This window comes from Arachis ipaensis, chromosome B4 (assembly GCF_059453495.1).
Source record: "Arachis ipaensis isolate K30076 ecotype BB chromosome B4, ASM5945349v1, whole genome shotgun sequence".
Lineage (NCBI taxonomy): Eukaryota > Viridiplantae > Streptophyta > Magnoliopsida > Fabales > Fabaceae > Arachis > Arachis ipaensis.
The window spans coordinates 94241979-94372001 of record NC_142439.1 but is presented as its reverse complement, the minus strand read 5'-3'; the positions used below and the strand labels follow the sequence as shown (position 1 = coordinate 94372001).

Sequence of the window (130023 nt, the reverse complement as noted above, 5' to 3'; positions counted from 1 at the left end):
CAAGGGTATTAATAAGGCAATTATTAATCTTTTAACTATTATATATTAAATAAATGTAAATCCATAGATGACAAAAATAACGTGATCACCATCTAAAACTTGTTATGTGTCTAGTTCATTCACCACTATATTCATTGTCACTAGAGAAATTCAGTGAATTTCCTAGACATGATTTTATCTCTTAGTTACTTGCTATGACTGCAAAAAAAATAGAAAAAAATAAGATCATATAAAGTTTCTAAATGCAATGTAATTTTTAGATCTACAAAAACACAGCCGACGATAGGATATCAAAGCTCTCCATTGGTGTCGTCAACTTGCTGCCAGCTGCTCCTTCTTTATTGACGGGAGCAACACCACTCACTGCTGTCACTATTCTTTCTCCTTGCTGCTACATCAATGGCCACCATTACCATTGGCTTGCTATTTGAAATCTCTGCTGCTCGACGAAGACCAATTCCGAACCTTTGCCACCATCTGCTACACCAACTACCGCCACTCTACTGTCTCTGCCAGTTACTGCTTCCATCACCAACGAGTTCCTTCTTCTTTCTTGCCGGTGATATCCCTATGTATTTTGAACCGCCACTCCATTTGTGCCTCAATTAGAGAGAGAGCTTTCGAGAAAGAAAGAACAGAAAGAGAGATAGAGAAAGCTGAGGAAAGAAATGATTTTTAATTTCCTAAATTTAAATCTGTTTTCTCAAACACTGATTTCAAAATGGTTCAAATATAAATATTTGAATTTTGATCCAAAAAGAGAAAGATTGCGCTCAAAATCAATTCTTCCTTGTTTCAAAATTTGAACTCTTACTTTACTTTTCTATTGTGCCACTTGACAAACAGACTGAACATTTGTCGAGTAAATTGTAAGACCCAGAACCTTTGAAAAGTCTTTTTATGAGTAAGTCTCAAATCATATAGTTATTTATAGCCTTAATTTCAGAAATTCTTTTATTAGAGATAATTAAGGCAATTTTTAATTTATTGGATTTGAGACGAGTTATGATTATTATCCAATTTTATAATTATTGGGTTATTTTCTATATTTAAATTATAAAGTTGATAGTTATGAAATAATAAGGATTTTATATGATATGGACTAAATAATCAATATTTTAATATATTGATATTGCTATTTTGGAAAAATGAAGAAATTAAGTATATTATTTCTAATTATTTGATTTGGGCATTTTGTTGAAAATAATTTGTAAAAGTGATGAGTAAATAGTATTTTTCTATATACAAATAGTGTTGGATTTAAATTGGATTTCAATTACTATATTATCCCTATTTTAAGTGAAATTACTAAAATGCCCTTAACCCTAATTTTTGAAAAATGAAACCCTTCCCTAACCTAACTCCATCAGCCGCTGGGTTCCTCTTCCCTTTCACCAAATCAATGCACGGCTTCTCTTGAATCCAACAATAACACCCTTCTCCCCTTTCTCAAATCGAATCACCGCCACGCTCCCCATTTCCTAGCTCATCGCCGTTCTTCCCCCTCATGCACCCCCAGCCACACCTCTCATCACATGGCACACATTGCCTTCCCCAACACCCACGAAGAAGGAAGAAACAGACCAGTGAGAGAGAGGGCCGCGCCGCCAGTGGCACTTGGTTCGTGGATCCGTCACCTCTGCTCGTCGGTGCCGTTCAGGGGAGAGGAGAGGACGCGCGCGCGCAAGGGAGGAAGGAGCTGCCTAGCTCGTTGCCACCACGCTGCTCGGGTCCGTCGAACCCTCCCTGCTACCGCCATTCATGTCGTGACCAGAGGGGAGTGAGAGACCAAGAGGGAGGCGTCGTGCAAAGAGGGAGCTCGCGGTGAAGAGAGAGGGGCGCTACCTTGTGCGCCACCGTCACACCTGCATACCGCCGCTGCTACCGCGGGCTCGCTGTCGCCAGAGCTGGATAGTCGTCCTTGCCAGCTGCGAAGAGAAGCGAGGTGAAACCCCCTCCGTGTCTGCTGCTTCGGTCTGCTACGAGAGGTATTGGCGCCGCCGGAGCTTCCATTGCCGTCAGAAGCTGCCGCCGTCCAGCCAGCTGTTGCAGTGGTCGTCGCCTGTCGTGAATGGTTGCCGGAGAAGTGGTTGTGGCTGCCGAAACCACACCGGAGCTTCTGGCCGTTTCCGCCGCTTGAGACCTTGCTGCTGTCGCCGGAAAATTTTGCCGGTAAGCGTTTTAAGTTTGATTTCAGTTCTTTTGGAATTTCGAGAAGGTTTTGATGCTACGTGGTTTTTATAGTTGATCCACCAGAGCTTCTGGCCGCCGCCAGAGCTGTGTCGGGGCCGGTTCGAAACCGCAGCTGCTTCGTGTTATTATTCCGGTAAGAAATTATGTCTCGAAAGCCTTACGTTAGTGTCCCGTACGTGTATTAAAGCCTTTATGGTATTAATGTTCCTAGAGTTAGTAACTGAGGTTGCTTGTTGTAATTTAGAGCTGTTTATGCTGCTGCGAAAATGTGTGGGGATGTGCTTTGAAGCTGCCTTTGATTTTGAGTTGAGGTGAAAAGAACTTATGAGGCGCTTGGATTATGGAATTGCGTTTTGAGGTAGGGGCGCTTTCCAAAAACTATAGTTTATTATTGGAATTATTACATATGGGTACTGATGTGAGATATTGTGTATTTGGTGATTGTATCTGCCTTATGTATCAATTGATTGACTCGAATGACTATGGATGTTGGTTTGGCTGAATTGTTGTGTGGCTTGTGAAATGTAATGTTTGAAGTTGATTCTTTAAATATTTGAAATGAGTTTAATCTGTTGAGGATGGTTTGAATTGAGTCAATTATTTTGATGATGTGAAAGATAGAATGCTCTTGAAATCCAGCCTGGGTTGCTTTAATTGCTCTGGTTTTGATAAATGATTTATTGCTGAACCGATTCTTTAAAGCTTTATAAATGAGTTAAATCGGTCGATATTGAGTTGATTTTTGAAATGGTTTCCTTGAGGTATGCCATTGAGGCGACTGTTGGATTTAGCTTGCCTTCAATTGATTTCTGGTTTTGAGCTGTTGAAAAGGAATGAGAAACGGTTTAGTTGGGACCCGAACCGGGTGGCAAAAGTCCAAGTTTTAGGGGAGGTACTGCCGAAATTTTTATAAACTCTTAGTCTTGTTTGAAAGGTTATTTAAAAAGGGCTGGATTTGAGAAATTTTATTATTTGATTTATTAAGAGGATATTTATGTTTTCAAGCTTAATTTATTTGATGAACCTTATACGTTGAGTTCGGCTTATTTAGAACTGAACTATTTTTACCGTTTGAATCACTGAAGGAAAAAATGATGCTCTAATATTGATTTCAATATAAAAAGGAGTTTTTAGTGATTTTTAAAGGAACCTAGACTTTTGATTGAGTAATCAAGTTTGAGGCATTTTGGAAGAGTTGGAAAAATGGGTTCCAAAAAGAAATCTGAAAGCGGTTTGATTCAAATGAACCGGTTCCGTTTCAAATGAGTTGATTTTTGGACCGGGTTGGAACTTGTGATTTTGTATGGTTCAGTTTCATAATAAATTCAGTTTTATTTAATTGAACCGAGAATCTATGATTTTAAGAGTTTCAATGAATTTTAAAGAATTAATGTAAGATGACCTTCCCTAAAGACTTGGGACTCTGCCGAGAAACTTTTGGTATAAAATCTCATTGTTGTATGGGTGATTTTGAATACTTTGAAATAAATCCTTAACTTGCCATGATTTTGGAAGTTTTGGAAAGAGAATGCCGAGAGTGGCTTTGTTTTAAAAAGGAAACTCACTTTGAGTAAATTTGGCTTATGAACTTGAGATGATTTGAGAAACGAGATTTCTAAAGCCAAGGCTGAAAAGAGTTGAAACTTGATTTCAAAGTGAAGCGATTTGAGAAAATGATTTATGGCTTAAATGCCGATTTCATGAATTTGATGATTTTGAATGTGGAAGTGTTGTTTTATTGTGAGCCGGAATGGCTATGTATGATTTATGAATATTGGCTGGTTCTGGATTGAACCGTGAGCCGGATGGCTAAGATGGATGTTGATCCATGGCTGAGAATGAATGCATATATGCTAAGATATTGATAATTGTGATTTTTGCACTTCCACTATTGGAGATGAGGGTTTCCCTGGGTAGTAGCAATGGCTAGCCACCATGTGCTCCAGGTTGAGACTCGAAGCTCTGTTAACCCAATGTCGTAAGTGTGGCCGGGCACTGTGAAAGGCCCGGATGAGCTCGCCCCCATAAATATTCACCAGTGATGGTGATGGATAAATATTCACCAGTGATGGTGATGGATAAATATTCACCAGTGAGGGTGATGGATATGGATCATGATTATGATCAAGTTTATGATGAGTATAACTCAAGTTGGGGATGCACGACAGAGGGACAGTCCAATGGTTAGCTACCAGGACTTGTCGGGTTGGCTCTATAACCGACAGATGATATCATCAGCCACTAGGGACAGGCATGCATCATATGCATTTATGTGACATTGGTTGGGTGTGCATATTATACTTGGTTTGCCTATGTGATTAATTGCTAACTGTTCTACTTGCAATAATTGTTTGTTTGTGCTTGCATCTCCCTATTTGTGTTTACTGCTGGGACTCTGTTGGACTGTGGTGATTGGTTGTTGTTGGATTGTTTGGGCCTAGGGCCGTGGTTGGAATGAGATGAACCAATGGTTGATTTTGGTTTTGTGTTTCTGGTTTGGAATAAATTATGAAAGGCTATTTTGGTTCTGCATAGATAAACCGTTTTGAAAGGCTTTTGAGTTTTTGAGCATTGAATGGTTCTTCTTTCAGAAAAGATTTCCGACCTTACTTTTACTGTAAATCGTTGTTTTTGAAAAGAGGCATAAGACGGTTATTAATCACTGGTGCGATTATCTTCACGTATCCTATTACAGTAATTCCCAAAAACCCTCTACTGAGAACCCTTTCGAGGATGATGTTCTCACCCCCCCTACATTTTTCCCTTTTCAGGATATGGGCGCAGAAGTTACGAAGAGCTTATTTAATTGTTGTGATGCTCTGTATTGTTTTAGCTATGGTTTATTGTACCCTCGCCTTTATCTTGATATAATCTGTAAGAGGGATAGGAATTGTATTGGTTAAAGCTTGTAAATATATATATATATATATATATATGTATATATGGATGTACTCTTTATGAGTTTTGTAAGTTGTATGGTATCTATGGATGTATGTTATCGGATGAAAGTATTTTTGGGAGCGGTATTGCGGTTTAAAGTTTTAAACAGGCTCATATTTTAGTATTAAATAGTATAAAAGTCATCGTAATGTCCGAGCTATCAGAGTTGCGCAGCCGGAAGCGTGAGCTTTGGTAGTTAGGGTGTTACATAAATAAACTTTACACTTGTCGAATAATAGATCAAGCAGTAGTTGCTTATTATATATTAATAGATTTTCAGATCTATAAAAACACTGCCAACGATAGAATATCAAAGCTCTCCATTAGTGTCGTCAACTTGCTGCCAGCTGCTCTTTCTTTATTGACGGCAGTAACACCACCTACTACTGTCACTGTTCTTTCTCCTTGCTGCTGCATCAACGGCCACCGTCACCACTGGCTTGTTTTTCAGAATCTCTGTTGCTCAACGAAGACTGATTCGCAACCTCTGCCACCATCTGCTGCACCGACCACCGCCAGTCTACCTTCTTTGCCAGTTACTGCTTCCATCACCAGCGAGCTTCTTCTTCTTTCTCGCCAGTGATATCTTTATGTATTTTGAACCGTCACTCCATTTGTGCCTCAATAGAGAGAGAGAGAGAGAGAGAGAGAGAGAGAGAGGGAAAGAAATAATTTTTAATTTCCTGGATTTATAAATCTATTTTTTCAAACACTGATTTCAAAGTGGTTCAGATATACACAATTATATTTTGATCCAAAAAGAGAAAGATTGTTCTTAAAATCAATTTTTCCTTGTTTCAAAATTTGAACTCTTACTTTACTTTTCTATTGTGTCACTTGTCATACAAACAGACTAAACACTTGTGAGTAAATAAACTTGATACTTGTCGAACAATGGATCAAGTACTAGTTGCTTATTATAAATTAATAGATTCTTGGTTTTCTCTTATTTACTTAACACATTAAAGTACAAAATATTAACATGTGACATGTGACATTGCTAGTTACATAATGTGTTTTGCTAAGTATCATTTTAGTGTAGCTGTATGATAAATATAGGAGTTAATCAAACTAGCCTTCTCCAAAGTTAGGTTATATTACGATGCACTTTGAGTTTTAAAACCATACACCAGCCTCTGTTGAAATTTAATAGATACTTTATTCAATACTTTCATATTTTGCAAAGTTGGACAGTGGCCTCCCTTTTGTGATATATAACACTAACCTCTCCTATAAACATAACATTGAGGGAGGTTAGTGTAAACATGACAAATCAAGGAATGTCTAAGTATAATACTACATAACCTTAAGGGAAATTTGATGTAATTTAGGCTAAATATAATACCGGCCATTAATGCCAATTATTCTTGCCTTTAATATAATTGCCTTTTGATTTAATCAATTATTGTCTGCATATCTACACATTAATCATATTTCAGTTCTTAAATTTTTTGTTCCTGTTGATTCATTGGTAAGCAAGCAATTGGTAATTTGGGTATTAAATACTTGCCTATTGGTTATACAGGTGTTTTTGAACTCCTCGTTCGTTACTATGATTTTTCCAGAAGGAGCATAGCATCTTCAAAAGGGATAAATTGAACTCTATATTGATACCACGTATTGCCTGGGTATAAAAATATAAAGGAGGATGTAGAAGAAAAGGAAGATAGAATGTGGTTTAGACGACAATAGAATCTTGCCATTGGATTTTGTAAGTGGTAACATGTACAAGACTCCAAATTTTTAAAAATTAAATAATAATATATTTATAATTTATTTTATTTATTTAAGATATTATTTTCAGAGACTTTTATATTAAATGAGTATTTTTTTTATTATTGATTTAAAGCTTTAGTGATTGAGAAATAATGAGGATTTTATATATTTTAAGTTTGAATAATTAGATTTTGAAATTTATTTTATAATATAAAAGAAATTAATTTGATTATCTCTAATTCTTAGATTAGAGTATTTATTTAAAAATAATTTATAAATTGATGAACAAATAGTATTTTTATATACAAGTATTTAGGGGTGTTCAAAACTGATCCGGACCGAACTAAACCGACCAACCGAACCGAAAAAACTGAAAATCGAACAAACCAAAAACAGAAAAAACCGAAAAAAATACATTTTGCTGTTTTTATTGCGGTTCGGTTCGGTTTTCGGTTCTGACAATGAAAACCGAACCGAACCGATATTATACAAAACCTTAAAAACCAAACCCCCCAACCCCCAATTAACGTGACCTAACCTAACCCCCCACCCCCAAACATAAACCTAGCCGCTCTCTACTCTCACTCTCTCAATTTCACTCTCTGCACTCACTCTCAGTCTCACTCGAAGAAACCCAAGGCCGGCGGCGAACCCATCTTCTGCAGCACCTCCCCAGCCGGTGAACCCCTTCCTCCCACCACCTCGTAGCGTCGTCGAAGCCTTTCTCCCAGCACCACCAGACCTTTCTTCCCAGCCCCTCCTCGCGGACAGCACCACTCAGCCCCAGCCAGCACCACCCTCGCGGTCGTAGATACTGCATCACTGATGAGCGAATAATTTATACGCTTTTTGGCATTGTTTTTACATAGTTTTCAGTATAATTTAGTTAGTTTTTAGTATATTTTTATTAGTTTTTAAATAAAAATCACATTTCTGGACTTTACTATGAGTTTGTGTGTTTTTCTGTGATTTCAGGTATTTTCTGACTGAAATTGAGGGACTTGAGCAAAAATCAGATTCAGAGGTTGAAGAAGGACTGCATATGCTGCTGGATTCTGACCTCCCTGCACTCAAAGTAGATTTTCTGGAGCTACAGAACTCCAAATGGCGCGCTCTCAATTGCGTTGGAAAGTAGACATCCAGGGCTTTTAAAAAATATATAATATTCCATACTTTTCCCGAGTTTAGATGACGCAAATTGGCGTTCAACGCCAGTTTCATGCTGCATTCTAGAGTTAAACGCCAGAAACAGGTTGCAAAATGGAGTTAAACGCCAGAAACAGGTTACAAACTGGCATTCAACTCCAAGAGAAGCCTCTACACGTGTAAAGCTCAATGCTCAGCCCAAGCACACACCAAGTGGACCCCAGAAGTGGATTTCTGCATCATTTACTCATTTCTGTAAACCCTAGTAACTAGTTTAGCATAAATAGGACTTTTTACTATTGTATTTCAGATCTTTTGGAACATCTTTAGTTTCATCTTGAGATCACGTTTGGGGGCTGGCCATTTGGCCATGCCTGAACCTTCATCACTTATGTATTTTCAACGGTAGAGTTTCTACACACCATAGATTAAGGTGTGGAGCTCTGCTGTTCCTCATGAATTAATACAAAGTACTATTGTTTTTCTATTCAACTCAAGCTTATTCCGATTCTAAGATATTCATTCGCACCTCAATATAAATGTGATGATCATGACAGTCATCATCATTCCCAACCTATGAACGCGTGCCTGACAACCACTTCCGTTCTACCTTAGATTGAATGAGTATCTCTTGGATTCCTTAATCAGAATCTTCGTGGTATAAGTTAGAATCCATGGACGGCCATTCTTGAGATCCGGAAAGTCTAAACCTTGTCTGTGGTATTCCGAGTAGGATCTGGGAAGGGATGGCTGCGACGAGCTTCAAACTCGCCAGTGATGGGCGTAGTGACAGACGCAAAAGGATCAATGGATCCTATTCCAATATGATCGAGAACCGACAGATGATTAGCCATGCAGTGACAGCGCATTGGACCATTTTCACTGAGAGGACAGGATGTAGCCATTGACAACGGTGATGCCTAACATACAGCTTACCATAGAAAGGAGTATGAATGATTGGAAGAAGACAATAGGAAAGCAGAGGTTCAGGAGGAACGAACGCATCTCTATACGCTTATCTGAAATTCTCACCAATGAATTACATAAGTATCTCTATCTTTAATTTACGTTTTATTTATCTTTTTAATTATTAAATCTCTATAATCAAGTGAATCCGCCTGACTGAGATTTACAAGGTGACCATAGCTTGCTTCAAGCCAACAATCTCCGTGGGATCGACCCTTACTCACGTAAGGTTTATTACTTGGACGACCCAGTGCACTTGCTGGTTAGCTGTGCGAAGTTGTGACAAAGAACTAAGATTATGAACGTGCGTATTGAGTTTTTAGCGCCGTTACCAAGGAATGGAACCGTCACGATTTCTGCGCACCAAGTTTTTGGCGCCGTTGCCGGGGATTGTTCGAGTTTGGACAATTGACGGTTCATCTTGTTGCTCAGATTAGGTAATTTTATTTTAATTTTAAGCTTTTTATTTCTTATTTTCGATAAATACAAAAAAAAAATTCTTCTTTTTCATTTTTCCAAAATAATTTTCGAAAAATCCAAAAAAACTATAAAATCATAAAATCAAAAATATTTTGTGTTTCTTGTTTGAGTCTAGAGTCAAGTTTTAAGTTTGGTGTCAATTGCATCTTTTTAATTTTCTAAAAATTATTTTCGAAAATTTCATGCATTGCATTCTTCATGATCTTCAAGTTGTTCTTGATAAGTCTTCTTGTTTGATCTTTAAAATTTCTTGTTTTGTGTCTTTTCTTGTTTTTCATATGCATTCTTGAATTCTTAGTGTCTAAATATTAAAAATTTCTAAGTTTGGTGTCTTGCATGTTTTCTTTTATTAAAATTTTTTTCAAAAATACATACTTGATGTTCATCATGATCTTCAAAGTGTTCTTGGTGTTCATCTTTGAATTCAAAGTGTTCTTGCATATTTTTCTTGTTTTGATTCATAATTGTCATGTTTTGAGTCTTTTTGATGTTTTTCTCTTTCATCATTAAAAATTCAAAAATAAAAAAAATATCCTTCCCTTTTTCTTCTCATCAAATTCGAAAATTTGAGTTGACTTTTTCAAAAAATTTTAAAATCTAGTTGTTTCTTATGAGTCAAATCAAATTTTCAATTTAAAAATTCTATCTTTTTCAAATCTTTTTCAAAAATCAAATCTTTTTCATTTTTCCTTTATAAATTTCGAAACTTTCAAAAATTTTTTCAAAATTTTTTTCTTATTTTTATTTCATATTTTCGAAATTAATGCTAACAATTAATGTGATTGATTCAAAATTTTTAAGTTTGTTACTTGCCTAATAAGAAAGGTTTAATCTTTAAACTCTAGAATCATATTTTTTTAGTTTCTTGTTAGTCAAGTAATAAACTTTGATTTCAAAAATCAAATCTTTTCAAATTTCTTTTTCAAATCTTTTTCAAATTAAGTTTCAATCATATCTCTTTCAAAATCAATTTCAAAATCTTTTCTAACTTCTTATCTTTTCAAAATTAATTTTCAAATCTTTTTCAATTAATCCTATCATTTTGTTTCAATCATATCTTTTTCAAAACTACCTAACTAATTCTCTCTCTCTAATTTTCGAAAATCACCTTCCCTCTTTTTCTAAAATTTTCTTTTTAATTAACTATTTGTTTTAAATTTAATTTAATTTGATTTAATTTTCCTTGCTTAATTTTCAAAATTTTAATTTTAATTTTAAATTAAAAAAAGTATTTTTATTTTAATTTATTTAATTTTTGAAAATTCTTTTCTCTCATCTCCTTCTAATTATTTTATTTATCTACTAACACTCCTCGTTTTCTTAAAAATTCGAACCCCCTCCTTCTTTCTGTGTTCGAATTTCTTTTCTTCTTCTACTCACATAAAGGAATCTCTATACTGTGGCATAGAGGATTCCAAATTTTCTTTTCTGTTTTCTTCTTTCTCATATGAGCAGGAACAAGAATACGAACATTTTTGTTGAAGTTGACCCTGAACCTGAAAGAACTCTGAAGAGGAAGCTAAGGGAAGCTAAAGCACAACTCTCTGGAGAAAATCTGACAGAAATTTTCGAAAAAGAAGGAGACATGGCCAAAAATAATAACAATGCAAGGAAGATGCTTGGTGACTTTACTGCACCTAATTCCAATTTACATGGAAGAAGCATCTCAATCCCTACCATTGGAGCAAACACTTTTGAGCTGAAACCTCAATTAGTTTCTCTGATGCAACAGAATTGCAAGTTTTATGGACTTCCATCTGAAGATCCCTTTCAGTTCTTAACTGAATTCTTGCAGATCTGTGATACTGTTAAGACCAATGGGGTTGATCCCGAGGTCTACAGGCTTATGCTTTTCCCATTTGCTGTAAGAGACAAAGCTAGAATATGGTTGGACTCTCAACCTAAAGATAGCCTAAACTCTTGGGATAAGCTGGTCACGGCTTTTTTAGCCAAGTTCTTTCCTCCTCAAAAGCTTAGTAAGCTTAGAGTGGATGTTCAAACCTTCAGACAAAAAGAAGGTGAATCCCTCTATGAAGCTTGGGAGAGATACAAGGAACTGACCAAAAAGTGTCCTTCTGACATGCTTTCAGAATGGACCATTCTGGATATATTCTATGATGGTATGTCTGAATTATCTAAAATGTCATTGGACCATTCTGTAGGTGGATCCATTCACTTAAAGAAAACGCCTGTAGAAGCTCAAGAACTCATTGACATGGTTGCAAATAACCAGTTCATGTACACTTCTGAAAGGAATCCTGTGAATAATGGGACGCCTCAAAGGAAGGGAGTTCTTGAAATTGATACTCTGAATGCCATATTGGCTCAGAACAAAATATTGACTCAGCAAGTCAATATGATTTCTCAGAGTCTGAATGGATTGAAGGAATCATCCAACAGTACTAAAGAGGCATCTTCTGAAGAAGAAGCTTATGATCCTGAGAACCCTGCAATAGCAGAGGTGAATTACATGGGTGAACCCTATGGAAACACCTATAATCCCTCGTGGAGAAATCATCCAAATTTCTCATGGAAGGATCAACAAAAGCCTCAACAAGGCTTTAATAATGGTGGAAGAAACAGGTTTAGCAATAGCAAACCTTTTCCATCATCCACTCAGCAACAGATAGAGAATTCTGAGCAGAATCCATCTAGCTTAGCAAATATAGTCTCTGATTTATCTAAGGCCACTGTGAGTTTCATGAATGAAACAAGGTCCTCCATTAGGAATTTGGAGGCACAAGTGGGCCAGCTAAGTAAAAGAGTCACTGAAATCCCTCCAAGTACTCTCCCAAGCAATACAGAAGAAAATCCAAAAAGAGAGTGCAAGGCCATAGCCTTACATGATGTAGCCGAACCCAAAGAGGAGGAGGAGAACGTGAATCCTAGTGAGGAAGACCTCCTGGGATGTTCAGTGACCAATAAGGAGTATCCCTTTGAGGAACCAAAAGAATCTGAGGCTCATCTAGAGACCATAGAGATTCCATTGAACCTTCTTCTGCCCTTCATGAGCTCTGATGAGTATTCTTCCTCTGAAGAGGATGAAGACATTACTGAAGAGCAAGTTTCTAAATACCTTGGTGCAATCATGAAGCTAAATGCCAAATTATTTGGTAATGAGACTTGGAAAGATGAACTTCCCTTGCTCACCAATGAACTAAATGCATTGGATAGGCAGAAATTACCTCAAAAGAAACAGGATCCAGGCAAATTCTTAATACCCTGTACCATAGGCACCATGACCTTTGAGAAGGCTCTGTGTGACCTGGGGTCAGGAATAAACTTAATGCCACTCTCTGTAATGGAGAAACTAGGGATCTTTGAGGTGCAAGCTGCTAGAATCTCATTAGAAATGGCAGACAACTCAAAAAAATAGGCTTATGGACAAGTAGAGGATGTGTTAGTGAAGGTTGAAGGTCTTTACATCCCTGCTGATTTCATAATCCTTGACATTGGGAAGGATGAGGATGAATCCATCATCCTTGGAAGACCCTTCCTAGCCACAGCAAGAGCTGTGATTGATGTGGATAGAGGAGAGTTGGTCCTCCAACTAAATGAGGACAACCTTGTGTTTGAAACTCAAGGATCTCCTTCTGTAACCATGGAGAGGAAGCATGAAAAGCTTCTCTCACTGCAGAGTCAACCAAAGCCCCCACAGTCAAACTCTAAGTTTGGTGTTGGAAGGCCACAACCAAACTCTAAGTTTGGTGTTGAACCCCCACATTCAAACTCTAAGTTTGGTGTTGGGAGGTTCCAACCTTGCTCTGATTATCTGAGGCTCCATGAGAGCTCACTGTCAAGCTATTGACATTAAAGAAGCGCTTGTTGGGAGGCAACCCAATGTTATTTAATCATATATTTTTTATTTTCTTTTTTCCGTGTTTTATTAGGTTGATGATCATGTGAAGTCACAAAAACTACTGAAAAATCAAAAACAGAATAAAAAACAGCATTAAAAATAGCACACCCTGGAGGAGGAGCATTCTGGCATTTAAACGCTAGAAACAAGCATCTGTCTAGCGTTTAACGCCAGAAACAAGCATCTACCTGGCGTTAAACGCCAGAAACAGGCTACATTTGGGCGTTTAACGCCAGAAACAAGCAGCAGTTTGGCGTTAAATGCCAGGATTGCACAGCAAGGGCATTTTACACGCTTGATTGGAGCAGGGATATTAAGTCCTTGACCCCACAGGATCTCCACCTACCTTCTTCTCTCCTCTTCACACCTTCTCATAACACTCTTTCCCAAAATAACCTCCACCAATCACCTCCATTACTCCTCTAAAACCATCATACAACCCACCTACACCCACCCACTCAAATTCAAACCATCACTCCTTCCTTTTCACACATCATAACCACCTAAAACCCCCTTGGCCAAACCACTCACCCCTCTCCATCTCATCTATCTTCTTCTTCTACTCCCTCTTCTCTTCTTTTGCTCGGGGACGAGCAAACATTTTAAGTTTGGTGTGGTAAAAGCATAGCTTTTTATTTTTCCATAACCATTAATGGCACCTAAGGCCAGAGAAACCTCTAGAAAGAGGAAAGGGAAGACAAAAGCTTCCACCTCCTAGTCATGGGAGATGGAGAGATTCATCTCAAGGGTCCATAGCTCAGTAGTAGAGCATTTGACTACAAAACAAGAGATCATGGACCTCAACAAGAGCAGGAGAAATTCCTCACCATGAAATCCCTGAGATGCCTCAAGGGATACATTTTCCTCCACAAAACTATTGGGAGCAAATCAACACTTCCCTACGAGAATTAAGTTCCAATATGGGACAACTAAGGGTGGAGCACCAAGAGCATTCCATCATCCTCCATGAAATTAGAGAAGATCAAAGAGCTATGAGGGAGGAACAACAAAGACAAGAAAGACACATAGAGGAGCTCAAAAGTACTATTGGTTCTTCAAGAAGAGGAAGATGCCACCCTCACTAAGGTGGACTCATTCCTTAATCTCCTTGTCTACTTATTTTCTATTTTCGGTTTCCATGCTTCATGTTTAATTATGTTTGTGTCTTTACTAGATGATCATTAGTGTTTAAGTGTCTATGTCTTAAAGCTATGAATGCCCTATGACTCTATTACCTCTCTTAAATGAAAACTATTTTAAAAATAAAAGAACAAGAAGTACAGGGTTTCGAATTCATCCTTGAAACTAGTTTAATTATTTTGATGTGGTGACAATACTTTTTGTTTTCTGAATGAATGCTTGAACAGTGTATGTGTCTTTTGAATTTGATGTTTATGAATGTTAAATATGTTGGCTCTTGAAGAATAAGAAAAAAGGAGAAATATTATTTGATAATCTGAAAAATCATAAAAATGATTCTTGAAGCAAGAAAAAACAGTGAATACAAAAGCTTGCAGAAAAAAAATATATAGCGAAAAAAAAGAAAGAAAAAGAAAAAGCAAGCAGAAAAAGCCAAAAGCTCTTTAAACCAAAAGGCAAGAGCAAAAAGTCAATAGCCCTTAAAACCAAAAGGCAAGGGTAAATAAAAAGGATCCAAGGCTTTGAGCCTCGGTGGATAGGAGGGCCTAAAGGAATAAAAGCCTGGCCTAAGCGGCTAAACCAAGCTGTCCCTAACTATGTGCTTGTGGCGTGAAGGTGTCAAGTGAAAACTTGAGACTGAGCGGTTAAAGTCAAGGTCCAAAGCAAAAAAAAAAGAGTGTGCTTAAGAACCCTGGACACCTCTAATTGGGGACTTTAGCAAAGCTGAGTCATAATCTGAAAAGGTTCACCCAGTTATGTGTCTGTGGCATTTATGTATCCGGTGGTAATACTGGAAAACAAAGTGCTTAGGGCCACGGCCAAGACTCATAAAGTAGCTGTGTTTAAGAATCAACATACTGAACTAGGAGAATCAATAACACTATCTGAACTCTGAGTTCCTATAGATGCCAATCATTCTGAACTTCAATGGATAAAGTGAGATGCCAAAACTATTCAAGAGGCAAAAAGCTACAAGTCCCGCTCATCTGATTGGAGCTAAGTTTCATTGATATTTTTCAATCTATAGTATATTCTCTTCTTTTTATCCTACTTGATTTTCAGTTGCCTGGGGACAAGCAACAATTTAAGTTTGGTGTTGTGATGAGCGAATAATTTATAAGCTTTTTAGCATTGTTTTTACATAGTTTTCAGTATAATTTAGTTAGTTTTTAGTATATTTTTATTAGTTTTTAAATAAAAATCACATTTCTAGACTTTACTATGAGTTTGTGTGTTTTTCTGTAATTTCAGGTATTTTCTGGCTGAAATTGAGGGACTTGAACAAAAATCAGATTCAGAGGTTGAAGAAGGACTGCAGATACTGCTGGATTCTGACCTCCCTGCACTCAAAGTGGATTTTCTGGAGCTACAAAACTTCAAATGGTGCACTTTCAATTGCGTTGGAAAGTAGACATCCAGGGCTTTCCAGAAATATGTAATAGTCTATACTTTTCCCGAGTTTAGACGATGCAAACTGGCGTTCAACACCAGTTCCATGCTGCATTCTGGAGTTAAATGCCAGAAATAGGTTGCAAAGTGGAGTTAAACGCCAGAAATAGGTTACAAACTGGCGTTCAACTCCAAGAGAAGCCTCTACACGTGTAAAGCTCCATGCTCAGCCCAAGCACACACCAAGTGGGCCCCAGAAGTAGATTTCTGCATCATTTACTCATTTCTGTAAACCTTAATAACTAGTTTAGCATAAATAGGACTTTTTACTCTTGTATTTCAGATCTTTTGGAACATCTTTAGTTTCATCTTGAGATCACGTTTGGGGGCTGGCCATTCGGCCATGCCTGAACCTTCATCACTTATGTATTTTCAACGGTAGAGTTTCTACACACCATAGATTAAGGTGTGGAGCTCTGCTGTTCCTCATGAATTAATACAAAGTACTATTATTTTTCTATTCAATTCAAGATTATTCCGATTCTAAGATATTCATTTGCACCTCAATATGAATGTGATGATCATGACAGTCATCATCATTCCCAACCTATGAACGCGTGCCTGACAACCACTTCCGTTCTACCTTAGATTGAATGAGTATCTCTTGGATTCCTTAATCAGAATCTTCGTGGTATAAGTTAGAATCCATGGACGGCCATTCTTGAGATCCGGAAAGTCTAAACCTTGTCTGTGGTATTCCGAGTAGGATCTGGGAAGGGATGGCTGCGACGAGCTTCAAACTCGCCAGTGATGGGCGTAGTGACAGACGCAAAAGGATCAATGGATCCTATTCCAGTATGATCGAGAACCGACAGATGATTAGCCATGCAGTGACAGCGCATTGGACTATTTTCACTGAGAGGACAGGATGTAGCCATTGACAACGGTGATGCCTAACATACAGCTTACCATAGAAAGGAGTATGAATGATTGGAAGAAGACAATAGGAAAGCAGAGGTTCAGGAGGAACGAACGCATCTCTATACGCTTATCTGAAATTCTCACCAATGAATTACATAAGTATCTCTATCTTTAATTTACGTTTTATTTATCTTTTTAATTATTAAATCTCTATAATCAAGTAAATCCGCCTGACTGAGATTTACAAGGTGACCATAGCTTGCTTCAAGTCGACAATCTCCGTGGGATCGACCCTTACTCACTTAAGGTTTATTACTTGGATGACCCAGTGCACTTGCTGGTTAGCTGTGCGAAGTTGTGACAAAGAACTAAGATTATGAATGTGCGTATTGAGTTTTTAGCGCCGTTACCAAGGAATGGAACCGTCACGATTTCTGCGCACCAATCACCCAGCAGTCCAGCACCATCCAGCGGCACCCCAGCGCCACCAACAGGACCGATCTGGCCACCTGCAGCACCGTTTGTGACCACCCATAGCAGTATACTGCGTTTTTGGCCTGGCCACCCACAACACAGCAGCCACCGGTTGGCCTTCTTCCAGTGCTCTTCCTCCTTCTCATCCACTTGACTTCAGGTTTGATTTTCTCTCCTTCTATGTATCTGAAGCAATTAGACATATTGGGTTTATAATTATGAAATAGTTAGGGTTTGATTTTGTTAATTATAATTTCTATGATTCTGAGTTGCTAGATTTCTTTAAGATTTTGTTAATTTCTTGTTAATAACTCTGATTCTAAGCTTCTGAGTTGCTGGGTTCAAATTTACTTATTTTGCTTAGTTCAAGTTCTGTGATTCTCTGATTCTGTGATTCTGATTCTGTGATTATATGATTTTGAATTGATTTTTAGTTTTCTGCACTTATTTTGCTTGTTTTGAAATTTTGTTAATAATACTAATGATTACTGTGCTTGTTTAATGATTTTTGTTAATTTGAGTTGTTTGTTTTGAGTTGATTTTGTGATTCTGAGCTGCTGGGTTTAATTTATTTTTGCTTGTTTTGAGTTGATTTTGTGATTTATTTGTATTCAATTTCTGTTCAATCTATTTGTTCATTGTTGCTGATTGTTGTTCATTGTTGTTCATTATTTGTTCATTGTTGCTAATTGTTATTCATTGTTCATTGTTACTGAATGCTAGTAATTTTTTATTTTGTTGTGTTTCTGCTTCTATTTTCTTAATTATTTGTTCATTGTTGTTCATTATTAATTGTTGTTGATTCCTAGTATTTATTTTTCATTATCTGGTATTGGTCTTTGGCAGGATATAAGAAGAAAATTTGGAATCAATAAAATTGATGAACAGAAGGTGCAATTGTCTAAGGTAATTAGTCTTTCTACACATGTCTCAGTTGTGGCTTTTAGTTTCAAGAGAACTAGGTGGGCACAATGTATTTATGTATTGCCTGCATTTTTTGTGAGAAAGTGCATTTCAATTGCAAGTTATGAAGTTCTTTGTACTATGAAAGATGTCTTCAACATTCTAAATATATTGATATAATGGTATTAAAAATAGAAAGGAAGAATTTTATTGTTTGTAATATACCTTTAGATGTGTTATTTTCTTGCATAATGCAATGACACTTCTGTTAGTCTTGTGTTATTTTGTGTAATTTAATAGAGTTAGTTCATTTGTTTTACTACATTTAGGAATTTTTCGACATGTTTGTGAAAGTGTGATTTTGAGTTTCATTTATTTTAATTTCTTTTGTCATTGAATTTCATTGAATCAAGACTTTTGTTAGTTATTGCGTATTTGTGTTAGATGATTTTAATGTTATAATTTTGTGAAATAGTATAGCAGGCTTTTCTATGAGTTGATTGAAAAAATTGAACAAACCGAACCAAACCAAACCGATTTTAATTGGTTTGATTTGGTTCAGGTGGTCTTGAGAAAAAAATCGAACCGCAGTTTAATTAAACTATTGGATCGGATGACTTTTCTCTAAAAAACTGAACCAAACCGCACCGCGAACACCCCTATAAATATTGTTGGATTAAAATTAATTTTTTAATTACTATATTATTCCTATTTTAATTAGAAATTACTAACCTACCCTTACCCCTTTTCCCCAAATCAAAACCCTAATCCTAATACACCCACACATCACCCACTTCATCTAACCTAGCGCCGTTATCACTCACCCCTTCCCCTTATCAACGCAAACACAACCACACACACGGCGCCATTCACACTCGCTGAATAAAGGGAGAATGCAGAGAGAGAACCAAGGGAGAAGAAGAGAAGTCGCACCACCACCGCAACGCCACTACGTCGTCACCACCATTCCATTGAGTTGCCGTTGTCATCGCGCGAGAGAGAAGAAGAAGCTGCCGAGGCATCGTCGTTGTCGTGATCGCTGAGAGGGAGGATGACGTGCGAGGAAGAGAGGGATGCGGTCAGCCTCATCGCTATTTGCGTTTGGCCGTCACCGCTATCGCATCCTCCAATGGCGCTACTGCACGTGAGCTGGAAGAACTCGTCCTCGTCGTTCTGCCGCCAGCGAAGCCAGGAGCCATTGCGTCGCCGTCGGGGAATCAAAACCGCAAGAGAGAGGGACCTCGTTATGCTGCTGAAGGCTGCGCCGTCGTGCCGCTGGCTGCCGGGAAGCCGCAGCATCGCCACTCCTCTGCCGCCATCGCTGCCGGAGTTTTTGGTCACTGGATATAGCGTTATTGTCGCCGAGACCACCGCCAAGGTTGTTGCTGCTCTGTTTAGTCGTTCTTTCTTTGTTATGGTAAGCGTTTTCGTTACAGAACCTTTGAAAATCAGTATTCTGTTATGTTCAGTTAGAGATTCTAAGGTTTTGGTAATATAAGGTCGAGAATCGGTTATTGCGAGTCACGATTGAAGCTACCACTATTGCAGGCCGGGAGTAAAAGGAGTTTTGTGTCGCGTAGTTATGTCGCGATCGAGGTAGGGGCGCTTTCCTTAAACTTATTTTATTCTCAAGAATTTTTATAAATCGATATTGATGCAAATAATATATTTTTGTGATTATGTGAGTCTTATGGATTGAACTGAGTTGTTTTAGATAAATGATTGATTTATTGGTTGATTAAATTGGTTTCTGAATTGTGATATAATGATTATTGAGTGTTTGAATGCATATTGATAATTAAGGTTGAATTATTGTAGTTTATTGGGTTGGTTGTTCGAATTCTAGGTTTTTGTTGATTTCCTTGAGTTGAGTTGGAGCTGTTGAGATAATGATTTACTGGAAATGATTTAAATGACCGAGAGGTATTTGGTTTAGTTGTTGGGACCTTCGAAGGGTGGTAAAGTCCAAATTTTAGCGGAGATGCTGCCGAAATTTTTATAAAACTCTTAGACTTTGTTTGAATCGTTATTTAAAAGAAAATTTGATTTAAGAATCGTATTAGTTGATTTCGATTTATTACGGAAAGTCACGTTTTTAGTTCGATTTATTGAGAAAAGAATTATGTTTTGAGTATGATTTATTAAGAAAAGTATTATGTTTTGAGTTTAATTTATTGAGAAAAAGGGCTTTGTTTTGAGTTTGATTTATTAAGAAAAGAATTATGATTTGAGTTTGATTTATTAAAAAAAGAATTTTGTTTTGAGTTTAGTTCATTAAGAAAACGATTTTGTTCTGAACTCAATTTCATATGAAAAGAACTATGTCTTGAGTTTGATTATAGAATTCCATTTTTAGATGTTTTGGTGAATTTACAGTATTTGAATTTGATTAGAGAAAGAGGGATTAAATGTAATAAGAGATGTGATGATAACGATAATGATAAGGAGAGGTATTGATGATTAAGTACGATTAAGATTATGAATGAAGTGAAATAAGATTGAGGATGAAATTTATATAAATGGAGTCTGATTGAAGTATAATTGCCTGTGTAGGTGCCATGGTGTGATTCAACTTGCTCTGGGTTATGGTTTGAGTCTACATGGATAGATGCAGTGGTTTGCCCCCACTTGTTCCTAGTTGAGAATGATATGTGATTTAAAACTTTATCTGAGTCTTGAATTTTCCTGGGTAGATGCAGTGGGTTGGCTCCACTTGCTCCAGGTTGAGATTCGAGATTCTGTTGACCCTTCGTCGCAAGATGTGGCCAGACACTTATACCTTTCCGGACGTTCTTTTTTGAAGATGTAAAATTCCTCTTGGTAGATGCGTGCACATTTGGACTATCCAAGGTTAGCTACCGGACATGTCGGGTTTGACTGTATAACCGACAGATGAGTTCATTGGCCATAGAGCAGGCATGCATCATTTGCATCCATGTGACATTGTTTGGGTGTGCATATTGTACTTGGTTTGCCTTTGTGAATAATTTTGCTTAACTGCTAATTGCTATACTTTCTATAATTGCTCTTGATTGTGTTTGAATTGCATTACTTATGATTGTGACTGTTGGTTCGGATTATGGTAGTTGAAGTGAGAATTGATTTTGTGTTGGGCCGAAGGCTGTGATGTGATATTATTTTGGGACGGAGTCTGTGATTTGGTTATGTTTTGGTTATGTTTGATGAAATTGCTTCTTTAATATATGTAGTGAAAGGTTACGAGATATTGTGTTTAATTGGAGTTTTTATAAATTCAAAATATAAATTTAATTTTTGGGTAATTAACTAATGATTTTCGAAAAGGTTTGGCTTTTTGGATGATTAACAGTTGATTTTCAAAAAGATTCATAAGACGAGCGATGATCACTGCAATCGAAAACAATTTTCATTTAAATATTCTCTTATGACAATTCTTAAAACCCCTCTAATGAGAACTAGCGAGGATGATGTTCTCCCCCCACCCCCTACAGGTTTTCTTTTTCAAGACGGACGAAGAGTTTAAGGAGTTTCTTTCGAGCATCGAATTGTATTCTATATTAATGTATATACAATTATAGTTTTCCTCACCTTTTTTATTATATTTTGTAAGAGGGATAGGAGTTGTAATAATATGTATGTATATATATTTGTAAGTTACTTGTATAAAAAGTTTTGTATGTATATATTTATATATATGCTTGTTTGATTGAATCAAAAAATACTTTCCGGTTTTTCAAAGAAAATGACGATATGATTTCAAGTTTAAGACTCCTATGTTATTATTAAATATAAGGAAGTTGCCGTAACATTCTCACTATCAGAGCAGCGCAGGCGGAAGCGTGACATTGTGACAGTAAAGGTGTTACAAGATACTACCTATGGTGTATCAAGTCGAGTTACCATATGTGGTCAACATTTTTATCTGGTTGTATTCACAAAACAAATTGGATTTGGATCTTTTAAAGTTTGAATTTCACTTTAGAGAGTAAAGTGTGATCTCTCACCATTGATTTCATAGGTGGGACCAAGAATAAATATGAAAGAGAAACTATTCAAGAGTAGAAGATTATACTTTATTCTCTAAAGTAAAATTCAAACTTTAGAGGATCCAAATCCAAACAAATTAATCATCATTAATCAATTTGAATATAGTTGTTTGCAGAGGATGAATGTCACCTTTACAGTAATGTCAAATGTTGTCTGATTGAGGCGCTCTCTCTGGTGTGTGTGTGTGTTGCCCTAAATAGACTATTGTGTGACAAACTTCTAAGCTGTCTATTTAAGGTGGTTAGGAATTGAATTGTGTGATAAACTTTTAAATTGCCCTAAATAGACTAGGTTGTGGAACTTAATTGTGTGACAAGCTTCTAAGCTGCCCTAAATAGACTAAGTTGTGTGGGAGGAAAGGTTGGATTTTTTCATTGTTTCTTTCAAAATTTTTTGTCATTTGATTATTGGTTTAAGGGTTGCCTTATAATGAACTTTAAAGTAATCATGGCATGATTTGTGGTTTTCTTTAAGAGAATTTTTTAGACGAGTAAATATGAGTTTAATCAACAATAGTTCATTGGTATGTAATTGCCATTAATAAACCTGACCAAAGTGATTGGTATATTTGATTTGATCGATATGACTGGATGAATCGAAAGACACTTGAAGAGCTGAAGGCACAATCAAAAAGACTCTTGGGATTGTGTAAGGATGATGAAGACTCACTATCATTAGGCAATAGTCTAATACTCTAATTAGATGAGGATATCAAAGACTGCTTTCTAGGCACAAATAATCTAATGACCTTTGTTTTTTGACTTTTTTTTTCTTTTTCTTTTTACCCTTTCTTGGAGTGTAGCTGATCACAATTTTTTTTTTGGCACGATAGATAAATAAGTTGCCATTGATGGATTAAAAAATAATTGAAAAGATATTTTAAAAAAAGAACTGCCTTGGACATTTGTAAAGATTTTTCGATGAATTTGATTAAATTACCATATAAAAGAATTACTTATTTATTGTTATTTATACTTTTATATAATGGAAATATAAGATAGATAGTTAGTGTACAAATTTTCCTTTTTAAAATATTCTTTATCATATATAATTTATAAAAAAAATTCATTTTGTTGATTCTTAAAATTGAATTCATGACTTTTTTGTTTTAGTGTAACATATTTACTATCCTAACTAATCTCAAATTTATTATTATTATTCATTTATAACAAAATAAATTAATAATCATGTTAGTATCTACTAATATATTATATTAATAAATATATTATTTTTATACTAATTATTAAATGGTTATTAAAAGATTGAAGAGATAATTAACTAAAATATTATAGGTTTAATTATTCTATTAGTCCCTATAGTTTTGCGAAATTTTCAATTAGGTCCCTATACTTTTTTTCTTATATATTAGATCCCTGCACCAAATTTTTTTTTCAATTAGATCCCTCTTATTAGTAATTGGCTTAATTGTATAGGGACCAACTAAAAAAAAATTGATGCAGGGACTCAAATAAAAAAAAGTGTAGGGACTCAATTAAAAAAAAATTTGGTACAAAGACTCAATTAAAAGAAAAAAAAAGTATAGAGACCTAATTAAAAATTTCGCAAAATTATAGAAATCAACAGAGTAATTAAACTAATATTATATCATTATAATATATTTTATTATAAAAATTATTTTGTAAAACTTAATAATTTTAATATACTGATAATATAATTATTTGATCAAACACAATCGTTGAATCATATTTTTTTTTAATAATTGTTCATGCAATGAATATAAAAAATAATTGATTTTACTCGAATGATATTATGTAATTAGTACATATATATATTTTTTACCGACAATGTATTAAATTATATTAAAAAGTAATTATTTTTAATTATATCTGTGTAATACTTAAAATTAAATTAAGTTTTATATAAAAATTGAATTTGTGTTCAAATTAATGTTTAGTATATTTATAATGTTATCGTTTTATAAAATTTTTTATGATTATTTAAATAGTAAGAATAAAAATAATTACTTTTACTTATGTGTGTAATATTTTATCCGTTTCTATTTTTTAATTTTGTGTCTTCTTTTTTCATATTTTTTTTTGAAAAAGGGTGTCACCTGCTCTGTTAAGTCGAATTTTTTATTTTAATAAATAAATTAATTATAATAATTATTGAAATAAATAATTTTAAAAATATTTATCAAAATAAATATTTTTTTTATCTCGTTTACACTGTAGATGAGATAATTTTGCATGTATCTTATTTACAGTGTAAACGAGATAAGACGTATGGACGCAAAACGTGCATATGTTGTTTCCACTCTCGTTTACAGTGTAAACGAGATACATGTATTTTTTTTTAAAAAAATTTGAAAATAATAAAAAATATTAATATTATCAATAATCTAAACTTTTAGCATGCAATTAGTACAAAAAAATGTTGGTAAAAGAGAATAAAATAGATATGTTTGATTAATTAGTATTCAAAAAGATTGATGGGATAGTGGAAAGAGAATTGAAACGGTTATCTCTCACTATCTACGTGAGAGACATTTCAATTCTCTCCCCACTATCCCAATTCCCATCAATCTCTCTTAACAATTGGCAAACGGTTATTTTTATTTTTTAAATTTAAATCAATCCAATTGTATCATAATTTAATTTAAAATTTTTTAAAATGAATATGTTTGATTAATTAATACTCAAAAAGAGTACATAAAAAAGTTTAGTTTGTATATGTACATAAAAAATTTTATATTTCAAATTTTTATGTACTCCCATGCAACAAATAAAATTTATATTTACTCCCGTACAATAAACAAGAAAAGTAGGTGAATATGCAAGAAACAAATATATTAATAATGTATAGTTAAAATATATTTGTAACTGCCCATTATTTTTTTGTGACTCACTGTCCATTACTAATAGTGTGCTGAAAATATATTTGTAATTACCCATTACTATTTACACGTAATTTATTTAATGGGCATTAACTATCCATTGCTAGTTACCCATTGCTATTTATACGTGATTTATTTAATGGACAGTTATACGTGATTTATTTAATGGGCAGTAACTACTCATTACTAGTTACCCATTACTATTTAGTATTTACATGTGATTTATTTAATGGGCAGTAACTACCTATTACTAGTTAATCCCTATTCTTTAAAATGGACTAAAATTGACATTTTCTTTTTAATCTTCTACCAACCTTTTTATGTATTAATTTCATTGTAAAAAGGTTGGATTATTAATAATATTAATATTTTTTATTATTTTCAAATTTTTTTAAAAAATAAATACATATATCTCGTCTACAGTATAAACGAGATAAACACATATCACATATATATGTTATACATGTAAAATTATCTCGTTTACATTGTAAACAAGATAAAAGAAGAATATTTATTTCGGTAAATATTTTTAAAATTATTTATTTTAGTAATTATTACATTTATTTAATTTATAAAAATAAAAAATCCCTGTTAAGCCACCAGAGCAATCTAAATTCTAAACCCTAGCATTGGTTGTGTTTCTAGAAAGAAAGAAAGAAAGAAAGAAAGAAAGAAATGTCTCGGAAGATTATAATGCTTTAGGCAGGGCAATACGGCAACCAAATCGGTATGGAATTCTGAAAGCAGCTCTGCCTCAAGCATGGCATCAGCAAAGATGACTAAAGGATTACCATCTGTTCATAACACGCAGCGGAAGAAAATAAAGTAATCCTAAAGATCTATTTTGTGCTTAAATTTTATTCTAGAAATAATACATAGATCAGATCTAAATACCTTTAAACGCTTTAGTAAAAAATCACTTTCTCCTTCGATGGTACGAAGGCGCTATGCGTATCCACACCGAGACCAATCTTTGCTATCAACTCCTTGACCGATCGACTTCTAATCTAAATTGAGAAACCTCTTGCAACTCTTTGCACGCCATAAAATTCTTCTCCAAGAATCAGGCTCACATACATTTATGTGTGTAGAGGTAAAGGAATAAAACTCTTATTATTCTCTCTTCATTCCTGTACTCTTGGCATACATATATATAGTATGAGATTTATTACTGATTTTAAATTTGAATCTCAATTCAAATTTAAATCATATCTTGAAATTCTAAATCTGAATCCTTCAAATGTTTGAATCATATCATAACTCAATTTGAAATAGAATTAGTTAGGATCTCATCCAAATTTAGAAATAGAATAACTAATTATTTTCAAATCTCATTTAATATTCTCAATTATCATACTATTATTATATTCTTGGTGCTAGCAAAAAATATAATAATATTCTATTTGAATTAATATAATTATTTATTTGATCAAATCAAATTAATAATTAAATAATTCTACAGCAAAGATTAGAACACTCGTTAGTGTGTGACCCCATAGGTTCAATACTAAGCGAGTAGTAAATTAGTCATACTAAATTTACTAATCAAGGTTGGCGTCTAGCAACACTCCTCAACGACCCGATAGTATGAAGTAATATATTTTTACTAAGAACCTTAGAAAAACAAAGTATAATTTCTTCCATCTTTCCAGCTCTTAGTTAACTCTTAGAGTATGGTTTAATTGTCAAACTCTAACTTGTTACCATTATTATAATGAACTGTGAATGACTTAAGAAACTCATTTCTTCATTCATTCAATCTCCTTGGCCAAGGTTTTATTCATCTCAGTCATTATAATCATAGAGCTCAAACTCTTTACCGAGAGTTGACGGATTCCTTATTGACTAATCATTAATTCTACAAGTATTTAAATCATACCCAATATCCATTCAACTAGCACTCTAGGGTATTAGGTGTCCGGAATCAACGTATAATAAATACATTGTTAATTACTATGACAGTCGCAGGTCAAAGGAAACTCTATTACTATGTTCATCTTGAGAATATCCTATTGACAAATATACGGTAATTATAACCATTAGGAATTCTCAGAGTGAGTCAGTTCAATGGTCATATCTCTATATACACCATCTATATATATAATTTAATAAATGAGATCTATTAATCTTCATCCAATGAAGACCATTATATATATATATTGATCTTTCCGAATTATTAATGTCCTTTTTAATAATCCTATGACCAAGAACAATTTAGATTAAGTTATAAAATATTTATCCCTCAATATTATGATCAGTATCACAATGATAAATCTCTAAATTTAATCAAGGACCTTTTTATATTAACATTTTAATATAATAACAATAACAAATTATTTGACACATGATTGATTGGATTGTGGTCATACTACTTATTCCCAACAATCTCCCACTTGCATGAGAGCCAATCATGATAGATTGGAACTTGGGCATAGTATTATCTCAATAATCTCCCACTTACACTAGAGTCAATCAATCATGTGTGTAATTTTTCAATGCACATTTGTATTTATCAAAACTCTTTTGACCTTAAACACCTTAATTTTTTAGCATATGTGCTTGACCTTTTGCAAAATACACCTAGTGCATAATAAATATCATGTTTTCTCAAAACATAAAATCTCCCACTACAATAGTGTATAATTTTATTTTAAGGACAATCCTTATTGAACATGATTATAAAAAATCTAAGTAACTGACGATTGAATTTCTGCCGGTAAAGAATTTTATAAAAATAATCGCGTTGTAAGTATAGTTTCTAAACCAACAGAGAATCCTTTCGTACAAAAGTTTGGTTGTCACAAGTAACAAAACCCAATAAAATTTATAACCGAAGTATTTAAACCTCGGGTCGTTGAAGAACTGAAGATTGATGGTTTAGAAGTTATAGTAAATTCTCGTTGCAAGTATAGTTACTAAACCAAGCAATCAACCTTTCTTACAAATGTTTTGGTTGTCACAAGTAACAAACTCCTAAATAAATTGATAACCGAAGTATTTAAACCTCGGGTCGTCTTCTCAAGGAACTGCAGGGAAGTATGTTCTTATTATTGGTTATGAAGATTGTAAATTGGGGTTTTTTAAGATGAGGAACAAGTAACTTAAATTGCAATTGAAATAAATAAAAGACTGTAATTTAAATAAATAACTGTAAAACACACTTTTGGCAAGGTATAAGAAATTAGAAGTCCTATCCTAGTTATCCTTATCAATGATGATGAAAATTGAATCTTAATTCCACTCAATTAGTCTTTACTTAAAGTAAAGAAAGGGCAAGTGACTAATTAGTTTGATCTTCGAATCCTAGTTAATCCCTAAGGAAAGATTGGGATTATAGAAGTTCAGTTCAATTAGCAAAGATAACAATTATCAATCATGCTTGAGTTTGATAACTCCTGAGTTACTGATTTCTTAACCAAGACCAAAAGGAGAAAGTAAATCTACTGGAATAAAAATATCTTCAGATGGGAATAACAATAATGTAAATAAAAGAAAGCAATAATAAACTGAAATACCTCAAATAACATTAATTCAAAGAGTAATCTGTAACATAGAAGAATTCATAAATAAAATTAGAAAAATAATAAAAAGGAATAATGAGCCTGATAAAAAGAGATAATCCTGAAAGCGCATAAAATCCTAAATCTAAATCCTAATCCTAAAGAGAGAGGAGAGAATCTCCCTTTCAAAACTAAATCTAAATCATGGAAAACTAACTAATTGGAGACTCTCCTTGAATGGATGCATTCCCCCACTTCATAACCTCTGGTCTATGCCTTCTGGACTTGGATTTGGGCCAAAAAGGGCTTCAGAATTCGCTATGAGCGTTTTCTGCAATTTCTGGTGTATGGCCTCTATCACGCGTCCACGTGGGTCAAGTGGTCGCGTCATTCGGAGTTTTTCTTGTCACGCGGTCGCGTCAGTCATGCGACCGCATCATATGTGTTTCGCTCGAGGCGCGCGGTCGCGTCAGTCATGCGATCGCGTGGCTGCCAGTTTCTTCAAAAACTCTGTTTTGTGCTTTCCTTCCATTTTTGTATGTTTCCTTTCCATCCTTTAAGTCATTCCTGCCTTAGAAGATCTGAAACTACTCAACACACGAATCACGGCATCGAATAGAAATAAAGGGTAATCAAAATAATTATTTTTAAGCATAGGAAACATGTTTTTCACATACATCACATAATAAGGAAGGGAAAGTAAAACCATGCAATTAATATGAATAAGTGGGTGAATGATTGAATAAATCACTCAGATTAAGCACAAAATATATCATAAAATATGGGTTTATCAACCTCCCCACACTTAAACAATAGCATGTCCTCATGCTAAGTCCAAGATAAAGAGTAAGTTAAGGTTAAAGTGGTGGAATCTCATGCAATGCTATCTACTCTAAATGCAACTACCTACATGAATCACGCAATTCTTAATTTTTATTCACTTGTATATAAAGCTTACATGTAGTTAAATTAATTCACATTCTCAAGGAGTCATATATATATATATATATAGCCAAACCTTAGATAATGATAAAGCACTTTTACAGTTTGAGATGGGAGAGAAAAATATTTTATAAACTTGCAAGACAATTAATAATTCAAGCAGAGATATATGTTAATGAGCTATTAAACCCTCACTGGATTTTGTGTTTACTCTCTAGTCACTCAGTGTTTATTGGGTTAATCACTCTATTCTTCTTTTTATCCTTCCTTTCTATAACTTTGTTCTTCATCTAACCAATCAACAATTATAGAATATAGGCATACAAAAGTCATGAGGTCTTTAATTAAGGTTGTAATGGGGCCAAGGTAAAGGTAAAGGTATATGTATAAGGCTAAGTGAGCTAATTAAGCGAATCCTTGATTAGTCTAAGATCTCACCTAACATACATACTTTGTAAAGTAAAACTTCTTTACCTATGTTCCCACTTTTTTCCACTTTTGATGTTACATGCTCATACTTTAACTTTTGTCCCATTTGCATTTATTTTGCATTTGGGGAATCCTTTTGTATCCCCTTTATTCCAATACTGAAAAATAACATTTTTTTATTGCACATGGTAATTCAATTATTTGATTTTACATGAGCATGCTTCCCAAAATTTTTATTTGAATAATTTTATTCTTTTCAACTTTTCTACCTTTTGTTTTTATCATCCATGTTCCCAATAGGTTTTCCACACTTAAACAATTACACACTTTCTATCTTAAGCTAACCAAGGATCCAACTTGGGATTTTTATTTTGTTTTTCTGCTTAAGGCTAGTATTGTGGCTTATAGAATAAGAGGGATTTAAAGGCTCAAGGGGGCTAACAAGGGTGATGTAAACGGTAGGCTAATTTGGGATAAGTGAGCTAAAATTAAACAATGGCCTCAATCACTCTCTTGGTATGTATTTCTATTCTATAATCGGACATATAGATTAAAACAAAGTAAAGAACATCAGAATAAAAAAAAAGAAGGGCGGAACACACAGAAATAAAAATTATGGTTTGAATGTAACCATACAATTAAGCTCAAAACTCACAGGCTGTGTGTTCTCTAACTCAGAAATCATATATCAATTATGTATGTTATGCAAGTAAAATTAAAAGTTCCCATTATTCTCAATGTAAAATTTATTTTGAATGGCTTTAAAGTTTGTGTTTCTCCTTGATGAAATGTTGTTAACTAACTAACATATAATGCTATATATACAAGGTGTGCGTTGTTTCTATTATGTTCAAGTCTCTAGTTTACTTCCTTTTTATATTTTCAAATTAAACTAAGCTATCTTATGCTAAAAAGGGTAAACTATACTAATTAATCCACAATTTCTATAACTAATAAGTTAGAATTGCTACTAAACTAAATGGCTAAAATATGAACTGAAAATGGAAATGCAGAAAATAGAGTATAAATACATGAAAATAGCAATGTATAAGTACTGGGAGAATAAAAACAAAAATAAAGAGAAAAATACAGAAAAATAGCAAAATAAAATGAAAGAGTCTGTAGTGGTCACCAAAAGAATACGCTAGAGATGGCGACCTCCCCACACTTAAAATGAAGCATCGTCCCTGATGCTCACTCAAGCAGGGTGTGAAGGGGTGTCATCATTGGAAGGATGGGTAGCTGGAGTCTCTGTGGTGGTGGTCTGAAGATCTACCTGCTGCAGAGGAGGTGCTGACTGGATAGGGATCTCTGGGTCTACAGCCTGAGTCTAAGGCGGAGCCTCCTGATGTGATGCGGCCTGCTCTGTGCCTGCCTGCGCAGCCTCGCTCTGTGGATGGGTCTCTGCCTCGTGATCATCCGCCTCCTCCTCAGATGCCTCGGATGGTGTGTCAGGCTCGAAGGGGATATCGCCAGATCTTATCATCAGCTTCAGGTGCTCATAGCGTTGCTTGTTGCGACGCTCCATCTGGTCAAGCCGTCGAAATAGGCGGTGCACTAGGTGATAGATGGGCTCTGAGGCAGGTGGAGGTGTAGTGGTGGTAGCAGGGGTAGCTGTGGAAGAAGAGAGGCCGGCAGATGGTGTGGCTGTCTCAGCAGTAGCAGTGAGAAATGGAGGTCTGTAGTCCAAAGCCAGAAAGTTCCTGCTGTGAGGGATAATCTTCTTGCATTTTGCAGTAGATGGCTTCTCATCAGCATCCTCCCAAGGCACGTCAGCTCAACGGCCTAGCTGTGTAATCAGATAAGGAAAGGAAAGAGTGCCTCGGACGTGGACCCTGGCCATATAGTACCGGATAAAGCGTGGCAGGTACAGGTCCTTACCCTCCATCACACACCATAGGAGACTGATCATAGCTGCAGGGATCTCTGTCTCATGGGTACTCGGCATGACAAAATTGCTCAGGATCTGGTGCCATAGCCGAGCCTCATCATTTAAGTAAATCCGCTTGATTCTCTTTGGCATGGTGGTGTTCTAACCCATGATCCATGGAACGGTCGGGTCAAGGGCTATCCTTGCCTTGACTGCATCCCAATCAAACTTCATGAAGCGCATATCCTCCTCTGCTTTTTGATAACCATCCAACTGATCAGATTTAGGCAGAAGTTTCAGAACATCCTCTATGGCCTCTTCAGTGACCAAAATCTGCTTCCCTCTTAGGTTCACTGCATCTAGGGAAGTCTTGAAGTAATTGCAGTAGAATTCTCTTACCCAAGATGCATTGACCTCAGTCAGGTTTCTTTCCAGGAAGAACCAGCCTCTTTGCTTGATCTGATCAGAGGTGTATTGCTGGAGTTCTTCTGGGATCTTCAGAGTCCTCTCCAGGTACAGGTTCCTGGAGGTTGCAAACATCGGATACTTCAGCTCACAGTATCGGTTTGCAAACTTTACTGGATTAGTAGCAAGGAGTAGCTGGTCAGCCTTCTCCTATGGGGTAAAGTTTTTCTCCCGCCAGGAGTCATCGTGCATGATATCCATGATGGACATAGCGGATTCTCCTCTTTTACGTTTGCCAGTAGTAGCCTTTGCTTTTCCTTTTCTTTGGCTGGCAGACATCCTAAAAGATAGAAAACCAGGATATAAAAAAAGGAAAACAAATAGGCAAATAATCAAAAGAAACACAAAGTGGCAAAGGAGCAATAGAAGAGGAGATTGAGTTAAGCAAATTTGCATTAAGGATTGTATAAGAGTTAGAATACTGAGAAGAAAAATGTCACAATCCAAAATGTACTTCAGTTCAAGTTAATTAGAAAAAGTATCATCATGCCTTGGTTAGAATGTTAAAAGAAAGTGAAAAACCAGAAGAAATGTTTTGAAAGGTTAGGTTTGGTTAGAAACGAAAAATAGTTTAGGAAGTTAAAATTAGTGAGTTAGTAAAAAGTGGGTAAAGTAAGTGGCATAATGATCATATTCCAAGTAACAGGCATTCACAAATAGAAGCTATAGGTAACTCATATCCAAATAAGGAAATTAAGTTGATGATGATTCAGATAAATATAGAAATAGCAAAAATTGGAATCTAAACATCAAAAATGCAGATTAAGAACCAGGAAATCAAAAAGAATAAGAAAGCTTGCCCTGGCATTCATGAATTGTTTGGTAAAAGCAGAGTAAAGCAGAGTTTAAATAGCCAAAACCAAAACATGAATGAAAGTCAAAAATAGTTTATAAAAATTTGGGCAGCATTCCGGCTGAAATTGGATTGTCCCGAAAAATAAACAGCAATCAGAATAGTTCATATGAATGAAAACAGATTGCAATTAAAGAGTATGAACAAGAATGAACTTGAAGAACAGCATATGAACATTATTAACATATAGCAACAGCAGAATTGCGAAAATTATAAAACAAGAAACACGAACAGCGCAATTAAACAGGCCTAAATCCACTAACCACATCCTAGGCTACCTAACAACCTAAAATCCACTACAACATGCATAACTAACTAGCCTAAATATGAACATAAACAGAAAAATATGAATTAACTACGAATGGATAGAAGGGTGGCGTTCGGCGGAACCTGGTAGGCGAATTAAGGAGAGTGGGGCAGAGAGGTGGCTGGGGGATGGTGGCGGTGGCGTCGGGCACGGCGGAGGAGGGTGGCAGAGGCGGAGGTGGTTGCTGTTTGGAGGCAGGGGCTTCGGGAAGGGCAATGGGGGTAGGGGAGAGAGGGAAGGAAGGGAAGGGGGGCTTGGGTGGCGGATGGGGGCGCGGAAGTGACGGCGGCGCGGTGGGGTGGTGATCACGGAGGGGGCAGTGGCGGTGGAGGGAGGAAGGAGAAAGAAGAAGAAGAAAGAAGGGGAAGGAGGAAGGGGGTGGCGTAGCAACGGGGTCTGGGTGGTCGGCGGGGTGGCGGCGGTCGGTGATGGTGGCTGGGTGGTGGTTGGGTGGTTGGAGAAGAAGAGAGGAAGGAGAAGGGTTTGGAAGGGCACGAATGGTAGGGTTCGCGTGACTGGGGGGTTATAAATTTGAATCCACGCGATCGCGTGGGACACGCAGTCGCGTGGTTGGGCTGAAATGGTGGTTGACGCGATCGCATGGGACACGCGATCGCATGGAATGGATTAGGGAGCGAATGACACGATCGCCTGAGGCATGCGATCGCGTCGCTGGAAATTGTGCTAAACGCACGATTCCAGCGTCGTTTCAGTGCAACTCTCTGTCTCCTTTTGGGGTGTTGTGTAATCCATGCGACGCGATCGCGTCGCTCACGCTGTCGCGTGGGATTGATGTTGTGCAAGTGATGCGATCGCGTTAGGGACGCAATCGCGTGGGCATTTTGTGCAAAACGCACAATGGCCGCACGATTCCAGCCTAACTTTCTGGTCGTTGGATGTTTACCCCGACCTCCAGATCACGCGGCCGCGTGAATGACGCGGTCGCGTGGGAAGTGTTTTTCGCAACTTGACGCGATCGCATGTATGATGCGGTCGCGTCGCACACCCTATTTTTTTTTGTGCAAAATGCAGAATGCAATGCTAATATGAATGTTATGCATGATTCCAGGTTCAATGAAGTAAAATAAAATAAAACTCAAAAATAAACAAAACGGAATAAAATTAAAATTGAAAAAAGGAACGATCATACCATGGTGGGTTGTCTCCCACCTAGCACTTTTAGTTAAAGTCCTTAAGTTGGACATTGGATGAGCTTCCTGTTATGGTGGCTTGTGCTTAAATTCATCCAGAAATCTCCACCAACGCTTGGAATGCCAATAGCCTCCGGGGTCCCAAACTAGGCATGTAAAGCTTCTGAGCAGCTTCAAATAGATTCTCAGGCTCCCGGGGTGACGAGTGTCAAAATAGATTCCAGGATCCCAAACTTGGCTTTTAAATCCGCCTTCGTCTTGATCTATATTTTTCCATCCGGGCGGTTTAGAAATTAGATTCTCAACAGAATAACCAAATGTTTTTCGATATCCATTTAATAGATCATGATGCCAATCCGCACACTTCGAGTCGAAGCGTGGAACCTTATTGAACCTTGTGCACCAGCTCTGAGTACGAGCCATTTCTCTTTTACTCTTAAAGCCGTAGAGAGTTCTAAGCTGGCCATCTGTTTCAAGCAAACCATATTCAAGTGGAAAAATAAAGCTAAAGGTTAAGGATTGTACCCACTTGAAGCTTGTATTGGGTGGTAATGGCCTTGGGATAGGTGGTTCCAGTGGTTCTGTGAGTTTTACTCCCTTGTGCTCTTCTGTGAAATTCTTCACTTCTTTGCAAGATTCTTCAAATGTATCCATGTCCTGATCAAAGCCTTCTATGTCTTCCTCGTCACTCAAGTCATAAACGAGAGGTTGGGAAAAATCTACCTCCGTATCATCTTCGTACTCGCTTGGGGAAGATTCTTCGATCTCAGAGAATTCACTCGCGGATGCAAGTTCATTACTAGAAGAACTGGACTTGTGACTATCATCATCAAGAGAATTTTCTTCTTGGGTCATTCCATCTAGTTCTTCATAAGAGACTTGCTTTGGGGGTTGTACACTATCCTCTTTAGCATCAAGTGTAATGGCCTTGACAGAATTCTCCAAAACTCTGGGTTCCCATGGAAGTTCAGTGTCTCCTAAGTCTTCAACCAACTCTTCTTCTTGTATAATGACAGCTTCCTCTGCTTGTTCTAGTACGAAGTCATGCTCTGTCTTGTCCACTGGAGTTTCTAATATCTCCTTCATGCTACGCCTTTCATTAGATTGCCCACATGGGGCTCTGGGAGGCCCTTGAATGTTCGAACGTCTAGAAGATAATTGACTTATTGCTTGCTCCAGTTGATGAAGGGTTGTTTGAAGTTGATCTACTGTTCCCTTGAGGTGAACTTCTGATTCTCGGGGTGATGGATTTGGACGTGGTACATTGGGAAGTGGTGGTGTTTCGGAGTAATTGGATTGGAATAAGGGTAAATGAGGATTATATGGTGGCGAATGGTGAAAAGGAGCTTGTGAGTGTGGTGGTTCAAGGTTGTGTTGAGAGGATGGCCTATGAGCATAGGGTGGGGCTTGTTAGTAACTACGAGGTTGTCCACCATGTCCATTGCCTTGGTATGCATTGTAGAATGGTCTTTGTCCATGATATCTTGGAGGTGTTGCTGCCAAAAGGGTTGATCAGATCCTCTTGGCTCCATCCATCTTTGATTGCTCTGACCTTGATGCATGTTCCTGTTATAACTTTCATTTCTTTCAACAATATTAGAACCAAACTCAAAGCGAGAGGGGTGAGAATTCATAGTAGCTAATGAAGATAAAAGAAGAAAATACAAACAAACAAACACGTAAAAGAAAAATATTTACAATAACCAATAATAAGGCACACGATTGCAATTCCCTGGCAACGGCGCCATTTTTGAAGAACTGAAGATTGATGGTTTAGAAGTTATAGTAAACTCTCGTTGCAAGTATAGTTACTAAACCAAGCAATCAACCTTTCTTACAAACGTTTTGGTTGTCACAAATAACAAACCCCTAAATAAATTGATAACTGAAGTATTTAAACCTCGGGTCGTCTTCTCAAGGAACTGCAGGAAAGTATGTTCTTATTATTGGTTATGAAGATTGTAAATTGGGGTTTTTTAAGATGAGGAACAAGTAACTTAAATTGCAATTGAAATAAATAAAAGACTGTAATATAAATAAAAGACTGTAATTTAAATAAATAACTGTAAAACACACTTTTGGCAAGGTATGAGAAATTAGAAGTCCTATCCTAGTTATCCTTATCAATGATGATGAAAATTGAATCTTAATTCCACTCAATTAGTCTTTACTTAAAGTAAAGAAAGGTCAAGTGACTAATTAGTTTGATCTTCGAATCTTAGTTAATCCCTAAGGAAAGATTGGGATTATAGAAGTTCAGTTCAATTAGCAAAGATAACAATTATCAATCATGCTTGAGTTTGATAACTCCTGAGTTACTGATTTCTTAACCAAGACCAAAAGGAGAAAAGTAAATCTACTGGAATAAAAATGTCTTCAGATGGGAATAACAATAATGTAAATAAAAGAAAGCAATAATAAACTGAAATACCTCAAATAACATTAATTCAAAGAGTAATCTATAACATAGAAGAATTCATAAATAAAATTGGGAAAATAATAAAAAGGAATATTGAACCTGATAAAAAGAGATAATCCTAAAAGCGCATAAAATCCTAAATCTAAATCCTAATCCTAAAGAGAGAGGAGAGAATCTCCCTCTCAAAACTAAATCTAAATCATGGAAAACTAACTAATTGGAGACTCTCCTTGAATGGATGCATTCCCCTACTTCATAACCTCTGGTCTATGCCTTCTGGACTTGGATTTGGGCCAAAAAGGGCTTCAGAATTCGCTATGAGCATTTTCTGTAATTTCTGGTGCGTGGCCTCTGTCTCGCGTCCGCGTGGGTCACGCGGTCACGTCATTCGGAGTTTTCCTTGTCACACGGTCGTGTCAGTCATGCGACCGCGTCATATGTGTTTCGCTCGAGGCGCGCGGCCGCGTCAATGCCTTTTCGCGCTGGCATGCGGCCGCGTCGCCCATGCGATCGCGTGGCTGCCAGTTTCTTCAAAAACTCTGTTTTGTGTTTTCCTTCCATTTTTGTATGTTTCTTTTCCATTCTTTAAGTCATTTCTGCCATAGAAGATCTGAAACTACTCAACACATGAATCACGACATCGAATGGAAATAAAGGGTAATCAAAATAATTATTTTTAAGCATAGGAAACATGTTTTTCACATACATCACATAGTACGGAAGGGAAAGTAAAACTATGCAATTAATATGAATAAGTGGGTGAAGGATTAAATAAATCACTCAGATTAAGCACAAAATATATCATAAAATATGGGTTTATCAGTCGTCTCTCAAGGAATTACAGGGAAGTATGATTTATTATTGGTTATGGAATTGTATATTTTTGGGTTTTTGAAATAAGGAACAAGTAATTTAAATGGCAAGAAAAATAAATTAATAATGAGGAAACTCTTGGCAATGTATGAGAACTGGAAATCCCATCCTAGTTATCCTTATCAGGTGTGATGAGAATTGTTTATTGCTCGCACTTAGTTAACCCTTACTAAATAAAGGAAAGTCAAGTGGACTAATTAACTTGATTCCTCAAGTCCTAGTCAACTCCTATGGAAAGACTAGCTTTATTGAGATCCAAATCAATTAGTAATTCCCAATTTTCAATCAACCGCTGAGTTTGACAACTCAAGTGTCACCAATTACTTAACCAAAGCAAAGGGGGGAAATATAAATTATTTATATCATAAATAGAAAGAAACAATCTTAAATCTGAAATACCTCAAATTATATTAAATAAAGATATCAATTCTAACATGAAGAGTTCATAAGCCAATTTGGCAACATAAGTAATTAGCAAGTGAAATAGAGCAACTAAAGTAATAGAGTAAATAAAAGTAGAAGAGAAACATAAATTAAAGGAACATTGAACCTGGAATGAAGAATTAACCATAAAATAAGAGAAATCCTAATTCTAAAACCTAAGAGAGAGGAGAGAGCATCTCTCTACAAAACTACATCTCAAACCTAAAATTGTCCTTTTTCCAATTCAATGATGAATGAATGAATTGATTCCCTTATTCTCCAGCCTCTATTCTGTGTTTCTGGGCTTGGATTTGCGCTGAAAAAGGGCCCAGAAATCGCTGGGGGCGACTTCTGTAATTTTCTGCACGTAGCATCCGTCATGCGTGCGCGTGGGTCACGCGTGTGCGTCATTTGGAGTTTTTCCTTGACACGCGTTCGCGTCGTTTGTGCTCTGTGCCTAGGCACGCATCTGCGTCGTCCATGCGTGCGCGTCACTGCCATTTTCTTCAAAACTCCATTTTGTGCGTTCCTTCCATTTTTGCGTGTTTCCTTTCTGTCCTCTAAGCCATTCCTGCCCTATGAAGCATGAAATTACTTAACACACAGATCACGGTATTGAATGGTAATAAAGAATAATTAAAATTAATATTTTTAAAGCATAGGAAACATGTTTTCACATATATCATGGAATAAGGATGGAATTGTAAAACCATGCAAATCTTATGAACAAGTGGGTGAAGAATTGATAAAAACACTCAATTGAGCACAAGATAAATCATAAAATAGTGGTTTATCAACCTCTCCACACTTAAACATTAGCATGTCCTCATGCTAAATCCAAGAGAAAAGAGTGAAGGTAGAATGGTGGAATCTTATGCAATGCAATCTATTCTAAATGCAAGCTACCTAAATGAATCATGCAATTCTAATTATTATCCACCTATATATAGAGCTTACATGTGGTTAAATTGATTCATATTTTCAAGGAATCATATATGCATAACTAAGGGCCAAATCATATTAAAATACATTCATAATTAAGTTGAGTTAATTAAAGGAGTTCACAAACTTGCAAGACAATCAATGATTAAATATGGATATATGAAAATTGAGCTATTGAACCCTCACTGGATTTGTGTATACACTCTAGTCACTCAGTGTTTGGGGTTAATCACTCTATTCTTCTCTAGTAATGCTTTCTAAAACTTTGTTCTTCATCTAACCAATCAATAAATATTCAATGTATACATGCAAACATCATGAGGTCTTTTCAAGGTTGTAATGGGGCTAAGGTAAAGGTGAGGGCATATATATAAGGCTAAGTGAGCTATAAATTGAATCCTTGGTTAATCTAAGATCTCACCTAACATATACATACTTTCTATAATTTTAAAATTATGCCTAGTTTCCCATGATTTTTCCACTTTCTTGTTCACATACTCATGCATCAAATTATTTTTAATTTTATCCTATGTGCATTGATCTTTTTACTAAACTTATTATTGGGGTAATTTTGTCCCATTATTTATTTATTTACTAAAAGGGATTTTGTTTTAAAGAAAGCATAACATTATCAATGCACATGGATTCTTTTAATTATTTAGGTTTCACATGAGCATGCTCCCAAATTTCAAATAATCTATCAATTTAATATCTTCCTATCAACCCAAGTTCCCACAGTTTCCCCACACTTAGTGGATACACAATCTCTATCTTAAGCTAATCAAAGATTCAATTTGGGGTTTTTAATTTGTTTTTCTATTTAAGGCTAGTGATGTGGTTATAGAACAAAATGGGATTAAAAGGCTCAAGGGGCTAACAAGGGTGACATAAAAGGGTATGTTTATTTTGGGAAAAGTGAGCAAAGAACAAGTAATGGTCTCAATCATATGCATGAATGTAAATACATTGAATACTGGACATATAGAATCAAACAAAGTAAAGTCTGCAATGATAGTGAAGAAGGGCGAAACACACAGGAATGAAAACTATGGTTATATAATGTAACCTTGCAATTAAGCTCAAAAACTCACAGGTTGTGTGTTCTTTGGCTCAAAAACCATATATCAGTTATGTATATCATGCAAGTAGAATTCAAGAGTTTCCATTCAACTCAATGTGAATCCTTGAATGGCTCTTATAAAAATAAGTATTTTCCTTGAAAAATATTGTCAATTAACTAACATTTATTGCTATATATATATGGTGGGTGGATTGTTGTGATTCTGAAAAACTAAAATTTCTAGTCTACTCTTTCATTTTCAATTAAACCAAATTATTATATGCTAAAAGGGTAAACTAAACTAAATAATCCATATATTTCTATATCACAACTAATAAGCTAAGAATGCAAATTAGGCTAAATATCTAATATATATATATAAAGTGCAAAATGTAAAATGTAATAAAGTAGAAATAGACAGAAAATACAGTAAAAGAAAATGTGCAAGTACTAAAAAAGGAAAATAAAATAAAATAAAATAAAAATACAGAAAAAGAAATAAAATGGGATAAAGAGTCTGAAAGTAGTTCACCAAAATAAAGTTTGCCGGAGATGGCGACCTCCCCACACTTAAATAATAGCATCGTCCCTGATGCTCAATCAAGCAGGGTGTGAAGAAGTGGCATCTCCAGAAGGGTGCTCTGCTGGTGTCTCAATGGTGGCCTGAAGTGCTGTAGTCTGTATGGGTGGCTGGGGATCTGCCTGCTGAAGCGGGGGCTCTGTCTGTAAAGAGACATGTGGATCGGCTGGCTGTATCTGCTGGGGCTCCTCATGATGTGGCGCAGCCTGCTCGGGTCCTGCCTGCTCAGCCTCGGCTCGGGCATCCTCCTTCTGGTCATCCGCCTCCTCCTCAGATGGCTCTGATGGTGTATTAGGCTCGGAGGGAATGTCATGGTGGCCCGATCAGATCATCAACTTTAAATGCTCATAGCGTCGCTTGTTGCGATGCTCAGACCTCTCATATCACCACTGGTTACGGCGCTCCATCTGGTCGAGCCGTTCAAAGAGGCGGTGCACAATATGGTAGATGCGCTCGGAAGCAGGTGAGGGTGCAGTGGTGGTGGCTGGTGCAGCAGGTGCTGAAGGGGCAGCAGAAGATGTGGCTGCATCAGTGGAGGCAGTGAGAAAGGGTGGTCTGTAGCCCAGAGCCATGAACTTCCTGCCATGAGGGATGATCTTCTTGCAATCGGTGGCTGGTGGCTTCTCATCCGCAAGCTCCTATGGTACCTCAGCTCGGCAGCCCAACTGAGTAATCAAATAGGGGAATGGCAGAGTGCCTCAGACGTGGACCCTGGACATGGAATACCGGATAAATCTAGGAAGGTACAGGTCCTTGCCCTCCATCACGCACCAGATAAGGGTAATCATGGCAGCTGGCACCTCAGTCTCGTGAGTGCTCGGCATCACATAGTTGCTAAGAATTTGCTGCCATAGCCGAGCCTCATCATTCAGATAAATAATTTTGATTCCTTTTGGGGTCACTGTTGACTTACCCATGACCCATGGGACAGTAGGATCGAGAGCTATAGTGCGCTTCACTGCGTTCTAATCAAAACGCATAAATCTCATATCCTCTTTAGCCTTCTGGTAACCATCTGGCTTATCAGATTTGGGCTGGAGTTGGAGGATATCTTCAATTGCCTCCTCAGTAACTAGAATTTGTTTGCCTCTGAGCTGCATGGCATCCAGGGTCGTTTTAAAGTAGTTGCAGTAAAATTCTCTGACCCAGGATGCATTTACCTCAGTCAAGTTCCTCTCCAGAAAGTACAAACCTCTCTATTTGATTTGGTCTGTGGTGTACTCTAGTAATTTGGCTAGAATTCGAAGGGTCTTTTCTAGATATAAGTTCCTTGAAGTTGCAAAAACTGGATACTTGAGTTCACAATATCAGTTGGCAAACTTGACTGGGTTGGTTGCATGCACTAACTGGTCAGCTTTTTCCTGCGGAGTAAAATTCTTCTCCCGCCAGGAATAATCATGGAGGATATCCAGGATAGCCATAGAGGACTCTCCTCTTTTCCTTTTTCCTGTGCCTATTTTGGCTTTTCCTTTGCCCTTTGGGTCAGACATCCTGAAAAGTAAAAGTTCCAGGATACAATTTATTAAACTAAAGCAGGAAAACAGGTAAGCAAATAGGATTTTAGCAATATAAGCATGAGGTGAGTTAGATAGATGTAGAATTTTGGACCGTATGCAAGCTAAAAGTCAAAGAATTGAAATAAAATCACAATCCAAGTTCTATGATATGCGGAATGCTTGTTTATCAGGAACAACAACAATCATGTCTTGAAATGGGATAAAAGTAGTTAGTTGAAAACTAAGAGAGCAGTTAGAAAGTGAATGCAGTTAAGAGTTAAAAAGTGAAGTTAAAGTGAGTGGCACGGTAATGTACTTCCTAATTAACAAAAATTGTGCAAACTTGAAGAACAATTAACTCACATTCAAGCAGAGAATGCAGAGTAATGATGATAAATCATATAAGTGAAAGAATTGCAAAATGAAGTAAATCATCAATAATGCGCTTTAACTAAGAAAGGAATTAGAAGGAGTAGGAATGCTAGCCCATGCATCCATGAATTGGCCTGGTTGGGACCAATTAGTGCAGAATTCAAAAGTACCAAAGCTAATTTACGAATGAGAGTTAAGTAAAACAATTTTCAGAAAAATCGAGCAGCATTCCGGCTATAAATTGGATGTTTACGGGTAATAAACAGCAGCAAAAATTCAGTTCATATGGCATTAAAGTAGTGCAGAAAAGAGTAACAAATTGCAAGGCACAAGAATTCAGAATAGACAAACTCAATCTGCAGCAGGAAATGTAATTCAGGTTGAATAATGTGAAAATAGCATTAAACAATAAGGAACAGTATATGAGCAGCATTATGAGCACGACAATTTTAAAATTGCGAAACAGATAAGGCAAGTAGCAAGAACGGCGCAATTATCATATCTAAATCCACTAATCACATCCTACCTACCTAACCACCTAAAATCCACTACGAACATGCATCTCTAACTATCCTAATTTGAACAGAATTGAAAAAAATATGCAAACTAACTAATTGGAATTGGAATGGGATCGGAGTGCAGTGGAACCTGGTGAGCGCAGTAGCAGAAATTAAACACAGAGAGAGGGTGGTGGTGTAGTGGTGCTAGTGGGCGGCATAGCGGCGATGGGAGGCGGCACGGCGGCGCTGGGAGTGCGGGCGGTGGTTCGGGTGGGGGCAGGGGATGAAAGAGGGAGAAGAAGAGAAGGGAGGGGACGATGAGGGGGGTGGCGTTGGGGGTGGTGGCCGGCGAAAGGGTGGTGGCGGCAGGGCTGATTCGGCCAGGTGGAGGCAGGGGCGGGGGGGTGAAAGGGGAAGAAGAGGAAAGAGAAGAAGAGAAGAATGAGGGGTGAGGGGGTTAAGTGGCAGTGGAAGGTTGGAGGGGGAAGAGAGAAATGGAGAAGGAACGTTGGGTAGGGGAAAAAAGGGGGCGACACTGGGTTAGGGTTTCCACGTCGGGGGTTAAGTGGATTCAAATCCATGCGGACGCGTGGATCACGCGAAAGCGTGGCTGAAGCGGAAGTGAACCGACGCGAAAGCGTCATTGATGCGAATGCGTGAATGGTGGATAAGGGAAATGACGCATACGCGTGGAGCACGCATACGCGTCGACTAGAATTGTGCTAAACGCACAATTCCAGCGTCGTTTTGGCGCAACTCTCTGTTTCAATTAGGGGGCAAAATTTTCACGTGACGCGTACGCGTCGCCCACGCTTACGCGTGGTGTGTTAATGAAAATGACGTGTACGTGTCGTTGATGCGTATGCGTGGCCCAATTTATGCCTAACACATACCAGCTGCAGGATTCCAGCCCAACTTTCTGGGCGTTGGATGGCGACGTCAATTTAAACTCGACGCCGACGCGTGGCCCATGCGCACGCGTGGTGTGGTTTTTTTTTATAGAAAATTCAAGAATGAGAAATGCAAATGCGAATGCTGATGTTATGAATGATACTAGGAAAAATAAAATAAAATAAAATACAACTAAAAACAAACAGAACAAAATAAAATTAAAATTTGAAAAGGAACGATCATACCATGGTGGGTTGTCTCCCACCAAGCACTTTTAGTTAAAGTCCTTAAGTTGGACATTTGAAGAGCTTCCTGTTATGGTGGCTTGTGCTTGAACTCATCTAGGAATCTCCACCAACGTTTGCAATTCCAATAGCCTCTGGGGTCCCATACTAGGCCCAAATCTTGATTTTGAAATCGTTTCCACTTCTATCTTCATTATTCCACCCGGGTGGTACACAGCCTGAATTTCTACTGAGATACCCAAACTTCTTCCGAAATACATTCAATCGAGCTCTATACCAATCCTTGCACTTCCATTTGGAGCGTGGAACCATATTGAACTTTGGATTCCAACTTCTATTACTAACCATCTCCCGCTTACTCTTAAAGCCGCAAAGAGCTCTAAGCTGGCCATCGGTTTCAAGCAAACCATATTCAAGTGGAAAGGTAAAGATAAAGGCTAAGGATTTTACCCACTTGAAGTTTGTATTAGGTGGTAATGGCCTTGGGAGAGGTGTTTCCGGTGGTTCTACAAGCTCTATTTCCTTGTACTCCTCTGTGAATTCTTCCATTTCTTGACAGACCTCTTCAATTACAACCTCGTCTTGATCAAAGTCTTCAATTTCTTCCTCATCACTCAAGTCATAAGTTGGAGGTTGAGAAAAGTATACCTCTACATCATCCTCATATTCACTCGGGGAAGATTCTTCTAGCTCAAAGAGTTCAATTGTGATTGCGAGGTCATCATTAGGAGAACTTGATTCATGATTATCATTACCAAGGAAAATTTCTTCTTGATCTGTTTCGTTCAGTTCTTCAGAAGATACATGCCTTGGGGGTTGTGCAGTATCCTCCTTAGCATCAAATGCAAATTTTTGGGAAGAATTCTCCACAACTCTTGATTCCCATGGAGGTTCAGCGTCTCCTAAGTCTTCAACCAATTCTTCTTCTTCGATAATTGTAGCTCCCTCTACTTGTTCCAGTACAAAGTCATGTTCTTTACTGTACACCGGAGCTTCTAGTGTCTCCTTCGTATTGGGGACTAATCGATTTATCGCTTGCTCCAATTGATGAAGGGTTGCATGAAATTGGTTCACTGTGTCCTTGAGACGATCCTGTGATTCTTGGTTCGATGTACATGGATATGGTGCATATGGGAGTGGTGGTTCTTGGAAGTAATTGGATTGGGATTGGGGTGGATATGGATCAGGGGCATATGGAGGTGAATGGTTGTAGGTGGCTTGTGAGCATGGTGGTTCGAAGCTATCTTGAGGAGGTGGTTTATTGGCATATGATGGGGCTTGTTGGTAACCATAATGGGGTCTACCATATCTATCATCTAGGCACGCACCTCGGAATGGCTCTTGACCATAGTAATTTGGTGGAGGTGGTTTGTCACGAGGGGGTCCACCATAACTATTGTCTTGGCATGCATTGTAGAATGGTCGTTGTCCAATGGTATCTTGGAAAGTGTTGTTGCCAAAAGGGTTGATCAGATCCTCGTGACTTCTTCCATCCGTGATTGTTTCGACCTTGATGCATGTTCCTATTATAGCTTCCATTTCTTTTAACAACATTAGAACCAAACTCAAAGCGACGGGGGTGAGAGCTCATAGTAGCTAATAAAAAATTAAAAACAAAAATAAAAACAAATAAACAACAAAATAAAATATTTACAATAACCAATAATAAGGCACACAATTCCAATTCCCCGGCAACGGCGCCATTTTGACGATTGAATTTCTGCCGGTCAAGAATTTTATAAAAATAATCGCGTTGTAAGTATAGTTTCTAAACCAACAGAGAATCCTTTCATACAAAAGTTTGGTTGTCACAAGTAACAAAACCCAATAAAATTTATAACCGAAGTATTTAAACCTCGGGTCGCCTCTCAAGGAATTGAAGGAAAGTATGATTTATTATTGGTTATGGAATTGTATATTTTTAGGTTTTTGAAATAAGGAACAAGTAATTTAAATGGCAAGAAAAATAAATTAATGATTAGAAAACTCTTAGCAATGTATGAGAACTGGAAATCCCATCCTAGTTATCCTTATCAGGTGTGATGAGAATTGTTTATTGTTCCCACTTAGTTAACCCTTACTAAATAAAGGAAAGTCAAGTGGACTAATTAACTTGATTCCTCAAGTCCTACTCAACTCCTATGAAAAGACTAGCTTTAGAGAGATCCAAATCAATCAGCAATTCCTAATTTTCAATCAACCGCTGAGTTTGACAACTCAAGTATCACCAATTACTTAACCAAAGCAAAGGGGGAAATCTAAATTATTTATATCATAAATAGAAGGAAACAATCTTAAATCTGAAATACCTCAAATTATATTAAATAAAGATATCAATTATAACATGAAGAGTTCATAAGCCAATTTGGCAACATAAGTAATTAGCAAGTGAAATAGAGCAACTAAAGTAATAGAGTAAATAAAAGTAGAAGAGAAACATAAATTAAAGGAACATTAAACCTGGAATGAAGAATTAACCATAAAATAAGAGAAATCCTAATCCTAAAACCTAAGAGAGAGGAGAGAGCCTCTCTCTTTAGAAAACTACATTTCAAACCTAAAATTGTCCTTTTTCCAATTCAATGATGAATGAATGAATTGATTCTCTTATTCTCCAGCCTCTATTCTGTGTTTCTGGGCTTGAATTTGGACCGAAAAAGGGCCCAGAAATCGCTGGCGGTGACTTCTGCAATTTTCTGCACGTAGCGTCCGTCACGCGTGCGCGTGGGTCACGCATGCGCGTCATTTGGAGTTTTTCCTTGTCACGCATACGCATCAGTCACGCGTTCGCGTCATTTGTGCTCTGCGCCTAGGCACGCGTCCGCGTCGTCCATGCGTGCGCGTCGCTTGCGTTTTGCGCTAGGCATGCGTCCGCGTCGTCCATGCGTGTACGTCACTGCCATTTTCTTCAAAACTCTATTTTGTGCGTTCCTTCCATTTTTGCGTGTTTCCTTTCTATCCTCTTAGCCATTCCTGCCCTATGAAGCTTGAAATTACTTAACACACAAATCATGGCATCGAATGGTAATAAAGGATAATTAAAATTAATATTTTTAAAGCATAGGAAACATGTTTTCACATATATCATGGGATGAGGAAGGAATTGTGTAACGACCCAATTTCTGATAGGTCCGGATCACTGCCAGTCATCAGGTGTTACTTCCCAGTAGCCCTATAAAACTCTAGACTCGATAATATTTACTACATATAAGCCTTTCGTACTAACGGAATCGCATATGTTAACTTATTATTATCACATACTTTTTTTTTAACAAACCTATTAACAAAACCATGAACATCCTCAGAGATATACAATATAAAATAAACACCAGACTAACAACAAAATTTAAATTTAGCAATAAGATCACAGAAAAACATATATACTTCTTAAGTTAGTTCATACAAACTTGACATACTTACATATATATATATATATATATATATATATATTTGCAACTGACAACTTTCCAGATACCTGGTTCATGTAGAAAACCCCTAAGCTAGTACCCGGGCTAAAAAAAAGAAGAAAATATCAAGTCCTATCCCTCGTAAATGCTACAGAAGAGAGGGAAAGTAAAGTCTAAGAAATGAATACCATCTATCGTACATTCTTTCTACCATCGAGGCACAACTTTGCAACCATCAACTCAAGACTAGTTTCGAGCATCTCCTGTAGGGTCCAACAACACGTGCTCCTCTGGTACCTCTCTGAATATAACTCCTGTGGTGGCGATCAAGTCTGGATCTTCCATCTGTGGGGGAATGGAAAAAGAAGGGGTGAGAACCTATATGGTTCCCAGTAAGGCGGCATCGTGAAAGCGCATCTCTCTCGTGAAACCTAGAGTTTTGGCTCTATCGTAATAACTCGCTTACTAAGTCTCTCGGCTATTTTTGTATCGTGGGCTTTGACATAACTCTTTCTTGGCATCTTTCTTTGGGATAAATGCCGTTCTCACGCTATTCTCTATGACTATTATTCCTAACTCTATTATCTTACTCTAAGCTTTGAGAAAGTTACGTCATAATCTTAAAATACAGACAAGAATAAAAAAATAGAGAATTAACAAGAAGTAGATGGCACATCACAGGAAGAATGAACAGTAAACAATCACAATCAAATGTGCAAACAATTTATGATGCATGCCCTGTTCCTAGTGCAGGTCATGAGCTCATGCGTCGGTTGTCTACCCGCAACCCGACGTTACTCGAGGTGAACCCCGAATATAGTTCCTTTACTGTGTCAATTAGATATCTTGGCATCACGGTTACCCATGTCAGTTAGGTCTCATCATAATAACATTTTAATGTGTATCACAGTAAGGAACAGTGCTATCAGTTAGGCGAATATTTCCGCATTAGCAATCTCAGGCTATCAGTTAGGCGGACACTTTCGCATTAGCAATTTGGCACAAAGGCCCATTCAACATACAATATGCTATCAGTTAGGCAGATATTCCCGCATTAGCAATCTTAGGCTATCAGTCAGGCGGGCACTTCTGCATTAGCAGTTTGGCACAAAGGCCCAGTCAAAGTAATAACATTCAACTATCCTTTTCATTCATTGTTTCGTATTTCCTGTCTTTTCATCATGCCTCCACATCACCTTATAAATATACATACCTCCGCATCACCACATAACTAAGCATACCTCCACATCACCATATTACTAAGCATACCTCCACATCACCCTTTTAACTTTAACCTTCCAAGGGGTAACTTGCATTCTTATTCACTTCTTCGCTTGTTTAGCCTAATACCCTTTTGGTGACCGGTTTTCTATCTAACGATTAATATCACAAACGGACTCGGACTCGCACAAATTTTATGTCCACATGTTCGTATTGAACTCAAGTTTCTAAAGGTCTAGAAATCATATTTTTCTGGGCAGTCTATCTCCAGCTATTGAGGAAAAACTGAGACTGTTATTCTAGGTTTGTAGGAGCAGCACCTTACTGTCTTGTTATGTGGTTTTTATGTTGTGAAAGCCTACGCACGGACTATCTCTCTTATCAAAGTAACTCTAGAGATCCTAACCTTTACTTTGAATTATATTTTACTATATTTGGATTAGAATTGAATTTTATACAAGATTTTAAAATTCTGCCACTGCACTTGTAAAGATTCAGAAAAACAGCAGGCAACAGTGGCTTTATAAAATTCATAATAATTTCAATTCTAATATGTTGCTCCTAAATTTTTATAAGATTATACTCAACACTCCTAAGTTTTATAATCAACAAGTTTCAGGTTCATATCACCTTGTTTGGTTAATTAAATGTCAATTGGAAAGGCTGCCCTGTTTCTTTAAATTAGTTCTGAAGTTCCTGCGAACAGCCCAGCTTCCAAGAGGCATAACTAACTCTAAAAAATAGCTATGGACCTGAAATTTGTACTCATTTAAAATAGACTTACAGACATCTAAAATCCCTTTAGAATCAACTTAAAATGTTAAGTAAAACAAAAGTTCCAGTAGTTTGAAATTGACACTGCAGAACTAGAAAAACCAGAAAAATTCTGCAGCAGCTACTGTTTTCAAAAATTCATATCCTGTAAACCACTTGGCCAAATTCTTTGAAATTTGTATGGAACATTCAAGACACACTGAAGTTTTACAGAAAAATAATTTCATCCAAAATTTTGGTCTGGATTGCTCCCAGAAATTCATTCATTCTGCTGCCAATTATGCAGAAATTGCAGAAATTTTGCACAATGTAATTCCAACAACCTCATATACCAAATCTTATATTTAAGCCTAAAATTCCTCTAAAACCATAATTCTATACTTCTTTTAACTAATCAAAGTGGCTAGAGTGGTTTTCGTATCTCCTAGACCTCAGAATCATCAATTCACATTTTCTACAAGTGCGCATACTCACACAAGTACATATATGTTCATCAAATTCTGTATAGTAGTTCTACCATTATCATCACCATTAGTATGCTTAATTCAGCAACATAATCATCAGGCAATCACACATTTCATTATCACACTTCATCATTCACACAAACACAAACATATGATTAAACTAGCCTAACCCCTACCTCAATAGAGTTCACCCTTTCTCATGAAATCAGTCCTAGCTTTCTCTTCCTCCCTTGGTCAGCTTTACTTCAAACTTTGGCCAGCCCCTTCAACTTCGGTCAGCCCCATCTCACGCCATCACTCTGCTCCTCTTGCTGCTCTGATTGATGGAGAACAAGAAGAATTGGAAAGACTCCTCCTTAACCTTCTTTTCGTGTCACTCCTACTCCCTCTGTCGTTCTCATGCTCTCTCGTTCCCAATTCCATTTTTTGCACAGAAAAAGAAGACCCAGAAGAAGTAATGGACATATAAATAGGAGAGGAAGAAGTGGGATGAGGTGGTGAAGAGAGTGGCGTGGTTTCTTCCTCAGAGGACACCTAATAAGAAGCCAATCATTCTAAGCGGTGACCAAGAGGTGTGACCTTGGTTAGGAGTTTTTCTCTGGTTGGTTTATCAGAGGAAGAAGAAAAAGAATTAGGGCTTTAATCATGGTTACAAAGGTTCCTAATGATGTGAATGGTTTTTGATCCTGGTTCGGTTGAACCGAAGAAAAGAAAGTGGTTTAATATATGTTGGTTCACAGTTAACTAAACCTAATGATATATCTATATTTTTCACTTATCAAGTCTAAGTCCGCCCTATTATTTTATGGTGAGGTGATTCTCGGATATTTATCGAATTTCTCATCACAGAATTTCTGAGATTAACTCTGTGGAGAATCGGGGTGTTATAAATTGTAAAACCATGCAAATCTTATGAATAAGTGGGTGAAGAATTGATAAAAACACTCAATTGAGCACAAGATAAATCATAAAATAGTGGTTTATCAGTAACCATTAGATCTATCTTTATAGAATTGTATCATTATACAAATAGGTTTCAAAAAGTTAGTTTGACGATCAAACCTTTTATACTTTCAGGAGAAAGTATATCCTCTGTTGAGTCGTATACAATTCTAATAAAACTAATTTTACTCCCACTCTTTCTTTAAGATGGAATCCCTTTTTTAAAAAGGAGTTTAACCTCTTATTACAAACACTTTATCATAAGAAGAGTGATAAAAATAACCTCATTATTTCTTTAGGGTAACCAATAAATCTCATTTATTGGACCTAATATCAATTATATTGTTGTGCAATTTCTTAACACATATAAGACATTTCGAAACTCTAATGTTCTTGAGTTTTAGCTTATGCCTTTTTCATATCTCATATGGATAAAAAAATTTGATTTAGTGAAAAATCTGTTAATTTAGCAACATTTCTAAAACGTAGACCAAATATTTAACAAACAGTGATCCTCAGCTAAATCAAATTCCATGTTTCTTTAAACATGATGGAGTACATTGAGTACTAGTATTTGTGCGTTGAGAGAATCTCATTCTCTAGTCAATAGAATATCAATTAGATAATTAGAGATTTTACTTTAAGCTCTTATAATAAAAATACTCAATATCTTTATTATTGGTCAAACCAACTCTTAAGAGTAATTTTAATTCGCATCCTCAATACTCATATTGAGTTTTTCCAAAAAGATCACAAATCTTAATCATATTAAGGCCAATTATAAATTGTTTGTAATAAAATAAATCTCCAAAAATACTTGCAAGAACAATTCTCGCAAAAGCCATTTGCCTAATGGCATTTCAACTTCTAAAGTTGTTTAATTCAAAATATATTGCCTAACGCTCCCACTAGTTTAAATAAAATCTTTGTTAGTCGTACTATCTTGTTTTGGGCATCATACATCTTCTCAAGATGTTTAATAATAAATAGTAGGTTGTCTTTGAGATTAGAACTCATGGTTGTCAAAACAACCCATATTGTTGTAAAATAATATTTTAGATACTTCACAAGTACTGACTATTTCATCACCAATTTTATTGAACAATATTATTTCAATCGGATTATCATGTCCATGATAATCCTTTCATACATAAGAACAATTCTCAATGTATAGCCAATTTATTACTTTCAAGTATATCAAGAAATCTATATTTCTGATAAAATTATTTAGAATTGTGAATGAGTACCTTGGTTGTCAAGTTGTTACTCATACATATTCTAAATAAATATGATTAAATTGTATCACATACAATTATAATCCCAAATAATTATCTGGTTGTCAGACAATTATTTAACTGAATTATATTTTATACCCCTAGGTTGTCTAGGTTCAAGTATAAAATTAATTCTCCTTATACATCATCATATGCATAAATAAATTCTATCTTTGAGTACAAGTCTCCTGGTTGTCAGGTTGTTCCTTGTAAACAAGAGATAAACTTATTTTTTCTATATTAAAAGAATAATAATTTAATCACAATTAAATAATTAAAATAAATTAACTATTAATTTATTAGAAAACCATCTCAATGGAAATAAATACATCACATGCTTAAAAACAATTTGAATTAATCCTATTAATTCACAAACTTTTAGAAATACAAGAATAAAGATTTAAATACAAAAAGTCAAAGCTCTGATACCACTGAAGGATTACCATGTGTTCATAACACGCAGCGGAAGAAAATAAGGTAATCTTAAAGATCTATTTTGTGCTTAAATTTTATTCTAGAAATAATACATAGATCAGATATAAATACCTTTAGACGCTTTAGTAAAAAATCGCTTTCTCCTTCGATGGTACGAAGGCGCTATGCTTATCTACACCGAGACCAATCTTTGCTATCAACTCCTTGACCAATGGACATCTGATCTAAATTGAGAAACCTCTTGCAACTCTTTGCACGCCATAAAATTCTTCTCCAAGAATCAGGCTCACATACATTTATGTGTGTAGAGGTAAAGGAATAAAACTCTTGTTATTCTCTCTTCATTTCTGTACTCTTGGCATACATATATATAGTATGAGATTTGTTACTGATTTTAAATTTGAATCTCAATTCAAATTTAAATCATATCTTGATATTCTAAATCTGAATCCTTCAAATTTATGAATAATATCATAACTCAATTTGAAATAGAATTAGTTAGGATCTCATCCAAATTTAGAAATAGAATAACTAATTATTTTCAAATCTCATTTAATATTCTCAATTATCATACTATTATTATATTCTTGGTGCTAGCAAAAAATATAATAATATTCCATTGGAATTAATATAATTATTTATTTGATCAAATCAAATTAATAATTAAATAATTCTACAGTAAAGATTAGAACACTCGTTAGTGTGTGACCCATAGGTTCAATACTAAGCGGGTAGTAAATTAGTCATACTAAATTTACTAATCAAGGTTGGCGTCTAGCAACACTCCTCAACGACCCGATAGTATGAAGTAATATATTTTTACTAAGAACCTTAGAAGAACAAAGTATAATTCCTTCCATCTTTTCAGCTCTTGGTTAACTCTTAGAGTATGGCTTAATTGTCAAACTCTAACTTGTTACCATTATTATAATGAACTGTGAATGACTTAAGAAACTTATTTCTTCATTCATTCAATTCCCTTGGCCAAGGTTTTATTCATCTCAGTCATTATAATCATAGAGCTCAAACTCTTTACCGAGAGTTGACGAATTCCTTATTGACTAATCATTAATTCTACAAGTATTTAAATCATACCTAATATCCATTCAACTAGCACCCTAGGGTATTAGGTGTCCGGAATCAAAGTATAATAAATACATTGTTAATTACTATGACAGTCGTAGGTCAAAGGAAACTCTATTACTATGTTCATCTTGAGAATATCCTATTGACAAATATACAGTAATTATAACCATTAGGAATTCTCAGAGTGAGTTAGTTCAATGGTCATATATCTATATGCACCATATATATATATATATATATATATTGATCTTTCCAAATTATTAATGTCCTTTTTAATAATCCTATGACCAAGAACAATTTAGATTAAATTATAAAATATTTATCTCTCAATATTATGATCACTATCCAATGATAAATCTCTAAATTTAATCAAAGACCTTTTTATATTAACATTTTAATATAATAACAATAACAAATTATTTAACACATGTTTGATTGGATTGTGGTCATACTACTTATTCCCAACAATGACATCCTTAAAGACTTCGCCACTCAGGTCTCACTTCATACCAATCCCCTTTTCACTCCCTTCTTACAAAATTTTACTCTCAAATTATCATTTTTTTCTTACCAATTCGAACTGCGGGTTGTTTGTTTCAATATTAATAGTACACAACTTTCAGTTCACATTGGAATCTCATATCAGTGACTAATAATATCTTTATATGTTGAAATGTTACTTAGTTTAGGTTAGGTTATAACTACAAAAAAGTTTTAAAATAGAAACCGATTTTAGTGACAAAAAATTTTAGTTGTTAATAGAGATTGATTTAATTACTAATATAGTATTTCAAGGACTGGAAAAATGTTGGTCGCTAAATCGATCTCTAATTTACAACTAGCGACCGATTTTAGTGACCAAAGAAATCGGTCCCTAACAGCGACCAATAAGATTTTTATACGAGTAACATCAAGTTGGTCGCTAAAATCGGTCGCTATTTTTTAACTTAGCAACCGAAATGAGGAAGTAACGCTTGGAATTGTTGATCAAAAAATTGGTTGCTATTTTTTAATTTAGTGACTGATTTTATAATCAATAGAAAATTAAACTAAAAAAGGTTAGTCGCTAACTCGGTCGCTAAGCTGGTGGTTGCTAAATCGATTGCTAATAGTTAAAATGACGACCAATTTAACAACCAAATGTAGATACTAATTTAAAGCGATTGGTTACTAAATCGATCGTTATTTTTAACTTAGTGACCGCTTCATAATAACGTTTTAACTAATTGGTCATTAAATGGGTCGTTAATTTAAAAAACTCTACCCTCACTCCACCTCACTAGTGGCCATTCTCACCTTCTTAAACGGTTACTGAGCTACACTTCTCCCTCTCCATTCGCGACGTCGTCATCTTCTGAGTTAGCAGTGCCGGCGTCGTTGTCTGAGCTCGCAGCGCCGCCGTCGTCTTCTGAACTCACAGCTGTCATCGTCATCTTCTGAACTCGCAGTGCCGTTGTCGTCGTCTTCTGAGTTTGCAGCACCGTCGCCGTCGTCTTCTTAGATCTCAGTGCCGTCGCTGTCGTCTTCACCAATTTCTTTGAGTAAATACCCATAGTAGTCCCTGAGATTCACAGAATTACTCATAGTAATCCCTAAGATCCTGATTTCCCTATTGTAGTCCTCCAGATAGAGCTCCGAGCACTCAAACTAGTCCCTGGCCATATTTCAGGTGATGACTCATCACCGGAGCACTGACGTGGCCTCGGATTGCCACATGGGACGGGTCCAAAATGACATCGTTTTGGGTTTGGCGCCCGATAAACCCATATTTTATGATATATTTTGTGCTTAATTTGAGTGATTTATTCAATCCTTCACCCACTTATTCATATTAATTGCATGGTTTTACTTTCCCTTCCTTATTATGTGATGTATGTGAAAAACATGTTTTCTATGCTTTAAAATTAATTATTTTAATTACCTTTATTTCCATTCGATGCCGTGATCAGTGTGTTGAGTAGTTTCAGATCTTCTAAGGCAGGAATGACTCAAAGGATGGAAAGGAAACATACAAAAATGGAAGGAAAGCACAAAACGGAGTTTTTGGAGAAACTGGCATCTACGCGATCGCATGGGCGACGCGGACGCATGCCAAGCGCGAATCAACAGCGACGCGGCTGCATGACTGACGCGACCGCGTGACAAGAAAAAGCTCCGAATGACATGACCGCGTGGCCCACGCGGACGCGTGACAGAGGCCACGCACCAGAAATTGCAGAAAACGCTCCCAGCGATTTCTGAAGCTCTTTTTGGCCCAAATCCAAGTCCAGAAGGCATAGACCAGAGGTTATAAAGTGTGGGAATGCATCCATTCAGGGAGAGCTCGCCAATTTAGTTACTTCTCATGATTTAGATTAGTTTTGAGAGAGGTTCTCTCCTCTCTCTCTCTCTTAGGATTTAGGATTTCTCTTAGTTTTAGGAGTGACTCTCAATCCCAGGTTTAATGTTCCTTTATTTTAAGCTTCCCTTTCACTTTTATGAATTCTTCTATGTTCCAGATTATTTGAATTAATGTTATTTGAGGTATTTCAGTTTAATATTGCTTTCTTTTATTTATGCTATTATTGCTTTTACTCTGAAGATATCTTTATTCCAATAGATTTACTTTTCCCCTTTTGGTCTTGGTTAAGAAATCAGTAACTCGGGAGTTATCTTAGCTCAATATAATTGATAACTGTTATCTTTGCTAATTGAACAGAACTTCAATAATCCCAACCTTTTCTTAGGAAATAAATAGGATTCAAAGATCAAACTAATTAGTCACTTGACTTTCCTTTGCTTTAGTGAAGGTCAACTAAGTGGAATTAAGATTCAATCTTCTTTATTATTGAGAAGGGTAACTAATCTGGACTTCCAATTTCTCATCCCTTGCCAAAAGTTGCTTTACAGTATTTATTTATTTTTAATTGCCATTTAAATTATTTGTCATATTTGTTCCTCATTCTTGAAACCCCAAATTTACAATCTCCATAACCAATAATAAGAACATACTTCCCTGCAGTTCCTTGAGAAGACGACCCGAGGTTTGAATACTTCGGTTAACAATTTATTTAGGGGTTTGTTACTTGTGACAACCAAAATGTTTGCACGAAGGGATTTCTGTTGGTTTAGAGACTATATCTACAACACGACTGTTTTTATAAAATTCTTTACTGGCAAAAAATCTCCGACGTCAAAATAGCGCCGTTGCCGGGGAACTGCTAACGTGTGCCTTATTATTGGTTATTGTAAATATTTTTCTTTTACTTGTTTATTTATTTCTATTTTTTTTATTTTATTTGCTACTATGAACTCTCACCCTTCTCGCTTTGAGTTTGGTTCTAACTTTGTTGAAGGAAATAGAAGTTACAGCAGGAATATGCATCAAGGTCAAACCAATCAAGGATGGATGAAACCAAGAGGATCTAATCAACCCTTTAGGCAACAACACCCTCCAAGATATCATGGACAACGACCATTCTACAATGCATACCCAGCTGATAGATATGGTGAACAACCTTGTAACTACCAACAAGCCCCACCCCATGCCTATAGATCATCCTCTCAACATAACCTCGAACCACCACACTCACAAGCTTCTCTTCACCATTCGCCACCACATGATCCCTATTTACCCCAGTTCCAATCCAATCACTCCCAAGCACCACCACTTTCCTATGTATCATGTCCAAATCCATCACCCCAAGAATCAGAGGTTCGCCTCAAGGAAACAGTAAATAAACTTCAAACAACTATTCGACAACTGGAGCAAGCAGTAATTCAATTAGCTTCTAGACGTTTGAACATCCAAGGACCAACCACAGCCCCATGTGGACAATCTAACGAAGAGCGTAGCATGAAGAAAATACTAGAAACTCCAGTGGACAAGACAGAGAATGAATTCGTACTAGAACAAGTAGAAGATGCTGTCATTATGCAAGAAGAAGAGTTGGTTGAAGATCTAGGAGACGCCGAACCTCCATGGGAATTCAGAGCTGAGGAAAATTCCGTCAAGGACGTTACAGTTGATGCTAAGGAGGACACTACACAATCTCCAAGGCAAGTCGTTTATGAAGAACTCGACGGAATAACCCAGGACACAAATTCCCTTGATGATGATAGTCACAAGTCAAGCTCTCTTAGTAATGAACTTGCATCCGCAAGTGAATTCTCTGAGATCGAAGAATCTTCCCCAATTGAATACGAAGATGATGCAGAGGTAGATTTCTCTCAACCTCCAATCTATGACTCGAGTGATGAGGAAGACACAGAAGACTTTGACCAGGACACAGATGCATTTGAAGAACCTTACAAAGAAGTGGAGGAATTCACAGAAGAGCACAAGGGAGTAGAACTTACAGAACCACCGGAAACACCTTCCCCAAGGCCATTACCACCCAATACAAGCTTCAAGTGGGTACAATCCTTAACTTTTAACTTTACTTTTTCACTTGAATACGGTTTGCTTGAAACAGATGGCCAGCTTAGAGCTCTCTGCGGCTTTAAGAGTAAGAGGAAAATGGCTCGTGCTCAGAGCTGGTATACAAGGTTCAATAAGGTTCCACGCTTCAACTTGAAGTGCACGGATTGGTATCATGCTCAATTGAATGGATCTAGGAAAACGTTTGGTCACCATGGTGAGAATCTACTTTCTAAACCGCCCGGATGGAAAAGTATAGATCAAGACGGAGGCGGATTTAAAAGCAAAGTTTGGGATCCTGGAATCTATTCCGACATTCGTCATTCCGGGAGCCTAAAAATTTGTTTGAAGCTGCTCAGGAGCTTTACATGCCTAGTTTGGGAGCCCGGAGGCTATTGGCATTCCAAGCATTGGTGGAGATTTTTAGATGAATTTAAGCATAAGCCGCCATAACAGGAAGCTCTTCCAATGTCCAACTTAAGGACTTTAACTAAAAGTGCTAGGTGGGAGACAACCCACCATGGTTTGATCGTTCATTTTTCAATTTTTATTTCGTTTTGCTTGTTTTCAAGTTTTATTTTATTTTATAATATTGAACCTGGAACTTTGCATCACATTCATATTAATCATTGCATTCGGCATACTGCATATAAAAAAAAGGGTGCGCGACGCGACCGCATCACTCATGTGATCGCGTCGAATGGCGTAAAACATTACCCATGCGACCGCGTCATCCACGCGGCCGCGTGACCTGGAAATCGGCGTAAAGATCCAACGTCTAGAAAGTTAGGCTGGAATCATGCGGCCATTGTGTGTTTCGCACAAATGACCCACGCGATCGCGTCACCCACGCGATCGCGTCACTTGCACAAAGCCAACCCCATGCGACCGCGTGAGCGACGCGACCGCGTCGCATGGATTGCACGAACACCCCAAAGAAGACAGAGAGTTGCACTGAAACGATGCTGGATTCGTGCGTTTAGCACAAATCCCAGTGACGCGATCGCATGCCCCAGGCAATCGCGTCATTCACTCTTTTAGCCATCCCAGGCGATCGCGTCATTCACTCTTTTAGCCATTCCATGCGATCGCGTCACCCACGCGATCGCGTCACCCCCCCCCATTTTGCTCAAGCCACGCGACCGCGTGCCCCACGCGGCCGCGTGGATTCAAATTTATAACCCCCAAACCACGCGAACCCTATTAGTCGCCCCCCCTGAAACCCTCTTCTCCCTCTCTTCCCCTCCAATCCAACCACCACCATCCAGCCACCTTCACCGCCACCCCCAGACGCCGCCGACCTCCCAGACGCCGCGGCCACTGACCCCCCTTCCTCCCCCCCTTCTTTCTTCTTCTTTCTCCTTCTCCCTCCCCCCCCTCCGCCACTGCCCCCTTCGCAACCACCACCCACCGCCGCCGCCCGTCCCAGCCGCGCCACCCCCATCCGCCACACACACACCTACCCCCTCTCTTCCCCTCTTACCCCCTACCCCATTAGCCAACCCTTCTTCCCCCTGCCCCGAACAGCCGTGCCCACCGCCGCCAGCCGCCGCGCTAGACGCCGTCACCACCACCCCCATCCACCTTTCTGCCCACTCTCCTTATTCGGCCTACCAGGTTCCGACGAACGCCACCCTTCTTTCCTTAGTTGCTATTTCATTATTTTCTGTTTATGTTCATGTTTAGGCTAGTTAGATATGCATGTTGTAGTGGATTTTAGGTTGTTAGGTAGCCTAGGATGTGGTTAGTAAATTTAGGCCTATTTACTTGCACTGTTCATGTTTCTATTTTATCAAATTTGCAATTCTGCTGTTGCTGTAATGTTTATAATGTTCATATGCTGTGATTTCTTATTTCATGCTGCTCTTTACACTGCATTTTTATGATTATATTCCTTATATGTAATTGCAAGCTTTAATTTTAATTCATATGAACTATTTGACTGCTGTTTATTTTCCGAGACAATCCAATTTTAGCCGGAATGCTGCCCAAATTTCTGTAAAATGTTTTCATTCATGTTTTGGTTTTCGCATTTTAAAATCTGCTTGCCTCTGCTCTACCCAAACCCATTCATGAATACCAGGCACGCATTCTTATTCTCTTTGATTTCCTGGTTCATATATTGCATTTTTGATGTTTGATTCCAATTTTTGCTATTTCTATATCTATTTGAATCATCATCAACCTGTTTTTCCTTGTTTGGTTATGAGTTACCTATCGCTTCTAATTATGAATGCTTGTTACTTAGAAACTTATCCTTATGCCACTTACCTTAACCCATTTTTCATTAACTCACTAATTCTAATTTCCTAAACTCTTTTTTTTAATTCTAACTAAACTAACCTTTTAAATTCTTTTTTCTGGTTTTTCACTTTCTTTTAACCCTCTAACCATGGCATACTGATAATTTTTCCTACTTAACATGCCTTCTATTACATTTTGGATTGTAAATTTTTCCTTTCAAACTTTTAACTCCTATACAATCCTTAATGCACATCTCCTTAACTCATTTACCTCATTTTAATTCTCATTTGCCACTGTGTGTTTCTTTTGACTATTTGCCTATTTGTTTTCTTATTTTTTTTATATATATCCTGGTTTTCTGTTTTTCAGGATGTCAGATACCCATAGAAAGGGAAAAAGAAAGGCTTCCACTGGCAAACGTAAAAGAGGAGAATCACCTATGTCTATCATAGATCTCATGCATGATGCCTCCTGGCGGGAGAAAAACTTCACCCCGCAGGAGAAGGCCGACCAGCTGCTCCCTGCTAATGACCCAGTAAAGTTTGCAAACTGATACTGTGAGCTGAAGTATCCAGTATTCGCAAACTCCAGGAACCCATACCTAGAAAGGACTCTGAAGATCCCAGAAGAACTCCAGCAATACACCTCTGATCAGATCAAACAAAGAGGCTGGTTCTTTCTGGAGAGATCCCTAACTGAGGTCAATGCATCTTGGGTTAGAGAATTCTACTGCAATTACTTCAAGACCTCCCTAGATGCAGTCAACCTCAGAGGGAAGCAGATTCTGGTTACTGAAGAGGCAATAGAAGAGGTTCTGAAGCTTCTGCCTAAATCTGATCAGCCAGATGGTTATCAGAAAGCTGAGGAAGACATGCGCTTTCTGAAGTTTGATTGGGATGCAGTCAAGGCCCGGATAGCCCTTGACCCGACCGTTCCTTGGATTATGGGTCAGAACACCACCATGCCCAAGGGAATCAAGCGGGCATACTTGAATGATGAGGCTCGGCTGTGGCATCAGATACTTAGCAACTTCATTATGCCGAGTACTCACGAGACCGATATACCTGCCGCTATGATCACCCTCCTATGGTGTGTGATGGAGGGTAAGGACCTGTACCTGCCACGCTTTATCCGGTTCTACATGGCCAGGGTCCACGTCCGAGGCACTCTTCCCTTTCCATACTTGATCATACAGCTAGGCCGTCGAGCTGACGTGCCTTGGGAGGATGCTGATGAGAGGCCACCTGCTGCAGAATGCAAGAAGATCATCCCACACAGCAGGAACTTTCTGGTCTTGGGCTACAGACCTCCAGTCCTTACTGCTCCTGGTGACACTGCCACACCATCTGCCGGCCCCTCTTCCTCTACAGCTACACCTTCCACCACCACTGCGCCTCCACCTGCCCCAGAGCCCATCTATTATCTAGTACACCGCCTGTTCGATGGCTTGACCAGATGGAGCATCGCAACAAGCGACGCTATGAGCACCTAAAGCTGATGATACGCTCTGGTGACATCCCCTCCGAGCCTGACACACCATCCGAGGCATCTGAGGAGGAGGCGGATGCGCCCGAGGCAGAGACCCACCCACAGCAGGAGGCAGAGCAGGCAGGCCCCAACAGGCAGCACACCATCAGGGGACTCCACCCCAGATTTAGGCTGTAGACCCTAAGATCCCTCTTCAGTCAGCACCTCCTGCACAGCAGTCAGACCCTCAGATCACCACCTCAGAGACCCCAGCTACCCATCCTTCCAGTGATGACACCCATTCACACCCTGCTTGACTGAGCATCAGGGACGATGCTACATTTTAAGTGTGGGGAGGTCGCCATCTCTGGCATATTATTTTGGTGAACCACTACAGACTCTTTTTCTTTTATTTTGGATATTTTTCTGTATTTTTCTCTTTATTTTTATTTTTATTTTCTGAGTACTTATACATTGTTGTTTATGTATTTTTACTCCATTTCTGCATTTTGCATTTTTAGTTCATTAGCCACTTAGTTGCAATTCGAACTTACTAGTTATAGAAATTGTGGATTGATTAGTATAGTTTACCCTTTTTAGCATAAGATAGCTCAGAATAGATTGAAAAGAAAAAGGAAGTAAACTAGAGACTTTAACAGAATCAAAACAACCCACACCTTGTATATATAGCATTACATGTTAGTTAACAAAACTTCATCAAGGAGAAACACTAGAACTTTAAAGCCATTCAATATAAGTTTTACATTGAGAATAATGGGAATTTTTAACTAAACCTGCATGACATACATAAGTGATAAATGATTTTTGAGCTAGAGAACACATAGCCTGTGAGTTTTGAGCTTAATTGTATGGTTACATTCAAACCATAATTTTTATTCCTGTGTGTTCCGTCCTTCTTTTATATTCTGGTGTTCTTTACTTTGTTTTAATCTATATGTCCGATTATAGAATGTAGATACATACCAGGAGAGTGATTGAGGCCATTATTTGATTTTAGCTCACTTATCCCAAAATAGCCTATCTTTTACATCACCCTTGTTAGCCCCCTTGAGCCTTTAAATCCCCTCTTGTTTTATAACCACATTACTAGCCTTAAGCGGAAAAAACAAATAAAGAAGTCCCAAGTTGAATCCTTAGTTAGCTTAAGATAGAAATTGTGTAATTGTTTAAATATGGGGAAACCTATTGGGAACATGGATGATAGAAACAAAAGGTAGAATGTTGAAAAAGAATAAAGATATTTCAAAATAAGAATTTTTGGGAAACATGCTCACGTGAAAGAAATTAAATTACCATGTGCATTAAAAAAATAATTTATTTTTTCAATATTTGAATAAAGGGGACACCAAAGGATCCCCCAAATGCAAATAAAGCAATACACATGGGATAAAAATAAATATTGAGGCATGAGCATGTAACATCAAAAGTGGGAAAATATGGGAAAATAGGTAAAGCAGCTTTGCTTTAGAAAGTATGTATGTTAGGTGAGATCTTAAACTAATTAAGGATTCACTTATTAGCTCACTTAGCCTTATACATATACCCTTACCTTTACCTTGGTCCCATTACAACCTTGATTAAAGACCTCATGATTTTTGGTATGTCTATATTCTATAATTGTTGATTAGTTAGATGAAGAACAAAGTTATAGAAAGAAAGAATAAAAGGAAGAATAGAGTGATTAACCCAATAAACACTGAGTGATTAGAGAGTAAACACAAAATCCAATGAGGGTTCAATAGCTCATTGACATTTATCTCTGTTTACATTATTAATTGTCTTGCAAAGTTTATGAAATGCTTTTCTCTCCCATTTCAATTGTAAAGGCACTTTATCACTATCTAAGACTTGGCTATATATATATACATGACTCCTTGAGAATGTGAGTTAATTCAACTACATGCGAGCTTTATATACAAGTGAATAAAAAATTAGAATTGCAGGATGCATCATTCATCTAGGTAGTTGCATTTAGATTAGATTGCATTGCATGACATTCCACCACTCTAACTTTACTTTTTACCTTGGATTTAGCATGAGGACATGCTATTGTTTAAGTGTGGGAGGTTGATAAACCCATATTCTATGATATATTTTGTGCTTAATTTGAGTGATTTATTCAATCATTCACCCACTTATTCATATTAATTGCATGGTTTTACTTTCCCTTCCTTATTATGTGATGTATGTGAAAAACATGTTTCCTATGCTTTAAAATTAATTATTTTAATTACCTTTATTTCCATTCGATGCCGTGATTAGTGTGTTGAGTAGTTTCAGATCTTCTAAGGCAGGAATGACTCAAAGGATGGAAAGGAAACATACAAAAATGGAAGGAAAGCACAAAACGGAGTTTTTGGAGAAACTGGCATCCACGCGATCGCATGGGCGACGCGGACGTATGCCAAGTGCGAATCAACAGCGACGTGGCCGCATGACTGACGTGACCGCGCGCCTTAAGCAAATACATATGACGCGACCGCATGACTGACGCGACCGCGTGACAAGAAAAAGCTCCGAATGACGCGACCGCGTGACCCACGCGGACGCGTGACAGAGGCCACGCACCAGAAATTACAGAAAATGCTCCCAGCGATTTCTGAAGCCCTTTTTGGCCCAAATCCAAGTCCAGAAGGCATAAACCAGAGGTTATAAAGTGTGGAAATGCATCCATTCAGGGAGAGCTCGCCAATTTAGTTACTTCTCATGATTTAGATTAGTTTTGAGAAAGGTTCTCTCCTCTCTCTCTTAGGATTTAGGATTTCTCTTAGTTTTAGGAGTGACTCCCAATCCCAGGTTTAATGTTCCTTTATTTTAAGCTTCCCTTTCACTTTTATGAATTCTTCTATGTTCCAGATTATTTGAATTAATGTTATTTGAGGTATTTCAGTTTAATATTGCTTTCTTTTATTTATGCTATTATTGCTTTTACTCTGAAGACATCTTTATTCCAATAGATTTACTTTTTCCCTTTTGGTCTTGGTTAAGAAATCAGTAACTCAGGAGTTATCTTAGCTCAATATAATTGATAACTATTATCTTTGCTAATTAAACTGAACTTCAATAATCCCAACCTTTTCTTAGGAAATAAATAGGATTTGAAGATCAAGCTAATTAGTCCCTTGACTTTCCTTTGCTTTAGTGAAGGTCAACTAAGTGGAATTAAGATTCAATCTTCTTTATTATTAAGAAGGGTAACTAATCTGGACTTCCAATTTCTCATCCCTTGCCAAACGTTGCTTTACAGTATTTATTTATTTTTAATTGCCATTTAAATTATTTGTCATATTTGTTCCTCATTCTTGAAACTCCAAATTTACAATCTCCATAACCAATAATAAGAACATACTTCCCTGCAGTTCCTTGAGAAGACGACCCGAGGTTTGAATACTTCGGTTAACAATTTATTTAGGGTTTTGTTACTTGTGACAACCAAAATGTTTGCACGAAGGGATTTCTGTTGGTTTAGAGACTATATCTACAACGCGACTGTTTTTATAAAATTCTTTACTGGCAAAAAATCTCCGACGTCAGCACCCTTGAAAGCCAAAAACGACGCCGTATAGTTGTTACTTAGTATGAAAAACAGTTTTCTCCCCCAACACAAACACTTCGTCTCTTCTTCTTCCACCCTCTGACTTCTTCTTTATCTCCCATCAATGGCGTAGCCGTAGGGTTGTATTTTCTGGGTTTACAAAAATTTGAGAGAAGAAGTCATCTGATCCAAAGTTGTTATCACTCTTCCTTTCCTTCACCATAAACACGAGGTTCTGAAGTTGTGATCGGACTCAAGGTAACCTTCCTTTTTTTTTACTTTGCATTTTGAATACAGTGTTGGTTGATGATAGCATTGGTCAGTATAGTTGAGGTTCTGGAGTTTTGGTGTCATTGTAGTGTCTAGGGTTTGAATCTTGGCTGGAGTTTGTGGGGTTGCTGTAATATCCGAATCAAACAGGGATGAAACAGGGAGATGTATGGAGGATTGGAAAAATATGTTTTCTTGTGGTGATTATTTTTCCTTTTTAATGCATCAGTAGGCTTTCAAATTCTCCCTGTATATTGTAAAAATTTAAAATTTCTTGCAGATGGAAGAGAAGTTGGACATCATGTTTCATCATGGGGTGACTTCAGAAAAAATGCAGAAGGGATTATGTTATATTCTCCGGACAACAAGGCCTGTTTAGGTGATCTAGACACTGATACTCTAGATGTCTTCTACATACGTAACTACCATAAGGAGCTTAGGTACAATGACATAAAACAGTGCTGGTGGCATGTTCCTGGAAAAGGCTTGGATAATAGGTTGAGAAATGTAAACAGTGACAAAGAGATAAGAGAGATGGTGAATTGTACTAGGACAAATAAGAGATTGATTGATATATATTTTGAGCATAGAGTGTCAGTGCCGGAGGTGTTAGAGGGAGATAACACAGTTGTGTACTTGGATGACAATGGTGGAGAGGGGTGTAATGCAGGTACAGATACTGATGTGAGTCCCCCACTAAATCAGACTCATGCACTCATAGTTGCTCCTATCCCTAAGGTTGTACCCAACAGTTCTTGCAAATCCAGTCCTAAAAAAAATGAAACATCTCCACGGCAATCACAACCATCACACTCCAAAACTGCTAATCCTTCCAAGACAACCAAACCTCTCAAGAAGACCAACCCTCCAAAGCCCACCAAGCCCACCAAGCTCACCAAGCCCACCAAAATCAGCCAGCCCACGAAGCCCAGTCAGAATACTAAATCAGATAAGAGCAACAAGCAGAAACTGTCCAAGAGACCAAGTATTTTCAGGAGACCCTGTACACGGTCTGCTACTAGAGGATTTAGTAGCAAAGTGTTTAACAATGAAGTTCCCTTTGATGTATCTTCTGACTCCTCTGACAGTGAAGAGGATAGCATGTTTAAGCCAGGTCCGGATGAGGGTAGTTCTTCTGATTCTGAGGCTACAGGGAATGATCTTAAAACTGGGAGTAGCATTAAGAGAAACATGGCACATGCAGCGGTGGGTAAGAGAAATATGAATCTACTAAGTAAAGGGAAGGAGAACATATTACATGAAGACGATGGTTTGGTGCAGAAGGTGAGCGACGCTGAAGTTGACCTTGGGTTTGTGGGTTATGCTCATGAAGGGGCAGAGGATGGACTAGACCCAGGTGTTGACTCAGATGGCAACAATTCTTGGCACTCGGAGGAGATGAAGATGCCTCCAAACTCAGAAGATGTGCTGGAGGAAGGAAATGAATCTAAAGAGGCAAGTCTGCTATTTAGGGAGTGGTATGCGAAATTGTGATCATCAACAATGGCGCCAAAGGACTTGGAGCTCTCAAACGTGAATCACACTTTGTCACAATTCCGCACAACTAACCAGCAAGTGCACTGGGTCATCCAAGTAATAAACCTTACGTGAGTAAGGGTCGATCCCACGGAGATTGTTGGCTTGAAGCAAGCTATGGTCATCTTGTAAATCTCAGTCAGGCGGATTCAAATGGTTATGGAGTTTAAGGTAATGAAAATAAACATAAAACAAAGATAGAGATACTTATGTAATTCATTAGTGGATTTCAGATAAGCGTATGAAGATGCTTTGTTCCCCTTGAACCTCTGCTTTCCTATTGCCTTCTTCCAATCATTCATACTCCTTTCCATGGCAAGCTTTATGTTGGGAATCACCGTTGTCAATGGCTACTTACCGTCCTCTCAGTAAAAATGGTCCTGATGCTCTGTCACAACATCGGCTAATCAGCTGTCGGTTCTTGATCATGTCGGAATAGGATTCATTGATCCTTTTGCGTCTGTCACACGCCCCACAATCGCGAGTTTGAAGCTCGTCACAGTCATCCCTTCCCAGATCCTACTCGGAATACCACAGACAAGGTTTAGACTTTCCGGATCTCAGGAATGGCTGCCAATAATTCTAGCCTATACCACGAAGGTTCCAATCTTAGATTAGAAACCCAAGAGATACGCATTCAAGCCATTGCTAGTAGAACAGAGGTGGTTGTCAGGCACATGTTCATAGGTGAGAATGATGATGAGTGTCACGGATCATCACATTCATCAAGTTGAAGAACGAATGAATATCTTGGAGAAGAAATAGACTTGAGTTGAATAGAAAAACAATAGTACTTGTATTAATTCATGAAGAGCAGCAGAGCACCACACCTTAATCTATGGTGTGTAGAAACTCCACCGTTAAAAATAAATAAGAACAAGGTCTAGGCATGGCCGTGAGGCCAGCCCCCAAACGTGTCTAAGATAGCATAAGACTTATCAAAGATGAAAATACAATAGCAAAAGGTCCTATTTATAGAAAACTAGTAGCCTAGGGTTACAGAAATCAGTAATTAATGCAGAAATCTTCTTCTGGGCCCACTTGGTGTGTGCTTGGGCTGAGCATTGAATCATTTTCGTGTAGAGACTTTTTTTGGAGTTAAACGCCAGCTTTTGTGCCAGTTTGGGCGTTTAACTCCAGCTTTTGTGCCAGTTTTGGAGTTAAACGCTAGAATTTCTATGCTGACTTTGAACGCCGATTTGGGCCATCAAATCTCGAGCAAAGTATAGACTATTATATATTGCTGGAAAGCCCAGGATCTCTACTTTCCAACGCAATTGAGAGCGCGCCAATTGGGCTTCTGTAGCTCCAGAAAAACTACTTTGAGTTCAGGGAGGTCAGAATCCAACAGCATCTGCAGTCCTTTTTCAGCCTCTAAATCAGATTTTTGCTCAGGTCCCTCAATTTCAGCCAGAAAATACCTGAAATTATAGAAAAACACACAAACTCAAAGTAAAGTCCAGAAGAGTGATTTTTATTTAAAAACTAATAAAAATATAATAAAAACTAATTAAAATATACTAAAAACATACTAAAAATAATGCCAAAAAACGTATAAATTATCCGCTCATCACAACACCAAACTTAAATTGTTGCTTATCCCCAAGCAATTGAAAATCAAATAGGATAAAAAGAAGAAAATATACAATGAATTCCAAAAAATCTATGAAGATCAGTATTAATTAGATGAGCGGTGCTTTTAGCTTTTTGCCGGGAACAGTTTTGGCATCTCACTTTATCCCTTGAAGTTCAGAATGATTGGCATCTATAGGAACTCAGAATCCAGATAGTGTTATTGATTCTCCTAGTTAAGTATGTTGATTCTTGAACACAGCTACTTTATGAGTCTTGGCCGTGGCCCTAAGCACTTTGTTTTCCAGTATTACCACCGGATACATAAATGTCACAGACACATAACTGGGTGAACCTTTTCAGATTATGACTCAGCTTTGCTAGAGTCCCCAATTAGAGGTGTCCAGGGTTCTTAAGCACACTCTTCTTTTTGCGTTGGACCTCGACTTTAACCGCTCAGTCTCAAGTTTTCACTTGACACCTTCACGCCACAAGCACATGGTTAGGGATAGCTTGGTTTAGCCGCTTAGGCTAGGATTTTATTCATGTAGGCCCTCCTATCCACTGATGCTCAAAGCCTTGGATCCTTTTTTTCACCCTTGCCTTTTGGTTTAAAGGGGTATTGGCTTTTTCTGCTTGCTTTTCTTTTTCTCTCTCTTTTTTTTTCTGCAAGCTTTTCACTGCTTTTTCTTGCTTCAAGAATCAATTTTATGATTTTTCATATCATCAGATAACATTTCTCCTTTTCCTTTCATTCTTTCAAGAGCCAACAATTTTAACATTCATAAACAATCAAATTAAAAAATATGCACTGTTCAAGCATTCATTCAGAAAGACAATAGTATTGCCGCCACATCAAAATAATTAAACTGTTTTAAAATTTGAAATTCATGCACTTCTTTTTCTTTTTCAATTAAAAACATTTTTCATTTAAGAAAGGTGATGGATTCATTTTCATAGCTTTAAGGCATAGACACTAAGACACTAATGATCATGTAATAAAGACACAAACATAGATAAACATAAAGCATAATTTTCGAAAAACAGGAAAATAAAGAACAAGGAAGTTAAAGAACGGGTCCACCTTAGTGATGGCGGCTTGTTCTTCCTCTTGAAGATCTTATGGAGTGCTTGAGCTCCTCAATGTCTCTTCCTTGCCTTTGTTGCTCCTCTCTCATGATTCTTTGATCTTCTCTAATTTCATGGAGGAGGATAGAATACTCTTGGTGCTCCACCCTTAGTTGTCCCATGTTGGAACTTAATTCTCCTAGGGAGGTGTTGATTTGCTCCCAATAGTTTTGTGAAGGAAGATGCATCCCTTGAGGCATCTCAGGGATTTCATGATGAGGAATTTTCTCATGCTCTTGATGAGGTTCTCTTGTTTTCTCCATCCTTTTCTTAGTGATGGGTTTGTCCTCATCAATGAGAATGTCTCCCTCTATGTCAATTCCAACCGAATTGCAAAGGTGACAAATGAGATGAGGGAAGGCTAACCTTGCCAAAGGAGAGGACTTGTCCGCCACCTTGTAGAGTTCTTGGGATATAACCTCATGAACTTCCACTTCCTCTCCAATCATGATGCTATGTATCATGATAGCCCGGTCTATAGTAGCTTTGGACCGGTTGCTAGTGGGAATGATTGAGCATTGGATGAACTCCAACCATCCCCTAGCCACGGGCTTGAGGTCATGCCTTCTTAGTTGAACCGGCTTCCCTCTTGAATCTCTCTTCCATTGAGCGCCCTCTTCACATATGTCCATGAGGACTTGGTCCAACCTTTGATCAAAGTTGACCCTTCTAGTGTAGGGGTGTGCATCTCCTTGCATCATGGGCAAGTTGAATGCCAACCTTATATTTTCTGGACTAAAATCCAAGTATTTCCCTCGGACCATTGTAAGCCAATTCTTGGGGTCCGGGTTCACACTTTGATCATGGTTCTTGGTGATCCATGCATTGGCATAGAACTTTTGAACCATTAAGATTCTGACTTGTTGAATGGGGTTGGTGAGAACTTCCCAACCTCTTCTTCGGATCTCATGTCGGATCTCTGGATATTCGCCCTTTTTGAGCTTAAAAGGGACCTCGGGGATCACCTTCTTCTTGGCCACAACTTCATAGAAGTGGTCTTGATGCACCCTTGAGAGGAATATCTCCATCTCCCATGACTCGGAGGTGGAAGCTTTTGCCTTTCCTTTCCTCTTTCTAGAGGTTTCTCCGGCCTTTGGTGCCATAAATGGTTATGGAAAAACAAAAAGCTTTAGCTTTTACCACACTAAACTTAGAAGGTTGCTCGTCCTCGAGCAAAAAAAGAAAGAAGAGAGTAGAAGAAGAAGAAATAGAGGAGATGGAGTGGGCTTTGTGTTTCGGCCAAGGGGGAGAAGTGGTGTTTAGGTTGGGAAAGTGGTTTGAATTTGAATGGTGAGGTAGGTGGGGTTTTATGAAGGATGGATGTGAGTGGTGAAGAGAATGGTAGGATTTGATAGGTGAGGGGTTTTTGGGGAAGAGGTATTGAGGTGATTGGTGAATGAGTGAAGAAGAGAGAGAGTGGTGGGGTAGGTGGGGATCCTGTAGGGTCCACAGATCCTGAGGTGTCAAGGATATCTCATCCCTGCACCAAGTGGCGTGCAAAACGTCCCTTTCTGCCAATCCTGGCATTAAACACCAGGCTGCTGCCCATTTCTGGCATTTAACGCCAGCTTCTTGCCCATTCCTGGCGTTAAACGCCAGTCTGGTGCCCTTTTCTGGCGTTAAACGCCCAGAATGGTGCCAGACTGGCCGTTTAACGCCCATTCTGCTACCTTTACTGGCGTTTAAACGCCAGTAACTATCTCCTCCAGGGTGTTGTATTTTTCATTCTATTTTTCACTTTGTTTTGTCTTTTTCAATTATTTTTGTGACTTCACATGATCATCAACCTACAAAAAACCTAAAATAACAATAGAAATTTAACATAGATAAGTAAAAATTGGGTTGCCTCCTAACAGGCGCTTCTTTAATGTCAATAGCTTGACAGTGGCTCTCATGGAGCTTTACAGATGTTCAGAGCAATGTTAGAACCTCCCAACACCAAACTTAGAGTTTGAATGTGGGGGTTCAACACCAAAATTAAAGTTTGGTTGTGGCCTCCCAACACCAAACTTAGAGTTTGACTGTGGGGGCTCTGTTTGACTCTGTATTGAGAGAAGCTCTTCGTGCTTCCTCTCCATGGTGACAGAGGGATATCCTTGAGCTTTAAACACAAGGGAGTCTCCATTCACTTGAATGATCAATTCTCCTCTGGCAACATCAATCACAGCTTTTGCTGTAGCTAGGAAGGGTCTGCCAAGGATGATGGATTCATCCATACACTTCCCAGTCTCTAGGACTATGAAATCAGCAGGGATGTAATGGTCTTCAACTTTTACCAAGACATCCTCTACAAGTCCATAAGCTTGTTTCTTTGAATTGTCTGCCATCTCCAGTGAGATTCTTGCAGCTTGTACCTCAATGATCCCTAGCTTCTCCATTACAGAGAGAAACATAAGGTTTATACTTGATCCCAGGTCACACAGAGCCTTCTCAAAGGTCATGGTGCCTATGGTACAAGGTATTGAGAACTTTCCAGGATCTTGTCTCTTCAGAGGTAATCTCTGTCTAGTCAAGTCATCCAGTTCTTTGATGAGCAATGGAGGTTCATTCTCCCAAGTCTCATTACCAAATAACTTGGCATTTAGCTTCATGATTGCTCCAAGATACTTAGCAACTTGCTCTTCAGTGACATCTTCATTCTCTTCAGAGGAAGAATACTCATCAGAGCTTATGAAAGGCAGAAGTAAATTCAATGGAATCTCTATGGTCTCAGAATGAGCCTCAGATTCCCATGGTTCCTCATTAGGGAACTCCATGGAGGTCAGTGGGCATCCATTGAGGTCTTCCTCAGTGGGAATTACTGTCTCTTCCTCCTCTCCCTGTTCGTCCATGTGAGATGTGGTTATGGCCTTGCACTCTCTTTTTGGATTCTTTTATGTATTGCTTGGGAGAGTGCTAGGAGGGAGTTCAGTAATTTTCTTACTCCGCTGACCCAATTGTGCCTCCAAATTTCTAATGGAGGACCTTGTTTCAGTCATGAAACTTTGAGTAGTTTTGATTAGATCAGAGACAATGGTTGTTAAGTCAGAGGGGTTTTGCTTAGAATTCTCTGTCTGTTGCTGAGAAGATGATGGAAAAGGCTTGCTATTGCTAAACCTGTTTCTTCCACTATTATTGTTGTTGAAACCTTGTTGAGGCCTCTGTTGATCCTTCCATGAGAGATTTGGATGATTTCTACATGAAGGATTATAGGTGTTTCCATAGGATTCTCCCATGTAATTCACCTCTTCCATTGCTGGGTTCTCAGGATCATAAGCTTCTTCTTCAGAGGAAGCTTCTTTAGTACTGCCTGTTGCTGCTTGCATTTCAGACAGACTCTGAGAAATCATATTGACTTGTTGGGTCAATATTTTATTCTGAGCCAATATGGCATTCAGAGTATCAATCTCAAGAACTCCTTTCTTCTGCGTTGTCCCATTATTCACAGGATTTCTTTCAGAAGTGTACATGAATTGGTTATTTGCAACCATTTAAATGAGTTCATGAGCTTCTGCAGGCGTCTTCTTCAAATGAAGAGATCCTCCAGCAGAGCTATCCAATGACATCTTGGATAGTTTAGATAGACCATCATAGAAGATTCCTATGATGCTCCATTCTGAAAGCATGTCAGAATGGCACCTTTTGATCAATTGCTTGTATCTCTCCCAAGCTTCATAGAGGGACTCACCATCCTTCTATCTAAAGGTTTGGACTTCCACTCTAAGCTTACTCAATTTTTGAGGTGGAAAGAACTTTGCTAAGAAGGCATTGACTAGCTTTTCCCAAGAGTTCAGGCTTTCTTTAGGTTGTGAATCCAACCATGTTCTAGCTCTGTCTCTTACAGCAAAAGGAAAGAGCATAAGTCTGTAGACTTCAGGGTCAACCCCATTGGTCTTGACAGTGTCACAGATTTGCAAGAACTCAGCTAAGAACTGATGAGGATCTTCCAATGGAAGTCTATGAAACTTGCAATTCTGTTGCATTAGAGAAACTAATTGAGGCTTAAGCTCAAATTTGTTTGCTCCAATGGCAGGGATAGAGATGCTTCTCCCATAGAAATCAGGAGTAGGTGCAGTAAAGTTACCAAGCACCTTCCTTGCATTGTTGCCATTGTTATTTTAGGCTGCCATGGTTTCTTCTTCTTTGAAGAGCTCTGTTAGGCCCTCTAAAGAGAATTGTTCTTTAGCTTCTCTTAGCTTTCTCTTCAAGGTCCTTTCAGGTTCAGGATCAGTTTGAACAAGTATGCCTTTATCTTTGTTCCTGATCATATGAAAGAGAAGAGAACAAGAAAGTGGGGAATCCTCTATGTCACAGGATAGAAATTCTTTGAGGTGTCAGAGGAAAAGAAGAATAGAAGGAGGAGGTAGATGGAGGAGAATTCGAACATATAAAAAAGGAGGGAGTTCGAATTGTACCTTGAAGAGGAGTCTTAGTCCCTTAAATAGAAGGATGTGAGAAGAGGGGAAGAATTTTCAAAAATTAATTAAAAGATTTTAAAAAGAAATTTGAAAATTTGATTGAGATTTTCGAAAACTAAGATTGGGAAAGAAATAAAGTGATTTTTGAAAAAGATTTTGAAATTAGAAAAAGATTTGATTGAAAAAAATTAATTTTGAAAAAGATGTGATTGAAAAGATATGTTTGAGAAGATATGATTGAAAATTAAAAAGAGAAAGTTTTAAAACTAAAGTTGATTACTTAACTAACAAGAAATTAGAAGATATGATTCTAATATTTAAAATTTGATCCTTTCTTAATAGGCAAGTAACAACTTGAAAATTTTTGAAGTAAATCTTGAATTAAAGTAAGGATTTTTGAAAATAGTAAAAATAATTATAAAATGGAAAGAAATTGATTTTCAAAGAGATATGATTGAAAAGATATTATTTGAAAAAGATTTGATTTTGAAAAATTATGAAAACTTGAAAAAAATGTGAATTAAAAACAAAATCTTCCCTCTAGTGTCATCCTGGCGTTAAACGCCCAGAATGGTGCCCATGCGTTTAACGCCCAAATCTCTACCTTTTTGGGCGTTAAACGCCAGTTTTTCTTTTTCACTGGTCGTTTTGAACGCCTAGCTTTTTCTGTTTGATTCCTTTGCTGAATGTTCTGAATCTTCAATTCTCTGCATTATTGACTTCAAAAGACATAGTTTTAAAAATATTTTTGAATTTTTGATGATTAGAAACAATAAAAATGCAACTAAGATCAAGTAAACAATGCATGCAAGACACCAAATTTAGAAATTTTCATACTAGAGACACTAACAAATTGAAAATGCCTATTAAAAACAACAAAACACACAAAATAAGAGTATTTAAAGATCAGAACAAGTAAATCATCAAGAACAACTTGAAGATCAATGAAGAACATAATGTATATATTTGAAAAATGCAAGAAGAATAAAAACATGCAATTGATACCAAACTTAAAAATTGATACTAGACTCAAACAAGAAACATAAAATATTTTTGATTTTTATGGTTTAAAAATTTTTTTTTTATTTTCGAAACTTATATGGAAAAGAAAATAAAGAGAATCAAAACTTTTAATAAGAATTCCAGGAATCATTGCAATGCTAGTCTAAGACTCCGGTCCAGGAATTAGACATGGCTTACTAGCCAGCTAAGCTTTCAATGAAAGCTCCGGTCCAAAATACTAGACATGGCCAATGGCCAGCCAAGCTTTAGCAGATCATTGCTTTCAACAGCAAAATTGATAGAAATCAACAAGCTCTTGTGATGATAAGTTGAAACCTCGGTCCAAAAGATTAGACATGGCTTCTCAGCCAGCCAGACTTCAACAAATCATCATGAAACTCTAGAATTCATTCTTAAAAACTCTGAAGAACAAAATAGAAAATCTTTTTGTATTTTTGAAAATTTTTTTCGAAAAATAAAAAGGAAAAGTACCTAATCTAAGAAACAAGATGAACCGTCAGTTGTCCAAACTCGAACAATCCCCGGCAACGGCGCCAAAAACTTGGTATGCGAAATTGTGATCATCAACAATGGCGCCAAAGGACTTGAAGCTCTCAAACGTGAATCACACTTTGTCACAATTCCGCACAACTAACCAGCAAGTGCACTGGGTCGTCCAAGTAATAAAACTTACGTGAGTAAGGGTCGATCCCACGGAGATTGTCGGCTTGAAGCAAGCTATGGTCATCTTGTAAATCTCAGTCAGGCGGATTCAAATGGTTATGGAGTTTAAGGTGATGAAAATAAACATAAAATAAAGATAGAGATACTTATGTAATTCATTGGTGGATTTCAGATAAGCGTATGAAGATGCTTTGTTCCCCTTGAACCTCTGCTTTCCTATTGCCTTCTTCCAATCATTCATACTCCTTTCCATGGCAAGCTTTATGTTGGGCATCACCGTTGTCAATGGCTACTTACCGTCCTCTAAGTGAAAATGGTCCTGATGCTTTGTCACAACATTGGCTAATCAGCTGTCGGTTTTCGATCATGTCGGAATAGGATCCATTGATCCTTTTGCGTCTGTCACACGCCCTATAATCGCGAGTTTGAAGCTCATCACAGTCATCCCTTCCCAGATCCTACTCGGAATACCACAGACAAGGTTTAGACTTTCCGGATCTCAGGAATGGCTGCCAATAATTCTAGCCTATACCACGAAGGTTCCAATCTTAGATTAGAAACCCAAGAGATACGCATTCAAGCCATTGCTAGTAGAACAGAGGTGGTTGTCAGGCACATGTTCATAGGTGAGAATGATGATGAGTGTCACGGATCATCACATTCATCAAGTTGAAGAACGAATGAATATCTTGGAGAAGAAATAGCTTGAGTTGAATAGAAAAACAATAGTACTTGTATTAATTCATGAAGAGCAGCAGAGCTCCACACCTTAATCTATGGTGTGTAGAAACTCCACCGTTAAAAATACATAAGAACAAGGTCTAGGCATGGCCGTGAGGCCAGCCCCCAAACGTGTCTAAGATAGCATAAGACTTATCAAAGATGAAAATACAATAGCAAAAGGTCCTATTTATAGAAAACTAGTAGCCTAGGGTTACAGAAATCAGTAATTAATGCAGAAATCTTCTTCCGGGCCCACTTGGTGTGTGCTTGAGCTGAGCATTGAAGCATTTTCATGTAGAGACTTTTCTTGCAATTAAACGCCAGCTTTTGTGCCAGTTTGGGCGTTTAACTCCAGCTTTTGTGCCAGTTTTGGAGTTAAACGCCAGAATTTCTATGCTGACTTTGAACGCCGGTTTGGGCCATCAAATCTCGAGGAAAGTACAAACTATTATATATTAATGGAAAGCCCAGGATATCTACTTTCTAACGCAATTGAGAGCGTGCCAATTGAGCTTCTGTAGCTCCAGAAAATTCACTTTGAGTGCAGGGAGGTCAGAATCCAACAGCATCTGCTGTCCTTTTTCAGCCTCTGAATCAGATTTTTGCTCAGGTCCCTCAATTTCAGACAGAAAATACCTGAAATTACAGAAAAACACACAAACTCATAGTAAAGTCCAGAAGAGTGATTTTTATTTAAAAACTAATAAAAATATAATAAAAACTAGTTAAAATATACTAAAAATATACTAAAAACAATGCCAAAAAGCGTATAAATTATCCGCTCATCAGGGAGGGTGCAAGGTTTGGAGAGCTGCACCTTGAGGTAGGCATGAAGTTCGAATCTAAATGGGAATTTAGAGAAGCTGTGAGAGAATATACAATCCAAGAGGATAGAAGCATAAAGATAGTGAAAAATGATAACATAAGGTGTAGGACGGTGTGTAAGGTCAAAGAGTGCCCATGGGTGGCTTATGCATCAAGAGACCATGAAGACACCTGTTGGCAAATTAAGACATTCAATGATGACCACACCTGCCCAAGAGAGGACAAGAATAGGGCTGCCAACAGGAATTGGGTATGCAGCAAGCTTGTGAAGAAGGTGAGAAAGTATCCATAGCGAAAAACAAGGTAAAGCTGCAGAATCACACTGGGAAGCTCACACCTGTTATAAAGAGCAGGCTGGAAAAGGTTAGGAAAGAATCTAAGCATTGGAAGCCTATTTGGACTGGGGATAACGGATACAAAAAATTTGAGGTGCACGGACATCCAACTAACCATGTTGTGGACATAGGAAAAAGATTGTGCACATGCCAATTTTGGATGCTAACGGGTAAGTTAATTGTCTTTATGCATTTTACTTACTTCAACCATAACTATTATCATGGTTCATGTCACTGTTTGGCACCTGCAGGTATTCTGTGTGTGCACGCTTGTGCTGCCCTCTCTCGTGTGAATAAGCAGCCAGAAGACTTCTGTCACAGATGGCTGACCATGGAATCATACAGGAAAACTTATAACCACCACATTAATCCAATTCCGGGTCAACCAATGTGGGAAAAAGCAGAGGACTGTAACAGGCCACATGCCCCTAAAATCAAGACAAAACCTGGAAAACTAAAGATGAAGAGGAGGATGGATGCGGATGAGAAGAGTGGTTTTGGAACTAAGAAGCCTAAAGTTGACCCAAAACTGTCGGGCAACACTGCAGACGGTGTACACCTAAAGAGACAGCTGAGTGCCTTTACATGCAGTTACTGTGGTGAAAAAGGGCATACGAAGAGAGCCTGCAAAAAGAAGAGAGATGCTGATGCTGCTACTGCCGCTGCTGCTGCTGTAGCTGCCGCTGCCGCTGTAGCTGCCGCTGCCGCTGCCGCCGAGGCGGCTGAGAAGAAGAAAAATGATGAAGTACATCATGTGCTTGAGCAGCCTGTTCAGCAGCCCCAAGACGATTCTGGCCAAGCAGATTTGGAAAGCAATCCCCAGGAGATCGACTTAACTCAGCCTATTGCTTCTGAGCAAGAGGATTTTGAAAAGGTAAATAAAATATAACATTTGAGTATTTTATTATTTCCATGCATAAATAATACTTAATGCCACTTATTTCTCCTATAGGATCCTGGACCGAAAAGACCTTCGAAGCTGTCACCAAGAAGACGATCCTCTCTGCCGCCAACCGCACCGACAGTGAACCCCTTGCAGGGTGCATCTTTAGCAACATCTTCAAAGTTTGCCAAATTGATGCAGTTCATCCCAACGCCAGGATTTAAGCCCCCAAGAAAGAAGAACTGAATACTTTAGATATATATACTTAGGAGTTTCTGTTTTGTTTTGTGTTATTAGTCTTTAACATCGTATAATGACTAGATGGTGAACTGTGATCCAAAGGCCTTTTTGGTATGCCTTGGCCTTGCTTTTGATGAAACTATAGATAGCAGCATAATGATTTCTAGGCTGCCTTTTACCTTCAACTTTTGTTGTTTTTTGATAAACAATGGAATTAATGTTAATATACTATACTATGTGGTTTACCATTCAAGAAGCAGTTTTTTTTATTTTTTTTTTTCATAAACAATGGAATTTATCTTAACAAGATCACCAACAACACTGTCAATACATACACAGCTAACACTAACAACTGGGTAATCACTTTTTGCATCTGGACATCCTCCTCCAACCTTCGAAGCCTCCAATCAAAGTTGATCTTCACTTCATCACCACACGATTCTGACTTTTCAACCTGTTCCTCATTCACAGAATCTGCCCACACAAAAAGCCCGCACCATCTCTTCCCACTTGTCTGTAACCAATAAAGGATCAAAGTTTAGAGATGAACAACACAAGAACAGTCAGGGGAGGAGAATCATAACAACACAAGAACAGTCAGGGGAGGAGAATCATAACAACACAAGTAATTATTCTAACGTACATTATAATTGGGGCAACCATAGAACGGTTTATTCGGATTCGAATCTGTGCCAAACCATCTGAGAACTGGCCGACAGCCACAGCCGCACCATTCTGGCGGGGCTGATCTTCTGCTCTTTGTTTGCGTTCTAGTCCGGTTCCAGCTAGATGGGGAATGAATAGAGCTTCCACCTGCAGTGCTACCTCCACCCATCATCGACATGAGTAGCAGCCCCAGATGGGAGTGTATGAACAGTAAGAAGTGTATGAAAGAAGAAGAAGAAGAGATGAACAAGACGAAGAGGGGAAGTATCTGAGAATTTGGGGATTTAGGGTTACATATAATAAGAGGGACCAATCTGGGTAAAAATTGGAACTTAGCTAGCTCAGCTAGCCATTGGGACCCGTCCCACGTGGCAATCCGAGGCCACGTCAGCGCTCAGGTGATGAATCATCACCTGAAATATGGCCAGGGACTAGTTTGAGTGCTCGGAGCTCTATCTGGAGGACTACAATAGGAAAATCGGGATCTTAGGGATTACTATGAGTAATTGCATGAATCTCAGGGACTACTATGGGTATTTATTCCAATTTCTTTACTAGTTGATTTGTTCAATTTGTTTACAAGGAGTTCAATTTGTTCCGTTATTACTATCTGATAACTTCCATTTGTTCAATTTGTTAAGGTAGGTACTCTATTCTCTAATCCAAATTTCGATCCATTATGTTAGGGCTTTTTCACCATATCTATTTTGGAATCTTCTGCAACCACAGAAATCTACTAATTAGATTTTCTCACTAGAAAAACACACGAGCCTGCAAAAATGACTTACGATAGTTTTTCTGGTTCTTTTTTCTTCTGCAAAAAAACCTTGAATATACCGAGTTATTATGAAGCTTAAATTTGTAATATATCTCTTTGTCAGTTAGCTCCATATTTATCTAGAAGTTAGTTTAGTTAGTGGCAGGAATAGAAGATTGAGATCTCTCTCTACACATAGCAGAATCTTGAAGCTTCTTCTCTGTTCTTTCTATTCTCTCCTCACACATAAGCTCTATTTTAATTTAGTAATTTATATATTTGGTATTTGGTGATTTTATGTCTTGCATGTCATTTTTTAATAACAGAAATTGCTAGCTGTAATAGATGAACTTGAAGCATTGTGACCTGAATTTAAACTCCTTGGGAACAAATTGAACAATTGGAGGTAAATCCTAGCTGTAATAGCTGTAATATTATTCTACTCTCTTGCTCCTTGGGGCCGTTGCTTCTTTGCTCTGCTCTCTCTTGTTTGTGATTCTGCTAGGAGAAACCTTGAAAGCATGCTTATAATTTTATGGTCCTAGTGCAACTTTTTATCAGGACTCTTTTGGTTTTTAATTCTGTCCCTTTGGAAAGCTTTAATTTCAGAATCTTAGATGCTTCTTTGCTTCATCAAGGGTCTAGTGCCCTCATGGTATAATTATTGTTAGTGTATATAGTAGTATGTGGCTTCATAATTTGTCCCTTGTTGGATCATGATATTTTGTTATCATGAAAATTATATATATATATATATATATATATATATAAAGCTATTCTGATTTTGACTAATTTGTTAGAATGCGAACTTCTGAATTTGTCTTTAAATTTATTAGATGTTTAGATGACTCTGAATTTACTGTTGAATTTGTCTGTAAATAGGTGGTTTTGCTGGGTGAAAATTTTTGAAATATGAGAATGTTGTTTTCCTCTATATTCCATGAACACCCTTCTCCTTTACATGCTTTTTTATTTTAACACTACATTTAGATTTGTGAGATCTTAACTTTAATGATGACATCATTGTTTTCTCTTAATCATATGCTGAATGCCCATGTTTAGTGATTAAGATAAAATATTTGCAAGAATATTATTAATTATTAATGTACAGTTTTATTTTGTGTCTACCTAACAAATTTTTTAGTTTGGACCTACCCTTATTTTCACCTCATTTGTGTATCCCCCAAGGTTTCTAAAATTTGTTTTAGATCCAGCACCTTTTCTGGATTATTAGTTACACACATTGGTAGTTAGTACCTATTTGGGTTTGGAGAAATTTAAGATTTTGACTCAATCCCATTTACCATTTGACAATCCACTTTTGTATAATTCACTTCCCATTTTCTATTTTTCTTCATTCCATGTTGTTATCTCTGGTTTGAACATTGGATTGTGTTCAGTTCTCTTCTGTTCTTCTTTGACTACTGAATATAGAGACTGAGATCAAAAGGAGGGTGTCTGATTTGAACTGCAGAATATAGGGAGTTTCATTTAACAAGTTTCAGTTTTTTGTTCGTTACATCTGACATATTTTTAAGTGTCCCTGTCCTGTTTCACTTACTATTGTTTTCTCTCAGATCTATGCTGCAACTGTATCAGCAAAAAACTAGAAATGGTATGTTCGTATTTATTGTTTTCTTTTCCCATCTGTTTTTGCTGTTGGGCAAGAGGGATTGCAGGTTTTGGTCTCCAATTACTGCTTTCTCATTAACTGATATTTTTACAGATACCTATAAAAACTTAACAATGAAAATTAATAAGAAGTGGAACTTTTCTCAATTAAAGAAAGGAAAGGGGCTGGGGGTGGGTTCAATTATAAAACCCTGTTTGTCTAACTGTTTTTCTTATGATTTCGGCAGAGGATGCTCAGCTGACTCCTATTTTACGTCTTGGAGCTGGAGCATGTGCTGGAATAATTGCCATGTCCGCAACTTACCCAATGGATATGGTTCGAGGCAGGATAACTGTACATGTACATCTTTACCTTCATTTTTCTTTTTACCAATTGCTTGGTTTGCAAATCACATAGAGAGAAGATATAACATTGGTTTTCTTCGTGTTCTTTGTGCTCTACTGCTCTTAATATTTATAGTATGCTTTTTGTTGTATTTGCAGACAGAGAAGTCCCCTTACCAATACAGAGGGATGTTCCATGCTTTGACAACTGTGCTTAGGGAAGAATGCCCACGTGCTTTATATAAGGGTTGGCTTCCTTCAGTCATTGGAGTTGTGAGTGATCTTTTCATTTTTACTTCTTTACAAAGTTGATGATTACAGTCATGATCATAATGGCAAATATGACAAACCTTAATATTGTGCTTGGGCAATTCATGCAACTGATATAATTAACTCCCTAAAGTTCCCCACCCCCTCCTCTCATGCTGTAGTGGCTGTAGTGCTGTTATTAGAATTAATGCTTTCTTATTTTAATTGTTTTCATGTTTTCCAGGTTCCATATTGTTGGTGGGTCCCCAACCAAGTGGGGTCCACAAGTTTTAAAAGAAAAAAATAAATAAAGAAAGTGGCATATAAGCCACGGAGGGAGAGAGAACGAGAGGCTTGGCTTTCTCATTTACAAAACAAAGAAAAATGGAACAGTGCGGCGTCGAAGAGGAGAAGAATTTGGGGGAAAAGGGCATACCAACCTTAATCACATTGACTTGGTAAACTTGCTCCATTTCTTATGAAATTTTAATATGTTATTCCTAGTGTAGAGATGAACATTATGATATAACTTGCTAGTTGTATTGCCTTCTCTTTTGCCTGATTTGAGATACCCACTTTGTGGAGGATTTATGTTGATTCCACCAGTTTTGGTGATGTATTTTGTTGATTGTTGAGATGCCCTAGTGTCACTAGGAAGACTGTTTGTGTACCCATTATTCTGATAGTGGAAGATTTTTCTGGACTAGGTCCCGTGGGTTTTTTGTCCCTCTTTTGGGAGTTTTTCCACGTTAAAATTCTGGTGTCTGATAATTTAATTTCTGCCATTATAATTGTTGCTTGGAGTATCTTTGGTATTGCCTATTTAATCGCACAGGTTGTGGAAAAATTATTTCTGGTGCTTCTGCTATTAGACACGTTCTTGTTTTAAACCTGTGTTGAGTTTTCCCAACAAAGTGGTATCCAGAGCTTTGGTTGTTTATTTCTGTGCTGATTAAATGGAGGAAAATACTCATGGACCGAATATGGTCAAATTGAATTCCCAAAATTATTCAATTTGGAAGACCCTCATGGAAGATATGATGTATAGTAAGAACTTGTATGATCTTGTGGAGGGAGATAAATCCAAAAGTACTAAATCTGATGCTGAATGGAAGAAGCTGAATCGGAAGGCAGTTGCTTTGATTAGGCAATGACTTGATCTTAGCGTGTATCCACATGTTAACACCGAAACGAACGCTGAGAAGATATGGATGAAATTGAAGGAGTTATATGAGAGAAAGAATGTGCAAAACAAAGCATTCTTGATTTGGAAGCTTGTCAATATGAAGTATGTTGAAGGTAAATCAATGCCGAAGCACTTGAGCATTTTTTAGGAGACGGTGAACCAACTGACAAATAATGAAATCACTTTGAATGATGAGTTGCAAGTCTTGTTGTTGTTGAGCTCTTTTCCTGATAGTTGGGAAGTTCTGGTTGTGACACTAACTAATTCAGCTCCAAAAAAAAAAGTTGACGTTAGCAATGGTTAAAGAGAGTATGTTGAATGAAGAAGCCAGAAGAAGAGAGCGAGGTTTGACTAATGCCTCTTCCTAGTCAGAAGCACTTGTTTCAGAGTCACGGAGGAGAAGTCAAAGTAGAAAACCTCACAGCTCTGACAGGTCAGAGAGTCGAAGCAAGTTAAGAGGAAAGTACAAGCCAAGAAAAGAGTTCATTTGTCACCATTGTGCCAAGCCAGGGCATATCAAGAGGTATTGTAGGTTCTTGAAAAGAGAACAATCAAGAGGAAGGAACGAAGAAAAAGGTAAAGATAGTGATAAAGAAACTGCTGCTATTGTTTATGAAGATGTTCTTATCACATATGATGAAAGTTATGTGAATCTTGTCTGTGATGATTCCACTTGGATTATAGACTTTGGTGCCTCATGTCATGTCACTCCAAAACGTGAATTTTTCACTTCCTATACTGCTGGAAATTTTAGCAAGATCAAATTGGGAGATAAAGGAGTGTGTGATATCATTGGTATGGGTGATTTGTGGCTTGAAACCAACATGGGATGCAAGTTGTAGTTGAAGAATGTTAGGCATGCACCAGATATACGGTTCAATCTCATTTCAGTGAAGGCATTGGATCAAGAGGGATATTGCACTTCTTTTGGTAGTGGAAAATGCAAGATTACCAAAGGGGCTCTCATTGTTGCTAGAGAAGACAATAGTCTCACTACTCTCTACCGGTTGCAAGCAAAGTTGTGCAAAGAAGATGTGAATGTAGCTAATGATTCCTCTTCTGATTTGTGGCATATACGTCTTGGTCACTTGAGCGAGAAATGACTAAGCGTCTTAGCCAAAAAGCACTCACTTCCCGTGAAAGGTACAACTTTAAATACTTGCACTCATTGTTTTGTTGGAAAGCATGCTAGAGTATCATTTCATAATTCTGGACCTCATAGGAGATCACATGTTCTAGATTTAGTTCACACTGATGTTTGCACTATAGATGCTAAAACACTAGGTGGTGCATCATATTTTGTTACTTTCATTGATGATTATTCTCGAAAAGTGTGAGCTTTTGTTTTGAAATCTAAAGACCAGGTGCTCGGAATTTTCAAACACTTTCATGCAAGTGTTGAAAGAAAAACAGGAAGGAAATTAAAATGTGTTCGAGCAGATAATGGTGGTGAATACAGGGGTCCATTTGAAGAGTATTGTAAAGGACATGGGATCAAGCTTGAGAAAATGGTTCCTAAGACTCCTCAACATAATGGAGTTGCTGAGAGAATGAATCGCACTATCAATGATAGAGTCAGGTGTATGCTCTCTCATGCAAAGTTGCCTAAATCCTTTTGGGGTGAAGCAATGAGGACTGCAGTAGATTTGATCAACCTTTCTTCTTCAGCTGTTCCACTAAATGGTGATGTTCCAGAGAAAGTTTGGAGAGGGAAAGATGTCTCCTATAGTCACTTGAGAGTGTTTGGCTGCAGAGCTTTTGTTTACATTCCAAGAGATGAAAGGTCTAAACTTGATGGAAAGTCAAAGCAGTGTATCTTCATGGGTTATGGTCACGAAGACTTTGGTTACAGATTGTGGGATCCGGTGAGCAAGAAGATAATTAGAAGCCGAGATGTGATTTTTCTTGAAGACCAAACTATGGAAGATCTTGAGAAGACAGATAAGCCAACAGTAACTGTTAGATGTTCTGCTGCTGATGAACCTGGTCCTTCCACTAGACCTCCTGTTGATGGGGGAGATGTACAAGTTGATAATGATGGTGATGATTTGCATGAACCTACACCTCAACCTGAGGTGCCAGATGTTGAAGTTTCACCTAAACCACCAGTTGAGCCTGAATTGAGAAGATCTACTAGAGAGCGTCATCCTTCTCAGAAATACTCTCTTCATGAGTATGTGATGAACACTGAGACTGGGGAGCCAGACAGCTACCAGGAAGCTATGTCTGATGAGCATAAGGAAGATTAGTTGAAGGCCATGCAAGAAAAAATGAAATCCTTGTATGAGAATCATACTTTTGAATTGGTGAAGTTGCCGAAGGGTAAGAGAGCATTCAAGAATAAATGGGTGTTCAAGTTGAAAGTGGATGAAAATGTCTCACGGCCAAGGTACAAAGCTCGATTGGTTGTGAAAGGTTTTAAGCAAAAGAAAGGTATTGATTTTGAGGAGATTTTCTCTCCAGTTGTGAAGATGTCCTCTATTTGAGTTGTGCTTGGATTAGCGGCTAGCTTGAATTTAGAGGTTGAGCAGCTTGATGTGAAGACTGCATTCCTTCACGGTGACATAGATAAAGAAATCTATATGGACAACCAGAGGGTTTCGAGGTTAAAGGAAAGGAGCACCTTGTATGCAAGTTGAAGAAGAGCTTATATGGGTTGAAGCAAGTGCCAAGGCAGTGGTACACGAAGTTTGATTCCTTCATAGAAGGTCATGGGTATAGTAAGACTTCTTCTGATCATTGTGTCTATGTTAAAAATTCTCTGATGGTGATTTTATAATTCTTTTGCTTTATGTTGATGACATGTTGATTGTTGGTCATGACACTAAGAAGATTGAAAGTCTTAAGAAAGACTTGAACATATCCTTTGCTATGAAGGATTTGGATCCTACAAAGAAAATTCTTGGCATGAGTATCACTCGTGACAGGAAGAATGGAAAAAAATTGTGGTTGTCGCAGCAGAAGTACATTGAGAATGTTTTAGAGAGGTTTAGCATGAGTAGTTCCAAACCTGTTAGTACTCTACTTACTAGTCATTTCAAGCTGAGTTCGCAGCAATGTCCTACAAGTGAGAAAGAGAAAGCAGAAATGAAGAAGATTCCATATGCATCTGCAGTTGGCAGTTTGATGTATACTATGGTTTGCACCATGCTGGATATTGCTCATGTTGTTGGAGTTGTTAGTCGGTTCTCTCTAATCCTGGCAAGCAGTGAAGTGGATTCTCAGATACCTTAATGGTACTTCCAAAGTTTGTTTATGCTTTGGGAGTGTCCAACCTGTGTTGGATGGTTACACAGATGCAGATATGACTGGGGATCTTGATTCAAGGAAGTCTACTTCTGGTTATATGATGACTTTTGTAGGGGGAGCTGTGTCATGGCAATCTCGACTTCAAAAATGTGTTGCTTTGTCTACTACAGAGGCAGAATACATTGCTGTTGTTGAAGCTTCTAAGGAACTCTTGTGGATGAAGAAAATTCTACAAGAGTTAGGCATCAATCAAGAGAAGTTTGTGTTATTCTGTGACAGTCAGAGTGCTAGCCATCTCAACAAGAATCCGACGTTTCATTCCAGATCGAAGCACATAGAGATGAGGTATCATTGGATACGTCAAGCGCTTGAGATGAAGTCATATGCACTTGAAAAGATCAATACTGATGATAATGGTTCAGATATGATGACTAAGAGTTTACCTGCAGTGAAGTTTGATTACTGCAAAGAGAAGGTGGACTTAGTAGAGCAGCCTATCCCCACTTGAGTTGGTGAGGGGAGATTTGTTGGTGGATCCCCAACCAAGTGGGACCCACAAGTTTTAAAAGAAAAAAAAAATAAACAAAGAAAGTGGCATATAAGCCACGGAGGGAGAGAGAACGAGAGGCTTGGCTCTCTCATTTACAAAACAAAGAAAAAAGGAATAGTGCGGCGTCGAAGAGGAGAAGAATTTGGGGGAAAAGGGCATGCCAACCTTGATCATATTGACTTGGTAAACTTGCTCCATTTCTTATAAAATTTTAGTATGTTATTCCTGGTGTAGAGATGAACATTAGGATATAACTTACTAGTTGTATTGCCTTCTCTTTTGCCTAATTTGAGATACCCACTTTGTGGAGGGTTTATGTTGATTTCACCAGTTTTGGTGATGTATTTTGTTGATTGTTGAGATGCCCTAGTGTCACTAGGAAGACTGTTTGTGTACCCATTATTCTGATAGTGGAAGATTTTTCTAGACTAGGTCCCGTAGATTTTTTGCCCCTCTTTTGGGGGTTTTCCCATGTTAAAATTCTAGTGTCTGATAATTTAATTTCTGTCATTATAATTGTTGCTTGGAGTATCTTTGATATTACCTATTTAATCGCACAGGTTGTGAAAAAATTATTTCTGGTGCTTCCGCTGTTAGACAGGTTCTTGTTTTAAACCTGTGTTGAGTTTTCCCAACACATATGTAGGTCTAAACTTTGCTGTTTGAGTCTTTGAAAGATTGGTTAGTTAAATCCAATCCATTTGGTCTAGTGCAAGATTTTGAGTTGAGTGTGACAACTCGCCTGGCATGTGGTGCTGCAGCTGGAACTGTTGGGCAAACTGTTGCTTATCCCCTTGATGTCATTCGTCGACGAATGCAGATGGTGGGGTGGAACCATGCTGCCTCTGTTGTAGCAGGCGATGGAAGGATAAAGGCCCCACTTGAATATACTAGCATGGTTGATGCATTTAGGAAAACTGTTCGGTATGAAGGAGTTGGTGCATTATACAAGGGTCTGGTGCCCAATTTTGTAAATGTAAATCTTTATGTTAATATGCTCATGAATCATCTAGTTTTGCAAAATCTGGTTGCTATATCCAACTTGATTGTAGATTTACTTTGTGCTGCTCACTTTGTCACATGATGACTTGGTGTCAGTTGTGTGATTAGCCCATCATTTGTTGGTGTTTCCCCACTAGTTAATACTTCAAACTTAACAAGCTTCTACCCAGTTGCATTGTCTCTACTTATCTGAAGTTTCTGTGGTCTGATTCAAGAAATGATATGTTGGCCTTGGATTTTCCACCCTTGTCTACTCACTAGTGCTGTCCTATTTTGAAGAGTCATGAGTTATTTATAACTAATTTGGGTTGCAGTCCGTAGCCACACAAATCAATGAACAAGTGCATAGCAGCCTCTTTGTAGGATGTGATAAACTGAAGAAATTGTAATATTTCGATTTGTTTAATGCCTTACTAGATGGTTGGTGCTTATGGATGATCTCAATTCTCATTTACACTAGCCAATTTTCGAAGGCCTTAATTTTCCCATGTTGCTAAAACCATTCTTCAACTCTATATTGCAGGTCGTCCCATCCATAGCAATTGCATTTGTAACAAATGAGGTGGTGAAGGACGTTTTAGGAGTGGAGTTCAGAATATCAGACTGAAGGATATATCAGTTTGCCTGTTTGGGGGTTTTTGGTAGGCAAGGGGATGCAGAGATGGCAAATTAGGGCTATTTTCTTGTTTTTCATCTCTCTATAAATGAATTCCCTTGTTTCCTATTTGTATTTCCTTGGGAACATCCTGTAGCATTAGCTTCTTATTCATCTTCTCTGGCAATAACTGTTGTGGAAAAACAATACAACGACTGAACGACATATGTGCTTGGCTTTTTCTGCACGAGTGAAGAAAGCATTTTTACTGCTGGAGTTTCGCTCCTCCATAGCTCTCCAGAGTGTATTCATTATTATGACTTGCTTTCTCGTGCGAATTTTTAAGCTGCCAGACTTGCACAAACAATAACCCTGGCTTTTTTTTTTTTTTCTTTTTACTTCATGTTTGCTTTTAAAATAACGTGATATTAGTTTGCTTTTATTAGTAGTTGATTGCAATTGGTGCTTTTTGTTATATTTCTGTAAGTAATCGTCTTGATTCCTCTTTTTGCTCATTCAATATACAAATGGTCCAGGTTTGTTAACTGATTGGGTGGAAGAGTGTTCGAAATGTAAGCTGAATTCTTCCTTCATCGAATTATTGGTTCTAGTGGAAGAAATCTATATACTGCCTTTTGAATCTAAATTGTGGCAATTATTTGTATAGGAGTGGCTATATATGCCTAGAACATGATAGAATATATCCTATGTTTACAATACCAATTGTTGGGATCAAAACCGATTACTATGTTCCAGTACAAATTTTTGTTACTTTGAATTCAGTATAAATGTATAATGAACGGCTTATCTGATTCTAGGACTTGCGTAACATATTATTACCGTGTATTTGAATGAACTTGGTTTTCATTCAAAGATAATTTATAGTTGTTATAAACCCAACATAGTTTTTACCTTTTACATTTTAGCCAAAAATAACAGAATTAAAACGGTAAGAAGCAGTCTAAGAGAGACTTCTTGTGTGCACAAGAAATGGCATCTGGAAAACAATGCAAGGAGATTGCCATAGCCTAGGTACAAGACTTCCCTATCTCCTTCATCCATTTTGTGATCAATGGCTTCTAAAACAGAAGGTGTTGGTGTTCCCGTAAGAATATGTACGAAAGCACTGGCAAAAGTTTTGCGAACGGTTCTCTGTAATCGTTGATTTAACTTGTGTAATTGTAATCCACGCCCACGTACAAGTAGAACGATACTTTTCTTCACATTTTTCTTCCATGCCTGAATAAAAGATAACAAACATGCCTAGTCTTTGACGTGAATGACTTGATGCTACAATTTCTACGTGTTATAGTATTGAGTTTCCATTTTATTAAATCCCCATAATCCTAGACAAATAATTAGCTTCCTTATTATAATACTCTCATTTTTTAGTATATATATTTGGATATTTCATATTCAGATATATTAATTAATAGAAAGGGTGAGAATGGCAGGTACCTGGAATCTCTAATGGTAGTTTGAAATCTTGATGGAAAGGATCTCCTGCCAAGCTTAGGATCATTTCTCTTGTCTTGTATTCTTGATAGGGTGCATGCCTTGGCCACAGGAACCTGCTCCTTTTCCCTTCTGATGTGGGTGCTCTCCTTATCTTCGTCTTCTTCTCCTTCTCCTTCTTCAATGCACTCATCGGTTGAAATGTATATTAAGGAAAGGAATACAAGCAGCATGTTCAGATCCGCAAGGGACGTGTTTGGCTGCTGCTGCGTTTGTGTTTGTGAATGTGAATGTAAATGTAAATGGAACTCTCCATCTTTCTCTTCTTCCAACCCATAATCTCCCCCGGTAATCACTCTTTCTTTCTCTGCCTCTCCCATGTTTACAAATTTGTTTTACTATATGCAATTATTATTACTTATTATTGTAACGCGTGCTTTATAACGTTCATGCTTAATTCAAACTTGTTTTCTTTTGGAATAAACAGGTCATGATACAACAATGCATGCCCACCAAAAGGCAGATCCTAAATTGAGTTACAAGAAATATGGATAAATTTCTTTCTCAAATCCATGGTTCCGATTTTATATTCTCCTATTTCAGAATGAGAGGTACTTATCAATCACTTCCTTTGGTTCATAATAATCCAACACAAACGAGGGGGAAAACGGGGCAACAAAACAGCTAAACTACTCGATTTTTTATTTTTATATTAATACTTTTGGTTATATTATATTAGATTAATTTATTTTTGGTCACCAAAAAAAGATTAATTTATTTTTGGTGTTTTTTTATTTTCCAATTTAAAAGAATATATTTTTTTAACTTTCAAATAAAAATTAATTTTATCTTTCTAAAATATTAATTTTTTACCATAAATAATTATTCAATTATTTTTTTAATCACATCTAGATAAATTACTTTTTATCACATTACTTTCATTCTAAGTAGATTTATCTCTTTAGTTTAAGTCTTAAATATTTTTACTCATCATATAAATGATCTCTTTCTGTCTCTAATGTGCCAAACTTATTTAATATTTCATTTAATTAAATTTTATTTTTAACTTTAAAATAAATTTTAATTTTATTCTTTAACAATATCAATTTTTATAATAGATAATTATTCAATTTTTTTAATCACATTTAAGTAAATTATTTTTGCTCACATTACTTTCATTCTAAGTACATTTTATTTTTAATTTTACTCTTAAAGATTTTTACTCGTCATAAAATACTTGTAGAATGATTAGTAGATAAATTTTTGAAAAAGAAAAAAAAATGTTACATGTACAATAAAATATAAATTGTATCTTTTTGTCTCTAATGTACCAAACTTCTTTAATGTTTAATTTAATTAAACTTTATTTTTATTTTAAAATAAATTTAATTTTATCATTCAATAATATCAATTTTTATGGTAAATAATTATTCAATTAATTTTTGGTTTAATTATTTTATTGGTCCTATAGTTTTACCAAATTTTTAATTAGGTCTTTATACTTTTTTTTTCAATTGGGTCTTTATATCATATTAAATTTTGTAACTAAGTCCCTATTGTGACAAAAAAGCTGGAATTAATGGAATATTCTATTAAACTATACAAAATATTCAATCAAGTGTTAGGCATATTCGTTTTGTTTAACGGAATATTCTTCTAATTTCAATATTTCTGTAACGGTAGGAATTTAATTTCAAAATCTAATATGGTACAGGGATTCAATTTGAAAGAAAAAAAATATAAGGACCTAATTAAAAATTCAGTAAAACTATAAGGACTAATAGAGTAATTAAACTTTAATTTTTTTAATCACATCTAAGTAAATTATTCTTAATTGCATTATGTTTATTCTAAATAAATTAATTTTACTCTTTATCACATCACTTTCATTCTAAGTAAATTTATTTTTTATTAACAGTAAAATTAAAAAATAAATTGAATAATTATCTATCGTAAAAAAATTGATATTATTAAAGAATAAAATTAAAATTTATTTCAAAATTAATAATAAAATTTAATTAAATCAAATATTAAAAAAGTTCGATATATTAGAAACAAAAAAATAATATTTATATTTTATTGTATATGTATCATAGTTTTTTTTCAAAAAGTTTATCTATTAGCCATTCAACAAGCATGAGTAAAAATCTTGAATTTCTAATACAATTTATTCTGTTAAAATTTATTATCATTTTATTTAATTTGGTAATTCTTCTAAGAATAATGTATTATTTTTGTCCTAATATTTTCATCCTATTTAAATTTCTAACATTCCAAAATTGTCTCAATGTTATCCTAACGTAAATTTTGTTAACAGATCACTATAATATTGAGACAATGTAAAATGCTAAAAACTTAAATATAATTTAAATATTTGGGATAACTTTAGAAGTTATTCTTTTTTTGGGACAAAAATAATACTTTATTTTTATTTTAGGGTAAAGTATTATTTTGGCTCTCAATGTTTGGACTGAATCCTAATTTAGTCCCTACTATTTTAAACATACTATTTTAGTCCCAAAATCTTTCAAATGTGCTATTTCAATCCCAAAAAAGTTTTAAGCAGATTCAATGTTATCCTACCATTAAATTTGACACAAACAATTTCTCATATTGAAGATGTAAAACCCGGTTAATTAATGACTAATTAGCCCATAAATGAGAATTTATTCTAAAAAGCCAAAAATGTTATTTTTATGGCTTAATATAATAGAGGAGATCAAAACGGGAATTTCGATACCAATTTTATAGAAATCGGCCCAAGATTAGACTGAACGGGCCAAACCAGGCCAACCGGATCCATATTGGGCCCTTGGCCCAACCAAACTAAACCTAAAACCCTAAAAACAGCACTCTCTCTCATCTTCCAAAGTTTTAACTCTCATTTGATCTTCAAATCACCATAACTTTTGATCCGGAGCTCCGATTGCCGCACCATTTGCGGCAACGCGTTCACCGCGACGAGCTCTACAAAATCCACTACTTTGTTCTTGAGGTAAGCCACAATTTTAGTTTAGTTGCTCAGCCCTTAAATTTGAGTTTAATGAGAAAAAGTGTTGAGATTTTGGGCTCTTTGATGTTATAGGACCCAACTAGCTTGAAGGAGAGGCTTAATCTTGTCTCCTTGGTCCTTAGGTGTGGTAAGTTTCTCAACTCTAATAGAATTTGTTGGTTTATGATATTTGGGTATTGAGTTGTTGTTTGGGTGTGATAATTGTGGCTTAGGTAGTGTGTATGTGAATATTGAAGCTTGATTGAAGTCTTGGAGAGTTTGGAATAAACTCTTGTGTGCTAAAAATCTGTTCTTGGAAGTGTTGAAGCTTTGAGAGCTTGTGAAAAAGGTGATTTGGAGGTGTTCTGGGTTAAGCGGAAAAACGACTAAGGTATGGTCTCGGTTTCCTGTATCTAAAATGTAATGTGGTGTGAAAACTTAGGCTAGAGGCCCTAAGATAGGATTTGAATGGCTGATGTTGTGGAATGGTTGAGATAAATTATGTGGTTATGTAGGTGATTAATGAATATTGATGTTTTGATGGGCTAATGCATGAGAGATATGCATGTCTTGATATATGTTTAATGATTGATTGAGGTTGAATTGCGGGTGAAGCCATATTGAGGGTGAGGATGATATTAATTGTGTGTATTGATAGTTGATTGGAAATGGTATTGTTGGAAATTGGGATGAGAAAATATGTATATTATGATATTGTGTTTGAAGTTGAGTTACTTGGTTGAGATTGGTTAAAATGATAGATTGGTGGGTTATGATTTGATAAAAATGTCAATGTATGAGTTGAGGAGGCTTGAGGTTGATTTTTGGTATGTTTTGGTTGATTTTAAAAAGGGATGGAATTGGTTTGTTTTGAAAATGGCACCTTGTGGTTTTATATGAAAATATGGTTTTTGGGCATACTTTGATGGAGCATAACTTGGACTCCAGATTCCCGTTTTGTACAAAACTTATTTAGAAATGAAATTGGATCTGGGATGTTTATGTCGTTCAAAGAACGGGTAAAAAATAATTTGAAACGGAGAAGTTATCCCCGTCGGAAGATTGGGGTTTGAAATTGTGAATTTTGCAGCTTTTTAACTTAGTAAAATTTTTGGCAGAACGCACACCCACGCGTATGCGTGGCCAACGCGCATGCGTCGTTTTCAAATATTCGCCATCCACGCGTGCGCCTAGCCGACGCATACGCGTCCATGGGCTAAATCAGTTGCCCAGCTAAAATTCCCGAGAGTTGTGCTGGTTTTGTGCCTGGGGCACAAAACGCACCCACGCATACGCGTGGCTGACAGGCAGGCGTCGCTTGGCTTTTCTCCCATCCACGCGTGCGCGTAGGGAACGCGTACGCATCACTATATCTTGTTGCCTTCCACGTGTGCGCGTGGGCGACGCGCACGCGTGACCATGTTTTCATCCCAAAGTTGATTTTTGAGTTTTCAAAGCCAAATTTTAAACTTCTAAACCTCCGATCTCACCCCTTATATCTTAAATCATTATGATAAGCCTAGCAATGGGAAGAAGCTAGGAAACGTGGTAGCTTGTGAATGAAGAAAGGGGATAATTAGCGATCAATGATGATCAAAGATGATTGTATGAGATACGGAGGATGGTGGTGGAAGTGCTTTATTTGCCATGAGCCGAAGGGCCGTGATTGTTAATAAATTGGCTAGTTATGGATTGTATTATGGGCCGAAAGGCTGAGATATGGCCGAGTTATGGCTGAGCTATTATTGAATTATGGCCAAGTATGATTGCATATATGCGTATTGAATAAAATGTGAATGTTGCATTTCCACTATCTGAGGTACGAGTTTCCCTGGAAGAAAGCAGTGGCTAGCCACCATGTGCTCCAGGTGGAGACTCGATACTCTGCTGACCCTATGTCGTAAGTGTGGCCGGACACTGTAAAAGTTCCGGATGAGCTCGCCCCCGTGAATATACACCAGTGAGGGTGTTGGATATGAATTGTGGTTTATGATTGAGTATAACTCGAGTTGGGGATGCACGACAGAGGGACAGTCCAATGGTTAGCTACCAGGACTTGTTGGGTTGGCTTTATAACCGACAGATGAGACTCATCAGCCATTAGGACAGGCATTCATCATATGCATATTATGTGAATTGTTTGGAATTACCTAATTGACTGCATATTACCTGCTAATTGTCTAAATGTCGTATATGCTTCCTATTTGTATATCTCCTTGTCTGATATAATTGCGTTTGCCATATTATATTGCTGGTGGTGGTTGGGAGGTCTGCAGGAATTGGAAAGAGGAATGTTAGTTAGACTGAAGATCTTTAGTCAGTTGCCATTCATGGTTTAGTCTGTTTATAAGCTTTGATTATCTGTTAGAATTTCTAGGATTGCCTTCGGCTTTCCCAGGACATTACATGTTAGATATGTGGGTACTGTTACTATACTGAGAACCTCCGGTTCTCACCCATGCGAATTTTGTGGTTTTCAGATGCAGGTTTTGAGGCTACTCGCTGAGGCATGCTGGAGACTTCTGGATTAGCGAAGATCCTTGTTTTCTTGGGACTTTAATTTGGTTTATGTAGATAGTTACTATCTCCACTAAATAAATGTATATATATACTATTTGACTCCTCTTAGAGGTTTTTTTGGAGAACAGGTTTTGTTAGCGTGTCCTTGGGGTTTTTCCTTGGGTTTCTTACTCTATGTTTATATTTATATAAGTATAATTTTATGCTCGGACCGGTTATCTTTATAAACCGGGTCTTGAGTTTTGTTATTCGTATCTTTGGCACTCGTTTGTTTATGGATTCGAGTTAGTTCATCCTTTATCTGTTTCGTTACGTTATCGATCGGAGTGTTACGCTTTTCTATTTTATGGTTTTGTTTTACCACTTTTTATTCAAAGGCTCCTCGTTATAAACATTTTTCACACTACTATATGTACTACATTTTATTTCTAGAGGTCGTAATACCTCGCCACCTCTGTCTTATGACTTAAGCATAAGGCTCTATGTGGTAGGGTGTTACAGAAGAGCTAATAACATTCGATTTCAATATGCAAGTTAAATCGATAAACCAACGATCTCTAACATAAAAGTTAAGTAAAGTATTGTTTCTGTCCCTAACGTTTCGGGTAAGTTCCAAAGTTGTCCCTAATGTTTAAATCGTCCTATTTAAGTACTTAATGTTTCGAAATTGGCTCAATGTTATCTTGTCGTTAGGGATCCGTTAACAGAATTGACGGCGGGATAACATTGAGACGATTTTAAAACCTTAGGGATTTAAATAGGACAAAAACCTTGTGGACAAAAACGATACATAAAAATAAATTTTAATTTTATCCTTTAATAATATCAATTTTTTACTGTATATAGTTATTCAATTATTTTTTAATCACATCTAAGTAAATTACATTTAATCACATTACTTTTATTCTAAATAAATTTATTTTTTTTATAATTTTATTCTTAAAGATTTTTAGTCATCATCAAATATTTGTAGAATGACTAGTACATAAACTTATAAAAAAAATGATACATATACAATAAAGCATAAATTGTACATTTAATCTCTAATGTATCAAAATTCTTTAATATTTAATTTAGTTAAAATTTATTTTTAATTTTATTCTTCAATAATATCAAATTTTTACAGTAAATAATTATTTAATTATTTTTTTAACTTTATTTTTAATCACATTATTTTTCTAAGTGAATTTATTTTTTATTAAGAGTAAAATGAAAAAATAAATTAAGTAATTATTTGTCCTAAAAATATTAAAATTATTAAAATTATTATCTCACACGTTTTACATATATTATATAGTTAAATAAGATAAAGTTTAATTTATATAATATTTTATTAAATTTAAAATTGACAATTTGATCAATATTTTATCGGTTGAATTAAATCTATTACTTCAATATTTTTCACCAAATGTAAGAGGTATGTAATTTATAACATTACAATACAATATAGCAATTGATGCGTGCAACTGAATCATAATAATTACACGATGTAATTTAATTAGTTGTTATTATTACCATAATTATTTTTCCGAATTTATTAAAAATTAAAATTATTAAAATTATTTAATTTTACTCTTAATAAAAAATAAATTCACTTAAAAATTAATATGATTAAGAATAAAATTAAAAAATAATTAAATAATTATCTACCATAAAAATTTGATATTATTAAAGAATAAAATAAAAAACAAACTAAATTGAACAATAAAGAATTTTCATAGAGACAAAAGGTACAATTTATATTTTATTGTATATATATCATTTTTTCTTTTTCACAAGTTTATATACTAATCATTTTATAAATATTTCATGATAACTAAAAATATTTAAGAGTAAAATTATAACAAAATTAATTTTTTTAGAATGAAAGTAATGTGATCAAGTGTAATTTATTTAGATATGATTAAAAAATAATTGAATACTATGTATAGTAAAAATTTGATATTATTAAAGGATAAAATTAAAATTTATTTTTATGTATCGTTTTTGTCCTATTTAAACCTCTAATGTTTCAAAATTGTCTCAATTTTGTCCTGTCGTCAATTTTGTTAATGGATACCTAACGGCAGGACAACATTGAGTCAATTTTGAAACATTATGGACTTTAAATAGGACGATTTAAATGTTTGGGACAACTTTGGGACTTACCCCAAACGTTGGGACAAAAACAATACTTTACTCCATAAAATTTTTTCCTTGAATTTTGAAGTGTTGATAATTGATTGTTAGGATCAAGGTTCTGAAAATCGGACCAGATCGATCGGTTCGACCAGATTAAGTGGGAACCAATTCACTGGCCGATCCGGTCGTTCTCAAAAATCGTCCTACAATAAATTGGTAAAAAATCGCTCGAACCGACAGTTAACCAGTGAACCGGACCAATATTTAAAGGCCCAATTCGTTACTCAACATAAAGCGTCGTCATTTTGAAAAAAAAAAAGAAACAAAAAGCCCAAACTGACGCAACACCCCCTCACCCCCCTTTCTTTCCTCATAAATGAATTGAACCAAACCCTAAATGGCACAACCCTAGCAACCACTTCACACTCACCATCAGTGCCCTCACCTCCTTATGAATGTCTCTGTTGCTCGGTTGTCTTTTCTTTTTTAGTGAGCACTTCTCCATTACTTCTTCAATCCTAATTTTTTTCTGAAATTAATTATAATTAATCTATCCTTCTGAGTTAACTATTCTTGGTAATTTCTCTGATTTTTTATAGTTTTTTTCAAAAAAAATTTTTAAATTAATTTTATTGATTAATGATAGTAATTGTTAATTCTAACATATGAATTTAAGTTCTGTATATAATTGTTAATTTTGTATTCTAAAACGGTATGTATCATTGGATTGTTGTTGATGTGTAGAAATTTTATGTAATTTGCATGATTTTAAAAATCGGACCGGACCAATCCAATTACAAACCGGCAACATTAATGGTCCGATCAGGCATATAAAACCATTAATAAAACCGGTTAAAAACTGTTGAACCGGCCGGTTTACACAAAAACGGAAGCTCCTTCGTTTCTTTCTCCCTTTTTTTCTTTCTTTCTTTCATTCAGAAAGAAATCACAGAAGCCAAAAAACCCTAGCACTGTAAGCCTACACCGCCGCAAGGAGTGGCATATTGCCGCCGTCCGTCGCACTCATAGTTCGCTGTCGGTCCGTCTATCTAGCTTCCCTCGTGCTCCAAGTCCTCAACCCCTGTTCGCTGTCACCGATCGCAGCTGCTTCCTCGAGCTCGGCGTCCGTCGTCTTTGTCTGCTCACCCGCGCTTCCGCCGCCGTTTGTTTGCCGTTTACGTTCGCTTCTTCGTTCAGCCGTCGTCTTCGTTCGCGTTCTTCGTCGTTCGGGTTCGCTCGGCGTTCACCGTTCGCGTTCACTCGCAGTTCACCGTTCGAGTTCGCATTCGCGTTCGTCTGTTAGCCATGTTGCTCTGCTTCAAAATCTGCGACCAACCCGCGCGCTCCACCTAGCCGTCCAACTGCTCTCTTTTGTCGCCGCCGTGAGTTCCCTAAACCCGCCACCAGACAATACACTTACACAACACCAATACTCTACTTCAAACTCTGCAACTTCTGATTTCCATTACAATAAGTAACTATTTGATTTGGTAGTGGTTTGGATTTTTTCGTAGAATGAATTAAAATATACAATAGTTATGTGCTCTTCTCTATCACATTGATATTAAGCTTTGAATACTCTTATTACGTTTTAATTTCACCACACTCAACATGTTTGATGAAATGCTTTAACCATATTTCTGGTTGGTTTTATAATTTCTAGCTTTTAGAAACTTAGTAAGTTGATTGCATGTGAAATTAGAATAATTAGATCTTAGTAATTAGGAAATTTTAGCTGCACAAATAGCATCTTTGCAGAAAACATATTAGCATGATGATTACACTTCATTAGTGTTCTTCTGGTAAATTTGAACTGTTATTGTAAACATGTTAATTTGCTAATTGCTCGTGTTGTTGTTCTGTTATTTTTAATTTTTTTTTGTTTTTGTTGTGATTTTCTGTTCTTGAACTTGTTAAGTTGATAATTTGCTAAATTGTTGGGCTGCTGTTGTTTTAACATGCCAAACTGTTAGGTTGCTGTGATTTAATTTGTTGGATTTTCTATTTAGGTCTTGTTCTTGTTTATTTGCTAAATTGTTGTTTTGTATTTATTGTTGTCTTTGAGATTATTGCTGGATATTGGTGATCATTGATTTATTATATGCTTCATGTTTTCATTGTTTTCTTCTTCTGAAGGAAAAAAAATTCTGTTTTCATTGTTTTGTTGATTGTTTGTTTTGCTTCAAAAATCAATTTTTTGGATCATTGCTCAAATTCTGAATGCTGTTCTGCTGGTTTTGCTGTGTTTGTTTTGTTTCAGAAATAAATTTTTTGTGATCAATGCTCAAACTCTGAATGTTGTTCTGCCGTTTTTGTTTTGTTTCAGAAATCAATTTTGTGATGAATGCTCATACTCTGAATGTTCTGTTTTGTTTTAAGGCTGTGTTTGGAAGAGGTGATTGATTTCTGAGTGTTGTTTTGTTTTTGTTTTAAGGCTGTGTGTTGTGTTCAATTTTCATTTTGTAGGAAATTCTTTGAGGTATATAAGAATTAAGAATGAAGACTATTTCAACGGTATTACTTTGTTGATTCTGATCTGCTACAAGCTTGAACATAGAATTGAAGAGAGAAACCCTTTATTATTTCATCATTGGCCTATTTTTGGCATTGCATATCATTGTAGTTTGTTTATTCATAGAACTAGTTGTTTATGATCCCCTTTTGAAGTAAAAAAATGCAATAGAAGAGTGTTTAGAACCAGTTGCTTTATTCATTGAATTTTTATAGAATCAGGTGTTTATTATAAAATGGGTTTTCGGTTGAACCACGGTTAAACCAATGAACCAGTGAACCAGTAATTAGAGCGGTTTGATGACCGGTCCAGTTTTCAGAACCTTGGTAATTTGTGTTGAATAATCAATACTTAGTTATTGACTATATGTAATTTGTGTAAGTTTGAATTCGATGATTAAAAATTTGTGTAAATAGTGTTTAAAACTAGTTTGTTTTTTTAGTATTGGAACATAATGTGTTTGTTAATTATGTGTGTTTTGATTTTTTTAGTCATAAATTTTAATGTTTGAATTTGTGAATTTTCGTTGATAAATTATAGACAAGTTATTAGGCAAAATTTTGAATTTTATTAATTTAAAAGTTATTAAATTTAAATATTTAAAATTTTGTATTGAATTTATAATAATTTTATTTTATATTTAATTAAATCGGTTCAACCATGGTTCGATTCCGTTGGATCATTGAACCATCAATCCAGTCACATGACTGGTTTAATGACCGGTTTGGTTCTTGCAACCTTGGTTAGGATTTAAAGTTTTATACAACAAGAAAATTAAGGAGAAAAAATGTTACAAGAAGGGTTACAATTTTCTAACACATGAAAGAAGATGTGACTTAACTACTAACATTATTAACGTCCATGTCACTCATTTCGTTAATTATTAGTGTCAATTTTAACGGTAAGACCACATGAAACCTGTTTAAAACATTTTGAAATTGAAATAGGACGTTTGAAACGTTAATGACCAAATTACGATTCGGCCCAAACGTTGGGACCAAAGTAGTACTTTACCCTTATTTTTATTACTCTTTTTCAAATATTGAGAATGCAAGGTTCTGGGATCGGGTGATAAAACGCTGCGTTTAAGCGCATTTCCTTTCCGGGGTGGATCTGCACTGCACAGCTTGCTCGAAGAAGAAGAAGATGCACTGGTACTTTGTCGCTGTGCTCCTCACTGTTCTCACCAGTTCTCAGGTTTACCTCCATTCTCCCCAAATCTAAATTTCTACCATAATCTCATCCCTTTCCCATGCCTCTTATCATGTATTCCACTCAAAGCAGAAAAACAATAACAAAAAATAGAGTAATTTCAAATTTCAATTCACTGATTTTGATTATTTCATATGGCAGGGAATATTGACAACCCTCTCGCAAAGTAATGGAAAGTATAAGTATGATTATGCCACTATCCCATTTCTTGCTGAGGTTTTCAAGGTCAAAATCACTGTTGCCCTCTCATTTTTTATCAATTTTAGTTGATGGCAACAAAGCTGAGTTTTGTTCACATTATTTGGTGTTTGTAACAGCTTGCAGTGTCAAGTTTCTTTCTATGGAGGGAATGTAAAAAGTCACCTCTGCCAAAGATGACAACTGAGTGGAGAACAGTGATTCTTTACCCCATTCCTTCAATTATATATCTGATCCACAACAATGTGCAGTTTGCTACCCTCACATATGTTGACACTTCCACATACCAGATAATGGGCAATCTAAAGATTGTGACCACTGGAATACTATTCAGGTGCTTTCTCTCTTTCGGAATTAGGAGCAGTGTCTGCTTCAAGCTGTTTTTATCTGTCAATTTGTGTATGTATGGTATGATTTGTTTTCTCAATTAGTGCTGATGTCAAGCAGATATTTCTAGGTTGTTCTTAGGGAGGAAGCTTTCGAACTTGCAGTGGATGGCGATCATGCTGTTGGCTGTTGGGACAACCACAAGCCAGGTGCCAGAAACTCAGTCTTGCAACTCTAGTTTTCTGGTTTAACCGTTTTAAGTTATTTTATCAGAAGATGCTTGAAGTATATTTCACTTGTTTTTGTTTTTATCATTACTTATGGTTAGTGTATAAGAAAACTTCATGCTGGTGTTGCTGAGTGGAACTTTTACTGATTGTTGATTTAGGTTAGGGGCTGTGGAGAGGCTTCATGTGATTCACTATTCTCAGCACCAATACAGGGTTACATGTTAGGAGTTCTGTCAGCTTGTCTCTCTGCTTTAGCTGGAATTTATACTGAGTTCTTAATGAAGAAAAACAATGATAGCTTATACTGGCAGAATATACAGTTATACACGTAGGTACTTTTTTCTTAAATATGTCATGCCAAATGTGTTCGGTTATTGGTTAACCTGGTTTTATCAAAGATATTTATTCCGTATCTTCTCTCCTTTAAAATATTAAATGAATATTGTTATCTTGTTGCTACTATATTGTGGCAAGTATTGAATGCTGTGTGTTTACTTTGATTGTGAATCTTGTTTTCTGTACAATGCATTTGGATTTCCATTAGTGGTGAATATCTGGTGCATCATCATTCTGTACTACGTTTATTTAATTATTCTGAACTTTCTTTTAGAATTAGGAGGAATGCATTTCTGCACTGTTTTCTCTTATAAGATTATTACTGTCCTTGTTTTCTTCCGTGCAACTTATTACACTGGTTAGATATCTTTTAGAAATGCACTAATAGGAACTCCCTAAGTTGTATCCAGGTTTGGTACAATCTTCAATATGGCACGACTTGCTTTGGATGATTTTAGAGGTGGATTTGAAAATGGACCCTGGTGGCAACGTATATTCAATGGATACACTATCACTACTTGGATGGTGGTATTAAATCTAGGGTCTACTGGTCTTTTGGTTTCCTGGTTGATGAAACATGCTGACAATATTGTTAAGGTAAATCCTTTGGTGCTCTTGGTTCTTGCAAGTCCCTTTTTTATCATGTATTTCTCCACATTGTGAATATGATGCATATCATTTTGTGGATTTTTGTTGAGCCCCTGAAAGTAGTAATTTAGTATTGTGTCACAGCATTTGTTGGTTTCTTCATGCAATTTTTCTCCATTTACTCATAGTTGTGTCATCTTCCTTAGGTATATTCCACATCAATGGCAATGCTTCTGACAATGATAATATCAATATTCCTATTCAACTTCAAACCTACATTGCAGGTAAAATTTTTGAACTAAGCATGGCCTGCATAATTTATTGAACATAATATTTTGGAGTTTATATACCACGTGGAGATGTAATTGTAGGATGCTTGCTTCACAGGATAAGCAACCTTTTATGTAGTGCTTTCATTTATAGTTTGTTTTCTATTGAATCTTTTGGTGTGATTTTTGTAAGTCATATCTAAATAACGTATTTCAATAGGCAAATTTATCTTTATTATACGTATTAACAGATGATGTTTCTTTGTTTAGACTATTGTCCATTCTTTATAAGCAAATGACGTTGTTTGTTATTCTCGTTGAGTTGTGTCTCTTGTGTGGAGATTGAAGAATATTGATATGTTTGTCAAACCATTTATGCTCTATTATCAGGCTGATGCTGGATACTAATTTCCTGTTTCTCTTTGCAGCTTTTCTTGGGTATTATTATTTGTATGATGTCTCTACACATGTATTTTGCCCCATCAAATATGCTATTAGATATGCCAGTAACAGTTAAACCGGATGAAGAGAGGGAGAAGCTTATTGAAGTGTCTGTTGATCGAAGAACACATTCATGATGTCATTCAATGCTTTGGTATCGACACATTTATTTGAATTAGAAAAATTCCCACGCGATGCGCTGGCTAAATACTTATTCCATAATATTGTTCGTTGGGTGTTGGATTCTAATAAAAAATACAAATATATATTGATACTAAAATCTAAACAAGTAACTACTTGTTTTTGTTCATTGGATAAATATATATTGCATAAATATATACAAACAAAAATATTTTTGACACCCTATTTTATTATACCTTTATACTAATTTTATTAAAATCTTTTGACTATTTAATATTTCCTTTTGAATATACATATGAATTAATCTATACTTTAATACTATTCAGGAAAAATTCAAAATTCTAAGAATTGTATGTGTTCTATAGCTAAGTTTAAAACACATCAAATAAAAAAACAAAATTAAGTCCAACAAATCTCATTATTTATATGAACCCTTACTAATTAAAAAAAAAAAACCTGCCTACCCCTGGTCTTTCTCCTCTCTTCACTGAATAACAACAATCACACCCTTTAGTCCCCCTTCTTCGTTTCGCTGCAGATTCCACTCTTCATCGTCGATTTTAATGGCTTCTGCCTCCGTCAACAACAATCACACCCCTTATTCCACTCTTCACTGCTGATTTCACTTCTCTCTCTCTCGGCCGCACGTTCTTTCTTGCACTACATCGCCAGTGTCCAGCACCCAAGTCGTTCTCGCGCTCCGTCGCCGTCACCCAACACCTACATATCTCTCGCGCCTCTCTCGCACTTCGTCGCCGTCACCCAGCACCTATCGGCAGCTTCTCTTTTTGCGCCGCCGTCTCCTCCTTTCCTCTCCTTTCTTCTCTTCTTTCTGCGTTCTGATTTAGAGATATATTTGATATTATTGTTGTTGGTCTTATTGTTCTGATTTTGATATTGTGTTGATGTTATTGTTGTTGGTCATGATGGATGCAAGGAGGGATGATGGCTAAGGTAGTACGAATGAGAGATGGGTTGGAGTTGGGAGGTGAGAGATGGTGGTCCTTGCAGCAGCGATAGGGCAAAGGTGGTGGCTGAAGAAGTGAACGAGGGTAAACTTGGAATTAGTAATTTGGGATAAGGGTATTTTGGAAAGAAATTATTTGTTAAAGTTTCGGTCTCCGTTATCAAAAATTTAAAACCCCTGTATCCCCAATTTTTTGAGGTATTGAAATACTGAAATTTTGGAGACGGAAACTGAAATTTTAGTACCAATCTCTGAACCAACAAATATAATACTGTATTTCAGTTCTCCAATCTCCATCCCAATACTTCAAAACAAACGTTACTTTATTATTTTTATTGGTTTAAGAAAAATCTTGAAAGGTGTCAACATAATACTAAGTTACTATCATAATAAACTAACTAATGATAACAATTTAAAATAAGAAAATGACTAAACAAACTGATACCTCTATTTTAATTGGTTATCTTTATCTAACTAACACAGAAATTTAAAAGTGAAAATGTATACAATTTAGTAAACAAATGTTTATTAACAAAAGAATGCATGAAAGTGTTTTATAGAACCTCCTTAATCTGTAGACGTTGCTTATAACTTGTAAAAAAAGATTGTTAACGGCTTACCATAAGTTACATTCTCTTCAAAATGCTAACTATCCCAAAAGAAAAATACAGAAGATATTCCTGGATAAAAAATTAGGCTGAAAATTTATATATTAAAAAAATCAATAAATTATGATATGTGTGACCATATCATAATTTATGGAAGCTAATATGTGTGACCATATCGTCCATTCCATTTCGTTTGGCAACATCTGCTAGTATCTTTTAAGTTTGTTCCTTCTACTATTCAATATCTTTGGCTTAGACCTCTTTCTCTGCATATTGTCTTTGGCACCATTCGAATAATTCAGCTTTTATTTTTAAGAATATCTTGCGAATATTCAAAGTGCGTCCTTAAACTACTTGATTTCCATGATTGGATATATTAAAGCTCTATTTTGAGACAAACTCACAATGTACTCATCATTCTGCAAAAAGAGAGCCACTCTGCAACTTTCATTGCAAGTATATCTAAGTAAAGACTTCTAAGGGAACATTCAATGTGATTTTTATTAATTGTCGAACACTACTGGTCCATAAACTTCATTAAACAACTGGCAACCACCACAAAAGAAAAAAAAAAACATCTAATATTGAGACAGACCATCATACTCTACCAACACTTCTCTCTTTAAATAGTATTATCCACGTTGCTAGAATCTGCATTACAGCTCTTTAATGCAAATTGCACCTTGTGATCATCATCACCAGCATTAGGCATTAATTTATTACTAGTTAAAAATTCATCCCGCACATTACTTTGAAGCTGTAACACAAAACATTTGTTTAGATTTTAGAAAATAACTTACAATACCATGGCACCACAAAGTATATCATCAAAAGCAATAAAAAAAGTCAGTGACAATCATTTCAGAGTTCAGAATTCAACTACAGTTGCCAACTCTTTATTTTTCAGTAATTTATAGTTGAAAAAAGCCAAAAGGATATACCATTAAAACAAAAGAGCACTTATCTTTTAGTAGAAATTTGGAAGCTAACCAATGAAGCACTCATTCATAATTCAGAGATTCATTATAAATTTAGAATATTTTTCTTCTAAAACTACAGATTCATCACCACTGGTTAGCTTTTTAAGAGATGAAGATTCCTGCAAAAAATTAGAACAAAATCCTATAAATTTTTAAGCTGTTTGTTGGTTTCAGTTGAAATAATTGACCACAGAAAATATAGCCAAAAGCCTAATCATAGTTAATCATGAAATTTTTTGAATGAGTGGTTGAATATATATTAGAAATAAAGACAAACAGAGAACATGAACTTTGAATGCATGAAAACAGCATACTCATTTAAGTTATTGTATTAAATATAACTAATTTGTTTAAAAAATAAGATCATTATAGTTTAGTCACATTCTTTAAATTTTGCATGGATTGTTTCTTGATAACAATGACCAAAAGAACAAACATGCTTTGTATGAGTGCAAAATAAAATAAAATAAAATAAAATAAAAGTATGCATGATAGGAAAGAAAGCATGCATATTTACATAGGTGAATGCTATGGTACTTATCACTTTGTACCTAAGTTACTAAAAAAAGTAAATAAATAATATTTAATAAATTTTACATGATTTATTTTTTATTTTAAACATTTTATTTTTTACTTTAAAAAGAAAGTTAGACAATTTAGACACCATAACAGAGGTATCATATAACTCACCATCCATATAAGTAGAAATTGAACTCTTTTTATCCAAAGTGGGCTATTATCTGTCCTACTAAGCTATCCAAATCTACATCTCAAAAAGAAAAAAAGGAAAAAAACTTTTTAAGAACACAAATGACAAAAAGAAAAGAAAAAAAAAAGAATATACATGGTTCAAAAGCATATTAAAGCACATGCATTTCAGAAACAACATGAATAATATAGTGCATTCACATTAAAGAAGATGCTTATCTCTGGTTTCATTCATTGGATTATAATGTGCTATGATAAGTAAACTCCATTGAGGCCATTAGTCTTCATTTGCATATTCTATTATACCAAGTGAAATAGAACCACCCTTTAACACTAATATAGAATACCAACATCAATCATTCATTTCACATCTATTTTCTCATTCTTTATGCTAAAAAACAACATAATTCTTTTGTAGTACTTTTTTTTATTAAATTAAGAATTTAAATTAATCATTCAAAAGCATACAATATCTTTATGAGTACCTGAAATTTATTTTCATAATGGCATTACCTAGCTTTTAAGCAATTTGTATAATAATATATAATTCCGATACCCATCTCCGAATGCACAAACATAAATGTCAAGAACAACAGGATTTGGAACATTTAGTAACTATAAAACATGACAATAGATCAAGTTATGATAAGATAAGAATTCTATGATAAAAGATAAGCTCAACTTATTTGTAAAAGTTACTTGATATACTGGAGGAATGATCAAATATTTAAATTTAAGCTTAACAAATCTCCAATATATATAAAATAAATGAACTCTTGAGGAATAATATCAAGATACAAATCCCAACAGTAAAAACATACAACCTAGATAGCATAATAGGACACATACATAAGAAAGGTGGGAAAAGAAAGAAAAGGGTACGGATTCTTTTTAGAGGAATGTTAGGGGGCAGCAATTTTGATGTTTTGTAACTATTAATTGGCTATCAATAGTGTTTTTAATAGTGTGAGATTACATCTAATTGTGGGAGATCACTCACTTTTGTTTTGATGGTTAAGTGTTGACCAAAAAATACAAAAGTTGCTAGCCCCCTAGATTTTTCCTTCTTTTCATTTGTTTTCTTAGATGGTTGTTGGATTTAAAGTGTATCATAGTAAGAAGAGCTTTTGAGGAGGCTCTCCATAAGCTTCGTACCACAAAGAAAGATCTAATTTATAAAGGTATTTTAAGGTCATTCTCTTAAATGAACAACGCTTGAAGCAAATAGTAGAGTAGACAACAACCCAAAAACAAGAATATTTTAATTTTTTATTGTATTTAATATGCAAAAAAATTGTTCATCCATGTAGGAGAAAGTGAACAATAACTATATTAAATCATTTAAACTATAAACATATTTGAATGAAGAATAAGTTATCAAATTTGTAGCTGAAGTTTAATTTGAGTATTTGACCATATAAAAAGAACCAATGTAAATTTGTTAAAAAAATCAAATCTAAAATTGTATTTTATAAATAAAATCAGAATATTATTTAAGAAAACAGAAGCAAGAACATTACTAATTATGTAGTTCAACTTAAATAACAATACTTAAATCTAGTAAAATTGGGCCAAATTCTTTACAAACTTTCAGCATCAATTTATAACAAAAACCATTTTATACCAAATTAACAAATTTTTTAAACTACAACTTGAACGACTGCAAGCCTTTGAATTAGAACCCTGTCAGAGTATTCAAATTTCAGTTTAAAAGTTGAACATTTAAAACTAATTTATTTTTAAACTAAAAATATGACCTAAAAGAAGAGTATGAGATAGAGTCAAGACCAATTTGAGCAAAGAATGTAATAGAAGATGGTTGATACCATTTTTTCCTCATATTCCATCCTTAAATAAATGAATCCTTAAGGGATAATATCAAAATACAAATACCAATATGAACACCCTTTTTGTATTTAAATAATCGACTAAAGCTCCCAACTCTATCATACATCTCATCTTATAACTTGCTGAAGACATTTTTATTTTGATGGATATATAGTTTTCTTGAGTGTTACATTTAAATTGAAATAAAAAAGTAAAATACTGTCCATGCCACAAATAAATTTGGAGTTGATGAAAAGATCATAACATTATATTATTATGAATAAATAACTGTAGTGCCTTCCGTACATTTTTAAAATGCATAAATGATAAGAAATTAGAGTCCTAAGTGAGGCTTACTTTTAGTGTTGGTTGTGCATTCTATTGGTGAAGAATTGCAAGGAATTAGGCTACCATTTGGTGATGTCATTTGCTTTATCTCTAATTGTTCTTTCTGTATCAGGTAAACATTATCTTAGACAAATAATTATAAAGTTCCCACACAATCCTAGTATGTATAAATCGGGAAAAAAATATATTAGATCATACTTTAAAGTACCACTTTGAAAGTATAGGGAGTACCACTTTGTGAGCCTCACTTTTTCTTGTCCACTTATGAGAAGCACAATGTGAATATGAAAACAAATTTAAAGAAATCAAAAAGCAAAAATTAAAAAAAAAGATCTGAAAAACAGAAAAGTAAAAAATCAGACCACACAAACCTATTATTTCTAAGTAAATCACACAAATTTAGATAAAAGAGACAGCAAGATTCAATAATTAGCACATTACCATTTCAACTTCACCCTTTAACTTGGTGTATTTAAAAGAGAAGAGAATGGAATTTGTATATCGAGTTTCAAGCAAACAATGGAATCTAATTCTAGATTTACAAATGTCTAGGAGAATACAAAGAAGTAGTACCTCATCCAACTCAATTATTAAACAAAAAAAAAGCCAAAACACGTAATGAGTAATCACAATTACATGATTGATGCCATCAATTTTTTGAACAAAATTCACAACAACCATGATAACTAATACTCACCAATTTAATCAAGGGCATTAATAAAGCAAGCATTAATCTTTTACCTATTATATATTAGAAAAAATGCATATCCACATATGACAAAAAATAACGTGATCACCATCTAAAACTTATTATGTGTCTAGTTCATTCACAACTATATTTACTGTCACCAGAGAAATTCAATGAATTTCCTAGACAGGATTTTTGCTCCTAGTTACCTGCTACCACTGCAAAAAAAAAAAAAAAAGAAAATAATGAAAAATTAGATCACATAAATTTTCTAAATGCAATGTAATTTTTCAAATATATAAAAACACAACCGATGAAAGGATATCAAAGCTCTCCATTGGTGTCGTCAACTTGTTGCCAGCTGCTCCATCTTTATTGACGGCAGTAACACCACTCACTACTGTCACAGTTCTTTCTCCTTGCTGCTGCATCAACGGCCACCGTCACCACCGGCTTGTTATTCGGAATCTCTGCTACTCAATGAAGACCAATTCGGAACCTCTGCCGCCATCTGTTGCACCAACCACCGCCACTCTACCTTCTCTGCCAGTTACTACTTCCATCACCAGTGAAATCTGTAACACCCTCACTATTAGATTGTCACGCTTTCGGCTGCGCCACTCTGATAGCAAGAAGTATTACGACTACTTTATATACTTAATATTAAAATAGGAGCCTTTGACTCTTAACTGTGTCTCTGATTTCTTTGAAAAACAGAAAAATACTTTATTTTGAAAACAAACAGGCATATACAAATACAAGACTTCTTACATAAGTAGCTTATAAATATAATATACATGTAAAACATACAAATCTTATCCCTCTTACAATATTATAATAATAAGGGCGAGGGAAAAATCTATATCATATGTAAACAAATAGAAACAACATATCCAAGTACTTTAACTAAAACTTCGCAAGCTTGTTCATCCGTCTTGAAAAGATAAAGCTGTAGGGGGTGAGAACATCGTCCTCGCTGGTTCTCAGTAGAGGATTTTGAAGAATAGTTATGAGAAGATATTTTAAATAAAACTATTTTCAGTCCCAGTGAACGTTAGTTCATTATCCAAATTTAGAAACTTATATTTTTTCTAAGAAAATTTACACAAAACAACACTCTATACATTTCGCCGCTTACTAAGAAACCATTTTAAACAAACTTACCACTAAACTAACCAATCCTGGCTTCTGGCCCAAATTAAAACAATCAAATCGGCCTCCCGCCCAATTCAAAACAAATCACCGCTATCATCAATCCACCAGCAATACTTCAAAATAGAAATCAATCACAAGCACACACAAATACAAGGCAAACACATTTTAAGAATAGTTACAACAAGTATCACAGTTACCAGTTAAACAGAATTTATCAGATAGGTAAACCAAAATAGTTAAGTACACCCAAACAAAGCAAACAAAAGCAATATAATGCATGCCTGTCCTACTGGCCGTGAGCTCACATATCGGTTATTTTGCCAGAACCCGACATACCCGGTAGCTAACCCAGATATCGTCTCTCTGATATGCCTCCACACTCTTGGGATATAGCGCCCGTCACACTCTTGGGATATAGTGCCCGCCACACTCTTGGGATATAGTACCTATCACATTTCCCGGGATAAAGTGTTCCCACACTCTTGGGATATAGTACCCGCCACACTCTTGGGATCTAGTGTCTGACACACTCATGGAATATAGTGCCCGACACACTTTACAAACAGGAGAAAACATAAACATACTTACCGTCAATCATCCTCAATCATGTCTCATTTATCATATTCATTCCATAACAACCAACAAGCTCCAAATACAACACACATTAAACTCAACATCATAATTTCACCAGCTTCATACATATACATAATAATTCCATCAATCATCATTATTTACCCTTATCAACATCATAATCCTTTCCTCAAATCAACTAATAGATAAAATAAGTTATTGAATTAGATAAAATTACCTTAAATCAAGATTTATTAAATTAACTTCTATGGTAAAGTCTCTGAACTTTTGGGGAGCAACAACCAATCTCGTTTCCATTCAATCAAATACCCGAAATATCATTCTTTTTTTAATAAATTGAGACTCAAAGAATAATCGTTTCTTAATAAATCATTCTCAGAATATAAAACTTTTCTGAATAAATTATACTCAGAATATAAATCTTTTCTCAATAAAACTCAAAACATACTCTTTTCTCAATAAATCAAACTTAAAACATAACTCTTTCCGTAATAAATCAAAATCAAATAATATGATTCTTAAATCAAATTTTCTTTTTAAATAATGCTTCAAACAAAGTCTCAAGAGTTTTATAAAATTTCGACAGCATCTCCTCTAAAATTCGGACTTTGCCACCCTTTAAGGGTCCCAACCAAACTTTTTCTCAACCTCTTTTCAATCACTTCCAATAACTCAAACTAATTCTAATATCAGAAATCATTTTCAAATCTCAATTCATTACCAACAATTCAAACCAATTCCAATGTCAAAATTATTTCCAATTCTCAGAATCATTTCTGATAAATCAACAAAACCCACTCCCAACACTACAAGAAACACTATTAAAATCGATGGAAAAATAGAAACATTAAAAATCGACGGTAAAATGGACTACGAGACATGTTGGTTTTAAACATGTCGATTTTTTAAAAATATAATAAAATTGACGGCTTGTCAAACCGTTGATAAATTTTAAATAAAATCGACAACCTTTTCGTCGATAAAATGAGTTTAAGATTTTTACCTATTTTGTAAAAGCGACAAACTTGCCGTCGATAATATTATATAAAATCGACACACTGCCTTCGAATTTGAGGTGAATTTTATTTTAGTCCCTAAAGTTTAAAGTGTTCTATTTAAATCCAAAAAAGTTTTGATTTGTATCAATCAGGTCTTGCCGTTAAGTGGGTGTGAAATTCTTAATGTCGTGTCCGACATGGCAAGGGAGAGGGAACATGGGTTAATAGATGTGTAATCCTTCCCGCCTTTGGACAGAACACATGCTTACCCTGACTCTTCTTTTTCTTCTTCTTGGTTGCGATAACAAAAACCAACAAACCCTATCGATTGTCACACAAGGGTTGCGATTCGCAGCTAGAGAGGTGACATTGTCCTTCAGTAACGTTAAAGGTCCACAGCAGCAGTTAGTTTGAAACCCTTGATTTCCAGAAGAAGATCGTATCAGGTATTCCGTTATCAAATCTCCTCAACCCATTTGGTTTTTATCTTAATGCATGTTGATATGTAATGATGCATGTTGATATGTGATTATTTTGTTTTATAGTTTCATATTCGTTTCTTGTTTTGTTTTGAAAGTTTTTATTTTGCCCTAGTGATTGCTTTTATGCATTTCTGTTGTTGTTGATCAATGTGAGAATTTTATGAACTCTATTGTGTTTGTCTAATAGATTGTTCGGAGAATGAGTTATTTTAGTGTCAAGATACACCATGGGGGGGGGGAGTTTGGATTTGATGGTGAACCTTTACACTATGTGGGGGATGAGACTTCGATAGTGGACTACTGTGATGAAGATAGGTGGAGTAGGTTTGAGGCCATGGAGATAGTGGTCAAACAGGGATATGTGGCAGAAAACATCGCTGCAATGTGGTATAAGTCTCCGAAAGATGAAACAGATGTAGGACTGAGGATGCTTCACACAGACAAGGATGTAATGGACATGGCCAGAATTGGAATGAGGGACAACATGGTGGAGCTTTTTGTTCACAAAGATGGTGCTACTACTAGGAAAGACTGCACCATTGAGGAAGTTGAAGACATAGATGGTGGTAAGGTTGCTGCACCCACTGCAGAGACTGTTAGACCTGGTCCAATTGTGCTGCACAAGGCCCAATCATTTGCTCAGGCCAAGGTGGGTAAGAAGCCCAAGGTGGTGACAGAAGCTTAGAATGATATGTTAGAGGATGATGATGAAGAGACGTCAGAGAGGTCAGATTTTTCAGGTGATGATGAATCTTAGGATGATGACTACCAGGCAAGAAATGATGATGAGGGGTACAGTGATGAACAGTGGAGTGAAAACAGCTCTAAAGATAGTGATATGGAGGTTGCATTTGATGACAACGATGATGATTGAAATGGTGATGGGGGTTTGTATGATGTTGAAGTCACAACTATGAAAGATTCCCAAAAGATGAAACAGGGTGTTCCAACTGAGAGAGTACAAGGATAATTTAGTGGCAGTGTTAATAAGGGAAAGGAGCAAGTGGTGGCTGCTGGACTAAGCGATGAAGATGATGGGTATGAGAGTGAGGAGTTATGGGATGTCCCTCTAAGTGATGATGAGGGGGATCCCTTGTTGAGGAAGTACCCGTTGTATAAGAGTTTGAAGAATATGAAGGAGTATAAATGGGAGGTTAGGACAATGTAAGTAGATAGGAATGCTTTTAAGGAATGTGTAACTAGTTATGCTGTGCACAGTGGCAGAGGAATATGGTTCTCAAAGTGTGATAGTCATAGGTGCAAAGCTGTTTGCAAAGAAGGTTGCAAGTGGTTTACTTACTGCCATAAGATGAAGAGAGAGGATACATGGCAATTGACTAGCTGTTACAAAAAACACACATGCAGTAAGGCAACCAAGATTGGTATCATGAGTTTTCAGTGGTTGAGTAAGGCTTTTATGAAGAAGATCTGTGAGAACCCTAAAATCAAGTTGAGAACTTTGATAAAGAAGGCTCATAGCAAGTGGAATGTTGATCTCACAAAGACCAAAGCTGCCAGAGTGAAGTAGCAAGCCTTAGATGAGATTAATGGTACTTATGGAGAGCAATATAGGAGGATTCATGACTATGCTGCCGAGTTACTGAGGTCAAATCCGGGTTCCACTGTTTAGATACAAGTGGAGAGACCTCTTGAATTTTAATTAGAGACACCAATTCTTGGCAAGGACATGAGACCACGACTTGAGAGGATCTATATCTGCTTGGATGCTTGCAAACGGAGTTTCATGGTGTGCAGACCCATTATTGGCCTTGATCGATGCTTCATCAAGACTCCATATGGGGGTCAACTTCTAACAGCCATTCGATGGGACCCCAACGATAAGATTTTGCCAATTGCCTATGCTGTTGTTGAAGCAGAGACAAAAGACTCGTGGATATGGTTTTTGTTGATTTTGTGTGACGATTTGGGAGTTGATAAGATCATATGGTGTACATTCATGAGCGACCAACAAAAGGTAACTCTCAATCTAAGCAGTACTCACGTAAACTTGTTTAATTAATTTTGTCTTTAATTCATGTTGTGCTGTTATTGACTGATGCTGTTTTTAAATTCTGCTCCCAAGGGATTGATCCCTACGTTTGATGAGTTACTGCCTGGCATAGATCACATGTTTTGTGTCAGGCACTTATATAGAAATTTCAGAAAAAGGTTCCTGGGTTTTCAGCTAAAAATGATGACGTAGAAGGCTTCAAAGGCAATATATGTCCAGGAGTGGGAGAGAAGGATGAAGGAGATTCAGCTGGTTGATCAAGGAGCTTATAATCATCTCATGGAGATCCCTGCCAAGTATTGGAGCAAGTCCAGGTTTATTTATTTTCCTAGAGTTGATACACTTGTAAACAACATATGTGAGTGTTTTAACTCTGTTATTGTAGATGCTAGAGAGAAACTCATTGTGTCTATGTTAGAAGATATTAGGGTTTATCTAATGAATAGGTGGGCTGACAACAGACAAAGTATAGTTACATATGCTGGAGAAATTTTGCCAAAAATAAACAAGAAAATTAACAGAGAATTTGATAAGGGTGGGGAGTGGTTGGCCATATATGCGGGTAGGGACAAGTATGAGGTGTCTAGCAGTCAGGGTAATAGAGACAAATTTGTTGTGGACTTAAACTTACATGAGTGCTCATGTAGAAAGTTTCAACTAACAGGTTACCCTTGTGAGCATGGCATGAGTTGCATTAGAAAAATGTGTTTGGATGTTAAGAGCTATGTGAACAAGTAATATGGACCAAATCTACCGAGTGAATGGACCAAATCTATGGGCCCGGACTGAGAATGATGATGTGCTGCCACCAGTGTTTAGGAAACCAATAGGGCGCCCAAAACTGAGCAGGAACAAGGATGGTGATGAGCCACGCAACAATGACCACTGGCTAAATTATCCAAGGCTGGACAACAACAAAAATGTTCTTATTGTTTTGCACTTGGTCACAACAAAAGAACCTGCCCTAGAAAACGTAAGGTGGAGGCCTCAGCAAAAAAGATAAAGTTGTTGTTGTCAATTTGAACACAATTCCTTATATGTGATTGTTGTTACTGTCTGATGAACCCAATTTGTTGAACCCAATCCCCTGATATCACTGATTGTTGTTACTGTTTATAGCGTAATGCAGCTCCACAAGCCAAGAAAGGTGCTGGCACAACTAGGACTCCAAATTCCAGCAAGATCCCAGCCAAGGCAACAACAAAACCAGCAACAAAACTTCAGCCAAAGAGAAAGAGCAATACACAAGTTGGAGGGAACCAAGAGTCACAAACATCCTCCAAGAGAGCTAGATGCAGCAGCGCCGCCAGTTAACCCCAGCCATCGACAGCAATAATCACTAGCCCATCAAGGAGGACCCTGAAGTTCATGGCAAAAACACCACCTAGGGCCTGGAAAGCATTGGGATGAAGAACATAGTAGATTTTAGTGTTTACCTTCTATTTTGTAATGAAAGTGGCAATGACCAAGGGCTGATGCCCCTGTGATACTTTAGACAGCCTACTTTAAGACTACTAGTTTCATGTTGAAATCTTTTGTGTTGTTATCTTTTCATGGTTATATATAAGGCTTGTTTGGATATTGTGGTTAAGAGAAGCTACTTTAAGACTTCTCCATTATCTAATGATTTAAATGAATTTTTAGCAGCATAGTTATGTGAATTGGCAAATTAAGCCTTCGATTTATTGGTAGATCAAACCAAATTAAAGTTTTACAGGGCCAAATAATGTATGTCAAAATACAGGAACTCATAGCTTTTCATTTCACTCAAAAACTTGATAATGTTTACAGCAAATGCCTTTACACATACAACTTCCAAAAAGTTTCAACTAACACATCACTGTTATCACCCTAACTGTATGTCAATTTTTTCAATCCCCTAAATACTTGACATTCCCTCCAAACTAGGGACAACAACAGCTAAGCAAACAAACATAACTGCTAACCCCCTAAACCTCAATTAAGTCGATCATATAGTAGCAGCCCAGCTGTTGTCCATCCAAGAATTCCAATAGCTAGTGCCAATGCAAATTTTCTTTCAGCTTTCTGCAGTTCTTGTTTCAACAAACTTGCTTTGTTCTTCAGTCTTTGAATTTGTGGATCTTGCTCTTCAGGCTCTGCCCGAGAAAAATAATCGCATCCTTCTCCTCTCTGTTCTCAACCAAACCAAAATGAAGACACCAAACAGTTCAGATCCTCCAAACACTAACACTGATGAGTATTTTGGTGGAAAAATAAATTTCTCCCAAAACACACAAATCTAACCGGCAAGTGCACCGGGTCGCATCAAGTAATAAAAACTCACGGGAGTGAGGTCGATCCCACAGGGATTGAAGGATTGAGCAATTTTAGCTTAGTGGTTAATTTAGTCAAGCGAATCAAGATTTGGTTGAGTGATTTGTGATTTGCAGAAATTAAATTGCATGGAATTAAAGAGAACAGGAAATAAATTGCTGAATCTTAAAGAACAAGAAATTAAATGGCAGAAACTTAGAATGCAAGAAATGTAAATTGCGGAATCTTAAAGTGCAAGAAATGTAAATGACTTGAATTGTAAAGGGGATTGGGACTTGGATTTGCAGAAATTAAACAAGGAAAAGTAAATTGCATCAAACAGAGAAGTAAAAGAGTGTTTGGGTTGAATCGGATCTGAAGCAAAACAAGTAAATGAACATGAAAAGCAAAAATAGAATGTAAATTGGAATTTCAGATCTCAGGGGTCCAGAGACTAGAAAACCAGGTCTAGATCTCACTACCTTCCTTGATCCAACAAGAACAATTGCAAGGGAAAAGTAAATTGCAAAGAAAGTAGATGAAGAGCAATTAACAGAAATTGAATTCAATCAAGCAGTAAATAAAGCAGAGAGATCCAAAGTTGAGATTGAAACAGAATTTCTTCAATTCTCCAACCCAAGATCCAAGACAATTGTAATTGAAATTGAAAGCAATAAAACTGAGAGGAAGAGAAATGAATTCTCCTTCCCCAAGACTAAGAAATTAAAGATCACTCAATATCCAAAGCTCTCCGAAAACTATTATGAAAATTCAAAAAGGAAAGCTCTCCGAAGAACTTGAATTCTATCCTATTTATACACTTTCTTCAAATGATCTTCAAGCCTTGAGTTGGGCCTTTGCTCTTGGTGGAATTGGGTTGAAAGAGGCCTTGGTTGATTGCTCTTGGAGTTTGGAGAAGAACCAAAGTGAACCAAATGAACCGGGTTGGAGTTTTGCAAAAGTTGGAGCAAAAGTTAGGGTCTAACTTTTGGTCCAACTTTTCATATCAGCCAACAAAACTTGCTGCTATCCACGTTGGGGCAAAAGTTAGGGGTCTAACTTTTGCTCCAACGTTGGCCTTCCTTAGTGCACTTGTGGCGCCAACGTTAGCCCAAAAGTTAGGGGCTAACGTTGGCGCAAACTTTTGCTCCTCCCCTTGTAGTTTTCATGTGCCAACGTTAGCCTCAAAGTTAGGGGCTAACGTTGGCGCAAACTTTTGGTGCCCAGGGAGTGTTTTTCTCATGCCAACGTTAGCCTCAAAGTTAGGGGCTAACATTGGCGCAAACTTTTGGTGCCCAGGGGTGATTTTCATGTGCCAACGTTAGCCTCAAAGTTAGGGGCTAACGTTGGCGCAAACTTTTGGTACCCAGGGAGTGATTTTCAAGTTCCAACGTTAGCCCAAAAGTTAGGGGCTAACGTTGGGGCTAACTTTTCACCCAAAAGTTTGTGCAAAAGTTTGAGGCTAACTTTAGGTCCAGCTTTTTGCTTCCTGGTTCAATTTCACTTATTCCATTGTCTTCCCTTTACTCCTAGCTATTCCTTCTTGCTTCAACCTTTCTCCAAGCTTTCTTCACCTATCATTAATCAACCAAACACATCAAAGCTATACTTAAAATCATGAGATATTCATTCTTTCATAATATGTGACAATTATAGTATAAAACCTCATGAAATAGCATGAATTCATACATGGTTGATTAAATCAAAGGAAACATGAAAATCTACCCAATTAGCTTGCTTGTGGCTCAAGAAAGTGCATAATTCTATTGAAAACAAAAGAAAAAGACTAGTTAAAATAGGCTAAGATGACTTGTCATCACAACACCAAACTTAAAGCTTGCTTGTCCTCAAGCAAGAAATAAATTTATGCTCCAAGGTTCTTTCAATTAAGATGGATTGAAGAATAACTTGTAAAGTCCAGTGAGTGAAGTGATCAGGTACAGTGGGGTGAACTCTAAATCATGTGCTCTTGCAAGGGCTTCAGTGCTTACTAGTCCTCACATATTGGGAGTCTTAGGTCTTAGGATTTTCATCCAAATGGTATCATGGAGATCTCTTTATATGTAATCACCTTGAAGCAGCTTATAGTTTCTGTGCTTTGGCCTCGACTCTAAGTGTCATGTCTCAAAGCGGCTCTTTAGATAAGCTTTCAATCAATACTCCTAAACCAGTTGGTTTTAAGGTATTAGGTGTTAAAGCACCCCTAAGGATTTACTTGCTCAAGCCTCTTTCCTTGACACAGCTCAACCACAAGCATTTACTAGGCTAACAACTCTTTGAGTTTTGTTTCTTCTTTCTTTTTCTGCCTAGTAATTGATGCTCAGAGCCTTGGGCCATGTTCTTTTTGCTTTTGTATTTTCTTTATTTTTTTTGTTTTGTTTGCTGCTTCTTGGATCAATAAATTTTTGAGAATCTCCACAATACTTCTTTGAACTTCATGTCCTGCCTATGAGCTCCCATGCAAGTTTTCACAAGCATGCAACCTCAATACATAATCATACAACTAGAACCACCACTTCTCCTAATCTTTTGCTTGCCTCAAAATTGTTTAATTCCTCAATCCTTCTTTTTAAAGAACTTTCATGTGATGCAATTCTTGAATCATTGAGTACAAACAAGTTTTGAAGAGAAAAATGTTGTGAATAATCAAGCATCTTGCTTATTGAATTACAGAAAAACTATGCTATGCAGACAAATAATCAGGGAAACTAAACCACTCTCAATCATAGCAGTGTTTGATGTAAGATAATCACTTAACAATACAACCTTTTGGAGTTCGCTTGCTTTCCTTCTTCTCATCATCATCATTGCTGGCCTTGAGGTTCATCTTTTGTTTCTTTGATTGATGATTCTTAATCCTTCCAAAAGCTTGTATAGACCTCTGCAATGATATTGAAAGTTGCTCGTTCCCCAAGCACTTGGAAACAATGGTTAGTCTGGCTGATTTATTTATGGGCTTTTGAACTTACTTTGGTGTGAGAACACCAAACTTAGTACCTTGCCAATGGGTTTCATGCATCAAATTAACCATGTGTAATAACTTTTTTTTTTCTTCTTCTTTTTCAAAAGCAATAAAACTGAAAACTAGGAAACAGCAGAATAGTTAACTAGTTCATCCAATATGCTTGAAGCCAGCATTATGCAAAGAGTGAGAATGTGTTTTATAATGGGATTTTGGTGAAACACCAAACTTAGAATCCTGCATTCTCCTTTAGATTGTTTTGGTGTGCACACCAAACTTAGCTTATTGCATTATAGATAGAACTAATTAACCTTTTTATTAAAATAGATATGAAAAGATAGTTACCTCCGGTTGGGTTGCCTCCCAACAAGCGCTCTTTTATTGTCACTAGCTTGACATCCTTCACTCTGTGCTCATGGAAGTTGAGGCTTCTGTTGCCTTAGGTTTCCTCCTCTCGCTATGGGCTTCCTTCCCTCTGTTTCTCTTTCCATAGCCCTCTTATTTTCCTCCATGACTCCCTTCTCTTTCAACACAGCATCCTTTTCATGGCTCTTTGGGTTCAGAGTCCCCTCCTTCTCACTCAATTCAGCAAGATTTTGAACAAGTTGTTCCATCTGCCTTTCAAGTCTTCTGAGTGAAGCCTCCTGGTTCTTGCTTATCATCTCTTGATGTTTCTTTATTTCTTCCCGCTCTATTACCATCATTTCTTGAATTTTTATGGACCTCTCCATCAGCATTTCTAGAATATAGATTCTTTGAAAGGTTGGAAGTGGTTATGGCTGTGTCAATTGTGGTGGTTGATGAAGGTCATTTTGAGCGAATGGTGAGGTAGGACGGGGTTGGAAGTGTGTGTGATTATTGTTGTGGGGGTGTGTTTTAAGTTGGTTTTTGAAGCTGGGATTGTTGCAGTTGAAGTCCCTTGGTTTTTGGTTTTGGTTCTCAACCCCCCTCCCATTAGAATGAGTTCTCCAAGGTGGATTGTACACATCATTCTGAGGCCTGTGTTGGAGCATGCTAGAGTGATTGCTTGGAGATTGTAGTTGCTCATAACTCTGTTGCTCATGGTTAATGACCCCAAAACTGTGTTCAGCTTGATTACTCCCATATGAGCTTTGAGTCAGGTTGTATGTATGTATTACAGCATGTCTCAACTCAGTGATTTTCCTAGCCATCATGTCCAGTTGTTGTAGAGTCTGCTGATGTATCTGCTTGTTTTGGCTTATTACTGCACGAGCACCTTCAATTTCTTTCTCTTGTGTGAATGGATGCACTTCTGCCTCTGGCTTAACAATTCTTTGTGATGGGTTCAATTTGACTAGGAGCCCATTCATCAGTTCTTCCCATCCGATAATGCTTCCTTGTGGAAAAGCTTCAAACCATTGGGCAACATCATTCATGGCTATGGATAGTTACTTCGAACTATGGGTTACATTATCATCCAAGGTGGGGATATTACTCTCATGATTGCTAGAATTTGTTGAGTTCCCCTCCATGATCTGCACAGTCACAAAAATTCAAGTGATGATTGAATATTTTCAAGCTCAGAATGTGATTCAGAAGGTTAGCTGGCACAAAGTATCAAACAGTTGATGGACTTGGGAGATTAGTGGCAGAAATTGCTTCTCTTGTGTAAGCAAGAGCATTGCATAGAGCCAGAAATTTCCCGGAAAACTTCACTTTGTTGCTAAAGCGAAGTTTCAGTCATCTCAGGCAAAAATTCAAACAGTTAATGGGTTAGTCAAAATTAAAGAAAAAGTGCTTGATCTAGATTACCACCTTACTTAATCATTGTCAATCTAATCAATCCCCGGCAACGGCGCCAAAAACTTGATGAGTATTTTGGTGGAAAAATAAATTTCTCCCAAAACACACAAATCTAACCGGCAAGTGCACCGGGTCGCATCAAGTAATAAAAACTCACGGGAGTGAGGTCGATCCCACAGGGATTGAAGGATTGAGCAATTTTAGCTTAGTGGTTAATTTAGTCAAGCGAATCAAGATTTGGTTGAGTGATTTGTGATTTGCAGAAATTAAATTGCATGGAATTAAAGAGAACAGGAAATAAATTGCTGAATCTTAAAGAACAAGAAATTAAATGGCAGAAACTTAGAATGCAAGAAATGTAAATTGCGGAATCTTAAAGTGCAAGAAATGTAAATGACTTGAATTGTAAAGGGGATTGGGACTTGGATTTGCAGAAATTAAACAAGGAAAAGTAAATTGCATCAAACAGAGAAGTAAAAGAGTGTCTGGGTTGAATCGGATCTGAAGCAAAACAAGTAAATGAACATGAAAAGCAAAAACAGAATGTAAATTGGAATTTCAGATCCCAGGGGTCCAGAGACTAGAAAACCAGGTCTAGATCTCACTACCTTCCTTGATCCAACAAGAACAATCGCAAGGGAAAAGTAAATTGCAAAGAAAGTAGATGAAGAGCAATTAACAGAAATTGAATTCAATCAAGCAGTAAATAAAGCAGAGAGATCCAAAGTTGAGATTGAAACAGAATTTCTTCAATTCTCCAACCCAAGATCCAAGACAATTGTAATTGAAATTGAAAGCAATAAAACTGAGAGGAAGAGAAATGAATTCTCCTTCCCCAAGACTAAGAAATTAAAGATCACTCAATATCCAAAGCTCTCCGAAAACTATTATGAAAATTCAAAAAGGAAAGCTCTCCGAAGAACTTGAATTCTATCCTATTTATACACTTTCTTCAAATGATCTTCAAGCCTTGAGTTGGGCCTTTGCTCTTGGTGGAATTGGGTTGAAAGAGGCCTTGGTTGATTGCTCTTGGAGTTTGGAGAAGAACCAAAGTGAACCAAATGAACCGGGTTGGAGTTTTGCAAAAGTTGGAGTAAAAGTTAGGGTCTAACTTTTGGTCCAACTTTTCATATCAGCCAACAAAACTTGCTGCTATCCACGTTGGGGCAAAAGTTAGGGGTCTAACTTTTGCTCCAACGTTGGCCTTCCTTAGTGCACTTGTGGCGCCAACGTTAGCCCAAAAGTTAGGGGCTAACGTTGGCGCAAACTTTTGCTCCTCCCCTTGTAGTTTTCATGTGCCAACGTTAGCCTCAAACCCGGATATCGTCTCTCTGACATGCCCCCACACTCTTGGGATATAGTGCCCGTCACACTCTTGGGATATAGTGTCCGCCACACTCTCGGGATATAGTACCCGTCACATTTCCTGGGATAAAGTATTCCCACACTCTTGGGATATAGTGCCCGCCACACTCTTGGGATCTAGTGTCCGACACACTCATGGAATATAGTGCCCGACGCACTTTACAAACAGGAGAAAACATAAACTTACTTACCATCAATCATCCTCAATCATGTCTTATTTATCATATTCATTCCATAACAACCAACAAGCTCCTAATACAATACACATTAAACTCAACATCATAATTTCACCAGCTTCATACATATACATAATAATTCCATCAATCATCATTATTTACCCTTATCAACATCATAATCCTTTCCTCCAATCAACTAATAGATAAAATAATTTATTAAATTAGATAAAATTACCTTAAATCAAGATTTATTAAATTAACTTCTATGGCAAAGTCTCTGAACTTTAGGGGAGCGACAACCAATCTCGTTTCCATTCAATAAAATACCCAAAATATCATTCTTTTTTTAATAAATTGAGACTCAAAGAATAACCGTTTCTTAATAAATCATTCTCAGAACATAAAACTTTTCTGAATAAATTATACTCAAAATATAAATCTTTTCTCAATAAAACTCAAAACATACTCTTTTCTCAATAAATCAAACTTAAAACATAACTCTTTCCGTAATAAATCGAAATTAAATAATATGATTCTTAAATCAATTTTTTTTAAATAATGATTCAAACAAAGTCTCAGAGTTTTATAAAATTTTGACAGCATCTCCTCTAAAATTCGGACTTTGCCACCCTTTAAGGGTCCCAACCAAACTTTTTCTCAACCTCTTTTCAACCATTTCCAATAACTCAAACTAATTCCAATATCAAAAATCATTTTCAAATCTCAATTCATTACCAACAATTCAAACCAATTCCAATGTCAAAATTATGTCCAATTCTCAGAATCATTTTCAATAAATCAACAAAACCCACTCCCAACACTACAAGAAACACTATTAAAATTGATGGAAAAATCGAAACATTAAAAATCGACGGTAAAATGGATTGCGAGACATGTTGGTTTTAAACGTGTTAATTTTTCAAAAATATAATAAAATTGACGGCTTGTCAAACCATTGATAAATTTTAAATAAAATCGACAACCTTTTTGTCAATGAAATGGGTTTAAGATTTTTACCTATTTTGTAAAAGCGACAAACTTTCCGTCGATAATATTAACTCAACAGTTTCACCAAAAATCACTAAACCTTAACAAGTTCACATAGTTCAACTTATCCTACGGTCATCTAGCCTAAGTTTACACGCAACATTATATATTAGTTACAAGAAACCAAAATCGTACCTTGATCGATTCCTCCCCAAATCCAAAATACCTCAAAATGCTCAATTTATAAGCTCCAAGCCTCTATCAAATGGATTTTCAACTCCCAATACTCAAACTCAAGCCTCCAACTTTATCAATATGGTTCCAATTGACATATACCACCTAATTTTGCATCATTACATACACATTCACAAATTTAATACCTAACCTCATATAATTAAAGAATTTACTAGGATTCAAGGGTTCCTTACCATTTCTATGGATAATCGAAGCAAAACTCAGTATTTTCTTACTACTAGAGCACACCTAACATCATTAAATCACAAAATCTCAAAACTCATGAACCTAAAATTTTAGAATTTGAATGGAGGAAAGCTGGATGAGAAATTGTATATTTCTTATTACTTTGTTAAGATAGAATTGAAGAAAATTCCAAGACAAACGCGTGGTCGCAGACGGCTCGTCAATCAGAACTCTAGATTGAAATTGTGATTGAATTTGGGATTTAGGGTTCTCCTCACCCTTCTCTTTCCCAGTGTGAATTTGGTTAAATGGGAGGAGAAGTGGCTGAGTGCTCCTTTTATATGTTGGGATTTGGGTCCAAAGCGGGTCCAGTTCAATCGGTTCGGCCTGTTGGTCTAATTTTAGGTCAAAATATTTAAAATTAGTGTTAAAATTTGTATTTTGATTATTTTTACTTCTCTAAATTATAAAATTTAATTTCTTAATTTTTTAAATAATAATTAATTTATTAACTATTATTTATTAATTTCTAGGAGTTTACAGTTATTGTACAATTTTTTTTAAAAATATTATTTCTCATATATAATTTATTAAAAAAATTCATTTTGTTGATTCTTAAAATTGAATTCAAGACTTTTAAGTTTTAGTGTAACATATTTACTATCCTAACTAATCTCAAATTTATTATTATTGTTTCATTTATAACAAAATAAATTAATAGTCACGTTAGTATCTACTAATATATTAATTTTATACTAATTATTTAATGGTTATTAAAAGATTGATTAGATGATTAGGTAAAATATTTATATTATTATAATATATTTTATTATAAAAAATTATTTTGTAAAAATTAATAATTTTAGTATATTGATAATATAATTGTTTGATCAAACACAATCGTTGAATCATGATAAACCCCAATTTTGTGGTTTATATTGTATAGAATTCGGGGGTTTTTGTCAATATTTCTCATACTTGTTCACAAAAAATGCATGATTTTGTGTTCTCTTCCTAATATTGCTCATGGTGAAAAACATGCTTATTTTGCCTTAGAATTGCTATATTTTGATCCTCTTTTATTGTCATTCGATGCCGTGATGTATTTGTTGAGTGATTTCAGGATTTATAGGGCAAGAATGGCCTAGAAGAGAGAAATAAAGCATGCACAAAAGGAAGGAACATGAAGATTTGGATTTTGGGAACTTCAGCATCGGCGCGCACGCGCACTTTGCGCGCACGCGTGGATGAGGATAGTTGGAAGTGGTGCCCAAGGATGGACGCATCTGAGCGGATCAGAGAATTTCCACTGATGTGCACGTGCACATGGCGCGCACGCGTGGATCACAAAAGTAATTGGCGCGCACGCATGCATGGCGCGCACGCGTGGGAAGCTGCACATGACCTCTTTAAAGGAAATCGTACCTGGCGATTTCTGAGGCTCAGCAGGTCCAAATTCAAGCTGTTTCTGCATGGAAAAGACCCAAGGATGCTAGGGGAAAAGGGAGGGGGGATCAATCATTTTGACACTTAGACACAATTTTAGTTAGTTTTTGGGTTCTTTGTTCTTCTAGAGAGAGAAACCTTTGTTCCTCTTTAGATCTAGCTTTAATTTGATCTTTCCTTGTTGAATTCTGAATTGGATCTTGTTAATTACTAGTTTTAATTGTTTAATTTGAATTCTCTAGTATAATTTTGCTTAGATCTTGTGTTAGTTTTATGTTTCCTTGTTGTTTGTCATTTTATACCCATTCTATGAATTTTGTAAATCTTGATTTGTTATTGTTGCATTGATGATCTCCATGATTAAATGTGTTATTTGAGTGATTGTATGTTGGTAATTGTTAGTGGGTACTTGTTAAATCCAATTTAATTGCAATTTAATTAGATCTTTTATTAATGCTCACCATATGTTTAATGAAATGTTTCCTTTGAGTATGGAGTAGTTCTCTTTACTCTTGGCCTAGGCTAAGGGAATTGGGTAAGCTTGAGTCATTGGGTCTAATGGATTTGATGATTTGGGAACCCTTAGTGGTCAATTTGATAGCCATTGACACTAACCTACTACCAAGCTAATTGGTAGTTAGGTTGGACCTTATGGGTTGATGTTGACCAAACTATTTCACATACTTCAAGAATAGAAGTAAACTTAATGAGTTTGGTTCCTGTTCCGAGGGTTACCTGAAACTGTAGGTCGATCTCGGACGAGATCTTCTGTACTGGTCGGAGATGGCGTGTCCGGCTGGTGAGTGGCGGCCGGAGCTGTCGTGTCCGACTTGTGCGATTGGCTCCACTGCTGATCCTTCGCCACCGAAGGGTGGGGGTACCTGCAAGAGACTCCGATGCTTAAGTTAGCATGGGTGTTAAACAGGTTTTTTTAGTAGAATCAGAGTATGAGTTATACCTGGGTGCTCCAGTGTATTTATAATGGTTGTAGAGTGACCTTGTTAGATAAGATAAGTTAGTTATCTTATCTTGTCCTTATCTTTGAGTTGAGGTCAGCTTATCTTCAAGGAAACCGCCCTTATCTCTATAGGCTTGGACTGCCTTTGGATTTGGCTCGTGTTCCTCTACTTGGGCCCTTTACTGGGCTTTTCTGTCGATTTGACCGACCTCTTCTGAGAAGAGGTCGGATAGCCTGACCTGAAGAGGTCGACCGCATTATTACTGAACATCCCGAATCGGATGGCTCGAACCAGGGTGTGAACAGTGCCCCTGCTTGAGCTCGGTCTTCTGCTTTGAGGTCGAGTCTTTGACTTCGAACTTTCTATAGTGAAGCCGAACTCGAGCATTTTGTCGATTCCTTTTGTAGAACCTTTTTGAATGTGGAACATTTTTCTCTAAAAGCGCGCGCTTCATATTAGCGCTCTGTTCTTGGGAAGGCGCAAGGGTTTAATACCCTCATTAATTAGCTTCTAATGCTCCGTTTCCCTTTTATTTTGAACCTTTGCACACAGAAACGGTTTCTCTTCTCCGTTTTTACTTGTAACTTCCCCTTTCTTTCTCCCTTTTTGTTTCCTGGAGTTTGCAGTTTTCACCTTTCTTTCCTGCGACGTCCTTTGGTGATTTCTTGGTGTTTCTTCTCGCTCAAAAGGCGGTTTTGTCCTACATCTTCGATCTTCTTCAAAAACTTCTTCCTTTGTTCAGGTTGGTTCTTTTTCTCATCCTTTTTTCTGATAATGCCTTGATTTTGAATGTACGTTTGGAAAAGCTTGATCCTTTTTGTAACCTTGTGCTTGCTTGTTACTGTGGCGTATTTTTTTTCTGGTTTTTCCTTTTTTGTTTTTGCGCATACCCCTAGTGTTTCTGTTGATGCTTCCTAGGGTTTTGCATGTTCTACTGTTGCTTCTGGCTTGTTCTTTTGAAAAGACTGTATCTTGCAATAATGGTAGTTTTCAAAATAATTGCTTGACTTTTGCCCTGTTGATAGTTTTCCTCGTCGCTTGTTAAGATTTTCTTTGTTTGCTTGGGGTGCCTCTTTGATGACTACTTCTCCTGAACATTTCGCTGCTATCTGCCTTCATTTTTTATTTTAAACTGGGACGGTGAGTCTGGGAGGTAGCTCGTTTGGATGGCCGTGTTTGATTTGTGGCTCGTTGCCTTCGAGGTGTCGTTTTGGTTGTAGAACAGAGAGGTTTTGATTTTTTCTTGTGTCGAGACGTATGCCTGTTTCCTGAATCTTTGTCCTGTTAACTGCCTCCAAAGGATGCCCCTGGATCTTTTTGGTATGGGTCCTGGGGTTTTCTTTTGTTGCTTGTTCTGTACTGGGTTATGTTAGCCGAGTTATTCTGATTTCGTCCAGGATCTTTTTTAGTAATCCAATTTTCTTTTCTTGTTTGTAGGACTAGTTTGGCCATGTCTTCTCGCACTAACATTGTAGAGATGTCTTCTAAAGTTCCCGAAGGGATGTCCGATTGGCTGGACTCCCTTGTCTTGACGTGTGTCTCTGTGGTGGATGCTGGATTTTG

At 36.6% G+C, this 130023-nt stretch overlaps 5 protein-coding genes, 2 non-coding genes and 1 pseudogene across 10 annotated transcripts; 6 read left to right on the top strand and 2 right to left on the bottom strand.

Annotated features, from left to right (window-relative positions):
- Positions 1 to 11419: 11419 nt before the first annotated feature.
- On the bottom strand, positions 11420 to 11527 carry LOC148568413 (small nucleolar RNA R71). Its single transcript, XR_015882895.1, has one exon. It is a non-coding gene; the product is annotated as a small nucleolar RNA R71 (small nucleolar RNA).
- Positions 11528 to 18908: 7381 nt separating this feature from the next.
- LOC107637841 (uncharacterized) lies at positions 18909 to 21351 on the top strand. Of its 2 annotated transcripts, none has more exons than XM_016341125.3 (3): positions 18909 to 19544; positions 19676 to 19723; positions 20681 to 21351. In XM_016341125.3, exons 1-3 carry the CDS (start codon positions 19179 to 19181, stop codon positions 20780 to 20782), a joined length of 516 nt encoding a protein of 171 aa, XP_016196611.1. In that variant the 5' UTR covers positions 18909 to 19178; the 3' UTR covers positions 20783 to 21351. The 2 variants fall into 2 exon arrangements, with proteins under 2 accessions (XP_016196611.1, XP_016196612.1); XM_016341126.3 differs by having other exon boundaries at positions 18911 to 19544; positions 19627 to 19723.
- A 9728-nt stretch (positions 21352 to 31079) lies between these two features.
- LOC148568412 (uncharacterized) lies at positions 31080 to 32866 on the bottom strand (annotated as a pseudogene).
- Positions 32867 to 55209: 22343 nt separating this feature from the next.
- LOC107639437 (mitochondrial adenine nucleotide transporter ADNT1-like) lies at positions 55210 to 89874 on the top strand. 2 transcript variants are annotated; one of them, XM_088484221.1, is made up of 7 exons: positions 55210 to 55472; positions 80442 to 81021; positions 82193 to 82230; positions 82475 to 82587; positions 82731 to 82848; positions 88567 to 88781; positions 89331 to 89874. In XM_088484221.1, the coding sequence occupies exons 3-7, from the start codon at positions 82197 to 82199 to the stop codon at positions 89412 to 89414; spliced, it is 564 nt and encodes a 187-aa protein (XP_088340347.1). In that variant the 5' UTR covers positions 55210 to 55472; positions 80442 to 81021; positions 82193 to 82196; the 3' UTR covers positions 89415 to 89874. The 2 variants fall into 2 exon arrangements, with proteins under 2 accessions (XP_088340347.1, XP_088340346.1); XM_088484220.1 differs by having other exon boundaries at positions 80442 to 82230.
- Positions 73707 to 73810, top strand: LOC148568411 (small nucleolar RNA R71). The gene has a single exon (XR_015882002.1). It is a non-coding gene; the product is annotated as a small nucleolar RNA R71 (small nucleolar RNA).
- On the top strand, positions 78230 to 79198 carry LOC148568410 (uncharacterized). Its single transcript, XM_088483232.1, has 3 exons — positions 78230 to 78239; positions 78321 to 78943; positions 79022 to 79198. Exons 1-3 carry the CDS (start codon positions 78230 to 78232, stop codon positions 79196 to 79198), a joined length of 810 nt encoding a protein of 269 aa, XP_088339358.1.
- A 9526-nt stretch (positions 89875 to 99400) lies between the features above and the next one.
- Positions 99401 to 104883, top strand: LOC107639436 (CMP-sialic acid transporter 1). Of its 2 annotated transcripts, none has more exons than XM_016342931.3 (9): positions 99401 to 99872; positions 102058 to 102199; positions 102356 to 102439; positions 102532 to 102746; positions 102870 to 102948; positions 103128 to 103297; positions 103716 to 103902; positions 104100 to 104177; positions 104591 to 104883. In XM_016342931.3, exons 2-9 carry the CDS (start codon positions 102149 to 102151, stop codon positions 104738 to 104740), a joined length of 1014 nt encoding a protein of 337 aa, XP_016198417.1. In that variant the 5' UTR covers positions 99401 to 99872; positions 102058 to 102148; the 3' UTR covers positions 104741 to 104883. The 2 variants fall into 2 exon arrangements, with proteins under 2 accessions (XP_016198417.1, XP_016198418.1); XM_016342932.3 differs by having other exon boundaries at positions 99402 to 99872; positions 102050 to 102199.
- Positions 104884 to 115783: 10900 nt separating this feature from the next.
- On the top strand, positions 115784 to 116845 carry LOC148568409 (uncharacterized). The gene is made up of 3 exons (XM_088484690.1): positions 115784 to 116071; positions 116251 to 116359; positions 116493 to 116845. The coding sequence occupies exons 1-3, from the start codon at positions 115784 to 115786 to the stop codon at positions 116843 to 116845; spliced, it is 750 nt and encodes a 249-aa protein (XP_088340816.1).
- Positions 116846 to 130023: the final 13178 nt, after the last annotated feature.

Coding starts and splice junctions, on each gene's coding strand:
- LOC148568409 (XM_088484690.1), top strand. CDS start 115,784: ATGAGACCACGACTTGAGAGGATCTATATCTGCTTGGATGCTTGCAAA. Junction 116,072..116,250: donor TCATGAGCGACCAACAAAAG/GTAACTCTCAAT, acceptor GCACTTATATAG/AAATTTCAGAAAAAGGTTCC. Junction 116,360..116,492: donor GGATGAAGGAGATTCAGCTG/GTTGATCAAGGA, acceptor CTGTTATTGTAG/ATGCTAGAGAGAAACTCATT.
- LOC107639437 (XM_088484221.1), top strand. CDS start 82,197: ATGCTGCAACTGTATCAGCAAAAAACTAGAAATG. Junction 82,231..82,474: donor TCAGCAAAAAACTAGAAATG/GTATGTTCGTAT, acceptor TGATTTCGGCAG/AGGATGCTCAGCTGACTCCT. Junction 82,588..82,730: donor GAGGCAGGATAACTGTACAT/GTACATCTTTAC, acceptor TTGTATTTGCAG/ACAGAGAAGTCCCCTTACCA.
- LOC148568410 (XM_088483232.1), top strand. Junction 78,944..79,021: donor AGCAAGAGGATTTTGAAAAG/GTAAATAAAATA, acceptor TTTCTCCTATAG/GATCCTGGACCGAAAAGACC.
- LOC107639436 (XM_016342931.3), top strand. CDS start 102,149: ATGCACTGGTACTTTGTCGCTGTGCTCCTCACTGTTCTCACCAGTTCT. Junction 102,200..102,355: donor CTGTTCTCACCAGTTCTCAG/GTTTACCTCCAT, acceptor TTCATATGGCAG/GGAATATTGACAACCCTCTC. Junction 102,949..103,127: donor TTGGGACAACCACAAGCCAG/GTGCCAGAAACT, acceptor TTGTTGATTTAG/GTTAGGGGCTGTGGAGAGGC.
- LOC107637841 (XM_016341125.3), top strand. CDS start 19,179: ATGACGTGCGAGGAAGAGAGGGATGCGGTCAGCCTCATCGCTATTTGC. Junction 19,545..19,675: donor GTCGTTCTTTCTTTGTTATG/GTAAGCGTTTTC, acceptor CCACTATTGCAG/GCCGGGAGTAAAAGGAGTTT. Junction 19,724..20,680: donor GTAGTTATGTCGCGATCGAG/GTAGGGGCGCTT, acceptor TTGCCTGTGTAG/GTGCCATGGTGTGATTCAAC.